Below are 121,896 nucleotides of genomic sequence, written 5' to 3'. Positions count from 1 at the left end.
ATCCTCTGCGGAGGAGATGGCACCCCCACGACCTGCGCGCGAAGTCGAGCACTTTACAGTAGCACAGCTTAACGAGGACCAAAACCGCACACCCTCGGTCCCGACGCAGACTGATCCAAGTGGTCACCCACCCGCACACTGGCCGTAGCTAGTGATGCATGACTTCGGTGATCTGCTGGGAACCGTGTCTTAACGATCAGTCCACTGCGGGACTTTGAAAGTTAAGAAAAAGCACTGTCATGCATGTGTGCCAAACCTTGGCTTCTAAATTGAGGAATTACCCACGGAGAAACGAAACGTTATAAGGAAATTTTTATCTTTCTTTGATCTTCTTTTCAATCTTTTTTTGATTTTCTGTTGTAAAAAGACGATTAAAATTGCGAGTTTTAAAAATCCCTATTAACTACAGTTTCGCATCATTTTTTCCCTTCTTTCATCTTCACATTTCCCTAAACATCGCGCAAGCGCATTGTTATATAACATAAGCGCAGCGCTAAGTTTGTGTACTTTAAATTTAAGTTACTGTTATTAAACGAAATAAGGAAACAAAGGTTAGTTCAAAAATAAATTTTGTGAATTTTAAACGGAAAACAATTTGGAGATTTTGGTATTTTAATGATTAATCTCTAGCAAATATGAAATTAGATTAAATTAAAATGTATTTTAATTTTGAGTGTTGTATGGTTTGTTTTAACACAAATTTTGAAATTGAACTGTTTGTTCTATTTATTGATGTAAATTTTACTATTTTCAATGCATTTTTCTTTTTACAATTCAATATTACATTTTAGAATTCCTTTAAGCATGTTTCTAAATTGTTTCCAACTATTTTAAGTTACTTTCTTTAATAAATTTATCTGTCGAGATATCGATGTTATTATTTTCTGTCTTTCGAACCTTGGTCTGATTAAGATAAGCAAATAACATGGATTTATTTTTAAGATTAAAGTTCAAAAAATTGTCAATACCTACTAAAAAGTCGTGAAACAGATTTAAAGATATTAAATGACAAATGGAAATAATATTACTTAATATATATATTATATTTTAAGTTAATTCTGCAAATGCGTTTTAGGATTTAGATTAATATATTTTGAAGTTCTAGTTTTAATTTTTGCATTTGATACGAACCGTTTGACACTTTTCATCCTAGAAACTCAATGTTAATTAAACATCTGGTTTTATAGGATTTGAGCAAGTTTAAATATATTTATTTAGTTAAAATTTATAAACTTTTTATTGTAATTTATTTCTTTTTACATGCTTTTGTTTAACTTCCAAAGTAACAATGGATTATATTCAGTATAAATTTTCACTATACACACCATTTCAATGATCCCAACTCGCTTCATTTTGTTGACCAATGGTCAAATATTCTGATTTAAGAAGAAAATAAAATGTTTGCAAAATTTATTATATTAATTTGTTTAGTATGGTAAGATTTATTGTACTAAAATTAGTTATTATTTTAATTAATGCTAAATTTTTATCTTACAAAAATATTCTTTAAAAAATATTATATTACAAAAATATTGCAAGATTTTTTATATTAGTTTAGTATGGCAATATTTTTTTAAACTTGTAGGGAATATAACTATAGATATTGTTTTCATGCAATCTAAAAATAGAGGATATTTCTGTATCCTGATTTGTTGCGTGGACTACAATCACCAAGGCACCAAATGGATTTTAAACTTCCAAATTTGTAAAGAAACCTATAGAGGTTTTCCCGGGGGTGGTTACATGTTGTATTCTTTGAGTTGGTGCTCTTCTGCAATGTTTTTGTTTCTCTTGGGCCATTGTCCGGAAATTATTTTATTATTATTTAGCATAAATCATGGTATGGGGGTATTTCCATATTGTGATCTGTTTCGCCAACTGAGATCACCAATCAGAATTTGGGGTTATTATTCTCCTGCAAATCACAATACGGAAATCTTTCTTGCTATACAAAAATATTCTCAAAAGCAGGGTTGTATGATTTTTTTTTTAAATAAAAAGCCCTGATTTAAAGAAACTTTTTTATTTGCAAAAAATTATAGATTTAATTTTTTTTTAAATCTGAATATTATTTATTGATTGTCAACAATATGCAATGTTGAATGTATAACAATTGTTGTATGTAATAAGTTTAATTTAGAAGTAAAATTTCAAACTTATGAACTTTAGCACTTGGGAAATAATTTTTTTGAAAGTATTAAAAATGTTTTTCGATTTTTCAGAATGCAAACAAAGAATGAGGAGAAAGTTTAATGCAGTTTTTTCCTATTGTAAAATATATCTTTATACTATATGTTTCTCCACAATGTATACACATATAAATAAATGAAGCAAATAAAAGTTGGTTGAAAAAAAAAAGATGGTTTTAAAAATTAATTTTTTACCTATCTTTAAAATATTTTATTTTAATCTTGCGATTGTGTTTTCGAATTTTAAAAAGTAAATTATCTTATTGTTAATATGGCATTAAAAAAAAAAGAGTAGATAGATAAATTCAGATTGTCTTGCCTTTTTTAATAATGCATGTTTATCAAGAATGTTAGTGAATGCCTGTATTAATGTACTGCTTTATTTTTCATTATTATGTAATTTATATAAAATATGTTGTGGTTTGCCTTAAAACAAAAATATCAAAGATGCTTTATTTTCTTTCCCTATTTCTCGGAGTAAAGTAAATGTGTAACATTCACAGCAAATTTTATGCTTAGTAATTGGACTAAAAGAAAAAAAAAAATATTACAAGCAAGTTTTCTGAAATATTAATTGATTTGACCACCACATAAAAGAAAAATGTTTAAAGACTGTATGGAAATATAAATTGTTCTGAATTTTTTTCAGTTAAGAGTTAGGTATAAATTTTTATTGGAAGCTTCTCAAGTTTGGGATAACTGTGAGTACACATAAGTGATTATGTGTGCTCACAAAAAACAGGAATATTTAAAATCAGTTTGCTTTATTTATAACATTAAGTGATTTTTTAAGAAAAATATTAGTTTAAAAATATCTAGCTTAAAAATTTTTTTAAACGTTACATGTCTCTTTAACTTGAAATTTATGACAAAATAAATTTCATTTTATATTAATTAAAGTAATAAAACAAAATATTTTTTAACTGCTTATTATGCGATTTCTAATTTTTATTTTTATTTTGCAGAATAACTCAAGAAAAAAAGTCGGTGTCATTTTCTCTAAATTTTAATACACATCATTGAATATTACAAAGAATTGCCTCTGGTTATAAAGGATAGAATTTCTAATTTTTCACAAGGATCTCAAATTTAACGGACAGTAGCAAAATTCTGGCTAATTATTTGATGATTCTAAAAATCATTTAAGTGAAATTAAATTTAGTTTTGAAAGTGGTTTGAAGCTTAAACTGTTATAAAATTATAGATTTAAAGTCAGCAATGGAGTTAAAAAGCTGTTCTAATCCTAGTGGATATAATGTAGAAGGTTTGAATCCAAGAACAGATTTTAGTAATTCCAAATTATTGGATGATACTAAAAGCTGTTTAAGTGAGAACTATTTCTGTTCAAAAAGTGATTTAGATATTGAGCTTGAAAAGTGTTATAAAATTTTGGGCTCAGAGTCATTGGTGGAGTCGAAAAGCTGTTCAAGTCCAACAGAATGTAGTGTAGAAGGTCTTGTACAAGGTACAGATTTTGAATTATCGGAAGACACTAAAAACAATTTCTGTTCACAAAGTGGTTTAGATCGTGAGTTCGAAAAATGTTATGAAGCTTTGGATTTAGAGCAACCAGTAGAAATAAGAAACTGTTCAAATCCAAGTAAATATAATATGCAAGATTTTATTCCAAAAACAGATTTTGAATATTCCAGATCTGAACTAAGACCTAATTCACTATCTGCAATGAATAACATTGATAATTTAAATATGCATGAAATATCTCACAAAAGTCTTGAAAATTTTGATCCATTGTCTTCTAAGATTAATTCTGAGATTTTCCCACAAGAAACTCATAACTTGAAGTCAAAAGCTGAGTTGGAGATGAATAAACTACAAATTTTGAATCTAAAAAATGATTTGAAGAGTCTTAATAAATTCTCCAATTTAGAAGAAAAATCAGATGTTGTGAAATCTAATACTCAGACTTCAAACAATCTAGGCTTGAAAAAGACTAAATCTTCAAGCTCACTTGATTCTCAGACTTTCAATGCAGATAATAGTTATAATGATTTTGATGTTAAAAATAAGAAAGAAATTTTATCTTCAGAAGATAAAATTTTAATTAATGAGACTGAATATTCGAGCAAAGAATCAAAGTTTGATGCTTCTTTAAATAGTAACAAAACATCAAATGAAATTGTCAACTTGTTTGATTCTGAAACTTCTAATTCAGAGAATGCTAATTATGACATTAGTGCAAAAAATAAGAATAAAATATTAGCCCCAGATCATCAAATTTTAATTAATGAGACCGACTGTCCAAGCAAGGAATCAAAGTTTGATGCTTTTTTAAATAATAGCAAAACATCAAATAAAACTATCAGCTCCCTTGATTCTCAGACTTTTAATGCAGATGTTGCAAATGATGATTTTGATGGTAAAAATGTGAGCAACATTTCTTCAAGTAATAAAATTTTGAAAATCAAGACTGAATGTCCGAGCAAAAAGTTTAAGTCTGATGCTACTTTAAATGATGACAAAACCTCAAACGAAACTGTTACATTTAAACGAGGGATATTAAACAAAGATGAGTTAAAGAAAAGGGAAATTAAGGATTACCTGGAGGAAGAAAAAGATGATCTCATTAATCCTGGATGGGATGCAATAAAAAAACTTACCACCAATGAACAACGTTATCAACAAGTACGGAAGTGTTGGGAATCACGAAAAATTCCTGATCCAAACAAAAATTTGACATATCATTCCTACAGAAAGAAATTGTTTAGCTCCAGGCATCCTGAACCCAGGACTGTTACTAAACAGAAGAGACAGGCTTCTACTCAGTTAAATGGAAAAAGTGCCAAGCGTCATTGCACCTTTTTTCTTGATAAAGAAATAGATTCTATTGAAAAAACCAAGGAAAAAGAAAAGCAAGCAATAATAAATGAAATGCATGATAAAATTAGTTCTATTGGTTATGAGGGTTCAAGATGGAATAGGGCAGCACCGTATCATCACAAGTTTAATTCTAGAGTTTCAATAATTAAAAATGAGTATTTTAAAATTGCAGATACTTGTGAAGATAAATTTAGTGATAAAATTTCTTCGTTAAATGAACGTCGCAATGAAGTCTTACAGTTTTATGGTTTTTACAAAGGATTGAATGATTCAAATAAAGACCCCACTCAGCTGACTGAATCACAATTTCAAGAATTAAACGAAATAGAAGATGTGTATAGGCAATTTGGCATTTACTACAAAGATTGATGGATGATATTGGTCAACAACATGTCAGTTCCCAAGTTTTAAAGTATTGAATTCAGACATGGGAACATTAATTGTTTCGAAATCTTAAATCTAGATAAGGAATCCCCTATTTACACAGTGGAAATGAAATTTACTATGATGTTTAATACTATAAAGATTTTAATAGTTTTCTTTTTCTAAAAGAAATATCAAATATTAAAAAATTCCTTTTCAACAGTTTATAGTTGCAATCTAGTTTAAATAGTGATAATTTCTGAATTTAATTAGTGAAAACTAAATTAAGTGAAAACTAAAACACAACAATTGGAAAAAAGATTAAATGAAATATTACCAACATTTTATGAAACTGGAACATTTAATAAATTAATTAAAGCTCTTCAATATTTTTTGGAAATAAATATAATAAAACCTAATTTTATCATTTCATAAAGAACTGCTAAAATATAATTAAATTTTAACAACACTACAAATTAACATTTATTTCTAACAAGAAACTTTAAATAAATCACAAACTAAATATCTAGTCAACTATTAATCACATAATGGATTCGTAATTTCAAAAAGCATATTAATTTTTTTAATTAAACACTGTTAATTATGAATACACAACAGAATTTTTAATATCCAAAGATTTTAAAATTCTGTATAAACTAATATGAATAATTCTTTTAAAAGTCGATATGAAAAACTTTTTTCAGCTTTTTATATTGAATCTAATAAGTTATTTTTAATTCAACTTAATTATTAGTTCTTTTATACTTCTGAACAATAATATGATTATTTGTAGTTTCTTTCATTTTGTCCAAAGTATTAGAAGAAATAGATTTCTTTCAGACAATTTGTCAATCCTAATTTTTATATCATTACATCTATCAAAAACTATGATTCCCTTATTTAAAAATTTTAATTAACTAAAGTAGATTCACTCTACTATTTCAGATGATCAGGATTCGATTGTATTGAAAATAATTTTTGTTTATTTGTCAATTTCTAGGTCTGAAATGTCTATTTTAACATTTAATTTTAGATACTATATTTTATACAGTTTTAGTTACTATTGTCACTTTAATTAAAACTCTAGATAAAATTCTTGCAAAATACAAATAATCCAGACCTGTGATATTTAAGTTTTGAAAAATTGATTGTTGTGTTATCAATGATTTTAATATTGTTTACATTATAAGTTTTTTGTGTTCAAAATTATTATAAGCAGATTTTTGTGTGATTTGCTTAACATTGGAATTATTAGCACTGTCATTTGTTGGTATTTTTTGATAATTGATTACAATTTAATACACAATACAATTTAATTTAATACACAAAGACAAGAAAATTTGATGTATTTTTTGTTTGTTAAAGCATATTGTAATTATCTGTAAATAATCTAGGAATATGTATAATAGGAGATAAAACAGAAATAAATGGAAAAAAAATGTCTCATTAAATATTATTTCTCTGACTCATGTGTGTTTAGTAGCATTATCAAATAGCTTAAAGAAAATTAAACGAGTAAAAAAGTTTTGATAAGAGGCAGGGTTGGCAAGATTTTGCCACAGGTGGAAAAAACCATGGTAAATACCGGTAAAAACCATCCTGGCAAAAACAGGTTTTTGCAAAGCAATTTTCCAAGATGAGAGGACAAAAACACATTTTTGATACAAAATTGAAATATATACTATGAATATAAATAATTACAAAAAAATTAACAAAATTATTGTTCCATAATTAAATGATAATTTAATAATATATCATTTTAGTAGTTTAAAACATTATTGATTGGAAAATTTGTGATTATTCTCTTTTTTCCAGTGAAATGAACTTATTTTAAATTAATATAACTATAATTTAAAGCATAAAATATGTGTAGTTAATTATTGTACAAATAATAAATTTTTATAATAAATAATATTATACAAATAATAATATTTATTTATTTGTAAAAAAACATTTATTTTAGGATTCTAAAATGAAAAGAGATCAAAAACTTTCAATCTTTTAAAAATTATTACCCTTATATTAATTATTAATATGTTAAAAATAATTTTTTCATGTAATGTATCAAAATTATTATTCCTTATGATTGATTTAAATTTGTTTCAAGTATTTTGTAATAATATTTAATCAGCAATTTAGATAATTTGGTTTTTGCCGGCAAAAACTCCAACCCTGATAAGAGGCATCTATTTTTTCTCTTTTAATTAAAAAAAAAAAAACAGTTAGGGTGACCCGGGGTAATTCACGATCACTCTGTTTCTGGGGTAAATAATGATCACCTAAGTTTAATTCAATTAATTACTAAAAAAATTAATTTTTTTTAAATTTGGGGCATGGACAAGAATGCTTGTACACTTTACTAAAGTATAACTACATTTACTTAATAATAATTTTTTGTTTAATCTAACAAAATAAGTATCTTTTAAACTGCTTTCTGTGGGTTTCAAAATGTGCATATTTCTGCAAAGATCCCCCTTTCTCTTAATAATAAATATTTTCAGTTACTTTCTTTTGTTTAATTGTTCACATCAACTGTAAACATTATAATTGATTATAGGAAACTATATTCCTGATCATTGTAATTTCTTCTTATAAATAGTATATAAGATAGCTTATAAATAGCTAATTGTCTTTTCTTAAATAACAGTTCATATTTATTAAGTGAAATTTTTGTTTTGAACAAAATTTGTTTTTAACTGTATACAAGACTGTATTCTGATTTGCACCATTTCTGGTTTGTCTAACCTTGCTTCCATCTTAATTTTATGTGTGTACATCGTTAGAATAATTTTTAAGTTTATAAATTAGCCTAGTATAAATATGGTGAGAAATTATAAGCCTAAAAAGGATACTAAGCTTCTAGAAAACAAAATTAGTGAATTTCTTTTAATGATTGAAAATAAAAATTTCAGTGTGAGAGCTGCTGCCAGAGCTGTTGGCATACCATTCTTAACTTTACACTTTCCCTTAATGAAGTTAAAAAATCCAGCAAAAGTAACCCATGTGGGAACTCTCTTATATTTCAGAAGAACATGAGAATGAGTTGGCTGATTGCCTAAAATGCATGGCACGAAGATTTTTGAAAATTTAAAGCGTTAATCATTCTTCTTGCTTTTAAATCAATCGTTTTATTAGCTGCTTAAACATATCTTTTGGGTTTATTTTTTTTATCTTGATGTCTTATTTGTTAATTACCATTATATAATTATTTTCAAACAGCCCCTTTACAATAAAAACTGGTGATCAGTAATTACCCCAGAAGTGATCAGGAATTACCCCAGAAATGCTCAAGACCAGAGGTAATTCCTGATCACTAAAAATTTAAAATCTTAAATTCTAATTATAGATTTTCAAACAAAAGAAGTTGGCATAGGACTCATCTCATATAGCCTCAAACTTCCAGTAAATATTAAAATTCTATTTTGAACAGTTTTTTCACAAAATAGATGTTTGTGTTTTTTGATCAGGAATTACCCCAGGTCACTCTATGAATAAAAATGGATATTTTCAATGCAGCTAAGTCTTTTAGCTATTAATACTTTATTTAGAGGCCATAAAAATTAAAAGTATTTTTCATAACCACAAGTAGATTTAAATAAAGTACTTGATGACAATAATTAATGTATTTCAGTAAAATTAAAATTACTGGGTAAACTGCATACTTTGCATTGAAAGTTTCATGTTTGATAAGAAAAAAATATCTCCTAATAAATATACATGAGGTTAAAAATGGAAAAATATAGATTAACAATATCTATGTTTAACTATAAATTTAAAATTTCATTCTTTTTAATAAAGAAAATAGCAACAAAATTGCTAGGAGTTATTCATTAATTAAATTTAATGGTTACATTTTCATTTCCTGAACATGAAAATAAAATTAGATTTTGAATATTTGCTTATGAAATTATGATAGATTGCCAAAAAATAGTCATGTTCTCTAATTATTGCTCTCCATTGTATTAATGCACTGGGAAAAGTGAGGAAATCAAACTTTTGAAAATATTTTTATAATGTTAGAAATATTTGAAAACATTTACATAAATATTTTTATAACTACAAATGTAAGTAGAATTCGAATGGTGATTTCATAGGAAATAAATTGTACCATAGGTTACATAAATTTTTGCTGAAATACTAATCTAGAAGACTCTGTGTATTTAAATAGTGAAATAATAAAAAAAATTATTGTAACCTATTTGATTTTATCTTTCTTCAATCTGGCACTGATGGTGTTGCATTATTTCGACTTAATTCTTATTGAAATAGCTAACTGCACAAATTACAGAAAAACAGAATGAAATGCATACAAATAATTTCTTTCATTTTTAAGCCCATATGAATTTAGTTTATTTTTGGCAAAGCAAAAAATTTACGACAAATCAGACAAAATACGAAAACATGTTCATTAAATTTTAATGATCTGTCTTAATATGTTCTTAGCATCAATTTGGTCCACTGTATTGGTAGTATTAAGATAACCGCACATTTTTGATATCAACTGGGCTGTGGCTCGCAAAAATCTTTAAAAAAAAAAAGTCACAGAAATGGCCAACTAGAAGCCATCTCCAGGCAAGCCACAACAAATATCTATTTTAATATTTTGCAAGTTCAAAAACTTTTGCCGCCTTGGTGAATGTTGTTCGTAAACATGTACTGAAATATTACCAAGTAGCTTTACCTTTGAATTGTTAGGCATCTTTTTTGGGTACCCGTGTAAATGGCAAGCAAGCCTTGAAAAAGATTATAGAAAATTTAAATTAAAACATTAGAAAATTCACTTTGACTAAGATTTTCAGAAATATTACAGTATTTGTTTAAAGGAAATAAGGGACATTTTATTTGAGCAAATGATGTACAAAATGAAAATAAATTATGAAATATATTTCATATTATACTAGAGCAAAACTAATTAGAAATGTTAAAAATGGCATTTATAGGTTTATGAATGGCGTATATTAATGTCATTGCATTTACATTTGAATAACCTGGGACTTTGCTTTCGAGGACTTCAAATTTTCACCAGAATAAACATTCAATTTTTAAAACTTATAACAAAAAAAAGCTTTTAGCAATATATTTAAACATTTGCTATCTTTATTGAACTATGGATTTAAAGGTTAAAATAAATACTTTAGTACAGGTATTTATTAGCAGACCTGTATAATGTATACGAATGCCATTCACGGAAAATTTGTAACTAATTCAAAATTAAATATGATTTGGATTCGTGTGGTTTAAAAATTACTCATTGAGATTCATATTCACAAACTTTATGTAAATGAAATCTCACATCAATATTTTTATTGAAATGTTGATTACATTATGTGGATTAATGTTATTTACACACACTTTTTTTCCACTCAAATTTCAGGGATCTTTGCAATTATTTAAAAAATGTTTTTGCGCATAAAATTTTTGGATTCCTTATTTTCAACTTTTTTACCAAACTTATCCCTGTAGTATGAACCAATATAAAGTTCTATAAAAATTAAATACTTTTAAAAGAATCTGGGATTTTCAAACAAAATGAGATGGCGAAGAAAGGGTTGAAGCTAGTTACCAAGAGCAACGAGTGCAGAAAGTTTTCTAAGTGAGATTTTTGTGTTCGCAGGAAGGTTTTCTATTTCATCCAAGTCTGATTATCAGCCATTTTGTTACAGAAATACCTTATGATAATGATAAATATAAACTGTTCATGTTTTTGTATTCTGAAGATGAAAACAAAACTACGAAAATTTTAAATTACACCTCTATAAATGCCTAGCTCGATAACTGCTTTCCATTAGGAGAGACATACAATAGTGTAGATATAAAATCTCCTCGATGACTTATTTTCAATAGTATTATTAGAGAAGTTGAGAATAAGTTAAAGATACTATTATACTAATTTATTTAAAAAAAATTTTTTTATTGACTCTAGGAATAAGGAAGTAATTTTATAAATATTTGTGCATTTCAACTTAATGAAATAGTAAATCTTTGACTAATTTTCACTCTTTGGCACTCTTATATTTTAATATCAGTATGCAACATTTACATAACATATTTAAGTTGATATATTTATTGTTTGTAACTTATTTCATATATATTCCTAAAAAAAGTCAGACACTTCTTGGGAATGCATGTCCAGTTGGAGCCTGGTGCCTATTGAATGGTACAAGATTTTACCAAAATAGTTAAATTTCATCAGAGAGTTCTTCACTTAGATAGGGCTGTCTAAAAATTATTTAAGATGCAATAAAATTAAAAGTATTCTTGTAATTTTGATTAAATAATCAAATACAGTAAACGTTACTAAAGATTTCAATTTAGGTTTTCACTTCAGAATGATGTTGCTATTTACAAATTATTTAAGACATAAAAAAGGAAAAGAATCGTACCAATTCTGATATTACAAATCAATTACTGTATAATATAATGCATTTTTAAAAATTTCTAATTAGGCTTATAAATAAAATGTCATTATACTCATCAATATAAAATAACAGAATTTTTTAAAAATGAAAACGATACTCGAAACGAAGGTGTGATATTTTTAATATGCTTTTTTAGTATAGCACAATAAGAAAATGTCATATAGATATAAATAAAATATGAATTTAACTATTATTGTCAAGTTTTATTTTTTAATTCTAATTCTATGAGAGAAACCAAGTTTGTCAGTTACTACATTAATCTAAATGGTTGATTATACATAGAGTTTAAGAAATTTGTTTGAAAAATAATTGGTATATCTTTCTACTAAACCAAAAAATAAACATACATTGAATGAATAAACTGAAATTTTAATAATCAAGAACTTACAGTAAACTTTCCGACAATTAAGGAATAAACTCCTTTATTAACAAACCATAAGTTGTGTATGTTTTAAAAATAAAGAGAAGCTTCAAATTCTCTAATATTATAGCATAATAAGTAAGGTTGGTATAATTTCTTTTCAGGAACCATAAAAACTTTTACAATGACAAATCATTAATAGCCTTATTAGTTAATGAGATTTTCTCATGCTATCCGAAATGGAGTTGTACCATAAATTGTGCATTAGTTTTTGTACAGAAATTAAAAAAAAAAATCAATACACAGTATCGTTAGATTTAATTAAGAATTAAACGTAAAAGATAAATGAATTTTTAAAGTTCTAAACTGCAATGGAATTCTCTATAATTAAGTAAGAAGTTCCTTTTATGACAGTCTGTGAAATAATTTCTTTACTTATACATAGCCCAAAAAAATTTGAGCACATTGAAACCATGCATAAAAAAAAAAAAAAAATGATATTAAAGTTAATCAGACTCTGAAGCTTTTGCATCACTGTCACAGCTTCTTTTTCTTAGAATTTCAGGTCCTTCCTTTTTAGAAGAGGAGCGAGAAATTTCTTTATCACTCTCTTTAGCCTGAGATCGTCTTGGACTTCTAGAAATTGATCGTTTAGCAGGACTTCTTGAAACAGAGCGTTTTCTCAATCTCAATTTTTTATCCCTGTGAGAACGATGTCTTGAAGCAGGTGACTCAGAGCGCTTCGACGAACGCCTGCTAGATTTACGAGGTGACCTAGATCTAGGTCGTGACACAGACTTTTTGCCACGATTCCGCGCATTTTCAATGCTTGATGAACTTTCGGATGAAGAATACCGCCTCCTTATTTTTCTCACAGGAGAACGAGATCGTTTACGATCTCTTGACCTCGATCTGGGCTTTCTCGAAGACTTTCCGGACCTGCTGGCTACTCTACTAGGACTTCTCGACCTTGATCGACTTTTAGTCTTATCTCTTGTTTTTATTTTTGATTCAGCATCTTCTTTAACCACAGTTAAAATATTTTCATTTGGTGATTTTTCCGATACAGCTACTTCAATTTCTTTTTTATCAATTTCCATATTCTCAGGTTGTTCACTTTCTATATTTTCAAACTTAATCTCAATTTTAGGACCAATCTTTTCCTCTACAGGGTAGCTTGTAATTGGACTACCCACTGACCTTGCTGGTGATGTAGACTTCATTTCAATGTCTGGCATGCACTTATCATCTTCTGCTTTTTTATCACTTTCTTCTCCTAAAAGTGGAAGTTTAGATGCATCTGGTGACTGAGATCTCGAAGACGAGATTGATACTTTAACAGACTTAGGATCTTTAGTAACTTGAGAAGTTTTACTCCTCGATCGAGATCTGTCTTTAGCAACAGAAGAACGACTCTTAGAATTAGATCTCTTAGTAGTTTTAGAACGTGTTGGACTTCGAGAACTGGTTCTACGGCTCCTTTTAGATAATCTGCTTCTTGAACGTGATCGTGCACTGCGAGAACGGGACCTACGATGTTTGGTGCGGGCCAAGCCACTTCTTGATCTAGAACGGTGATTTCTTCGAGATCGAATACTTCTAGACCTTGATCTACGACTCTTCTTCCCCAACTTACTTTTTGAATCACTTGTCTTGGAACGAGATCGTCTACTTCTGGAATAGGATCGCTTTGAACGTCGAGCTTTACTTCTTGATCTGGATCTTCTTGGACGACTTCTAGACCGGGAACGTCTAGGTTTACTTCTAGAGCGAGATCGGTGTGTTTTGGACTGTTTGCTTCGAGAACGTGATTTTCTTCTTCGAGATGTTGATCTCCGTCTGGGAGATCGAGATCTTCTTCTGTCTTTGGAACGAGATCTTTTATCTCTCTTACGCGATGACCGCCTTGAACTTGATCGAGATCGCCGTCTCGACCTAGATGATGATCTTCGTCTTGATCTCGAGGAGGAACGCCGTCTAGAACGAGAAGATTTACCACTTATTTCAGGTTCAACTACCCTAGCAATAAGGCTTTCAGCTTCTTTCAAACGCTTCATTGCTTCTTCAGTATCTTTTTCAGATATAACTTCAGAATCCTTTTGAGGTTTAACGATCGCTGAACTTGAATGTTGTATGCTTAATTTGTTACCCTTTAACGTTATTCCATCACACTGAAGGGCTTTAACAATAGAAGCTCGATCAGTAAATTCAACAAATGCAGATTGAGTCATGTGCTTATCATCATGGCCGGCCATACGGAGATATTTAACTTCACCGACAACTCCATTTATAAAATCAAGAAGTTGTGAAGCAGTTACTTGTGAGCTAATATTTTCAATGTAAACAGTTCTCCTTATTTCTTCAATAGTATTGGGATCTTGATCAGCAGACAATGGAGGATATTGAGGCAGACCCAAAATATCTAAATTGGTATCAATAGACGTAATTACTAAATTACCATCCACAGCGGCGATATCATTACTAACATCTTTGAATCCAGACGACAATAAACCTGGTAATGCTGACACTGGATTATGAAGATCGAAAGCTGTGTTATCTTCACTAGGAATTGTATCACCAGGAATAGCAACAACAACTAACGCTCTATCGATAAAGACAGTGTTAGTAAGATGTAAAGCAACTCGCACACTCCACGATTCCGCATATTTTACATAACATACTTTAAATTGAGGCTGTACCACAGAGACAGTAGGGTACATTTTAATATCTTTGATTTTTCCCATAAATCCAAACAGTTTCTCCATTTGATCCAAAGTGGCCAAGGTAGAAACATTGCTCACTTGAGCTATCAAAGGTAGCTCTTCAGTCATAATTGAATGGTAAACTACAATGTAGTTAAGAGAAATTAAGATAAAATGTTATCTAAGATCTTATGTAAACATAATTTAGAAAGTTAATTTAATAGCAAAAAAATGTCTTCTCTCTTCTTTAACCCGGCATAAGCATAACACAATGATGCCAATTCCTGCATTAAATTAATTTAGTTTAGGTTAAAGCTTACATCTAATTTAGTAAAGTTGTAAGTTTATTTAAATAAAATGGTTTTTAAAGTAATTCTATTACTTTTACTCTAAAGATGTTTGCTTTATAAAATAAAATTAAGTTTTGATAAATTAAAATAAAGTTCTGTGGAAGTAAAATACATTCAAATGGACAGAAGTAAGCAGTCTGTCGTGTCGTCTAAAGTGATTTCTATAAACATTTTCATCTTCACCAACTGAAATAATTTATATTATTATATTGCTATAAAATTACTAATTATTGATATTTAAAATGTTTTTCAATACAATTGTATTGAGACGAACTCTTCTTTCTGTGCAGATTATTCCTACAGCTTTCATGGCTAAACAAAGCAAAAAAGACTTTGAAGCAATTGAAACTTACAATAAGTTGCGTAAAAAACCTTTAGCGGAAACCAGTTATTCTGATTCTGAGCTGCGTAGCGCTCAAAAGTTTTTTGATCAAGTAAAAAAGTATCGGCAGCTTTCAGAAGAGGGATTTGAACCTTCTAAACTATTTATGGTGTGGCGAGTTGCACCCCTTATTCACCGACCTATTTGGGAGAAAGAAATTATTTTAAAACTAGGATTGCATAAAGATAAAGCAAAATACGCTATAGTAAAAAATACCGCATCTAACAACAAAATGTTGTGGAAAGTTAAACATTTAATTCGTCTTAAACCTATAACTTTCCCAGACGGTTTACCCACAAATGACGATTTGTATGGAACATTTCTAAAACAAAGTGGTGAATTAGTTATTGCAGAGCGTTTAAAAGTTAAGCCTGAAGACTTGGAAAGGGATCCTGAATTTGAACGGGTTAAACTCGATCAAAGGACTATAAAAGAAAACCTGCGCATCAAATGGAATGCTGGCTACCCAAAAATGTATTGATACTAAACCTATGTTTGTTAAAATTAATTTCTTACATCATTAAAAAGCATAATCTTAGTGCATATAAATTGCTTTCATTTTTAATTTGCATAAGGACATTATATGAATTTTTTTAAGTTCGTGAAATATAATAAAACCTTAATCTTTATTTTCAATTTATCTGTTAGAAATATAAGTAGAGTTGAAGATTTAAACTGTACTTTTGTTAATAAAGTGTTTGTTTGAACATGTTTTATAGTAGTTGAATAGTGTTAAAATTGTAACATTGGTGTTGCTATGGTTTCTAGTTGCTGCAGCTATGTTAAACAAAATTTTTTATTTAAGGTAGGTATTTATTTATTATTATAATGACGCCTGAAAATTTCAACAAATATCAATACTTATTTATTGATTATTTTCATTCTTTCCAAAAATGGATATTCAGAAAGTATTAATCAATGCTAATGAATACTACACAAATGTGCACAAAACTGACAGGTTTACTGTCTCAATTTTTTTATTATTTGTTGCCTTCCTGGTAACTCTGCACTAATAGATCAATAAAACATGTCTTGAGATATTTAATTTGTTAAGATTTAAACTGGAAGATTTTTATATTTATAGCAGGCAGTGATAAATTAAAAAAAAAAAAAAAAAAAAAGCTCTCTAAAGGGGACCTATTTGAAGGGTATAACTTGTAGCCATCTCAAGGTAAACAATTACACAAATTTTTAAAAAATTTTTCAAGGACAAAAACCTGTAAACCCTTTGGTGAAGGTAGTTAAGGCAGATAGGTACCAATATGGAAATATCTCCGTTATTATGTTCAGTATCAAAACTGAGGGTATTATTTATAGTTATAATGCAAAATTTATCTAATTCAACTGACAGTTAAAATTTACAACTAGCAAAGCTATATATTTATATTTTTGTTGATACAGTGTGATAAGAACTGCACTGTGTGTCTGTTGGCAAAAAACTTAAAATTGTGTAAACTTTTATAATGCAAACAGTTGTTTTATTGCCATTTTTTCCAGGGTGCATAGCATTTTAAAAAAGTGCTTATTTTACCCACTGACGGTTCTGCATGTAATAAGTCGCATTTTAGCATGCAGTCTTCTCTGCATAGCAAAACCGGTTTTCCCATGTTAATGGATAGGGGAGCTGTGTGTAGGTGAGAAACATTCTCCCAATTTTGCCCATTTCCTTAACCGCCAGTGGGTTAAAGGTGCTTTTTTCCATGGGTGTTTTTAAAAGTGCTTAATTTTCTTTTTTCCAAAATGTGATATTTTTCTTTACCATGTTGATTTTTACCACAAATTATGCAAAAAAACATTGTCCTATTCAACATTTTCACAATTTATTCAATCCCAATCTATTTCGGCGTACCGTCGGTCTGTAGTGTATGAAAACACCATTTGTTTTACATGTTTGATGAAATGTCTGCGGGTCCGCACTTACATATAATAAGCTGGATTCAGTGGTAAGGATTTTTGTCTCTCATGTGCAACTATGCTGCATTTTGCAAGAGATTCTCAATTCCAGACTTAATTTTTCACCCTCAGTAATAGAGTCGAAAAATCTCTCAAATTTTTGCTGATTATGGGGACCAACTAAACTTCGTCAATTTTTTTTCTTGATTAGCGATAGAAGTTTTCTTTTCTCTTGTTAATTCCATTGTTGGTGATGCTCCATCATTTTCGTCACTGGCAAGCAAATAAAACCATCATTGTCAAAAACTTGTCAACCCTTTCTAATTATGAAATTTTTTCAAAATGCTTAAAAATATTTTTTCTTGAAAAGTGCTTATTTTTTGTTGAAAAATTTGGCTACGCACCCTGTTTTCAAATAATCCAGTTCATAGATTTTAAGTGACACAGTTTATTTTTTATTGTTTTGTATTTATTTCAAATAACTTAGTGATAAAACAAACTACAATAGAACAGATTAACACATCGACAAAAAAAAAAAAAAGAAATTCAGAATTCAAATATTCTTACTTGATCTAGTTAGATGGGTCTGCCAGAATTACACCAATCAGATTCTTAATGCACATTTTATATGAATTTTCAATTAGATAAAAAATTAGTTATTAAATTTTTTTAACACAAGATAGATTAGTTAAAAAATAAGAGGAAATAGTGTTTAAAGTTCTAATTAATTTAACTTTTTTTCATCTGTAAATACGGCATTGATTTAGAGTTTGCTCATACAGTTCCATGTCTGGCAACTTACATATACAATGCCTAGTCATTGTATAAAAAGCCTATAGGTTTTTTGCCGTTCTAAGGAATGCTTAGGTAATGCAAATATTATAATATATGTGTTAAATATTTATAATTTCACACTTTACTTGTAAATTTCAGGTATTCTATGGAGTGTCAGATTTCATATATTGATGGTACCAACCCATATACCATTGTCTAGCTAAGATATCAGAATTTGGGACCATTCATAGAATACAGTTGCTTTTGTGTAGTCAGAGATTGTGAAAAATGCTTTTATGCTCATCTAAAATATTTCATTACGAAATGTACATGTTTCCCTTATGTTTGCAGCAGGGTTGGCAAGTTTTTGACACATGACGGTTTTTACCATAGTTTTTACCGTCATGTCAAAAACCCATAGTTTGGTAAAATAATTTATAAGTATTTGGTAAAATAAATTTGAATCGATTCAAATCGACAAAAAGTTCAAAGAAGATCTTCTCGAAATTTGAACTCATCCATACTAAACTCAGAAATCGACTGGGCAATGAAAAATGCGGAAGCTAGTCAATTGCTATCGAATGCTTCAGCACAGTGACCCCGACTACTGAGCATGTAATTTTGTTTGTAATTAAGTTTTGTTTAATGTGCTTTTTCAACTGACTAAAAGTTTGTTGAAAAAGTAAAGTAAGTTTGTTGTAAAGGTTGCCGCAGATATTTCTGAAACCTTTATTAAAGATATCTGTTCAACGAATGCTCTACATCAGTGGTTACAAACTGGCGGGCCGCATCCGGAAGCCTTTTTTTGTGATCCGCGAACTAAAGTATATTAGTTGTCGTTTTTTTGCGGACAATTTTCGTAAAAAATCTATATGGGTTTAAAATACTTTTCATTCCTTTAGAAAAACCTAATTTCTTCGTTTCTGTTAAATTTAGCATACCAATGAACGGTGCAAAAAAAATTATTTCTCAGGTTTTGCATCCAAGAAAATATTTATTTATGTCGTGTATGTTGCTCTTTTTTTTTTTTTTTTCGTATTTTGTGAATATAATTTAGCATGTGCGTATCAGAAATTTTTTCGAAGATGTTCTCCCATTTAACTTTTTGAAATCACTCATTTTGGACGAAATTATTTACATTTGTAAATTTTATAACGCATAAAAGAGGGAATGAATAGCATCTTTTATTTGAATACGTTGAATTGAATATCGCATGAGCGGAAAAGGAAAAAAAAATTCAATTTCAGATGCTCAAGAATTTTTTGTTGTTGCTATAATTCCTAAGTCGAAAAAATGTTAATTCATCATAGAATTAAGTTTAAAAGAAAAAAAAAATCTTGTCATTAAGTTTCTGATTCAGAGAAGATTCAAAATGATACGTATCAAGCATTATTTGTAATGCTTGTTATTTTGGTTTTTATATTAAAAAAAATCTGACAGTAATATTTAATGTAACTACAAACGTAAAAGAGTCTAATATAAAATTTTGATAAAGTTGCGGCCCGCCATTTAATTGGTGTTTTTAATTGCGGCCCCCGGCCACATGTTACTTGGAAACCCCTGCTCTACATATTGACATTGAGAAAATATTACTATAAGAACAATTGTGAATTGAAAAATATGAATAAACAAAAAAACACAATACTGTAAATGAATTAATAGAAAGTGCTTAAGTGAAATGTACATGCATTTCATTAAAGAGATTGGACTAGGGTTCTTGCTACTGATTGCCATTGCCCCAAAACATCGCATTTGGTGACCAAATGAGCAATCTACCAAAAAAAAATTTTTTTTCTTTCTAACTCTTGTATTTCAAACAGGAAAAAAAATTGTTTTTTTCTTTGGCCATGTTGATAAACGCAAGATTTACTTAAAAAAATGGAAACTGTTGAAAAAATAAGTTCCCAATGTAGAGATCCAAATCTGGCAGAGACTGCTGCTTTTATGAAAAAGATTTGTAACAATTATGTCCAATAGTGTAGAACATGATATGCTTTTACTACAGGCACTTCATTCTGTTGTCTGTAAGAAAAGATCTGTTGCTGTTTCTGATGCCGCTTTCCGATATCTGCTTGGTGAATCCAAGGAAATTTAAGCAGAGGGTGCATTTCTTGTTTTTCAGTGGAGCCATTTATGGTCAAGAATAAGACTTCAGCCACACACATCACAACCTTTTTATGGGGAACCCATTGGTACATCCACGTATCGTAATTTTGACCTGAGCCAGAGAACGATCAAACTCAGTACCCCCAGAGGTTTGATTTGTTATGGGGACATGGAGGACTTTGTGACCCAACAGATTTAATGTGTACCGGTCACTATTTTTTTTACAAGAGACTTCAGCCAGCGAGGGACGAACTCGCGACCTTTTGAACATGGGCTCAACCAGGCTATCCTGGCCTAGAAATAATCTAGCATTATTAAATCTAACAAAACTGAGAAATCCAATGTATAAAAATTTTCAACAATGTTATATCTGTATGTGTTAACAGGCCCACTAGCAATTTCGGATAAGTATATTTTCAATACTAGCTATCGGTAATTAGAAGTACAATAACAGACATAACATTAACAAAATTTAAGTTAGTACAATTTCAAGGTATTGTACATTGTACTAAGGTTAGCAAGTGTGTAAGGTATACCAAGGTAAGGTTAAGAAAGGAACAGTTAAGTTAGTAAACAGGAGTTCTCTAAACTTTAGTTTTATTACTCAACCGTAACACTGCAACCTTGACTACAAAATTGTAATAATTACAGATTAATTGCAATAGTTTGCACCTCTGGGAATTGTGCAATTTGAATGTGGGCTTCAAAATAACCAGAATAGAAGATTTTCTAATTTACACATGTTGGTAATAAAACAGGAAGAAAAAACTTATTTTAACAGTGCAACAGCTACAGCTCTTAAACTTCATTTTTATTACTCAACCGCCTGACTGCAATTTTGAAATTGTAATAATTACGGATAAATCGCAACAGTTGGCACCACTAGGAAATGTGCAATTTGAAACGTGGGCTTCAAAAAAAAAAAAAAAAAAGAATAATACTTACAAAATTAAATGTTTTTCAATGTTACTTTATGTATTTCTAATTTGCTTTCTTTTTCAGAATTAGTTTTCCAATATGTATAATCGATGTTGAATTCAGATCACAAATTTGAGGAAGAGGAGGGGAGGATTTTGCTAAAATTTTGGCTGTTTTTACTGTCAGATTTATCAAATTTCTAAGACATTTCATTTCATATTATTTTATAAAAATTAAGCATAAGGCTTTGAGAAAATTTTCTAACTTTTCCTATATCTATCTTCAAATTACTAAAAATTAATAATGAAAGTTAAAATATTATTGCAATGGAAAATTCTATGATGAATAATGTTTCATTCTAATTCATACTTGAATTTAAAAAAAGAAAAAAAAATATCCAACTGAAAATAATTTGCAGTAAGAAAAATAATTTTTCACATCCTTTTGAAAGCAGACAAAGTAAAGAAAATACAGAAAGCTTTTAGATTTATGCATGATTAAAATAAAATAAATAAATAAAACTGCAACAGTTTCAATATTTTTATTAACGTTTAAGCAATTTGAATATAAAACAACCTTGGAATTTAATAAATATATTTTAATTATACAACTTTCTTTTAAATTTATAAATATAAATGTGATAGTTGTAAGGCACACAATATTAAATAGTAACAGATTAAAATTTTACTCACAAATAGAGTCATTGTAAAAATAGATTTATCAATTTAAACAATTCAATTTCATATTTTTTAAAGAACAATTCATCAATAAGATCGGTAGAATGAATTATATATTTTGTTCAGCATATATTTATCCTTTTCTTTAAGGAAGAAAAATTTATTAATATTAGAGGGTGGATTATATATTTTGTTCAGCAGCAGTTATTGCATTAATTCTAGAATGATATAATAGTAGAAGGAATAGAAAATAACATCTAAAAAATTGTGCTTACTAAGAATGCCAATATATATAACTTGATTAGCAAATAATTTTAGATTTATGAAACTAAGTCATCTGAATTATTTTTCCAAATTTAGTAAGAAATTTAGAACAGAAAATTTAAAGAATTTCTCATAAAATTATTATTATTATTTTTCTTTTACCCAGGGTCATCATATACAATTATAATGTAGAATGTGAGTTGAGATTATTAATAATTAAACAAATTCTTATAACATTTAAAAAACCTACATTACTAGGAAAAAAAATTGCTTTATTAAACAGTTTTAACACAAATAAACAATAGAAACGAAGCAATGAAAATGATTTTTTTTAAAAATTTCAATTTCTTTAAAAAGAAAAATTAAGAATGTTTGTAAAGGAATAGTTTTAATTTAAAACGAAAATTCGTAAATAAATATTTCCATATTTTCAAACTCTCTGTTCTCAGATTGTGTGTTGAGAAATAAAACGTTTTAAAATTTTAAAAAGGACCCCCACAAATAAGTTACAAACAAACACCTTAATTAAAAACCATCAAATTATACTAAAAGTTTGGCAATCTTTAACATGGAAATTAGAACTTTTATTCAGTTCCATATCAATTTTATTAAATAGCATTCATTATTCTTGTAAATTAATATTTACAAATTAAAATATGGTGTCCTTTTGTTACATACTGCAATCAAAATCAGTGTTATTTATAAGGCAAAGAAATAATGCATTCCATCTGAAAAATTTGAACTTTAACAGGCATTTAGAAATCTTTACAAGGAAAAAGCTACAAGAAATAAGTACTTTCAGGCTTAGCAGCCATCAACATAAAAATAAGGGGATATAGGGAATTATCAGGAATATTTGTATGTGTAAATAGGTTTTTATGTACTTAAATTTTGTATTCTTTAAACATTAAAAAAGTAATTATTTCAGAACTATACATTACAGAATGCCAGAAGCTGTAATAGACATTGGTATATTGTTTACTATACTGGAAACAAAGTACGGTGGGAAACTTACCCAGAGGCTCCCATGATCTAGTGTCTATATATTCATATAAAGTTACAATAATAGAGATTTTAATTTTAACAATGCCACATAATCCTAATTAAATTCATATTACATAAGGGATATTTCAATATGCGTTAAGAGATAAGTATTTTGCTTCCATTGCTAAAAATATTAGTTACAATTTAATGATAATATCCTCTATGAATTTAAAGCTCAGTACTTTTTTTTAAATAAGCTCAAGTAAATTTAAGCAATTTACTGATAACTAAATATGCAAGTTACACAGATTAGATTTTTAATCAGTCATTATACAAGTTCTTTTCCTAAAGAAAAAACTTATATAAGAATTGTTTTCATTTTTTATCTTATTTCAGTTATGAAATTTTTGTTTACTGGAATAACTTCTAAATTATGCATTATCATAGTTCCTTTTCAAAAATGTTTTAATTAGCCTTTTATTTTAGTCTAGATTTTTAAATAGTCATTATGCAAGTTATTTCTGAAAGTTTCATAAAATTATTTTTTGGCATACATACATTATATATATATATTCAATTATTTTAATAGAGTGAGTTGAATTTTCTTTAAATGAAATTATTTTTAAATTACACATTATTAAAAGTTTTAATTTCTGTTAATATTTCTAAATGCAGAGATAGAGAGCAAAGGAGTAAATTGAGCAACTTTTTGAATCTAAGATTTAGTTTTACACACAATAATAAATTAATCACAAATTTTTATAGAGAGCATTTTACTTACAATGCAACAAGCACATTTTAGTTTAGTCTTATTTATTTCTGAATGTCCTCTCTTATAATAAAATACACATTCAATTGAGACATTTAAGCTTAAGTGTAACATAAAAAGAAATATAATACAGACACAAAATATATGAATACAATAAATATAAAAACACAATACCATTACAGAATACAGAAATGACACCAAACCATCAACAATCTGAAATTTCATACCTTTGACACACATTAAGTAAATCTTAAAATAAGAATTTTACAGCAAAAGTTTACAAATTTAGTACTTACTTTAAGGTCACATATTATACACTAAATGCAGAAACAAGTATATTTTCAAGATTGTTGACTTAATTTTGGTGGACCAGAACAATGCTTGGCACAATATGTATAATAAAAAGTATATAAAACACAATCTTAATTATTATAGTTCATTCAACAATAAATGACAAGCAAACATACATATTAACGAACACAATTAAGTATTACATACTCATAAGAAAAACCTTCAACATCAATTGGGACACAATTAAGAATGAACTATCACAGACTTAGGGGGGAAAAAAGACAAAACATTTATCAACAATTCATAAAATCTAATCAATATAGTAAATAATGGAATGATGATTTGACATCAAAAAATTAAAAACGTGCATTCATAGACAAAATAGTAGACAGATATACTGAAGACTGGTTTGTTCATCTTACATCACTAACAAAAATTGTTCATCTGACAAGAACATCATTTAAGAATAAATGATTAATTATTGTCTTAATTTTTATTAACTAAACAGATAGTATATTAATTATTTTAAAAGTGTATAGCAGAATTGATAATATATGAAGCTCAACTATAAAGATAATTTTTCAGTTATCTATTATTTTTCTACTACTAGCTTATTTATAAATATAAAATTTGAAAATTACTTTACTCATCAGTACAAAAATACTTTAGGAAAATTCGTTGAATAAATATATTTTTTAAATGCCTAATATAAATGCATCCATAATATAGTATAATATGCTTTTAAATCTATTTTTATTGTAAAAGTGAAAATTCTGGTTCCTTTTCAATAAAAAAAAACTTTAAAAAAAGAAATAATGTATAAAAATAGGAAATACTGCAAAACAAAGACATTAAATTTTTTAATACTGATTACGAAATAAATTAAATTTTGTGTAAAAAAAATTTGGAATATTTAATATAGAATATTTAAAAGAACCGAAATAAATATTATAAAATTCAAAGTTATGGATCTAAGAATCGTAATTAATTTATTCTTAAAATTATAATTTTTAATGTCATAAGAAAGAATTATGTACAAATTAGTTTTAGATTTTCAAATTTTAATAAAGTATTTCCTAATTCAAAATTTATTTTTAATGTATAAAATAATGAAGAAAAAAGCAAACATAAAAATTATCTACATATAGGTAACAGCTGTTACCCATGTATAAATACAAAACTTCATTTTTTAAATGTCTTAATATTATTATTTCTAATTTTTTTTTACAAAAGTGTAACATATAAAAATGTCTAAATAGACCATGAACAATATTTCAACTATACACAAGAAAAAAAACGACAAAACATTTAAATGTTTGGGATTAAAAGTAACAAATCTAGTACTAATTAACACATACTTCAAAGTGAAAAAAAGAAGAAAAAATCTGAATCAATATGACTAAAACATTTCAAATTTAAAATACCGGAAAAATTAATATAGGAATATTTCGTAAAAAAATGAAAGAATTATTTTTTTGTATTATTCTTTCTATTTTTTTTAATGGCAGCATTTCGGACACTTTTTTGTAAAATAAAAAGATAAAATTATGGCACTTAAACAACACTTTGTTTCATTCTTCTTCTTTGAGCTAGTTCAGATTCTGTAACAGGTAGCAATTTGATCATTTTATTCTGTTCAATGTTCTTTGCTTCATAAGTTATTTTGGCCCCATCCTATAGAAATTAAAAAAATAAAATAAATGAATAAATAAAAACAAAACATTGGCAAGAATCAATTTGAAGCAAGAATTTAAAACTCTCTCCATTTGGTAGTTTATTTTAACTTTATTTCAATAAATAATAAAAATAATTTAATGTGGCTGTTAAAAATACCTCATAATCTTCTTGCCAATTTTAGTGAATTTGCATCTATTTATAAAGTGACTTAGAGACACAACATTGCTGATTTGTCAATTCACTAAGCAACAAATCACAAATTTGCTTCATCTCTTCCTTTATACACTTATTAAATACAGAATAATTCATAATAAAGGTGCTCATAATCATATATTACTTAAAAATTCAATTTTACATCCTTTCTCTGACTTACAAAGGTTAAAACCCTTTAAAATTTTTTGTGTTATTTAGAAGAGAAGTTTTCCTTCTTAGAAGAACTTATTTATATACATAAGTATATAAATATTTTTGAGGGAAAGAAAAAAAGATTTTAAAAGAATTTTTTGTCAACTATGTTACACTTATAAACTGAGGCATTTTATTTTCCTGCTTTTAAAGCAAAAAACACAAATGAGTAATTTTATTAGCCAAACAAATGCCTTCTTAAACATGAAATTCGCATTCCACTTAATAGTTTCTGTAACTTACTTTTTCTTACAACATTTTAAAAACATAATATTAAGACAAAAGGGTCAAATAAAAAAACAAACTTGGAATCATGATGGAATTGAGAGTGACAACAAGTGATTTTTGAAAGAAATATTTACAAATAATAATTACTTAAATTCAACACTCGTGCGTCGTATTAACATTGTATTAATTTAAAATATCGGAACCTAGAAGACTATTGAAATGGAGGAAAGAGCAATTGGAAAACACGAACTTGTGATAAAGCATGCAAAAAGTGATAACTAAAATTTAAAATTTGCAAGTTCTAATAATATATTAAAAATATCAGAGTTTGAGAACCCATGGGAAAAGGGCCCAAAAAATTATCACCACAAAGTGTGAAATTTTTATGAAATCCTTTCTAACTCAATACATCAAAAATAAATAAATTAAGTAGAAATCACAAAAAAAAATGCAGTGGAATCACGAAATATAAACAAGTCCAAAAGTGATTTGTAAATAAATCATTAAAAAATAGTTGTTACTCAAATCTCAAATTAGCGTGTCGTAATGACATCGCAATTATAAAAATATTGGAATTTGAAAAACCACAAGGTAATGTCTCTAAGAATGATCAAGAAACTGTGGATTTAAAACAGAATGAAGGGCATCGAAAAATATTCAAATTTAAAATTTGCATTTTGTTACAACATTGTAATTGTGTTAAAATCAATGTGTAAAGACCTGTAAAAACTATTATTAGCTGCCTAAAAGACTATCATATATGTTGAAATGGATGAAAAAACAATAAGAAAATGACATGGATTCAATATTGAATTGATGTGAATCAGAAGCCTCAAAAAGTGATAAGTTAAACTTGAAACTCTTGTTCCATAATAACAGTGCAATAAAAATAACGAAATTTGGGGCCACAGAATAACTACCATTGTACAGTGTGAAATTAGAATCCTTTTGAGACAAACGTGTTAATAAACAAGTTGAAAAAAAAAGTGGAAATAGCCAAAAAAACCACTGTGAAATCACAATAAAATCAAAAGCGCCCAAAACCGTGCCTTGAATAAACAAATACTCATTTCTCAAACCTGAAAATCACGCCTAAATAACATCGTACGAATTTAAAACATTGGAATTCCAAAAGCCAGGTGAAATGTCTAAAAAAACAATCGAAAAGTGATGTTGATTTACAATGAAATCGACCGCATAAAAAAAAAAACTCAAATTTTAAATTCATATGTCGTGACATCAAATAAATAAAAAAAATTCAGAATTTTTATTTTTAAAGTAATAAAATGTAAAATTTCTTACATACTTTTTCTTCGAAAACAATGCATGAACTTTTAAGCACCTTTAACATAAAATAAGGATTTAGTTGCTCAACTATTTTTCAGCAAAATTAAATACTCAAGTACTTGTAAGGCACATACAAACCCTGTGAATAACTAAAAGAAATAGAACTAAATACACCCTCAAGCAACGATGTTAAATTTTTCCAACAATTAAACTAATCACTTAATAAAATAACAATAAAAATTCACCTTAACTGCAGCAATATCTCCTAGAGTAATTCGTGTTTCAGGCAAAAGATGTCTAGCTCGAATAAAATCATGGTTCAAAACATCCGACAGGGTGAACCTTGATTTAGGATCTGTAATTAGCATTCTTCGGATCAATTCCTAAAATATAAAAATTATTTATTTTAAATTAATAATATTTTTTCAAACATAAGAATCTCAACAAAAAACTTAATTTAACAATTAATAATTTTTCATATCATATATACAGTGGCCATTTACAAAAGGAGAACAATCTTGTCTTTTTGCAATACAAAAAAAAAAAAAAAAAAAAATCCACCATTTACAATCTTCAAGGAGAGAAACCTGCTTTAATGATGCATGAGTGTAATCACACATTATAAAAATATCAGGAAATTCAGTAATTTTCCATATAGCTAATTTTAACACTTTAACTGCACAGTTTTAAAAAAATAGTTTATATCAAATTTTTCTCTTAATACAACTTCATAGTAATTCAAAATAAAAGCAATCTATCAGGTTTTTTACACACAATACAGATTAATCAAAGAGACTGTTATTGTACACTGTTTGATGTTGAATACAAACTACAAACCACTCAGAATTAGTAGGATTTTTAAACTACTTCAAACTTTTATTAACATGATTTATCTGTCTTTCTTTTGAATATCTTCTAAGGAGATTTAATTTTGTTTAAGTTTGGCGCAGTACACCTAATTCTGTCTCTTGAGCTACTTTCTCTCTGTATGCCTGTTAAGGCAGAGAGGTGCGATTGTTCTTGTTTTCCAATGGCGACATCTATGGCCAAGAATTCGACTTCTGCCACACCCGTTGATAAGGCAGACTCATTCATACACCCATAGATCGTAATTTTGACCTGAATCAGACAATGATCAATCTCCAATTTAGTACCCCCAGCGGTATTGATTTCTTATGGGAACATGGAGGGTTTTGCAACTCGACAGATTTAACGTGCTTCAGTCTTGAGCTATTAAACTCTTCTTTCAATCCAGTCTAAACTTCATATCTCAACATTAGTTCTTACGCTGTCCTATTGTGATACTAGTTAATATGTTTAATTTGGATTAGCATGCTTAATAATTTATCTGTATTCTATTGTATTCAAACTTTTAACATTCTCAAAGTTAAGAGAAAAATATTAAGAGCAGAATGAGCTACAATTGTAAAATGAACAACATTTTTCTTTAGGAATTAAATAGAACTGCTGCCAAATAAAATTAATAAAAACAAATCTTTGAATGTCATAAGGAATCAAATATTCTTATAATGAAAAAGAAGCCTAAAAAAAAAGGATAGGTCAGGCAAAGAGACTGAATTTAAGCAGAACATGATGAAAAGATCAAGATGAGGAAAATATGAAGAGACTGAGAGTTTCACTAAAAAAATATAACTGATTGTGGATAATAGAGAAAAGTCTTAAATTAGATTAGGGTCCTTCAAGAGCTTTATCACTAATGGTGATAAAAATGAATTATTTGTAGTAAAATTCACATGAAATACAATATAGGGTAAAGTTAACGGCTACAACTATTGTTACCTTTGCTATAAATGATATGTTTTTCCAGTTACCAGTATTCATACTAATTTGTCCCTGCTCTATTCTTGGCAAAATTGTGTTCATATCTTCATTTGGTCCTTTAACAAAAGGAGTGCACCTAAAAAAATTTTAGTTATTAAAAATACTTTGTTAAATTTTTTTCCCAATAACCTTAATTCGATATTACCCAAAATTATAATTTAATTTTCTTAAATTAATACACAGAAAACAATAAGAAATACAAATAAAAACTAATAAGGTAAATCGATTTTGATACTATAAACAAATATGCCAGATTAAATTTCGGCATATGATTTGCCAAATTGTATGTCAATATTTAATCTGGTATAAGCTCTGTGGCACAAAATAATGTTAATTTAAATTTTCTGTTGTTTTGTTCAAGGATATAGAAAAAGTAATGATAATTTTTACACATGAATGCATAATTCTAAAACAGTATCTCACCCGCAAATCACAAATTTTTTTATGAAAAAGCAAGAAATTCATAAAAAGTAATCTTTAACATTAACAAAAACAAAGATTGCTACATCTTGAAATTCAAAAATTACTTGATATAGTACAAAAAAGATTTTTTTAAGATTTCGTCTTTGCTTCGTTTAGTTTCAAGAAACACAATATTCAGGCATGAACAAGAGTTTTGAGGAGATTTATACAATGCATGACTTTCAACCTTAAAAAAGTACAAAGCTAACCACCAATCGAAACTCTATCTTTAAGTGGACAATAGTTGTAAGTCTCTACAAATAGGTTGTGTAGGGCAACAGTTGCTAAATGGTGTTTGGTGGAAGGGTTTTACCCTTCCACCAAACACCATTTCAATAAGCAATTTGATTTATTTGTTTCATTTTCATATGTAAATCCCCAAAATAAATTTAAAACTAAATTAGATCCAGGAATGTGAATTCAACTGTAAGATAGAAAACCTAAGTTTAGGAATGAAAAATTTCATTCTTCTTATTAAATATTTTCAAAATAAGGTAGACTTTTATAGGTCAATATACTCACAACTGTTTTTACATACTTTATTATTTATAAAGTATATTTGCTGAAAAAAGTTCAATTATTTAATGTCCCATAACTGAAAAAAAAATTTAAAACTACTGGTGTAAAGGATAATCAGCTGCCAATTTTAGAGAGATTTATGCTTAAATTAGGACTTCAATGGGAGAAATGACCACAGAGGCAGAAGATATGGCCTTCATGATAACTCCAAACGTGATTTATGGGAATTTTTACATTTACAAAGCTGGCAATTCAGATTTTATTTCTTGTGTTTTCTATCTGGTTACGTGACAAAAGTTGACGATGGACGACTTAGAGTTCCTCCACATTTTATTGAAAAATTGAATACAAAAATACAAGCCAATGTCTCTTCTATGCATATCATTTTCGATTACTCTTTTATATTTTTGTCTTCTTTGATAAACTTACTAATAAATACTTCATTACAATACTCTCTAAAAGAGCCAGAGTGGCTCCAGAGATAGAGTGTTCGAATTCCAATGAGGTGATCAATCATTAGACCATCGCTAGGATTCGACCCCAGCGATGGATGGTTGATATGAATTTCGCACTCGGCTCATGCATCATGGGTTGGAGTTTTCCTTTTCATGTACTGCAAATGCCAGTTAGTTCCATCAAAAGGTCCTCCACAAAGGCAAACTTATCCCAATACTTGATCCAGGTGTTTCTGGATTTGGTTCAAAATTACAAGGCTATGGTGTTGAAAATTAGTAGTCGAAAACCCAAAGCTGGGTTGGTTGTTCAATGACGGTAATAAAATAAAATATTCTCTAAAAATACTTTTATAACAATATGCAAATTAACTGTTTTTTTGTGAAAATAATGCTTTTAAATTATATTTTTTTCCAGCCTAATTTTAAAATCTTAAATTTTTAAAGATGGATATTTAATTTTAAAGATTAGTAAAGCGAAAAAAAAAAAAGAAAAAAGATCAAGCATTCCTGAAAAATATATAGTTCAAATATAATGCTGTGATTTGTAGCAAAAATGCACATGACAACTTTTACTTTTTTGAGGATTTTACAATTTACAGTGTATCAGCATTTCTAAAGAAAACAATCATAAAATATCATTTCAGGAGTAAAATCATAAATGCAAGATGCTTAAGTATGAAAATTGCGAGTAGATAAATTATACTACTCAATAAGAAATACTTTGAAAAAATTGGATTGAAATAAAGATTTTAATTGATAAAGAAGTTTGCTAAAGCTGACTTTTCAATAAAAAAGAATTTTTAGGGAAAAATAAAATCTCTTTCCAGTGACTAACTCAAATCTTTGTTTAAAAAAAAAGTAGAAAAATTTTATTGCGGGTCAATTTTTGTTTTGTAGAAGATGAAATACTTGTCCTAGTATTTGTCTAAATAAAAACTAATTAAAAAAATATCATTTAGCAAAATATTGTCTACGAAATTGTTTATTAAAGTAATAACCACCTTTGACAGGTATGTTAGATACAGTGAAGACTTTTAAAATGTATTATTTTTTTTACTGTGCTAAAATTCAACCAAAGTACTTATTATTTATTTTCAAAAAATAATTTTATCTATAAAAGGATAAAATTAGTTATAGTGGCTGAAATCAGCAATCACATTATAATATTATAACAACATTGACAAAATTTAAGAGAGCCATTAATAATAACTTTACAATTCAAAATTTTCTTTCTCGCTAATTTTAGAAAATTCCCAATTACTATCCAAATTTTTTTCGACAATTAAGAAATAAACAAACAAGTGCAAAACAATATATGTGCTCTAAAGTATGTGTCAGTTCCATGTCAAATAACTGACATACATATGATATCAGTTTCCCTTGCTAAGTTTAAAATCCTCATGTTAAAAGAAATTTTAATCTTATTTAATTAAACTAATATAAAGCAAAGGTATAAAAAAGTTTTAGTTACATTACTTCTGTTTACTAAGGAAAACAACATACCCTGTAAGCATTATGCTCAACATAACACCCATACTCCAAACATCACAAGCTTCACCATATCCTTTTCTCTTTAAAACTTCTGGTGCAGCGAAATTGAGAGTATAACAAGGTGTCATCAACAGTCCATTCTCTGCTTTCATTTGCTTGGCAAATCCAAAATCAATTATGCGTAATGATTGTGGGTCACTATTTGCATACATTATGTTAGAGGGGTTTAAATCCCTATGGACAACCTAAAACACAAAAAAGCCTACATTTAACTTTCTTTCAATCAATAGTGACTACAAAATATTTAAAATCAAGTCCAAAATACTATTTTAAAAACATTAATTCCAAAAGTAAATTATTTTTAGCCAGTTTTAAAACAAATTCAATTGTAATAAAATAAAGTTTTAAAACCAAAATATTAGAATTTATTAAATAAAATTAACATTTATTTTGGACACAGTATCATGGCTATACTCAAACAAGGAGGGACGACCAGTGAAAACTGTCCAAAGGACAAGTACTGCCGAGCTCCTAATCTAAATTCCTTCGAAAAAGTATGGTGCATTCTTTTTTAAATTTTTTTAAACTACAAAATTGTAGAGAATTTTTATATTCATGCATATATAACCAGTAAGTTTGGTAAAAATAAAACAAGTGGGAGATATTTTAATATGTTTATAGAAACAGATATGTCGAGAGTCAAAATTTAAACTACATTTTTTTCAGACTTTTAACTATGAGACAACAAGTTCGTCTGGCCGAAGTTCTTCAAATAAGAAGAATAAGCCAATAGAAAAAATTGGAGGAAAAGTAGGACAAAAAAAGTAAGTGTTTAAAACATAAGAAAATTAAATTTCACAAGCCTTTCATGAGCTCTTACCATATTATCATGTAAATAAAGAACTGTTTTGGCAATAATTTCAAAAATGGCACTTGCTTCTCGTTCACTGTAGAAGTTCTGATTATCCAGCTTATCAAGCAATTCACCACCATTTAGTAATTCCATAACTAAATAAATAGTTTTTTCATCTTCAAACACCTATGTCATTAAAATGATAAGAATTCATTAATAAAATGCCTTTTTTCAAAGTATTCATCACATAATGAAATATTTCATAAATAGTTGTTACACATTTATACATTGTGTAATCACATCACAAAATTTCAAACTTGGAATAAAATTTTCTAAATAGTTTTTCAGAAATGATTTTTTTTTATATAGAAATTTTTAGTACTATGAAACTATTCAGTCAATTATTTAGATGAAATCTTGAGTATTGTCATTTAAAACTAAATAATTCAAATGGTGTAAAAATGTGTAGTATCTTACAATTCAAAATGTTTTGATCAGAATTAAATAGTAAATAATCCTAAAAATCATATTATGTATGAAATTATCTTTAGATAAATAAGTCTTATGCGAGCAAAAAGTTTTTAATTCATTAAAATAGTAATAGAGAAGGATTAAAACTTCTGACAGCTGTGGTACATAAGTGTCCGTGACATTCTCTTCAGCTGCATCAGCATATTTATGATTTTTTTCAAGAGTCTTTATAATTTTTCTGAATGGGACATCATCATCATAGTTGGCCAGGCAGCCCAATGTGGGCCAATGGCTTCCAAAGAAGATTTCTCCACAACGATTTCAGATTTATATCTTTGATCTCCAATTCTTTTCATTAATTTCAAGGAAATCAGACTCCAACAAATCAGCTTATCTCAACCGGGGCCGGAATGGGATATAATTCAAACTAAATCCACCAAACTTATATTTAATAGTGCAAATAGATGGCTAAAGGTTTCTGAAGTTGAACAATTTTTAAGAAATTTCAGCACTCGTCAAACTGGGGTTGTAACAAAAAACATTTAATGATGTCAAAAAGAGAGGATATTGATATGGAGCTGCTTATAAACTCAAGCATCAATCATTTGATATTTTCGGTCTTTTAGATATGATTCCTACTCAATTTCAGAAACTAAAATTCTGAACTCCTTCCGAAACAAATTTCAATAAAATTCTATACATGTTAGAACAATTTAGTTTTTATCAAATAAACACTAGAAATAATAAGAAAAAATAATAAAATAAAATAATAAAATAAAATATTTTAAAATTTCTTTTAAACTTACTTCATACAAAGTAACAATATTTGGATGCTTGCCGTAACGAAATAAAATTTCTATTTCTTCAGTGCAATCGCTAAGATTGGATTTCTGTACCGCATTCTTATTTATCTCCTAAACAAAACAAAAAAAATTACAAAACAATATAAACATATATGTAGGCAAATGTTTTCATTATTTATTTAGCTTAAAAAACTGTTCTGGTTGATAAAAAATAGCTGAATATGCATAGTTTCGATGTTGAGTTTCCATGACATTAATATATAAATATTAATTTATTCATTAATGTTATTATAAAAAAAATTATGGAGTTTAGTCTAATGATAAATTTAAAATAAAATAATTCTTGAAGAAATATTAATAAAATATTAAATTCATTATATTTAAACGTATCATACATAAACTATTAGTAATAGGAATAAGTGACATATCTTAGTACAACTGAGTCTTTAAAATATAGTTGAATACAGGGAAACCTCTCGGGTGCGATCAGTCTGTTCCACAGTTCCACAGTATCGAAGGTGTCCCAGTGATCTGCGACATTTTTTAACATGGTTTTTCTATTTTTCACTTTTATCTTTAAATTAATGTAATTACTTTTTAATTTGTTTTCCTGTTGTAATTTTTAAGTTCAATGATTTTTTTAATAATTAATTTTAACCATTTTCCAACTTTTTTTCACTTTTAAACGCCATCTAATTTTATTTATCCTTTACTTAAGTTTTAGTCTTTGACTCCTTAGCCAATTGATTTTTTGCATCATTCTTCTCCTTTCTTCCCCAGCTTGTTGTATTTCAGGGTGGCCACTCAAATCAGATTTCAAATTTCCCTGATTTTTCCAGGTTTTCCAGATAAAAATCTTAAAATTTCCAGGTTTTTGTTTCTTTTTTCTTATAAAGTATAGGATGTGTACAAGAAAAGTGTCTATATTATAAAATATTTTATTCAAAATGTTATTTTTTTAACATATCTTGAAAAAAATAATTTATTTTGACAATTTTCAAGACTTTTTATTTATTTTTTAATGCTTTGGCACAAAATTTTGAATCAAAAATCATATATTGACCAACAAAGGAGCCTTTTTTGTTTAAAATTAAAATATGTTATAAGAGGTTAAAATGAAATAGAAAAAATTAGCATTAATGCAACAATTTTAAAAATTTGTCGACAAACATTGCTGTTAGTGATTGTAAAAAACTGTGTGATTGGTTGGTTTGCTCAGAAAAAATAATTCACAGATTTCTTTGAATAGGAGTAGAAAAGCTTTCAGAAAAAGAGTGCGATATAAAGTCCATTATCATAAAATTATAACCAACTAATTTTTGGAGAATTTTATAAAGTTAAAAATACAAAAATATTTTGTCAAAATAGAGAAAAAAAAATAACCACCAAAGCATCGGAACAAACTTGAGCCATAAATGGATTTAGCCCAAGGACAAAATTTAAAAACAGAAGCTAATATCCTAATTCCCTTTTTCCACCAGAATCTTACCTAAATTCCCATAGCGGTCAAAAGTTTGCACATTTGTTTAGCAACCGTGGAAGAATTTTATATGGCATTCTAGTTTAACAGAACTATAATGGAGCAAATTTTGATGCAAGCAAAGTATCGCTAAGTTGATGATATTTCAACTGTTTGGCGATACATTTCCGTTAAAAAAAAGTGGGTATAATGGATGAAATAATTTAAATTAAGAAAATTAGCAAATAATTTAAATTAGTGAAATTTGAAAAATCATCAAAGAAAAATTTCCAGCTTTTCTTTAAAAATCCCTGATTTTTCCAGGTTTTTTCCAGTATAAAAAAAATTCCCTGATAATTCCAGGTTTTCAAGGTTTTCCAGGTGAGTGGCCACCCTGTATTTAATGGGGCTTCCCTTCTTGCAGTTAGGGCTCTCCCTGATTGGTCAATTTCCTCAAACCTACCTTAAAATCTACTTTTCACAACCATTTTTCGAGACATTAAACCTCTGGGACTCTTTTTTTTTTTTTTTAGATACATATTTTCCTTTTATAAATTCTTACCCTGGTGAATTTAATTAGAAATTTTTCTGTTGTTACGAAATTCGACTTTCTTTTTTCTTTCTTTTGATGATTCAGCATTCCCCCCCCCCCCAATTTTATTCTTTTAGTTCTTATTTTATTTTGTGCTATCGATTTACGCAAGGTCGCAATGCGATTGTTAAAGATATGCTTTAATTTTTGCTGTAATGTTTTGTAAAATAAAAGTTGTTTTTGCCCATCATCTTCTGGTATGTATTCACTTTGAGACATGATTAAATTTTTCTTCCTGACTTCTCTTTAGGGTTGCTCAATGTTATGGCTGAGTAACTCATTTTCTTTACATTTTGATTCTTTTTTTTTTCCAGAGCACAACCTCAGTAGTTATTTATATCATTATTTTTAAAATACTTGTACTTCTTTTCATTACGCGTCTGCATTTATATATATATTTGTTCCCTCTTTGTCTTTTACCCTCCCTCTCATTTTTTTAAAATTATTGTTATACATCATTTCCTTCTTTTTTATTTTCTTTTTACTACTTCTTTATTAATACCTTCCTTTTATTTCTCCCTAAAATGATCGACAAGAGCCTATGAGGGTTATTGTGCATGACTCTCTGTACCAACCACTAAATTTATTACTTACGATCACGAGCCCTTACTATATCTTTTTTAACATTTTCCCTAAAATTTAGGTCGATTTCGATTTAAATTAAGATCTTTTTCATTTTTATTCTTTAAAAATTCCAATATAATATTATTCTTTAAACTTTCCCATATTTATTCACTAAGATCTAATCTTAAACACCCTATTAAAATAAATAATATTTTTAACACTATAACAGAAGGCACATGAATTTTTTGCAAATGATTTCAATTTTAGTCAGTGCCATTTTGTTGGTGCAAAAATGCTTCTTCTGTTGAGGTCATGAATTGAAGAATTGATGATTAAAAGTTATAAGGGTCTATAAAAATGATCCCAACTGATATAATTATGTGTAAAAACAAATTTACCAATTATGAATGATGAAGCTATTTTAAATAAATAAAGCAGTTACGTTTTTTGTTTAAGTTTGCATTTAATTCAATATCATAAAAATTAGCTTTAAAAGATGAGAAAAGGTTTGATTATCTGAGATGCTTGTTTTTTCTAAAAATATATATTTTTTCAAATTTAACTTTCGCCTCTAAAAGTAAATCATTGACAGCAGCATCCTTAGTATACTCTGAATGCAACATGAGGTTGTATCGTCAAAAAGAGCTCTTTAAATAAGAGCCTCACACAAATATTTTGATTACATTTTAATTCACTTATTTGTTTTGTTAAATTTTTTTTGGATATTTTTTAGAGTTTCCTTATTTGACTTTTTCCGCATTTGGTGCAAATGTTTTCCTGGTCATTAAGAGAGGCTTCAATGGTCTCTCCTAAAGGTTTTCTTCAACACAAGGTCTATAGAAAAAAGTCTGTGCCTCCCAAAAGTGGTCGCAAATAGAGATGGTTGCTACATAGAGGTGGTCTTTCTTGCGAGAGGTTTCACAGTATGATATTAAAAAGTATATATGAAAATGCGTTTACATAGAAAAATTAAAGAGTAAGATATTAGAGCGATTAAACAATTTTACTTAAGAAGAAATTAAACAAAACACTTACTTTAACAGCAAATAATTTTCCAGTAGATATGTGTATACATTTTTTGCATATTGAAAAACCTCCCATTCCAATAGGTTCCAGTGTTTTATATTCCTTTGAAAAAGAAGTCTTACACAATTGCAATTCAACCTAATAAATAGAGTGAGATTATTTCCTTAACATTTTCAGAAGTACATATTAAAATTTTACTATTAAACTACACCATTTATTAGATTAGACTAGTTTATTTGATTTACTAGTATTAACTTTGATTAAGATGGCTGAAGTTTGTAGTTCACCTAAAGTTTCTTACATAAAATATTCTAAGGTTTATCTGCTGGGGTGAGTTAAAACTTAAATTCTAAAAGTAATAGCAATGGCTAAAACAACATTTTTTATACTCTTCTAAATATAAAGGTTGCCCAAATAAAAAGTCCATCAGTGTAATTGTGACGTAAAAAAACAGTGATTATAGCATCACCATAAAGGGTTATAAAGTGCATCTTATATTTTATACAACTATCTAGTAAATTTATTTTAGGGCTTTAAAATAAATATAAAATTGTGCTATAAGTGGATGATCCCATAGCCAAACAATAGCTTTATGTAATGCTATTGTAATGTAATTGTTGAATGATAACTGTTACTGGTAAGAACCGTCTAAAACAAAAAGTTGTGAGAAAATGGTGTAAAAGTTTTTGTGAAGGACAGACATCAATATCAAAACTTACAAGACCAGTGCAAGCAAGCGACAGTGATTTTCAATGAATCTATAGGTGATGTAGATAAAATGAATAAATGTAATTACCACTCTTGCACTGTTAATGCAGAATTTCTGACACTGTTGTGTCTACTTTTCATTTGAATAGTCCTTATAACATCCTCTTTTTTTTAAAAAAAAATTGCTAATAATTTATGACTAAGTTAATACTTTATGAAATTTAGTTACAGTGAATGATATTAATTTACTAAGTAAGCAAAAGATAAAATATCTTAAGTACATCAGTTACATAAACTCTTTGCATTTAAACGAAACTAATGATATAACTTGAATTTACATTACATAAATCTTCAAATGATTAATGTTATATCTAAAAATGTAAAATACTTCAATATACATTTTTCATTGTAATTAGATGACAGATACATCAACCAGGATATATAAAATACATACTCTGTTATAAATATTGGAAACTTCATGTCCATCAAACAAGTTACTCTCAATATAGCTAAAACCTCTAAACAATTCATGAGCAGTAGCACTAGCTGGTACACCAGGAGAATCTGAAATATAATTTCATAAGTTATAAAATTATGAGTTACAAAATAAGAATTGTCTTTTTTTCAATATTTACCACAAAGGTTTACAAGAGGTACTAAAAATTAATGATGATCTGAAAAATGAATACTGAATTGAGATAGAAATGTAGAGTCTGCTGTGTTCTGTTAAAATAACCATCTTATCACTAATTTTAAAACCGATAACACAAAGTGTGTCTACAAAGCATGATGTTAAGCAAGAAATTATAAAAAAAGATACCTTCAAATTAACAACAATGTGGTGCAGTCTGAAGACAAAATTAACAGAAACCCAAGCAAAGATTTCAGTAGCAATGGTCTGACATATTGCAAAACACATTGTTTTGTGGTATTGCTTTTATGATGTTTTGTTACTTTTATCTTTGCTGCATTGCTATAATTACTTTAAAGTTTTATTTCTCTTTCATAAGTTTTCACCTGCCCTTAAATAATTTAGCCAAAAATAAAAAAGAAATAGCAAGTATAGCCCTACTTATTTTGTGATGGTGGTAACAGCCAATAAGAGTTGAGTATGCTTTGGGGGCTTGGTTAGAGGAGGTGAGAAAAAAGGAAATGACACACATGGTTTTGGAGAGCTGAGGAGAAGATACAAAGATATGAGGACCCTCAACAGCTAAGTTACATTATAAAATTTTCTATCACCCCATAATTATTTATTTATTTATTAATTAGCAGTGCAGCTTCATAATGTATAATTTCATGTTAAAATTTTTATGTACCTATTATTAATTGGAATGAATGCCTTCCTGGAACAAAATTTGTAACTCTAAATATCTTAAATGATCTATATTAAATAAATAGTTTTAACACCTTGTAATTAGTGATCATTCTAATGATCTTGTTATCTTCCTTAAGAGTATATTATTTTTAATTGTTATTCATTTGTATTCTTATCTTAATGTGTGTGGTGATGAACTGAACATCACCACAGTTTTATAATTTACTACACTTGGCAGCACCATCTGTTGATAAACTTGTAGCCAGTTTTGAAATACAGTGAGAACAAATATTCCAGTTCAGGGAGCAAAATAACGCTATCTGCGAAACTACTAAGTACATCGCTATCTGCACAATTATTTAGTACAATCTCCTTTTAATTTTGAAAACAGCATTGGAATAAATTCAGGTACAGAAAACAAATGAAAGCTATCAATAAAATTCCAATATGAAATCTTCTTCAAAATTTCTTCAATTTTAAAAATTGTTGGATAATTTTTTGACACCTTGTAATATACCATACAATATACAAAAGTTACATATCAAATACATTAAAAATTGTGAAGAAAAGTATAAATATTTTTAAAACGTTATAAACTACAGTGAAATTTTTAGAATGAATCAGATTAGTTTTCAGAGTTTATAAAAGTTAATATAAATTTTAAAAATTTAAATTTTCCTTTTTAGAAGCATATTTTTAAACCAGTAACACCAATTATTTTATTTATTTGATGGTAAGAGTACAAATTGAAACTATCTTTACAAATAATCTTGAATTTAAAACAAGGAAATATGTTAAGGGTTTTTGTTTACTTTTTTATAATGATATAAATAAAATAATTAGATTTAAAGAGCTGTAGTTTTAAACATAATATTTAAACAAATTAGTTACATTGAAGTTTAATAAGATTAAGGCCATTATGTTGTATTTTACCACACACTTTAGACGCTATCTTTAAACACTTTCTAACACACATACATGTACAGTATGCAAAATAAAAAACAGATTGCCCTGAATAGCTTTTGATCTAATGATTCAATCTTCACATTCTAGGACTCAATCTAAATGGTTCGAGGGGGTGACCTTAACTATGCTAATTAATTATCGCAGACAATATTTTGAGTTACAAAACAAGACAAAAAAACTTACTTTCTCAGAATAATCATACCTTCCTATTGATGGATTCGGATTGCTGACACCCAAAATATAGGAGGTATACTTTGGGTGTCTCGAGAACTTTTCCAACAAAATAAAAAACTTTTGCATAAAATTTTATAATTCATTTATACAAAGATAATTTCAGGCAAAGAAATAAATTTTTGTAAATATTTATTACCTTTTTTAATAATAGTTAAAAAAATTTGAATTGTAGGGTGTAAAATTTTTTTCATCATTTAAAAGTATTTAATTTTACATGGCAAAGTTGGTCAAATAGCTTCTGCAAAATCGAATTTTAAAAAAGTCATATAGTTAAAAATATATAAGTTATAAAAGTATAAGTTATAAAATACATATAATAAGTTATATAATACATATAAAATACATAAGTTATAAAAAACAGATAGTTATAAAATAAATTTCCTATAAATTGTTCCCCTGATTTTGTTCAAACTTTGTATTTTGTCATTTAAAATTTTATTCTTTAAAATGATGCAAAAACTTGTATATCTTATACAAATCATAATTTTTTGACTATTATTAAATAAAAAAATAAATATTTTCTAAAAAGTTTTTTTTTGCATGGAATTACCTTTGAATAAAATTTTTTTTAAAATTGTGAGCAAAAATCCTTCAATTTGATTAAGAAGTTATCGAGATATGACAAAAACTCAAAAATAAAATTAACATTCATCACCTCTGATCGCTTTTCTGACACAAATACGGGGAACATATTTTCCGAATTGTGGCTACCCCTTATGTTTTGGGGGTCAGAAATCCGAATTCGTTGGAAAAAAAGGTAAGTTTATATAGAGAAAGTACGTTCTTGAATATGATTTCGTAACTTAAAATATTATCTGCATTATTTAAATAGCATATTGAGGTCACCCACTTGAACCATCAAGAATGCATCCTAGAATGTGAAGATCAGATCATTAGATCAAAAGTTATTCAGGGTGGTTCTTTTTTTTGGCGTACTGTGCATGGAATGTATATAAAAATCACATTAATTTTAATATATATTGAAAATTATTTACTATTTAAAAATTAACCAATGAAGGAAACAAAATTACAGCAAATTAAATTCAATTTCCTTATTGTAAGTAACAAAACAATGTTTTCACTTACTTGTTCTAACAGTGTTTTATATGAACACAATGCAATCACAATTAAACATTTTAATTATCGAGTTACAGAAATTTATTAATTCAAAAACATTACAATTTTATCCTATATCATTGATCAATATAGTTAAGTTTTCATTTCTTTTCAAATCTTCAAAGAATTATTTAATGCTTTTTTTAAGCCAAATCCAATTTATTTATTTCAGTAAGACGTCTAAAAGATTTCTTAATACAATTCAAAGATTTTTCAATACATATAAAATTATTGTTTAAAAACAGTTAATTATCTTATGGATGAAAAGTGTAATTTACCGGCATTAACTTCCTGCGTAGTTCTTTCACATATATTCGGAGGAGCAGCTGGTATAAATGGTGGTTTAACTTCCTTTGCATACAGTTTAACAAAATCGATGGCAGCAAAGAAACAATGTTTTCGCATTTCAGGACCAGTTGCTGAAAAAATATGAAATTAGTAAATTTCGAAAAAAAAAAACAAACAAACAAATAAACATTTAAAAAAGGAAACATTAATTCTTACATAATCTATTGTCTGGATTGCGCTTGAATAGGCAGCGTAGCAAACTTTGAGCAGGTTCACTAAGGTAATAAGGCATCTGTAATCTAGCTCTAAATTATATACAAAAATAATATAATTGAGTTAAAAATAAACTATGAAAACAATATATACCCGTTATTTAAATTTAATCCGAACTTACTTTAATATCTGATCCATAGTCTGTTTTTTATTTGAGGAGTGGAAAGGAAGTGACCCAGTTAGCATTTCAAACTGCAATAAACAATTAATAACAGAAACTATTTTGGTAATAACTATTACATACCATTATAAAAAGTTATCATTAAAGGGAAATGTTACCTTACCATTAATACTCCAAATGACCACCAATCAGCAGCCGTAGTATGACCTTTACGACTCACAACCTCGGGTGCCATGTACTCAACAGTACCACAAAAAGAAAAAGCCTTTTCGTTGTTTAACGATTCTTTACACAGACCAAAATCAGTGAGGCAAATGTGACCATCTTCTCCTAAAAGGATACTAAAAGAGAAATATATTAAACATAGTCAATTTTCTAACAAATTGAATTCATAACTCTAATTCTAACTATAACTTAATTTTTCATTTGGACAGTGTTTGCTTAGGTTCCTCACTCTTATATAGTCAAAAAATATATATTCGATTTTTTTTTTAAACTGCCAGGAGCTTATTGTATTAAGTTAAACACAGTCTGCAAACAGTTACAAGCATAATAAAATATTAAAATAGTTGTTTAGGGTTTTCTTAAATTATCAAACCAGTAATATGACCTTCACAACTCAGATGCCATGCACTCAACAGAACCACAAAAGAAACTTTTTTCTTTATTAGTTTAATGATTTGATGGAAAAAAAATCCTTAAAGGCTTAAAATTGTAATGTACATCAACTATTGTGTATTTAGTAGAATCTTAACATTTATAAGGATAAATAAGTGATGCAGTATATAAGTTTTAAGAGTGATGTAATAATATCTTACAGTTTCCGTTGATCTGGGGCAACTAAAATTTAATCTAGACTACCATAAAATAAATATTAGTGGGCCCATGGAGAAATAATTGATGTAAATGATAGTATGTTGCTTTGTTTTTTGTTTGTTTATGTAAATAGACCAACAAAAATGTTTACAGACTAGCATTATCTTTCAGTTGCTGGTTTTTCAAACCAGTGACTAAATTTTCTTAATTTCTGCATAACCATGTCTTTATGAGATGATTTAGAAATGAATAATTAAAATGAAATATTTTATATCAATTGTAGAGTATTTGAAGCATGGATTTGAAAATTATAATAAAGTCTAGTAAAAAGTGCATGTTATTTAAATATAGACATTAACAGGAAATTAACAGAAGTTTACAGTTGGTAGTTGCACACAAACACTGACACATTTTATTTCATAACTAAAATAAGAAAAACAATTGACATTTTCAAATCAAATTAATCAATTTTGGTTTGTTTAGCTTAAGAAATTTTAAACTCTCAGAAAATAATTAAACAAATAATGTAAAAACATATAAAATTTGGCTTTGTTAAACATTTTTTAACGGCAAATTTCATTATTTACACCCATAAAGCTAATATGTTTTATGAAGAATTGCAGTTTGTAAAATAATTGCATTATATAGATCTCCTACTGTAATAAAAAAAATTATTATTTCAGAAAGAAAAATGAATAAAATTACTTTTCAGGTTTTAAGTCCCTATAAATGATTCCTAAACTATGTAAATGCTCAAGAGCTAAAACCAATTCAGCAAGATAGAACTTTGAATCATCCTCTGTAAACATAACCTATGAAAAAAAAAAAAAAGGGAAAAAAAATTACCCTATAAATTAATTTTTTATAAATAAAAAAAAAAAAAATCTCCCCTAGTTAAATATTTTACTTACATCTTTGCTTAACCTGGAGAATAGATCACCACATTTTAAGTAGTCTAAAATAAGGTACAGTTTACCTTCTGTTTGAAAAGCTGAAATAAATATTGATAAAAATTTTAAAAAGAAATTGATCACAAAAATTTATTATAAAAATTAAGATTTCAATTAAGACAAGACAAACAAATTTATCCATCTTTACAAGTAAAAGAACATCATCAATTTTTATTAATAAATTATATGTATTGAATAGTCTGTTTCACTTATAAAGCCAGAAACTTAGAGGATTTATAAATAGCTTATATTTTTATTATTTTTCAATGTTACATTTATTTATCATAAAACTAAATACTCCTATTAGATGATAAACACAATCAGAAAATGCAAAATAAAATAAACAGATCATAGAACAAATTTGACCTAATGGTCAAAAGTTTATATCTTATTAAAATGTGGCCTTAATGGATTGAAGCATCCACCTTAAATATGCTAATTAATTAGTTAAAACAGAAAAATTAAGTGTTTTCTTGTAAAACAAAAATAAGAAAAAAAGTATGGACAGACGCTGCTCCAATCCACAAATACTTTAATATCAATCCAAAAAATAAAAAGTCAGAGAAGTTAGAAGTTTAAATTTCTTATTGACTCTATTTTTAGAGATTTTTTTTCCATCTGGCAAATGCTTAAACAAATTGTATTTGTTTTGCACAAAATTCTTATTAAATTTTTTACATTAACCAAAGCTACAGACTTTTAAATGACAGTTTAACAGATCTTGTGATATAAACATTCAAAAGTCTTATTTTTGAATTAATTTTCATTTCTCAATTCAGACTATTTTGTTTAAATTTATATTTAAAGAATTAAAATTATACAATAAAAGAAAATGTTAACATTTTTAAACTATTGTCTTTAATTAAGATATCAATAACATAAGTATTAATTCAGTGAAAAAAATTATTTTCGGATTTAAAGTATGCTAAAAGAAATGTAAATTACTACACTCAATTAACATTGTTAGGTAAACAAATGGTTTTTGGTAAGACTATTATTCAGAATAAAAAAAAAAATAATGTAAGAACAGGGTGTGTGGCCAAATCTCAAGGGTACAAGGGACGTTTAAAATTTTTTTTTTCAATTTTTGAGCTACAATTTTAAAATTTACAGCATTTAGTTGTTGCATCTTAAACAGACTAAGCATGAAGTTTGGTGATGATTGCTCAATTAGTTTAAAAATAAATTAAATTTTAATTTTAAAATAAGCACCTTTAGAGTACTTTTAAGCACTCAAAAAATATTTTTAAGCACTATATATATTAAAAAAATATAAAATAATTTTCAAAGACTCAAGTTTATCATGATCATGATTATGATAAAATAACTAGTTCCTGACAAAGAATTCTTTTCTTGATTATATTAGCCACTATAAAAAGATCGAGAGATTTTTCGGTTTGATTTCAGAGGGTGGAAAATGAAGCCTGAAATTGAGAATATCTTACAGAAAGCAGTAGAGTTGCACATGAGAGTGCAAGAATCTCACCGAACCCAGCTCAATAAATGCACATGTGGATGTAACATGATTGGCGCTATCATATGTTACGAACCGACAGTAAGCGAAATGGATTGTGGTTGAATGAATTGGAAAAATGTTGAATAGAACAATGTGAAAACAACGCTTTTGCATAATATGCAGTGAAAAACGACATGCTAAACAAAGAAATCTCATTTTCGAAAAGGGGAAATTAAGACCTTTTTAAAAACACCCCATAGAAAAATCACCTTTAAGGGCTTTTATAAAAAGAAAATAAGCATATTTAAGCACTTTTTAAAAATGCTATACACCATGAAGAAAGACAATATTTTTCAAAAAAACATTTTAAGTTCACACATTAAATTATTTAGTATCAAAATAACTCAACATCACTAGCATAAGTCCAAAATGAAATAAGTAACTGGAACATATGAATTTTCAGTTATCAAATTGAATGACAATTTTTAATATCTTGAATTTAGCAAATATTTTTTTTAGTCATGAGTCATTCCTTTTGGATTTTTTAAAACAGGTTTTGAATGTTATTTATTCTCTTATAGAATAGTAAAATATTATTTTCTATTTTACAGATCAAGTATTTGACTGAAACTCACCATAATGCAATTTCACAATAAAAGGATGATGGACATCAACTAAAATGTCCCTTTCAAACTTCGATCGTACTCGATCTCTCACTGAAATAAACAAATTTCTCTCAATTTATAATGAAAAATTTAATTTTAATTTAAAATTTTATAATTCAAAAATAAGTACAAAAATTAGAATCATTTTAAAATGCACTTGCATAATTTTAGTTATAAAAGCTTAAATCATTTTTAGGTGAAAAGGCAAATAAAATTTTTTATTTTAGGAAACGCAAATTATATTAATAATAAAAAATAGTATTTTGAACCTCCTCTCAAGATAACCTCATGTATTGTCTCTCTCCCAATTTAATTTTTATTATATATAGAGAAATATGACAAGAAATTATCAAAAATAACTTTTTAAAAATCTATATTTAACAACAAATAAGGAGCCATGACGGCTCAGTGTCTAAGGCACTGAACCGTCACAGTGAAGAACTGGGTTTACATCACCAGTAGCAGTTTGCAGCCCACCTAGCTTCAGATCAATGGATACCAGCTTATCTGAAAGTAAAGGTGGCCTGTGTGCAATGCAGACTACATTATCACTATCATGTTGAAATTGTGAAGCCTGAATCTCCATGACATCCATGTTCCCCAATGGGCTGTGGTGGAAATGTTTTACCTTTTTTTTCAGTAAAAAAAAAAAAAAAAAAAAAAAAAAAAATACAAATTTTGTTGCAAACTTTTATTAAGGGAAAAAAAGAAAGGAAGAATTCTAAATTTTAATTTTACAAAGAGTTTTTAATAAATAAGAAATAATTGTGACAAATAATTTCATGTGTCGTGTGAGAAAAAGCAGGATATTCATCTTTTTATTTATGAATTTGCAGTACTGACATATTAGTTTAATTAAAAAAGTTTACAGCATTAAATTTCTAAATTAGCATGACTTCTTACAAGGAGGCACTTCTCCATGCCAGAAAATTTTATTGATTCAGAAGGTGTCAGTTTTACTCAGATTTCACTGCAATCAGATTTAATAATTTTGAAAATTCCTTATGGTTGCAAAAAATGTGAAGAAGTATCTTTTAGCAGTTACAGTATTCAATAGCATACATTGATTGCTTCAATACTAAAGGTAGGTTAAATTAAATACCTACCTTTTAAAGAAGCCTTCTTCAAAACTTTCATAGCATACAAAGTGTTTGTATCTGGACCAGCAACTTTCTTTACAAGGTAAACCTGAAAAAAATATAAAAAAAGAATTCTATAATTCAAACTACAGTTAACTGTAAGAATCAACACAAAGTCTTTCATAAGCAAAATAATAGATTAAAAAAATTTTTTTTTTTTAGCAAATTATAAAAGGCTTCAAACACAAATCAAATACTTAATGAAAATTACATAAAATAAAGTTATTAAGTTTATTTATGGCCTAAAATACATTTGCAGCATAATAAATAAGTAAATATTAATGTTTCGATTTCCTAATAAAATCTTAGTTAATTTCAATAACATCGAAATAAAAAAGTTTTATCTAGTCTAAATTAATTGCATTTCATTCCCTCACTTCTTAAAACGATAAATAAATAAATAATAATAATAAATAAATAATAATAATAATAAATAAATAAATAATAATAATAAGTAAATAATAATAATAAATAATTAACTTGACCCTAATTTAAGAGTATTTTTTTTTTTACTTTATTAAAAAAAAACAATGAAGTTATATATTGCAGGGCATGCTTTTAATAATTCAATTTGAACAAAAAGCTTAAAAATGCAAAGGTTTATAAGGTTTTTATGCAAAAAATTATTCACATATATAATTTAACTTTGGTAACTTAAATTTATAATTAAATTAATAATTTAATTTTAACTTTTTTGGCTAAATAATTTAAAATAAAAAACACAGCAAATTTATTTTAAGAGAATTGAGTTCTTTTCCAGTTAATTAAACTATGAAAAAGTTAAAACAGGAACATGAAAATTCACAAGAGCCCATTGCTTTTCATGAATTACATCAAATCATCTATTTTAAAAACACTTCAAAAACTTCAGTAATTAAAAAAAAATAAGACACACTGAATTTTTTATAAATGCAGTATATTTTGAAAAAAAAATTACTATTTCTATCTTAAAAAAACATCAAATTCTAAAACAGAGGGAAAAATTCACATTAAAAACAAATGTTAAAAACTAAAATGGACAAATCAAACATAGGGTAACTTTTAATCAGAAAAAAACAATTCCTTTGAAAAGTCATAGGCTTCAAAATAAAAATAGCTAAAAATGTTTCAGTTGTCTGGTTGTATTAAAAGTGCCGTGATTTTCTTTAATTATTTTGATACATAAATATTAATAATTTTAATACATAAATATTTCCATTTTCTAAATAAATAATGCTTTTATTATAAATTCCTTAATGGTGTTTCGTATTTGCAATGTGAATAATAAATAAAGATTTTGGTAAAACTAACAGAGTAAAGGCTCATTAAATTAATTCTTGATTAATATCCTTCGCTTATAAAGTGAAATATTTTTTATTTTAATGAAAAAATAAATAAAAAAATATTATTAAATTTTAAAATTATTAAAAAATTAACTTAACAATGACTATGGAAAGTGAAAAGCAAGATAAGATAACCAAATAACTGATAAAATAGGCATTAAGCTAAACTAATTTATTTTATAAGCAAAACTTATAGTCAAGAAAAAAAAGGCATAAGACCAACTTTTTAATAATTTAATTATGACTTTTACAGAAATACATTTAACAATATTGTTTTAATGTATTATAGTCAGGGTTGGCAGGTTTTTGACATGTGACAGTTTTTGACAGTTTAAACCATGGTTTAAACCGTCACGTCAAAAACCTCACTGTCAAAAATGTCGAAAACCTATATTCATATGTGAAATTTAATTAATACATAAAATTTATATATTTTTTATAAAGGATAGTGTTTCTAAATATGTTCTAGAAAAGATAAATTTAAAATTTTGAAGAAACACTTATATTTTGAATAGTAACCAAAATCTTGTACTTTTGAAAGCTCACATCTTTTGTAATATTATGTATTCATTTTCACGTGTTATTGAAAATCTGCAGTGATATTATTAAGAAATTTATTTATAACCAAATTTAGTGTATAGTATAGATTATACTAAAAATTAGACATTTTTAAAGATAAACATTAGCAGTTTTGCCAGGGTTCGCCAAGTGGGCCCACTTTGAAAAAACCCGTCTGGGTTTTATTGGGTGGGCCCACCTTGAAAAAACCCACCTGGAACAACGATAAGTGGGTTTTATCAACAAAAAAAAATATTTTTTTTACTAAAACTTATTGTTTCACATTTATTTTTATATAATTTATTCAGCAACATAAATTTTTCAAATCGAGTTGCATGATTTATATGATTAAGTTTTTAATATTAGTAAAGTAAAAGAAACTTAAATATTCATATAATTTTTATAGTAGGTGCTATTGAAAACTTCAAGTGGGTTTTTTCAAAAAAGTAATATTTTAATGATATTAAATCAAATAAAAATTTAAATAATATAGTCTGAAAAGATCAATTTTTCAAATATAGTTGCATGCTTTATATATTAATAAACAGGTAATATAATACATACAGGTAATATAATAATATAATATACTAAAAAAAATTGAAAAGAAACAATTTTTTTCTTTTTTTACCAAGTGATACATTAACAAATTTAAACAGTTTTATTTTCTAGCTTAAAAAAAAAAAGCTAAAACTTTTTATAGGAGAACTTTTTAAAATTATTTATCTAAAAATGAAATCCTTTTCCTAGGGTTAATTATTTGAAAACAAATGAGACAAGTAACTGATACTCTTTATAATTATACGTAGTTTTAATTTCACTTTCTATTAATCTTATTATAGAAACATGTAAGATCATTAAATATTCATTTCAGTTTTTTATTTAACTCAAGTCAGATGAAATTTTAGTTTTTACTGATTATAAATATTTACAGATTATAATTTTATAATAGGTAATATCCATATGTTTAATAAATATAGTAAATAAATGTGTGTGAAAACAAAAAGATTAATAAACTTGCTCCTTTTATATTACTGCATTTATATTTTATAATTCTTGAGTTAAAAAATTATGAAACGTAATGTACTTAAAAATGAAGAAGATTCAAATATGTATTAGTGATAATGCGTTATTTAAACTTAATATAAAATACATATAACCAGGGTTCCCCAAGTGGGCCCACTTTGAAAAAACCCACTTGGTGGTTTTTTTCACAAATTGTTTTTTTTTAAAATTTGGTTCAAAAAGAAGTATCTCCTAATACTATCATTGGACATATCGTTGAAGTTAACAAATATTTTAGAAATGTGCATCAAGCACATGGATGGGCAAATGAAAAAAACTGCTTGATGACCAAATGATACTAGGTGGAATTCATATTGTGAGCGCGTAAAAACTTTTGCCAATAATTACCATAAATATGAAGAGATTGTTCTTGAACACTTTTATATGTCAAAAAAATTAAATAATGTTGGGCTTTACCAATAAACTATCAATTGGGAAAAACAGATATCAATTGTTTCTGAAGCTTTAAAAAAGCTTCAACCAGAAAACATTTCAATTTCAGAACCTGTTGAAATATGAATTAATTTACTATCGTGTGATGAATTAGAATCCCATAAACATTTTGTTAAAAGATCAGGCTGTTCAGCCACATCATTTATCAGCATATGCATCCTGGATCCCGAAACAAGGGGACAATTTTTAAATGATGAACAAGACCAATTAGCAGAAAGCTGTCTTTCTAAGCATCATCCAGAATTTCTGCCACGTGTTATGGCATCCAAAATTTCCGATCCTGAATACTTTCCAAAATCAATGATGCTTGACACTGTTATTGAACAGTTTTCATCGAAAAATAGTGGAAAATTATGGCAAAAAAAAAATAAATGAATAAGTAAATAAATAATATTCCTAGCTTTCACAAAATTTCTGTCAATACTTTTTTCTTTGCACTCAGCACCAGCATCCTCTGTCTCTATCGAAAGACACTTTTCAACTTTCGGTTTGGTGCAGAGTAAACTTCGAAATAGATTAGGAATAGATAAAGCTACAAAACTCGTAAAAGTGTATTGCCATTTAAGAGAGAAATGTAGACACTTTGAATCTGTTGTATGATAATAATAATAAAGGAAAAAATTGACCTTTTTTTTAAGTTAACTCTTAACATCTGCTGACAATTTTTAACTATTTGGAGAAAGTTTATCACAATTAAAAAACAGTTAAAAATTAAAATATTACTTTTAAGATTTTTTAAATATTATTTTTAAGATTTCATTTGAATACAATTTATTTTGTTTCTTTTAATCATGTTTAAAAATATTGAAAGCAAACAAAAAAAAATTTATTAGGTGATACATTAAACAACAATAAAAAAATTTAAAGTTTTATTATCTGATTTTAAAAAAATAAGCTATAACTTTTTATGTATGCTTTTTTATAATTTTAAGATTAATTTGCTTTTTGAAACTATAAAGTTAAAATGCATATATTTATCTAAATATTTGAAAAAAGGGACAAGTAACTGATACTCTTTATAATTATACATAATTTTAATTTCACTTTCTATTAATCGTATTATAAAGACATGGAAGACCATTAAATATTTATTCCAGTTTAATTTTATTACAGGTAAAAAAAAGTCAGATGAAATTTTAGTGTTTACTTATACAACACTATTTAATAAATAAAAATATTTCACAGTAAAATTTATGAGCACTAAATGAAAAAACCCAATTTTTCCCGGGTTTTTTAAAATAAAACCCAATTTTCCCCGGGTTTTTTCAATAAAACCCAGGCGGGTTGGGTTTTTTCAAAAATCCCCGGGTTTTTTCAAACCCTGAGTTTTGCACATTAGACATCTTTTAAAGAAAAATCTTTTTAATATTCTTCTAAATCTTCTTAATAATCTTTTTAACATAAGACAATACAAATTTAAGTGCTTTCTGTTAAATACACAGAGTAGTTAGTGTCGATTTACAGTATATTCAGCCTATTCATTTACTATGCTGAAAATTTAGTTTATCCAAATACTTGTGAATTTCATTTTGCTTTGTTGAATATCTAAATATTCAGCTGTTGAATAATTACTTCTTGCTTTCAAGATATGCATTATTTGTATTCTTAATACAAGTGGGGGAAAAAAATTAAGAGGTAAAAATTGTTTTAAAATGATAAGTGTAATAATTATAAATAAATATAATAAACAATATGAATTATATTTATCATTATTCACAAATATAACTACTTTTAAATTCAAATTAACATACTGGATAATAAAGATATTTGGTATAACATTAAAAAAAATTTTCATACACTTGTATCAAGTTTGTATTTATACAACATAACTTGTAAGTTCCTTATAAATATTAGTTATATGTTCCTTATATGTCAAAAATGCATAGTAATAAACTTTTAATTTTCTTAAGTATCAAAAAAAAAAATTTTTTTTTTCAAAATATAAATATTTAAAAAAATTTTGTGCAAAATTTTTCTGCACATGCATTTGAATATAAATTTCTGAAATTTTAAATCTGTTATTTTACCTTAATTTTAATTAAAAAATATTTTAAAACCTGCTGATTACCTATAGTATAATTAAATTTCAATATAATGCATGGCAACTGTTGGTAGTTTTGAAGTTTATATATTTTTTTGGCAAACTTTAGTTTTTGACATTTTTGACGGGTTTTTGACGGTTTAAACCAGTATTATACCCTTGTCATGTCAAAAACCACTTTTTGACGTCAAAAACCCAACCCTGATTATAGTTAAGCAATACCAGTTACTTTTGTCAATATATGTAAAAAAGTCCTTTCACTATTTTTTCAAAGACAAAAATTTAAGACAGAAGAAATGATAAAACTAATAAGTTATTGTGAAATTGTAACGAATTTTACTTACTTTTCCAAATGAACCTTGACCAAGGACTTTAATTATATGGAAATGCCGTGGCACAGCTTTAGGGTAACCCTCTTTAGTAACATTCTTCAACTCAATTTCTGAAACTGCTCCATTTGCTACAGCATCCTTTGTAGTCTGAAAAGAGAAAAAGTGAAAACTAAACTCAGTACAATTTTTTTTTCAAATATTATAACATATAATTGAATAATTTTAATGATACAATTCTTTTTGATAAAATATAAACTGATGCCAAATAAACAAATATATAAAATTTATAAATTTTAACTGAAACCAAGAAATACCAGTAAAATTGAACATTATTTTTAATGCATGCTAACCTTAACAAATTTTTATAATTAATCAAACTGAAAAAAGGATATCACTACTTGGTGATATTAGAAAAAAGATAAAATTAAATAAGTAAAGTAATGTAATTCTCAAAGAATATAATTTTTACTTTCTTATCAAGTGAAAACATTTAAATGCCAAGAATGTTTTTTTTTTCAAGGCAGAACACCATTGCTACATCCTTTAAATTTTTATTTACCTTATTTATTCAGCATTATATTTAGTTTTACAGCTTGCAGGGGCTGTAAATATGCTTTTTGGTGTAGCTTGAAAGGTTAATGTCTTAATACTAGTGCAGTGTTTCCCAAACTTATGACTTTTGTGTACCCTTTCTAAATTTTTCGTAACGCTGTGTACCACTAATAAAAAAATGAATTTTTTTTTTAAAAAATATTATTTATTTTTCTTCTTTGGTACTAAGTTTTGTTAATAAATTTATCTGCATCAGTGAGAAGGATGATATTGTTTATGCTGTGATAAAAGAAATTGCACAAAAGTTACAAATCACAACTGGCCGTTGGCACCACTTATTATTAACTATTAGCTCTGCAAAAAAAAAATTTCTTTTTGGTTAATGTCGGGTACTTGGGTCGATTTCCCATTTGCCTCAGAAATGCCAGAATTGCTACTCTCTTATCATTGCCTAGTGAGCAACTATGGCTAAGCCACGGCGGTGGAGTAGCGTCGCCCACGTCATGCAACCACAAACCCGTTTATAGGGCGGGTTACATTCATACAGAAGAAAGGACATAGAACACAGAGAGAGAAAAAACATCCATGCCCTGATCAGAATTCGAACCCGCAACCATCGGCTCCGCAGTCAGGCACGTTAACCACTTGGCCACCGGGTCGGCACTCTGAAAAAAATACCCAATACAAAAAAAATTTCATTGCTAGGTTTGTTTTTAAATAAGTTGCAAGATATTTCGCATAAGAACGAGTACCCCCGCTAAACTCTTCCCGTACCCCCGGTGGTATGCGTACCACACTTTGGGAAACACTGTACTAGTGAATTGATATTTAATACACATAGCGGTAGTTATGCCACCAGAATTTTATCTGGGATAGAATTCGATGCACATATACCACTAGTTGTCGTATTTGCGAAAGACTGGGAGAGCTGTGTTAAGTTCACCAGATTTTGAGTGTTTCTGGTGAGAGCTGCATTGAATTCACAGTTGTGTGTGCTTTCCCTCCTGTGATGCTATTAGCAGTCGAGTGTATGCAGGGTCCCTTTATGTTCAAATGAGACTGAAAAGCAACAGCGCAAGGAGGACGATGAGGCAGTCACAAATATCAAGTAACTTTTCAATGCAGGGTTCGCCAAGTGGGCCCACTTTGAAAAAACCCGCCCGGGTTTTATTGGGCGGGCCCACCTTGAAAAAACCCACTTGGAACGATAAGTGGGTTTTTTCAAAAAAAAACATTTTTTTTTTTACTAAAACTTATTGTTTCGCATTTACTTTTATATAATTTATTGTGCAGCATAAATTTGTCAAATAGAGTTGCATGATTTATATGATTAAGTTTTTAATATTAGTAAAGTAAAAGAAACTCGAATCTTCATATAATTTTATAGTAGGTACCTACGATTGAAAACTTCAAGTGGGTTTTTTTCAAAAAGTAATATTTTAATGATATTAAATGAAATAAAAATTTAAATAATATACTCTGAAAAGATCAATTTTTCAAATATTGTTGCATGCTTTATATATTAATAAACAGATTATTATTATTAATTTATGTGTTTAAAAAAATTGAAAAGAAGCAATTTTTTTCTTTTTTTACCAAGTGATACATTAACAAATTTAAACAGTTTTATTTTTTGGCTTTAAAAAAAAATGCTGAAACTTTTTATCAGAACTTTTTAAAATTATTTATCTAAAAATGAAATCATTTTCCTAGGGTTAATTGCTTGAAAACAAATGGGACAAGTAACTGATACTCTTTATAATTATACGTAGTTTTAATTTCACCTTCTATTAACCTTATTCAGTGTTTTCATCGCAGAAAAAAAATGGGTGAGAATTTCTCACCCTTTCTCAAAAACAGGGTGAGATTTCAAGAAGTTAAGTGAGATATCTAAAAACTAAAAAAAAAATCCTTTCTTTAATTATAATACATTTTTAACATCTTCTAATTTTTAAAGCATTGAATATTTTTTTTTTTTTTTTTTTGCATCATCATATGGAAAATGTTCTACATCTACTTTTTTTTTATCAGTTATTCTTATTAGGTTGCTCAAATGCGTGTTTGTTTCATTTTGATCGTTTCTACCCACATTTGTTTCATTTTCATTTATCCGTTTCGGAGTAGAAGATATTGCCTTTACAAGGTATTTGTCCATCTTACAATAATGAGCAAAAAATTTGAACTTCTTACATGGAGGAACCTTACCTATGGTAAACACGTGGTTGCAGAGAAATGCGTTCTGAAAGAGGTTCCGAGGGATGGTGTTCTGTTGTTCTTAAAGGTTCTGAACAATTCTGGTAAATAGGAAAGCTAGATAATGGGGCAGATGTTGAAAATAATGAAAAATCCAGGAAGAAAAGTGGAACAGATTTCATTCTAAATGGTGCAATGAGAAATTTTTTTCAAAATGCAAGAAATTCGCGAATTTTGAAATTGCTTTATAGAATGCGCGAATTTCTCGCGGTAATAATTTTTTAATGCGAGAAAAGAAAAAAATATGCGAGATTCTCGCGTTCTCGCGCTGTAGTGAAAACACTGTTATTATAAAAACATGTAAGACCATTAAATATTTATTTCAGTTTTTTATTTAACTCAAGTCAGATGAAATTTTAGTTTTTACTGATTATAAATATTTACTGATTATAATTTTATAATAGGTAATATCCATATGTTTAATAAATATAGTAAATAAATGTCTGTAAAAACAAAAAGATTAATAAACTTGTTCTTTTTATAATACTGCATTTATATTTTATAATTCCTAATTTAAAAAGTTATGAAACGTAATGTACTTAACAATAAAGAAGATTCAAATATGTAGTGATAATGCGTTATTTAAACTTAATATAAAATACATATAACCAGGGTTCCCCAAAAGGGCCCACTTTGATAAAACCCACTTGGTGTTTTTTTTTTTCACAAATTGTTTTTTTTTTTTTTTAATTTGGTTCAAAAAGAAGTACTCCTAATACTATCATTGGACACATCGTTGAAGTTAAACATTTTAGAAATGTGCATCAAGCACATGGATGGGCAAATGAAAAAAAACTGCTTGATGACCAAATGATACTAGGTGGAATTCATATTGTAAGCACGTAAAAACTTTTGCCAATAATTACCATAAATATGAAGAGATTGTTCTTGAACATCAAAATGAATCTAATAATGATATGTTGGGCTTTACCAATAAACTATCAATTGGGAAAAACAGATATCAATTGTTTCTTAAGCTTTAAAAAAGCTTCAATCAGAAAACATTTCAATTTCAGAAGCTGTTGAAATATGAATTAACTTACTATCGTGTGATGAATTAGGACCCCATAAACATTTTGTAAAAAGATTCAATCAGGCTGTTCAGCCACATAATTTATTAGCATATGCATCCTGGATCTCGAAACAAGGGGGCAATTTTTAAATGATGAACAAGACCAATTAGCAGAAAACTGTCTTTCTAAGCATCATCCAGAATTTCTGCCACGTGTTATGACATTCAAAATTTCCGATCCTGAATACTTTCCAAAATCAATGATGCTTGACACTGTTATTCAACAGTTTTCATCAAAAAATAGTGGAAAATTATGGCAAATAAAATTCATTGCTTCCACAAAGTTTCTGTCAATTCTTTTTATTTGCACTCAGCACCAGCATCCTCTGTCTCTATTGAAAGACGCTTTTCAACTTTCGGTTTGGTGCAGAGTAAACTTCGAAATAGATTAGGAATAGATAAAGCTACAAAACTCGTAAAAGTGTATCACCATCTAAGAGAGAAATGTAGACACTTTGAATCTGTTGTATGATAATAATAATAAGGGAAAAAATGGACCTTTTTTTTAAGTTAACTTTTAACATCTGCTGACAATTTTTAACTATTTGGAGAAAGCTTATCACAATTAAAAAACAGTTAAAAATTAAAATATTACTTTTAAGATTTTTTAAATATTATTTTTAAGATTTCATTTGAATACAATTTATTTTGTTTCTTTTAATCATGTTTAAAAATATTGAAAGCAAACAAAAAAAAATTTCTATTAAGTGATACATTAAACAACAATAAACAAATTTAAAGTTTTATTTTCTGATTTTAAAAATAAGCTATAACTTATTATATATGCTTTTTAGTGTATGTATTTTAAGATTAATTTGTCTTTTGAAACTGTAAAGTTAAAATGTATCTAAAAATGCATATATTTATCTAAATATTTGAAAAAAGGGGCAAGTAACTGATACTCTTTTAATTATACGTAATTTTAATTTCACTTTCTATTAATCGTATTATAAAAACATGGAGGACCATTAAATATTTATTCCAGTTTAATTTTAATACAGGTAAAAGTCAGATGAAATTTTAGTGTTTACTTATACAACTCCATTTAATGAATAAAAATATTTTCACAGTTAAATTTATGAGCACTAAATGAAAAAACCCAATTTTCCCCGGGTTTTTTCAAATAAAACCCAATTTTCCCCGGGTTTTTTCAATAAAACCCAGGCGGGTTGGGTTTTTTCAAAAATCCCCGGGTTTTTTCAAACCCTGCTTTTGAGATATTTTTGGTACTTATCCATTTCAGGTGATAAAATTCTGTTGATGCAAAGTAACTCAGCGCAAATCAATTCAACCGTTTATAATACAGATTAAAATTTGTAAATAAATTAAACGGTTATAAATTAAAATTCATACATAAATTAAAAATCGTATAATCCGTGCTGAACTCCCAATCACTTAATCATCAAAGATCACAAATCATTCGAATAGGACTCCATTAAAAATGAAATACTCAAATAAGTGTAGGTAAAATATGGTGCTCATTAATGAAAAAAAATGAAAGGAAGAACATAATTTCTAGACTGAACTACCTTTTAAACTTTCACAGTTTTTGAATTTTTTATTTTATATTATTAATTTGAATTATTAATCAATATTATTTGAATTTTTATATTATTAATCTGAAGCCAGTTATTACTGATTTTTTAAAAAAAAATCTCAAATGACAATATAAAAATCATGATTATTTCTTTTCTTTCTCTTCTGATGCGCAAAAAAGAGATCTTAGGAAAAAAAAAAAAAAACAATTTGAAAAATTATGCAGAAATCGAAATTTTTCCTTTCCCAAATTAAAAATCTTTGAGCAAAAACTCTGTAGCATTCTGGCTGTGTCCCACAATTCTGCCACGGGGCCGTACAGAGGATGAGGGGGAAGGAGGGAGACTCTAGACCAGGTCGCCTCCCCAAATGGCATGTTAGATTTTTGGAATCTCAAATTACTAAGAATTTTTTTTTTTTAAATAGAAATTTAACTTACTTCCTGGTTATACTCTTCATCCAACACCATTGCTTCAGGTTGCTTCTGTCAACAATAAACATGAATGAAAAATAATTAATCAATAATAAATAAAATAAAAATGCAATCCTAATTCTCAGACAATAAATTGGATAAATGTTTTAGGAATTTAGTTTATATAATTTATAAACATGAATGAAAAAGTCCTAAATGATAATCTATAACCCAAATTTACCAATGTAATTTGATATTCTTATTTCAATGGGCAGAAAATATCTAATTTACACATTGTTCAGTTTAACAGTTCAAGTATTAATAGAATTAAAGTTTATTCTTATCAAGATCACTTAATACATTCCATATTTTTTAAGCACGCAAATTTTCAAAAAATAAAAAATACTATTATATATACTAAGTTTTTTTTTAATCTTTTTTATAAAAATGAATTCAGTAGCATATTTGTTTTGCCAAAATGCAAGGATTAGTTTGGTATAAAATCGAAAAAGCTGAAACTATAAATCCAAAAATGTTAAGTGCAAGACACATTTGAAATAATCGAAAAAGAAAAAAAGACTGAAATTTGAATAAGAAAAAAATATGTAGGAAACATATTTATAATATTATCAAATAGTTGGAAGCAGCACACTACAAGTAGGGTAACTACTGCAGTTGCTATTTTTCTCCTCTTTGTGTAATGAGCTACTTTTTTTTAAAATGCAATGAGTAATGTGATACAAAATAGCAGTTTGTATTGATTTCGAGAAACTGCTTTTACTTTAAATAAAGAAACAAGGATAATCCGCAACTAATTTTTTAAACAGGCACAAATCTTCCCAGGTCTATCTTTGGTGAATTAGAATAATGTCTAATGCTCAAGAGCAGCAAGTCTTTTTCATATAGGTAGCGACACCTTTAAATGGGAATATATACAACGGGAGAGAACATATTTTCAGAGTAATTCTCCATGTACTTAATTTCTTTGAGGAAATAAAAGAGCATCAAATTATTAATATTAAAAATATTTTATAACTTCCTAGCACTTCTTAAATATTCACTGTTTAAAAAAAAGGTATCAAAAAATGAAGGTTAAAAGAACAAATTTAGAAAAAATTGGTTTAGGTTGGTGAAAAAAACGGTTACAAACTGACTTCTGAATAAATACTTCTTAATAATTCCCCAAGTTTAAACAAGCTAATTTTTTTTAAAATTTAAAACCATTTTGAATATGTATAATAAGTTCTCCAGTAAAGCTTGTCAGTTAAGTATTATAAATTTGTGACTACATTTCGGAATTAATTTGTAGTCACTATATTTAAGAAAAAAGTAGTTGTTTTTAACAACAAAACAATGTAGTTTTTTCAGCCACTGATATTAAAAATGTTTTTAATAAAAAGTATTAATGGGAGATTTTTCTTTTTTAAATTGTGAGAATATTAATCCTGAAATGTGATTTTAAAATCAAGTGAATATGAATCCCAATGCGTGATTTTTAAATCAGGTGAACATGAATTTCGGTGGGTAATTTTAAATCGTGCAAATAAGAAGATACTTTATTCTAAATCTTATAAATAGCAATCAGGATAGGCAATATTAGATCAAGTCAATACAAACTGTGAAATGTGATTTAAAGCTGTGTGAATGTAACATCAAATCTCTTGTACAGAGGTAGATAAAAGCGTAAAATTTTTTTTTTGGGAATTATAACAGAACTTCCTTTGAGAACACAAAATTTCCCATTTAATTTAATTGAAAATTTCTCAAAAGAAAAGAAAAACTAATTCCTCTAAATACTTTCATTTATACACTTGCTTGGCAAATCATTTTTGAAAACTGCTTTATTAAGAGCAATTGAGACAAAATAAAATATGGAAAAAATCAAAATGTTTATTAAATTAAAAATATATATTCTCTAATATAAAATTACCATAAAATCTTAGTTGGAAGCTTTCCAAACAAAGCTAAGTTTTTACAATTATATTTCAATAATCTATTCATTATCTAGATCTGGTTTAATTTCAAGTAATCTGATCCACAAGTTCATTTTAAGCTCCTTGGAAGTTTTAATTTCATTTCAAACATACAAAGAATCATAATTTAGACTTTATTCTGATGATACAGCCTTTTATTAGTTTAAGCATATAGTAAATTTATTGATATTCATCTTCCAACTTGCTTATTTTCTTTAATATTGACCTTGTTAGCAGATTTTGCTAAGTCAATCTACAGCACAATCTTTATAAATACACATTTTTCTGCAATCATAACAGAGTCAGCCGGAAGAGCTTCGAGTCAGCATTAACAGGTACAGACACGGAAATATCCCCATATCAGTACCTTTGTCAAAATAATCACCAAATTTTTGGTACGGAACAAAAAAAAAAAAAATACAGAGCTTACAATGGAATAACTCGTAGTCACTAAATACATATATTTTAAAATTTTTGAAGTACAAAGCCCTTTATTTTCTTAGCAACTGCTGTTAGTACGAATAGGTACTAATATGAAAATAACCCCAAGAAGGTTGATATGATAAACAAAGTTTATTGTATATTTTTCTTGGTAAAAGTGTGATATTCTTAACAAGATGAAGACCAGTCATTCTCAAAATAAAGGAAAAAATAGAATTAAATTTGAAAATAAAAAATTTAGGCATATTAATTTGAACTGATAAATATTACACAATTATAGATAAATAATGCATTGAATATTATTTGCCTTTTTAAGCACCAATAAGAATTTAATAATGAAATTTCATAGTTTAATTTTTAAAAAGCAGTTAAAAGTCAATGAAACTAAAGAAAAAACAGTATCTGTTGTAGGCAAAACTACAAATGAGCCTTTACTAGGACGAACTTTAAAATTTGAGGAAAATAATAAAGATTTTTTTTTTATATAATAAGGCGAAAATAGATTTTAAGCAAAACAGCTTAAAAGTGAAAAGAAACGTAATTTATTCAGCTCAAAATAAACGACAAAAACAGAATAAAAATCTTTCAGCTAAAAATGATAAATCTATTGAATTTAAAAATAAACAGCGAAGAAATCAGACATTTGTAACCTTTTGACAGGTATGATTTACTTAAAAAAAGATATATAGCTAAAACTTTAATTGCTTACCTGAGTGCCATTTGTTTCACACCCATTCAAATTAAATGGAACACCCAAGTAAGCTAACGGCATGATTATTAGAAATAAATTAACATTTAAAATTTATGTATTCAATACAACATGAAACAAGACTCATGTTTTTATTTTCTACTAGAATGACACTTTTTCATGAAATAGCAGGTGTTTCTACCGACAGGCGTCATATCCGTTTCCGTTTATTTTATTGCCATATTACCTGCATTAACTCTCTCAGTTTAAAGAAGTTTATTTTTACTAGCACGTTATAATAGCGCAGTCTTATATAGACCAATCAAAACTCAGAATTTCTTTTTCTTCTTTACCTGATTTAATTATTTCTTTTTAAAGTAAAACTTTAACCGTCGTATTAATTTGTTTTGTAAACAAATCCGTCTAGGTAATGTGGGTGAGTTCTAAATGAAAGTGGAAATTGTTGAAGAAAATCAATTGAATTAATTCTTCTTCTTAAAAATTAATGGTGTGGTAAAAATCAAAATTCTTATTATCATGGGAAGTTGTTTGGATTGTTGCAGAGGATCGGATCCTCCTTATACATCCCCTAATGATGTTTGTTTACTATTTAATACATTAATTATTATAACTCAAGTTGTTAGTATTTATGTAAATATATAAAAACATTTTTGAGGTTACTATAAATTTTAAAATTGTGTCATTGATGAAACTACGTTGATAACGTTAGTTGGTCGCAGTAGGAATATTCTAACTAAATTTTACAAAATGTACCTTCATATTATGTTTGTTTAATTTGTATATATTATATTTTAAACTAACTGGATTTTAAAATTTCCCGAAACTGTGTGATATTATGACTTAACATAAAAAAAATTTCATTTATCAATTGTAATTTAATAATTAGGTGTTTTTAAATTATGTTTGCTTATGTCTTTGCATACTACAGATCAGGACACAGAAATATTCCTTGTTTATACATTGATTATTCATATTGTTGACAGTCTTCAAATCATCATGTGTATAACTCTAAGACTGCTACTCACGACATTCAAATTGAATGGACATGTTGTCCCACCGGTATATTTTTTAAACTCTCTCTGTGTCAAAACTTAAATCGCCATATCATCAAATGAAGCTACCCAGTTGTTGTAGTAGAAATAAGTTTAAAAAATTTCAAAGCGATTGTCTGGCGTTGCAACAAGTTTTGCTTATCGCATTTGCCTCATTATGTGTTGTTTTTTTTAAAGTTTCACATACTCCACCTGGTTATTGCTAACATTTGGGGATTATTTTGGCACAGACTACTGATACAAGAATATTTTTTTGGTTCAGGACCTTTCAGAACAAACATTGAATTAGGGATAATCAGTTTATTTCTTTAATTTTAGTATGGAAACTAAATCGTTTTGACGTATTTGTTTTAACACAATTTTTTATTATGATACGAAGCAATTTTTGTTATTATATTATTTTGAGGTATATAACTTTTATGAAAATGTACTGTGGGGCAATTTTCTATGGAACCTTTATAGTTTATTTTTTTCTAAAGGTACTGTATATCGATAAGCATCCCTCATTATTTACATCTTCTCATGCTTATGCCACTTTTTTTTATGAATATTAAAGTAACCTAAAACTTAGAAATGAATATTTTTCTTTCTAACTGGATTTGCATCTAGAATTAACAGTAAAGTAATAAAAAAGTGATCTTAACTTTCTTCTGCACAATACCATCTTAGGCTAAAGAGATATTTTAAATTTAGAATAATAATTCTTTGATCATTTTGGAAGTTTTATTTTAAATATTGTTTTAGTATTATAGAGGCATAATTTTTTAAGATTACATTATTTTAATATAGTTCACATTTTTTTTTGTGTGCTTAAATTGAAAAAGTTTTCAACCTGTGCTTTTCCTGTTTTTATAATAAGGTTAACTTTCCATTTAAGTAAAATATCTCGAACTTAACAATCATTTAGGAGGAAAGAAGACAAAGAATGGTTGAAGCTGCTGAAAGGCGACAACATGAACAGGAAACCCGTGGCTTGAAGGATGATTTAGCAGCCAAACGTGTTGAGAAAAATAAAGAAAGAGCTAGGCAAATAGATGAAGCTTTGGACAAATCGAATTCAGATGCACCTCTGAGGGTATACTTGTTTTATTTATGTTTTTAGCAATTGAAATTTTACTTAGATTCGTTAAAGAAATAATGTTTAATATTGTTTTTTTTTCCCTTCATTTTATGGCAATTCTTTTAATTTATAGTGTTTTACATATTTTATGTTGCTTGTCTTATAATTGTGTTTTTTTTAAAAGCAGATTTTTAAAATTTTTTAAAAATTTAAAATATGATTCCATTTATTAAAATTAAAAAATTGTCACTCCAGATGCAAATCTATGAAGTTACAAAACTTAAGTTAAGGTGGAGAAGATGATTTAACAATCTACTTCAATGAAAAACCAAACAATCAGTTACTCAAAAACCATTTCTGCAGTTACTTATTTGTATTCTTCATCCTTTGTGGTATATGAGGCATTCAGGATGTTTATTTTCTTATTATCTCAGAATATGATCTGATTTAAGCTACTAATTATTAAGCTTCATTGAATATTATCAAACAAAATATTGGATATTTAGATTCAACCTGTACTAATATCTGACTAAAAGGTTGATTACTGATTATAGCTGGTTTAGGCCCTAAGAAGTTTAATTCTTCCATGTTGCATTTTGGTATATTTTTCAATTGTAGTGAATTTTTTAAGTTATAACTAGCAAATGCCTGCCTGTATGTTGCTCTCATTAGAATAGCTGGAAGCTTCACAGATTGCTCGATGTAGAAATGGTTAAGTTCGACCCTCTACTATTAGTACCAAAAGTTACTCACATGATTACTCTTATTCTATTACTTTCTAAATTACTCTCATTTAAAGAAGCTTTATTTATTTTGGATAGCAGGCCACAAAATCTAAGAAATATTACTCTGTCCACTAAAGAGGAAATTGAAGTAAAATTGCAGGGAATATAACTTATGGGTAAACTGCCATAAATGACCAAGTCAATGATTGACAAAAATGAACTAATATCAGTTACCTTTTTTGAAAAAAAATAAAAAATTCCAAGTTAATGTGTATTATATGGATGTACTGTCAAAGGATATGTATATTGATTTGTCCTTTTTTATCTTAAAAAAGTGACAAGCATTATAGTGACTTGGAAATGTTCTTACTGTTGCCAGTTATTGACTTGATAACTTTTTGCAATAGATGACAAAATAGATTTTTAGATAACAAAAACTTTTAGTGAGAAATAGAAATTTTTATTTTAAACTAAAACTATTGAAAAAAATGCTCATAAAGCAAACCAAAATCACAGGCAATGTTGAGCCTTTTAAATAACTTCACTAATCACAGATTATTTTAGATTCAAAATGATAGTTGATTTATAATATGCAATTAACTATCGAATATAATTAATAAACTTACATTATTTTCTAGAATACAAGTTGCAATAAGATACTTATAACAGTTTCTAAACTTTTATATCAGGCCTATTTTGCAGTTCATCAAGTGAATAGTTGAATTCTTTTATTAAAAAAATAAATAAATCCTAATGTCAAAAAAAGGTTTTATTTCTTTAAAAAATTTGCTCTTCTTCAGTAGTATGTGTGTGAAACAACACTTGCTATGAATAACCTTGATGTCAAAGTACCTAATTTATGATCATAGGTGCCACTCAGAAAGAAAAAAAAATCAAGACTTATTTTTTGACTAATTAACACGGTAGTCATTAACACTCTTTACACCAATTGCAGAATTCTGACATTTTCTTGGAGCCTTTCCCATCTCTATTTATCACTTCATCATTAATGTTTTGTCTTGGGTAATTTTTTTAAAAATAATATAATTTAACTTTGCTTAGCATCTCAAAATATCGGGAATAATTACAATATCAACCAGATTTAGATTTAGCAACACATATTTTACCACAAATTCAGCCAATCCCACTCTTTGATTGTAGTGAGACATCATTAATTGATCATTTTTTATTAATTAGGAAAAATAACAATGTTTATTAAAAAAATGTAATTTTTTTGAGAACTGGAAATATATATTGGAGAAGGTAGTTCAGTTAACTAGAACTTTTTTCAAGACTGATTTCTGTCCTCGGGACAAAATTCTTAATTAACCTCGACTGAGGTTTATTAAGAATTTTTTTTTCTAATATTCATTCAGCAATAATTCGTTGTTCTGAGAAAAAGGGAAGGTAAAGAAGAGGTTCTGTGTTTCATGTTTAATTCTTTTACATTTGAAATATACATTCCCGATTTCATTTTTGAATACATTTTGTTCTCACATTGATAAGTCTTGCTTTTTTTTTTTGTTTTTTGTTTCTTTACAGTAATAGAAATTAAAAAAAGGTTCCAAATAATTCTTTTAAAATTGTATGTTTGTTGAAAACATATATGTTCTGAACAAACAAATAATAAAAAAAAATCATTGATATCAGAAATGAACTTTAAAAATAAGGACAGAATATTTTGCATCAGGAATATCAGGACAACGATGAACCCTGCTATATTGGAATTTCCTAAAACTTATTCTTGTAGTCTTTAAATGATGAGCTGATTAAGTAATACATTTGATTTTCTACTCAACATTTTTACATTTGCTTAACGTTGTATATTGTTTATAGATATAAATAATTACAGTATATTCTTTTTTTTTTTTTTAGTGGCAAGTCTCATAGTTGGTGTCACGCTCAAGAATTTGTAAATATTTTATAAATCTATGTCACATAAGTATTATATAAAATGTTTTATGTTGATAATTTTTAAATTTTGTTGCACTTGATATTTCTGTGATTCATTTACAATTTTGTTTAAGGAAATTGTGCATAATTCTAAATGAAACTTAGCAAAAGATTTTTAGCATAAATTTTTTTTGAGTTATTGCTATTATTATTTATGATTTTATTATTGTAATCATCATCTAGCTATAAAAAATCTTTAAGAACTTCTAGTTAAATGTTAGTTTACATTATGAAGTATAAATATGTAATCATTGCAACTCAAAGCTTTAACTTGATATTCAATATTTGTGTTTTAACAAATTTTCTACTATAAAGTTTTAACTATTTCTATTTGCTGTTTTGTAATGTCAATAATAATGTAGTTTTTTTACCAGGAAAGAAAAAAAAAAAGAACAGGAGAATCTATTATCCTAACATTTATATATTTGTACAAATAATACAATTTTTGCTAGTATTTGTAAAGACGTTATTTTATGTTTTGTTTCAGTAAATTCATTAACTGTTCAAAATTCTCTGCACTCTTAGTTGCGTGTTATACTGTGAAATTCCTAACTTCTTTCATCAGAAATATAGTTATTATTTCATATTCAAGAAATGCTATAAACCTTTCTAAATAATTTACAAGGTTACTTCTCCTATAATACTGTTAAAATTAACTGTTTGAATATCTTGAAACAGTTAATTTCCTCAAAAGTTTCTGCATTCTTAGTTCTGTGTTACATTTTGCTATGAAATTCTCAACTTTTTTCATCACAAATGTAGCTATTATTTTATACTCAAGAAATGCTTTAAACCTATATAATTAATTTACAAGATTACTTCTGATATAGTATTATTAAAATTAACTTGGTGAAATCTTGAAACCATTTTTGCAGAAAAATTTGTTAATACTGTTCTTTTTTGAAATAATCCATTGTAATTTACTATTTATTTAAATACATAATTTAATACTTTATATAGATTTTGATAAAAAATTTGTTTTTTCTCAAAAAAGATGTATATTCTGGTTTATTTTCAAGTTGATAAAAATTGCTAGTTAAGTTTGACAAGTTGTTTATTTCTACCTTATCATTAAATTGCTAATAAAATAGTTGTAGAACATACATTTCATTTATTTTAATTACCTTTTTTTTTAATTTTAAGTCAATTTCTTTTACTAATTCAAATTATTGAATGATATCAGGCATTCAATGCTTTTCAAGATTATTAAAATTTTTTTTATTTTAAGTAGACTTTATTTGTATTAAAGTTTTAATTTATGAACAATTTGCATTTCACGCACTTATAGTTGAAAGAAACGTTGTTTCAATATTTTCTCGGAATCAATGCGCGTGAAGATTAAATTATTCACACACAAGATATTATAAGATATTTTATGGTAGCATTTTGTTAAAAAAATGCCTTCAAAATTTATAGCAATAATAACTTTTAATTTCAAAATTATGAAATTATCATGTAGACTAACAAGATGAGAAAGTCTTGTTTTCTTAAATTCGTTTAGAAAGTAATTTACTGCTTAGCATAAAATATAAAAATGTCTTGTTGTCTCAAGAGCTACTTTAGTCTTGCACACTGACTATGATTTTAACCAGAGCTCCGAAAATACCGAGTGTCTAAAGAATCACAGTTATCTGTTATTTGTAATATTATGAAACCTTTTTCTTTTAGTAACAAAATCTAAATATTTTAATTTTGAATATATCAAGGGACATTTTTTGAGCACCTGAATATTGTATGTATTGATTACTGATGTATTGATGAATTAATACATTCGTGAAATACCTATTTATTAATACCTTGAATGATGCCATTGCTTGCTCTGGATTCAGTCATTTAATCTTTGACTATTAATTTTTTTAAAAAGAAATTTCAATAAATTCTAAAGTTATTTCTACAAATCTAAGAAAAAATGTAGTGATGCTGATTATTTTGCAGGTAACCATACTTAACAATTATCTAGAAAAAATAATGAATATGAGGCACACATGAAAAATGTTTCAATATAGAAGTGCAATGCTACTCAAGCAATCATGTATGCTTTTAAACTAGAAATGTTTAAAAGCAAACATATTTTAAATTACTTTCATTTTTAGATAATATTAAAAATTAAAATTAATAATTATCTTCACCCTTATTACTGTTAAGGTTCACGCAAATTACTTTTAAGGTTCTTTTCCTGATGTTTTTTTGAAATTGTTGTAGACCCCTGGTTATGAAGATAAGTCTCTTTGCAAAGGTTAATTGATTCATATTAGTGTAAGTAATTTGAGACAATAACAGAAAAATTAACTTTAAATTGTTATTGTACGAGTCTTAATATGGTGCAGAAAATAGGTTGAGTCTCCAATTAATGTGTAAACTTACTAAGTAGAAACTAAGTGTTAACTAACTAAGCGAATCTAAGTAAAAAGTGTGTTATCCTTTTCATTTTTTCAAGTGTCTCTCATTAGAAATGGGTTTATACTTTTTTCCAGTAGAGTATTAAAAAAACTACAACTTATCTGGAGAAGTTTTCACCACAGCAGGATAATGCCTTTCATCTGCATATTTCGACTCGTTATAGTATTATAATTTTCTGTTTGGTTATACAGTGCCATTACCAGATAAAATCACACCTCAGAACTTTAGATTTGAAAAAAGTCTTTTTTTTTTCTTTGATTTACCCTTGTAGCATTCAAATTAGTTTTATGTTTCTATATTACTTTTGTTTCTGGTTAAATGTTTTTTCCTAAGTATCATAGTAAACCCCTACATCAAATTATATAACTTTCCATGAAAGTAATTTTAATGAATTGGCAACTGCATAATGTGTAATACATGTTTTTAAAATGAATAAGGGATCATTTAAAAATGAATCAATTAGAGAATCAACATCAGTCAATTAGAGAATCAACATGAGTCAATACCAGCTAACTACTTTTTAGAGGAATCATTGAGAAAAGAAAGAAAATGTGTTTGCGAGCAATATTATAAAACATATTAACTAGTAAATAATTTGTGTAATAAAATAAAAGTTTTCGTTTTTTTCTCTTTATAAATAAGAAATAAAAGTACTTTCAATAAATGATGATTTTTAATGAAAAACAATGTAATTTCAGAAAAAAATTAGAAGAGAAAACATAAGCTATACGAGCTTTTTCTTTAATAGTTAAGCTCTAAGGAAAAAAAAATAATCATGGCCTATCACATGCAGAAGTATTAATGAGGATTATTTCAGTAACAAGCACAATACAATGTTTAAATAAATAAAATAAAAAATTTCTTCTACTCTAATGATCTGATTTTGACAAATTAAGTATTAATCTAAGGGTCTCAACAGGTAACTTTAAACATGATAATTAATTAGTACAGATAATATTGCAATTTTCGAAATCAGACACAAAAATGCATTTTTTCTGAATAAGGAAGACATGCCGTTTTCTGACGAATTTGGATTTTTGACCATCAAAATAGGAGATATAGCTTCAATCTAGAAAACATGGTTTAGTCAGGTGAGTAGCCTTAATGTTAATTTTAGAGTATTTTCATTATATAGGAAGTATTTTCATTATATTGGGAAGTTTTTAAGCGAATCAAAAAATTTTGCACATAATGCACCTAAAGGTAATGTTATGTAAAAAAATAAATGTTTAATAATTATTTATTATTTTATTAAATAATGGTCGAAAAAATTGTTGTAAGGTATATATCGTTTTAAACTATATGTAATTTTAAAAGGAAATTTTAATAACTATATAATAGTTTGCCAGAAAATAAAGTTCAAAAGTGAGTCTTTTTCCAAAATGTAATTACTCAGAAACTATTTATGCTGATTTTGTAATTTAAAATTATATTAATTTAAATGGAATAAAAATGCATACAACGTAACAATTTAAAAACTTTCAACTATTATTAAATAAACTAACTTAGGGCCCTATCCTCTGCTTGCTGTGCTCACCAATCTGCTTTGCAGTTATTTTCAGATTGCTTCGCAATTAGAGCTCACCTGATACTTCTATATTTTAGTCAAGTGTGCTGGTACTTTTTTTCAAAAATAAAATTCTGAAAATATATAACCTACATTACCTATGGATTGTAAAAAATATTTTACATGAAATTATTTTAGGATGAATGACTTATAATTCTGTGCATAACTTTTTCAATTTACTTCTAAGCTCCTCACATATGATGAAATGTGCAAAAAATGAAGTTAACATTAAGGGGCCCAAAATTTTGTCCACTCTTCTGACTAAACCATTGGGATCTTGTTTTCTTAATTGGGGTTACCTGCCCCCATATTTTGATGGTCAAGAGTCCAAAAACGCTAAAAAAAAGCCATGTTTTTTCAGAAAGAGTGTTTTTGTAACCGATTTAACATAACTATTGGCCCTTAGTTTGTGAAAATTTGATCAAAACAAAAGTTATTCAGGGTGATTTTTTTTGTTTGCACTGTGTATGTTTAGTAGAGAAGAAGCTCATTGTATAATAAAAGAAAGCAGGGTTTAAAAAAGCCTAGCCCACCAGGGTTTTTTCAGAAATATTTAAAATTAGTAAATTAAAAGATCTCAAGTTTTACCCCCCACATTAACTCAGATTTAGTTCCCGAGTCTATTAGAATAAAATCTACACCTAAGCATTTTGCTTGGTTATCATTGTTATTTTAAAATTTATTTTTTTATAACCCTATTCAACTTTTGAATTAATTTTATTTTTTTAAGACTAGTTAAATGTTTTTATCTAACAGATTGTTTAGTGTTCAGTAAAGTTAATTGCTAATAACAGTTTTGTATTCATAACTTTAATTGGAAAAAGTTTTATATAAAGCTTATTATAGAAATAAATATATTTACTAATTACAAAACAGTTAAGTTATATAGCATTTTCCATATGTTTTACATAAAAAGTCACATATTGAGGATTACTTCATATGAAAGAACTTTTTGAGTTTTATGCCTTTAATTTGAACAATAATAAAAATCAAATCATAATTATAGAAGAGATGACGATAAATATAAGTAAAAATCTTTAAATAATTATTATTGACCAAAGAAATCTAGTTCTTTGTTAACTTAGAAACTGTAGCATACGATTTTCGGGCCAATAGGAATGTGTTAACAAAAATTGTGTGTGTTATGACAATGTGTTAAAAATTTTTCAGACCATTATTTGTTTGTTACATTGAGAAAAAAATTATTTTTGGATATTTGTTTTGCCCGTATAAAGTGCTAATATTAATACATGAAATGTCTTGATACAAAAATTTTAAATTTTCTCTAACATAATTTTATAGTATAAAAACTTTTATAAAAATATTCATTGCAATAAATCTAAATGTTTCTAAATTAAACCTAACCAAAAAATTTTAAAAGCGGAATGATTTATGGAGATTGGTAGGACCTATATTTATCTGGGTTAGGGGCCGTTCAAAAAGTACGTACACAAAAATGGAGAAATTTTAAACCCCTCCCCCCCCTTCGTACATTACTGTACATAAGATCTTACTCCCCCCCTTAGAGTACGTACATTTTATTAGTCTACCCCCCTTTTTCATAAAAATTAAAATAATTATGTTTTAAATAAAATTAAATATTTACTTAAGGAGTGTGTAGGATGAAGTCAAATTTAAATTTGGTGTATGTTTATAAAGTACGTACTTTGTATAATACCTCCCCCCCTCCCCATCGTACATAATAGCAAATCCCCTCCCCCCCTTCGGGATGTACATACTTTTTGAACGGCCCCTTAGTACTTAATTTAATATGACATTGTTAAGCAAAATTCAAATGCAACTAATTATCAATAATTTTTTTAACATACACTTATAAATAAACCTTTTTATTAATTAAAAAAAAAGCCTTGGGAAATAGTCTAACTGAATATTTTGCAAGATTGGCCCCTGATGAGAAATTTGGTGCTTCCCTAGCTGTAAAATATAAAAAAATATTCTTCTATTGAGCCTACTTTGGCGAATACTGAAAAAAGCATTAATCAATACATAAATTTCTTAGAGCAATATGTTTTTATTTCATAATTTGTTGATAAAGTTAGTTAAAGAATTGGAGATCAGAGATAAATCGGAATGGAAAAATCTTCGAAGGAAGGTATTGGGCTGTCTGGCCAACTACAGTGAATTCGCGGTAACTCGAATCTGATAGGACTGACGGAAAACTTCGACATATCGGAAGTTCGACTTACCTTTAGTTTCGGTTTTGGACTTTCAAAATAGTGTCGGATTGTTTAATTAATGCTTATTAATTACAAATATTCTAAATGCTTACAATATTTAAGATCATTTTTCTGACAAGTCATTTACGATAAGACTGTTTGAAGCACTTTATGATACCCTGGTCCATTGGCTGCAACTTTGCTGTTGTGTTTGGCGGGAGAAACTGCAAGTTTACTGCTTTCAAATTAGGTAGATCACTATGTGCTGTGCATTTATCCATCACTTTTCTTTTTTTAGTGAAGAATTTCCGATCCAATTTTCTTACATAGTCTTCAAATAAAACTGCTGTCATCCAAAACTTTTTGTTAGACTTGTAATCCAAAGGATACGTTTTTACATTCTTGAAACATCGGGGATTTCGGTATTTTCCGATAACAAGTAAGGGCAATTTCTCTGTCCCAGATGCATTTCCTCCAACTAAGACAGTCAAACGTTCCTTGCTCATTTTACCCCCTGAGCAGTTTTTATCCTTAAACATCATAGTTTTATTTGGGAGACATTTAAAAAATAAATCCATTTCATCAATATTGAAAACATCATTTTCACTGTATCCTTGAAGTAAATTTGGTAACATTCCATTTAACCACTGGTCACATACTTCAAGAGGGACAGCTTTAGCTTCTTCATGAAGAGTGCGAAAGACATTGTGTGTGTGTGGTGCAAAGGAAGGGGCAAGATATCGGCTCCTAGGTTTTTTTTTTCCTTGCTTTAAAAGATCCAAAAAAAATCGAGTTAAAGGGAGTAAAATTCGAGTAATCGAGAATAATTAATATGAAATTGAAGATAAAAGGTTCGGGACCTCATAAAAAATCGAGTTATCGTACTTCGAGTTATAGCGAATTGACTGTATAATGATGATAAAGTTAGTTCTTGTGGTAGAATGTCATGGATCAAACTATTAAATCATACAATTTAATAAATAATACACATTAGTAATTTAGAAAAAAAATATATGACAAGTAATTAATATAATAAAGTAACTTATCTTAAATTTCTTTGTTTATATAGATGGCAACTAAGCTTAGATTGGAAAATTTTTATTAAAAAGATATTTTATGCAATTATTTTATATGTTAGATATTACAAAAGTTTTATATATCTTGTGTTACTTAAAAAAGTTAATAAAACTTTCACATTTATTTTAAAAAGATTTTATAGTTACATGGGTATTGAAAAATAAAGAAAGGAATACTGTTTTAAATAATAGAGCACATTTGTATTGTATAAAACTTTTTATTATTATCAGATCTGAATAATATCACTGTAAACATGAATTTTAAAACAAGTATAAAGTATAGCTGGTAGAAAACTACAAATAATTTTAAAGACAATTACTTTTATCAAGAGAGAAATCAAATTATCAGAATATTCGTAATAAATACACAACTTTAAAAGAACATTTAAAAATTTTGATTAAATTACTATAATATGTTTGTAAGTAGTTTTATTACGGCACAGGATTACAAGTACGGGTCATTAGAAGTAAAGTAAAAGTTTCAAAGCATTTGATGTTAGAGACAGTGTATTATTAATTTCAAACATTTGTAATTATTAGTTTTCTATTTTGCAAAGCCATTCTTGCCCAAAATGGAACAAATCAACAATAATAAGAGACAGTTTTTTATTCACAGCATTGAAAAAGGGGAGAATTTAATCTCATTTCTTTGGTTTACATTGCACAGGAAGAAGCAAAATAACATTCATTTTCACATCAAATATAAAATTTAAGAAAAAAAAATTGCACAGTTCTGTAACAATTCTGTATATATATTTCTAGTACTCAACAGATTTATATTTTTTCATTACTACTTCTTTTTACAAATTTACAACACAAAAAAATCACTAGAATGAATGTACATAATCACACAATTGCAAGTTTTAACTTTGTATCAAGTTCAAAATAAAACAAATTTCTCAGGGAAAGGAAAACTTTTCATATCTGTCTCAATTTCTCTAGGTTAAATGAAAGAAAAATGTAATAGCCAGCATGGGAAGCTTTGGTTAGACATCTTGTTTGCCACAAGCTTATCTAGAGGTTATTAACCCAAGTAACATCTTGCAGAAATGATGCCACACTTGAGATATAAAAACTTTCATAAAAAATAAATGTTCCTTAACATATCAGATCACAACATAAAAGTTCTTATTTCGGCATAGTAGTTGCGTCTTCAGATTTATTAGTCCTTTCTTTGAATTTTTGTGGGTCAAACATAACTGGAGACTGCAAAAGAAGAAATAAATATAGATATTATATAATACATAGCAATTAGAGGGGTTACCACAAAAAAATTTAACTCAAGAAAAATCATGTCTTGTTTCCTTGTATCTTTTAAACATGCCAAGCAGACATTACATTTGAAATAACTTTGCCTTGTGATAAACTTTTCAATTTTTAACATACTGTAAAATAATTACGGTTAATATAATTAGCTACTTAAACCTCTAAAGAAACTTGTATCCTTTCATTATTATGATTATTTTTTATTGGCTCTGTGGTTACAGCACTAAGCTGTCTTGGTTTTATCCAGGATTTTATCCCTGGTGTAATGGCATCTTGATATCCAATTAGCTTTAGATTGAAGGGTATCAGCTTGCTTGAGAAGAAAAAGCAGCCGACGCACAGTGCTAACCAAATCGCCACTATCATGTCGTTGGTTTCAAAATTGTGGAGCCTTAACTTTCTAATTTCCTTTGGCAGTTATGGGAATGAATTAAGTTGGAACTTTAAAGCATAAAATCAGCAAGGATTTGTCATCCTCATGCAAAAAGTTCAGTTATTGCTAAGTTCTTTTCAATAGGTAGATAGTGTCAAGACAAATCAAACCCCCAAAATTATAAAAAAATCAGGAGATTGGCTTATACATTGGTAATAAAGTTGATATTCGTTTATCACGGAACATTGATGAATCATAAGCAATGAAAGGGGTATTAATAACTGAAAGCGGTATTAATTTACCCCTTTCAAAAACTATTTTTATTACTTTATATACAATTAATTTTGCATTTTCTCTCATATTTTTTTTTTACATACAAGTTCAGAAAAATAATTTTGCTTTTTTTTTCTAATTTTTTTTTTACATAAAAGTTTAGAAAAATAATTTTGCTTTTTTTTGAGGGGGTCCTTCATAGTATCTTAAATTGAGAGAAAATGTATCATATCCAGAGAGAACAATGTGAAATTTTTTTAATTTTTAGAAATTTTCATATTTGGTTGCTTTTAGCAGTTGATTTATACACTAAACATAATAGAAATTCGCTTGACTTATACAACGGGATATAGGGTAGTTTGAATTATGAAATTTTTTTTTTGTATTAAAAATTATATTCCCCATCATACAAATAAGTCTTAATATAGTTAGTTCAAATCTTATTTGATTTAAAGAAAAAGTCAAATAAATAAAATACATCTTTTTTTGTATATAATCATGCACAATTGATTTAGTTATTCAATTGATAATCAAAGGAGTAGGGAAGGATATAACATTCTTAGGAAGATCAACTTATTGATAGAAAACAAACAAACATTGTTTTTGTTGTACTATAGAATAAACGAAATAAAAGAGACGAAACATCTTAATAACTTCTGATCTATTGGTCAAATTTTAACATAGAAAGATATGATTGTGCTGGTTTGAGGATGGACTTTAAATACTCAAATTAATTAGCGCCAATGATATTTTAAATTAAATAATCTACCACAAAATTGTACCTTTTCTGAATAACCATATCTTTTTTTTTCCCTTCATGGATTTGAATTCTTCCCCCACGAAATATGGGGCTGGCTGGAATCACAGAAAATATTGCCCAATAATTTTGCCACAAGGACGGTCAAAAGTTTGGATTCCTTAATTTAAATTTTACTTTTTCCTTACATTGTGATATTTCTTGCACTATTTAAACAAATCACAAACTTCTTGCATGCAATTGTAAAACTTATTCATCTAACGAAAAATATGAAAAATGAAATTAACATTGAGGGGATCAAACTTTCCACTGCTTTCGCGACCCTACTGTTGTAACCGCATTTTTAAGATTGCAGATACGCCACATATTTTGAGGGTCAGGGGTTTATTATGAGAAAGTACATTTTTTGGTATCAATTTACATAACTTAAAATGTCATCAGCACAAATTTAGATCAACAGTTATTAATGTGTTCACTTTTTTGTTTTGTGCATTGTAATCCCAGACCTGAGTGGTTTGGGTAAACAATAATACATTAATATGAATTATCCCAAATTTTTCTTCATGTTATATACCATCATCAATTTTTTGGTATACATTAAATCCTTCTATTTTATTTGGAATGAGGTAACTTCATCGAGGGAAATGAAGAAAAAAAATTCAAAAGTAAAGGTTGAAAATAAGATATTTACTTGGCATATAATTTCTTGAAAATGTTGGTGTATATGAGCATAATCCATTGGCTGGTTGTGACTAAGAGGAGAATTGGCAAGATTTAAAAGAGATTCTCTACTATACCGCATCTTTTTGTAAGTTGGTGGTGGGATTGGCATCATTTCAGTGTCTACTGGCGAGAATACCTAAAAAGAACATTGAAAATTTCATTAACATTACCACAAAAAATAAGAGAAAGCATACTTAATTTAGCAAAGCTAGACTAATAACTTTAAAATGAAACAAAATGTACCATAATTTCATTTTTGAAATTACAGTTTAATTGTCACACGAATTTCCCTAAAATTTTTTTTTTATCTTCTCGAAATTTTGTAATGTTTTTCTCCAGACAAATCTCTATTTTCTCTTCCAACACCCTATGCTAAAAGTCAAGGCCACCAAATATGTCCATCTTATTATAAGGGGGGCTTTTTATTAAAAGAAACCGTGTATCGGGGGGGGGGGGGAGAAACACCTTCACTGGCCAGAAAAAAATGACAATTTTCGTGAGAAATCTGAATTTGTAAGTGTGAAGGCAATGGGGTGTCCCCCCAGCTCAATGTCCAGCTGTCTCCAGACTTGTATGCTTGTTTAACTTCTAGTTAATTAGTTGTGAAAGGTTTGGAAGGAAAACGTTTTCCTAATTTGTCAAATAGATTTAATTTATATTGTAAACTGACAAGAAAGAATAAAAAACACACATACCTCCCACAGAGGATGCCACCCATGATGAGGAATCCCTGTAATGAATACTAAAAAAAAGGAGATTCCTCTACCTTGAGTGACAACTAATTTAAACCATTCAAACAATTTAAGATTCAATACACCCCGCTCTGTTCTGAAAAATAAAAACAGATAAATGATGGGTGTTTAAAGATGTAAGCCATTCATGTCTTCACATTTAAGAAATAAAAATGAAGAATAAAGCATATGTATAGGAATTAGGATTTATGTAAAAGAATAGAGCATAGATGAAAAACTAATAATAAAAAATTTATGTTACCAATTACAAAAATCAGGGAAATGTAATAAAAACTGTCTGAAAATTTTTTTTTTTTTTAATTGAATATTTGTAAGTCACTCTAAATTGAAAGAAGAGCAAAAGAAAAGAAGTTTTACTCCTAATTTATTTTTAAGTGTTAGTTTTTTAAGGCAAGCCTTATGAGTACTTTTCTTTTGGCAAAACTTTGAACTAAAACATTGAAATAGTAGCTAAGGTGAATGAATTAACATTTTATGAAATTAGAATAAAGTTTAGGGACTATATGCATATTGAGCGCAGTACTGACCACATTGCCAAAATTATGCAGTAGGTTACGAAATTGTGGAGAATTAGCCTCTACGACCCCTTTGGCCCACAACGGGCTGCTGCGGGAAGGCTTTCCCCCCCTTTTTTTATTTGTATATGCATATTTTTTATAAGTACATTATATATTGTTAAAACAAATTGAACTTTATGTTTGAATCATATGTATGAAGAATTTACATTTAAATACAGAAATATTTTTTTAAAAATGAAAATTGTTAATTTTTTAATCTAAGATTTTTCATAATTTTATATCTACTTTCATGATATTAAAAAAAATATCTATTTATAAATTCATTACAAATTTTAATATTAGAAGCTGCTATGAATTAATTTTTACAAATGTTTATAATATTAGTTCTAAGCATTTGCCAATGCCATCTAGTGTATGTATTTATAATCAGAATGTAGCGAAAGAATGACAAAGTTCTTTGTTTTGCTTCTAACGAGCCTGTAGTGTAAACTGCTGTGTTGAACGGAACAGAGATATGCGAGGTCTGTTTCCTACCATGTGTTAAAAATAAATATGTTTGAGTCTATGTGAGTACTGAAATAAAATATGAGCTATCGATGTGTGCGCTAAGAGAGAAAAATACAATCTTAATGTCTTAAATTTAAGTAAAAGAAAGGCTTGTTTAATATAATGTAGAAAAAAAAAAAAACTATTTATTTAAGTAGTATTGATGATAAGAAAAATAAATGATATTACCCCTGGATGAGTTTTTCTAAGATAGTATTAACCAAATAAACAGTTTTATTGTCTAAATTATAAATTAGAACATACTCACAATAAATTTGTAAGCAAGCTAATACTGTAAGAACTTCAGAACTGACTGTGAATTTCCCTGAGAATTATAGGCTTATTCAGTGTTTTTTACATATTCTCTAAGAATTTCGTAGTTTCCAAAGAGACTGACCATACTCATTTGACAATTTTGCAGGATGCAAAACATACTATCATTGAATTTAGCTCCAAAATAAGTGAATGAAACAACACCATAGCTGCCAACTTGTACAGTAGTTAGAAAAAATTTTTAAACACAATATTAAAAGTAAGAAGAATTTTTTAAAAACTACACCATTTTGACAACTATTAAAATCATAATTGCTGAACTAAAAGATCTTATATACATATGTTTGGATAACTGATCTGTTACAGCGAGTAAAACAATATATTTTTTTTAAATACTAAAATTAATAAATTAAAAACCTCAATGTTGCTACTATGAAGGAAAATTTTCATCGACAACTGTACAAGGTGGAAGCTATGTGACAGACATTAAATTTTAATAGAATTACCTGGTCATTTATTGGAGAATACATTTCACCATAGCCTTTCCCAAAATCATTTGGAACAGACGATCTTCTCATTAGTTGTCCTAAAGGAATCAAAAGATTTATTTAGGAATTACTTGCCAGCAATTTTTTTTAACTTCTATACATTTCATGAACTTAAAAAATCAAGAACTATTGCTGCAATCAGAAATACTCTTTTATGAGTGACACAAGATAACTGCAGGGGAATTTTTAATTCAGAAAGAAAAATAGGTTTGAATTTAATAAAGTTTTTTAAAATTACTATTATTAAATTACAACAACATTTGCATACCCAAAAAATTTTTCTGAATGAGTCATGGCTCCTAAGTAGAATCCTAATTACATTATATATAGGGCGACAATTGTCGTTATATCTTATACGAATGTCACTAAAATAATATGCTATGGAGACAAATTTGTAGTCTTGAAATATGTTAGGAGTTTACCAAATAGCAATGAAAATAAGTTTTTTTTTTCGCACCTAATTCAATGCCTTTAAAAAAAATTTGTTGTACTAATTTAATTGTTCTATGCAAGGAATGGAATTCAAATGGAAAAACAGAAAGTGTCTGGAAATTTTTTTTTTTTAATTTACCTGTCCTGCTGTGTTTTGTATTTATGCACTGCCAGTAATTATCCATAAAATAATATTTTTTGCTCCTTTAGAATTGACTTTATTTAAAATTGTATTATTTTTAGATAATTAATATTTCTCTATTCATGAAATAAATATTTCTAGAATAGTGAACTAAATTTTTAGGCAGGGCTAGGCTCCTCTCATCTACTCACAAAGCGCATTAAAAAAATTCCATAAATAGTTTCATAGTTCAAAACCACTCTAATTATGCTCTGCTTAAGTTCACAGGAAGAGATACAACAGCTAGTACTACTTAGATTCTAAATAATGACAGTTAATTAGAAGTGTTTATTTTCACAGAACTAATGTAGTTGTGGTCAATTTAAGAAGGTGTTTTGAATAGTAAACATAAGACCTATCTTTGAATTGCTTGAAACTTTTGAAACACTGGTATTGCTATTTGATTCCCCAAATTCCAATCATTAAAATAAAAGTTATTCAGCATATTTCTTTAGAGTGTTTTATTTGACATTCATTATTTTGAATGCCATTAAAAGAATCTTCTTTCCTTTATTTTAAGAGTCCGTTCCCTACACTTTCTGAGCACACTTTTATAGCTATGCCAATAACCACAAAACTTTGAAATTATTATACTATTTTAAGCATATTATGATGAACAATTTTTATAAAAAAAAGTAAAAAAAAAAGCTTAAAATTAATTTGAAATTAATGAAAATTTAAAAAAATGTTTTTAACCGCTTAAGGAAGTGGTTTTAAGCTATATTTATTCTACAGAAATGTAGAAAGTTTAATGCAAATATAATTGCATCGAGTTTTTTTCTTTCTTCCCCAATGCCCAACCAATTAATACTCGTCATTCAGGTATCAGTAGAGAAGATTTGTTGGTCACTCCTTCAGACGAACCATATTAGGTGGGCCAGCATTGCTCTCAGACTAAGGACAGATAGTACAGGGTATGAAAGAGCATTCATGCCTTGTCTGGGATTGAAACCCAGAACCTTTCTGATGTGAAGTCAGCTACCTAACAACTCCACAGTTTAGTGGGCAACTTAAAGTGACTTAGAATAATTATTATTCTACATATAAACTTACCATGAACATTGGAAGATTCCAAAGAAACAGTTCTACGTTTGGCTTCGGTAAAGACTGATGTATCTTGAGTATACTGATTATCCTAAAATCAAAAACTTTAATATAGGTTGTGAATCAAATTACGAAAGTTATTTATTTTCAGAAAATACATAAAAATAGTGACACTACAAATGTACTGTAACTTTGCTGTGATACGTATTATTGTTTCTAATAACATTTGGACAAGCTAAGCTCGCCAGCTATTGGCCTTTTGTGAATTAAGTCAAGAAAGTGAGCCTTTTGTTTGACAAGAAAGCACCACAAGGGTGAAAGTAAGTCTTAGCTCAGAGCCCCACAGTTAGATGGTAGCAACAGTATCCCTGAGGCTTCAACTTAGACATAGATCTAAAGAGGAAGGAAATTTTCTCCAAATCCCTGTACCAGGGTTGCCACTCAAATCTGAAAAAAAAATTCCTTGTGTTTTCCCTGTACATATTGTACACAATATATTAAGAGGAAACAACAATTACTGCGCTCTTGAGTGAGCTATATTGGACTAACTATATTTATTAGTTTTAATTACTGGAAAAACAGCTGAACATAATTAATGCTATAGTGAATTAAATAGTTTAGTATAGCTGAAATATTATGGTTAAATATTCCATAGATTACGCTTTGAGTGGTCACCATTTTTTAAAAGATAAAATAAGAAACAAAATTTCCTGTATTTTCCCAGTTTGTAAAGAAAAAATCGAAATTCCCTGTTATTTTAGGTGATTTTTAAATTCCCTGTATTTTCCAGGTCTTCCCTGTTCTCCCTGTGGAGTGGCAACCCTGTGTACACATGGTACAGTTCAGAGATCGATCCATACCTGCCAACATTGGAGAAATAAAATAACTGCAATTTTACTACAGACATTTTTTAGACAACGAGTAAAGTTTTGATACATCATGCATAATCATGTAAGTCAAAAAGAGAAATTTGAAATAATATAAGAACTTACATTTGGCGAAGTAAAAAATATGTATATGCATCTAAATCCAAAGAATATTTTTTTAAACCATTATCTATAATTACTTAAACTTTTAACACTCAACATACGGCAATGCTGGTTATAGTACTGTCTGTTGAGGAATAAGAGAAGTATTTTTGCCATCAGCGGATATTTTATCGCCATTTTTTTAAAACCAAATATGAAGAAATTTGAGAATGTACGGGTAAGCAGGAGATAATGGTAAAATACAGGAGTTTTCGTTAAAAAACAGGAGACTTGGTAGGTATGTCGATCACTCAAATTTTAGGAGCACTGAATCGAAAATACTCGGTGGGTCTTGGCCGATTGTAACTCTGGGCTAACACAGCTACATACAAGTTCATTCATTAAGTTATACTAAAAACAAGCACAAAATTCAAAAACTGATTAAAAAAAAAAGTATATACGATTATTACTATGTGTAATTTAAAAAGAAATTATTACAAAATACATTTAATTTGCATGAAATACAATATGTCAGATAAGATGGATTGACTACTGCTATAAATTCCTTTAGTATAGCACAAAAAATATTTTTTGATTTGTATTACCATATCTATTCTTTTGTCATCCTTCACAAAATCATCATCTGATGAGCTAAAAGGAGATACAGAATCTCTTTTTGGAGGATAACTTGTCCACCCAGTTGAGTACATATTATCTATATTACTTTTCAGAGATGATTGCTTTTGAAGTCCAAGCCTACATTAAAAAAAAAGATCATACAATTGCTATATTTAAATGCTATCAATATGTTAAACTGAATATGATTTATAACTTAATAGGTATTTAAATTATGATTACATAATTTTTGAGAAGAAACAGGAACAATTACTCCCTATAAATGTGAGTTATGTTTTTATCTTTATTAATAGAAAGAATACATTTTTAGATTGTCCGTTAAGAAATAAATGGCAACTATTTTAATCAAAATTATTATAGAGTCTATAAACAATTATGCTAATTAATACAATGGTAAGTATGTCAAGCCCATCAACAATTATTTATTGCTGAAGGATTATTTTCCTAAATTATTGTCGTTCCAGATTATGGCAGAATTTTACAGGGTTCATTCGAAAAGTAATGCCAGTGAGTTGACTAAAAATTATTGACAACACATTAAAAGTTTCCAAAATAAGATTCTCATGCATCAATACATTGCTTGCAGTGAGATTTCTAAACATCAAAACCACCACCCTATTTCAGAATGTGGTTGGCTCAGGGATAAGCATTGTTATTCCTCTACTCTAAAAGATGTCATTTCATTGGAGTTTTTAATTGCAGAAACTTAAAGACCTAGACTGTATAGTGAATCAGCCATACAGCACAATTTTGAGAGAGGTACTTTTGGTAACGTTTAATATTTATACTATCAAATGAAAATTCAAACAAATCTGAGTTCAGTCACTTCTATTATACTTTTATCAACATGACCACTAATGATCTTCTAGAAAAACTTTAATAGGTAAAAGCTAAAGATTTAAAAAAAAAAAAAAAAAAACCATAATGTCATCATGAAAATACTCAATTATTGAGATAATTTTATTTTAAATCTTAACAAATATCAAAGTTATTTTAATAAAATAATAACTATACCTTAGTCTGTTTCTGTCAGGTGATGATTGACGATTCAGAGAAGAGTAGCTTTCATGCTGCTAATGTTTAAATATAACATAAGTTCAGCTATTTATGTTCCTCACAAATAATTTACAAAATGTTGTAGATATTTTTAAATTTTTTCTATAAATTACAAAGTAGGTAAATTAAGTTTCATTTATAAGCTAAATTTTAAAGAAAAAGAACTCAAATAAAAAAACACAAAATATTTGCTAAACAAGTTAACAAAAAACTTTATTATGATAATGATGAAAAAAATTAAATCTAGTGAATTATACAGAATGATAACAAATACTTGCAAAATAACTTTTTTACAAATAGTCTGTTTCACACCTTTTCATTTATTTCAGTTTGGCCGGCAAAGTATTCCATCAAAACCAGTTTAGCTGTCTAAAAAATAAAAAAAAAAAATCTTTCAATAAATAAGTTTTTACAAATAAGACACTAAAAAAATTTTAAAACACACTCCTAGAACAACATTTTGGATAGTGTTAATTAAGTTGAAACAGAATTTCCTTTCACTGTAACAACCTTGACTAAATTTGCGTTAAAAAAGGCAGCATATTTTGAAAAATTACGATATGTTTTTAGGGTTACTTTACAGTTGATAAAAAATATATTATATTTCTTTACATTGTAGGAAGAAGTTTTCAATATAATGTATAATTTTTTAAGAAAAGGCATTTACTAAGACAGATTATTTGGTATGGAGACAAGTTAGAGCTATCAAAGTGAAAGAAGCTAGACTGATCATCATTTTAAGAACTGTCTGATTACGAAATATTGCATACCTGCCAGTATTCGAGAAATAAAATTACGGAGATTTTACTAGCGACATTTTTTAGGCTACGAGTAAAGTTCTGATACATAAGTCAAAAAGAGAAATTCATATTTGGAAATAATATAAGCACTTAATATAAGCGAAGTAAAAAATATGTATACAAATCTTCTAACTATTTTATTTTATTGTTAAACAGCAGACCCGATTTCGGATTTATGTCTACTAATGTTCAACTCCGCAGCCTTATAATTTTGAACCTAATCCAGAAGACAAGCGAACTCCTGGATCAAGTATTAAGTGTAATTAGCCTTTGTGGAGGACTTTCTGATAGAACTAACTTGCATTTGAGTTACATGGAGAGGAAAACAGCAAGGAGACTCTAACCCGTGATCCCAGTACCACTGATGATATTTTACATTTTTACATCAGCACCGTGCTCAGCGCAAGCTGGATGCGGAATTCGTATCGACAAGTCATCGCCGTGATTCGAGTCCAGTTCACTTCATTGGAGGGCGAACGCTCCATCTCCTGAGCCACCACGGTTCAACTTAAACTATTAACACTCAACATACTGCAGTATTGGCGATAGCACTATTGGTTGAGGAATAAGAGAAGTACTTTTTGCCATCAGTAGATATTTTTGTCACAAATTTTTTTGAAACAATTTCTGCAATAAATACAGAGAAATTTGAGAATATATGGGTACAACAGGAGACAGTCATAAAATACAGCAGTGTTCGTTGAAAAACAGGAGACTTGGCAGGTATGATAGTGACGTCAGCACCTGATTTGCTGTAAGCAAATCAAAATCTTTTTTTAAATCAATAAATTTCTATAACTTTGCTTTGAAAATCCTTTTATCCCCTCAATACTGTAGCAAAGCCCTTTGTATGAGAATAGAAAATAAGCTAAAGGTGTACTTATTACACCTTTATAGAAACTAATTAAAAAAAAAACTTACTTTGTACAAGAATCATGGTAATGGATTATAAAAACGTGCATATATATATCGCAACATCGAACTTTTAAGTCGTGTAAATCCGAATTACGATGCATAATCTTTAGGTCGCGTGAATATGTCTTACAATACACAGTTTTTAAATCATGTGCAAATACTAATACCTAAATCAATGTTTGATATTACAACCCGATTCTGATTTTCAAATTGCAACATTGAATTTTTTAAATCACTTGTACACGAATCGCAACATGTAACTTTTAAACCAGGTAAATAAAAAAAAAATCAATGATTGATATTAAAATTGGGTGAGTAAGAATCGTGATATTAGCAGATTTTAGAGCAGTTCTAAATATTCAAAATGGTGAAAATTCGCTGAACCAAAAGAATCAAATTGGCAGTAGAATCATAGGTATGTAAACATCTCTTTAATGAGATTTAGCAAATGTTTCAAAATGCTGATATAAGAAATGTAGATATTCTTTAATTTTTTATAGAAAATAATAATTACATGAACTATTTTCAATGCATTAAGTAATTTCAATTTGGGCATAGCTTTATTCTAGCAATTTAGCCCTTATTATTTCAAACAAAATAAATTTAAGTAATAATAAAACTTACTTTCAAAAGTTCAGCATTAGTTCCAGTTAAGCGAATCAAATCTTGATCAATTTGCACAGAAACACTATGTTCTCTTAAAGAAGCATCACTTAAACTGTAACTGTGTTGAAGGTTTCTTTTCATAAACATTTGATTATCAACTGAAGAATATGAATTATTATACTCTATAGAATCCTTAGTATTATCCAATACAGACATGTCAGAGTTTTCCTAAAGAAATATGACAAAATGATAATTGTTGAAATACAAATCCAATATTTAATTAAACTTTTAGATTATTTTATAAATGAGACATTAATAATAAATATGCATTTAAAATTCTCCCTAGATTGCAACAGGGTTCCCACTCAATTTCAAAAAAAAAAAAAAAAAAAAAAAAATTCACGACTTTTCCAGGTATATTAGGTAAATTTTAATGAAAATCCATACCATATTTTATCTATACCATGAAATTTTTCATCAGAAATATTTTTTTATTTTTATTTGTAATGTCAAGTATTAGATTTTATGAGCAAAAACATATATTAGAATGAGAATGGAAACATGAAAAAGTTTCACTTAAAAGCTCAGCTCAGTGGTTAAAAATATTTTAGTATTAAAGCATTTTAAATTTATGACTATCATAATAGCACTCACATTTCATTAAAAATATAAAACAATCTAAGTTGGATTGATCATAATTTAGCCAGAATAGGATATATTGTGCTTAACTTAAACAATATTGTAAAATTAAAATCAGCATTACAAACTTAAGTGAAATAAAAGTTTATTAATTAATAATTGATTACAGAGCTGCCAACTTTCTACACTTTTTGGGAAAATTTCTAGTGGTAGTTAAGTTTATGTTTCCATGGATTATCGTTTGTTTTTTTAAAGTTATTTTCTTTACTACTAGATGTAAATGATTCAAAAGTTCAAATGATACAGAGCTTTTTAGTTTTTTTAAAAAAAATACACCACATTTAAATGTTCAAATTAGGTATTAATCTAATTTAATGATTAATTATATATAGAGAGAGCAATAAAAGTATTAAGAATATTTAAGACAAACTAACAAAAAAACTTTTAACGTTTAAATTTATTTCATTAAAAGTATTTAGTTTTAAAAGGAAATAACTTACTCGAATAGGAGAAGCATTTCTACGAATAGTATCTTCTACCAAAAGTTTTGCATGCCTAAAATAAATTATTTATTTCAAATTGCTGATTATTATAATATATTTGGTATATATTTTTAAAAACTTACCCAATAGCTTCTTCATGAGGTCCTGTAATCTGCACAAGTCTATCCCGAGCTCCAGGATTTACTAAAATAACAATGCAGGAAATTTTTTTTTTTTATAGTTCTAAAACGTTTTAATGTCAGCTACATATTAAATAATTTGAACTGTAAGAATTTTTCTACAAATAACAGCAGAATCCTAGTAATCTAAACCTTTGTATTTCAAACAGCCACAAAATATAGGTTCACAAAATTTATGTTATGATTATTACATTTTGTTTCACTTCAATTTCTTTCATTAAAAATATATATTCTGTGAACACATTCTTCTTAAAGAATGTACAGATATTATTAATGTTAAAAGTATGAAATTAAAATGCAATTTGATCTTATATTAAGAGACAAAAATAAGTCTTGAAGTTAAATATTAATGTAATTTAAATTTGATTGATTTGATAACTAATGTAATTTAAACAAAATAAATGTTTAGAAAATAAGTGTTTAGAATAAAAAAAATTAAAAATTAAAGGAAAAATTGCATATTGTAAACTTTTTATGATTATCACACAAAGTACAGTAATGTTCACACAATAATCATTTTTGTTTGTTTTTTGATGCATGTTTTTTTGTTTTTATAAAGACAAAGTATTTTTTTGAAAAGTTTTAAATGCACAAAATTCTATTTAACTGTAATGAATTATTTAGTTTGGCTTGGACTGAATTAAATAAAATAAATGAAGAGGAAAAAAAGAAAATGAAAGTGAACCAAGTGATCCTGTGACAAAATTGATTAATTTATGCAATTAAATAAATAAAAAATAAACAGGAACATTATTTAGAAATAAAAGAACAGAGTTTTATCATAAAAATAATTATTTTGCAATAATGTAACATAAAATTTTAGAGTCACTTTTGCAAAGTGCTTTTCACACACAGCGTAAAAATAAAATCATTGCAGAAAGAGAACTTAATTAACATAATTTCAATTCAGTCAATATATGTAACTTACAATTGATAAATACAGTATTTGTTGAAATAGTGTTATAAACTAATATAAATAACAGTTAGAAAAATTTAGTAAAATTATTATAAGATTTTAATTATTTGAAATTTGATTATTATTATTTTTTTTAGCAAACTAAAGCATACACTGGAAAAATATTAGTGTTTTAAGCACACTATAATTCACACAATGTTTGTTTTAAAAAAATAATAATAAAATAAAAAAAGCTGCAGAAAGAAATATACATTATTTTTTTCACATTCTACTTATTTGGTATTAGGTTTTACGGTATTAAATAGGGAAAAATCTTATAAATTTATTTCTCATGCTCATTTAGTATAAAGCCTTTGTTAAGCCAATTTGGCATGCATTACATGCAAATGAATATCTCACCTCGTTGGAAAGATATTACAGTATCACTCAATTCTTCTATCATGTGAACACGACGTCCTTTGATACCCATCACTTTAAAAAACAGTCATTATTAAACTTTTTAAGTGTCTGAATGCAGTTCAGTTTTCTTATATTTTTTAGAATACCAAAGTTATTCACATTTTTTGTAACTGAAACATAATTAATTTTAGAAAAAGTTAAAATACAAAAATTAATAATACAAAAATTACCTTTTCCAGAATCAGAATTCCTAATTAATATTTCATCTTTAAAGACATTTTTGCCAGAAATCCTAAATGTAAAAATACACATTTAAGGTGATTAAAACAAAAATGTAATAAAAATACATAAAGCTATATTACAGAATTTAAAAATAGCTTAATTAGAAATACCTTCACATTTTTCCAACAGCAAATTAAACACCAGTTAAATTAAAAAAATAAGAAGAAAACAAAACTGTAGAAATGTGTTTATATCATTGCTGAGTTCACCTCTTTTTTTAAATTATCCATAGTAGTACCGTATATTTCAGTGTATAAGTAGACCATTGAAAAGAAAAGGGGATAAAAAAAAAAAACAAATATGGAAATTTCTAATATTATTAGCTTGGAATGAATATGGAAAAAAGAATATAATCTTACAAAAACAGGAAATATCTGCTCAGCTCCTTTGACGTCATGTGTCAAATGAGACTAGATACAAGGCAAAATGTGCACTCAAATGTTTTTTTTTAGAAAATGTAAAATGGGGTGAAGACCATTTTTTGGGGGATTCAGAAGATGTGAATAAAGTTGAATCCATGGCAGAGTGGGATCGGTATGCACTGCTATATAATTGAATTTTTAAATTTGTAGCTTTACGGTACATTTTAAAATTTTTCATTTCGTTAAATATTTCTAAATACTCTTGAATCTTAACTTTCTTATTCCAAATTTTTTGAACTTAATTTAAAGCAGTTTTTCTTTTAAAAAAAATCTTTACAACTAAACAAATAAGATGAGAGAAAATGGCAACATAATTGTATATAACATATTAAAATAGTTTTTAAATGGGTAAATTAAATACAAAATTATTCATATATAACACATGCTAAATAAAGCATTGATATTTTGTGATCAACGAATGTCTGATTCTATTACCGGTGAATAAGTCTACCTTTTTGATTTTTTCAAATTTTAGTGGTTTGAGAATTCAATTATAAACTAAGATAAATGGCATTTTTAAATGCTATATAAAAATTTAACTACTAGACTATAAATTACATTTAAAAGAATACAAAAAAAATTATATAATAGCACAAAATTTTCTTTTAAATATCTCTAAATTTTTTTGGTAATAAAACATTTTAGGAATCAGTATTGAAAACAATCTATTCCATAATAGTTAGTACTGCCCCCCCCCACTCTTTTGTAACCATACCTAGCACAGCAACTAAGTTACTAATCTTATCACACATAGTAAAATGTTGTTTCTAGCATATGAAAGAACATAGAAAACAATTTAAACTTCTGTCAAATATATAAAAAAAAATTAAAATAAACATTTTTTCGCTATAAAATAATTAGCTGAATGAATATTGCTTTTTAACAATTAAACCAATTAAATCAAGAATTAATCAATAACTTATACTGGACATATTTTAAAAAAGTTGATTTTAAGTAATTTTAGTAAAATCAAGATAAAGATTTTGTCTTTCCGGATTTGAATGTCTGAGTTTTTATTTTTTATAAAACCTCATTTACTTTATTTTTTTTTTATCCTGATGATCAGTGGCGTATGCAGAATTTTTTCAAGGGGGGCGTTCATAATTTTCTGAAACTACTAAAAGAAATTCGAGTCTGTAATAAAGCACTATTATTTCCCTAATTTAGACAGCTAGACAATTTTGACTTTTTATTTAGACAACATTGTTTGGTTAAATTTTGATTTGATTTTTTAAGTTTAAGAACATAATGATAATGCAGTTAATGCAGTTAATCTTCTGAAAAAAGTCCAATGTCATGTGGGTGGGAAGTAACACTTTGAGGGCCACTTTCACATTCATCAGATTTTGTTATGCTAGAAACGTTTTCTTCAACGAAAGTATCACATTTCTGCACAACAGAAAAACTTACATTGATACTAGATGCTGTCACCTCACTAATTTCAGGTCGTGATTTTTTTCTCAAAATAATTAAAAATTGTTAAATTCTTACGTTTTGACATCCTAAAGATCCAAGAACAGTAAATATATATACTGGCACAGAAATAAATGCTATGCTCAGGGCCGGCGCTTACGCGGGGACCTAGGCCATTCAAATTTTTGGGGCCCTTCGAATAAGTTGTTTTTCTCGTATATTTTTTTTTTATTCAAATATAAAAGTATTTATATATCTTTTCATTTCAGAAAGCATGTTTAAAATTAAAATAAATAATAATAAATTGAATTTTACTTTATTTTGTTATTAGAACTAAATTTTAATCACAAAATTTTGAAAAAATTTTAATATATATTTAAAATTGATTTTTTTAAAAACAATCATTGTTTTTCTTAATTTTTTAAAATTTATTTTCAAAAAAATCCATTTTAAGGGGGCCCCTAATTATTTGATATTACATGATCCACTGTACTCCGTTCCCCCTTTTATATAATTTTTCACCGCATCTCCAAAATTCTCAAATTGCCTCAAAGACGACAGCACGCCTAGGATTACAGAATCACCGCGTAAAGATCTCGCGAATGACAGCCAGTCTCGAAAACTATACCGTCAGGACAGAAAGGAACCAGTCCGTAACAATATCACGCGAATTTGGTTTCAAAAGTACAACTCTATTATAGTAAATGTTTTTTCAATATTCTGAGAAATACCGTGACAAAAAAAGTAGGCATAAGGCAGATAAAAATATATTGTCTTAAAAAATAATAGCTCGCATAATTTCTACTAAAATTGCCATTTTGTCTGAGCTCAAGGGGGGGTGTTTAAACTCCTAAACCCCTCCCTTGCGTACGCCGCTGCTGATGATACCACAAAATAAGTGCTATGAACATTAATTAATTCATGTTTTGTTGTCTGCATTTCAATGAAAAAAGATATTTTAATATGAAAAGGCATATCCTTAAAAATCTTTTTAATTATGATACAACATAAAAAATTTCGTACAATTAAACAAACAATGGAAAAATACTATGACAAAATAAGTAAAAAATTATTAAACTCTACAAAAGTAATGATAACTTTAAAAAGTTTGGTAGTAATTTAATACTTTAGGATTTTTTTTATAGCTTTTAAAAGAAGAATAAAGATAAAATTTATTTAAAAGAATAATGAAGATAAATTTTTGTTAAAGCAATGGATAATAAAAACAATATAAGATGATTGTGAAAATATTAAAATTAAAAAGAAAAATACTTAGTAGGTTTGGCAAATTTTCCAGATGATCTGAGTATTTCTCCTGGTGCCAATGGAAGTGTATTGGCAGGTGAAGAAGTTTGGTTGTGTAAGGCAAAAGGAACTGAGGTCATAGATGAAGATGTAGAAAGAGTGAGATCTTGAATACCTTGCTAAAAGGTAAATTTTTATTAGGCTAAGTTATGGTGTTAACATTTTATATAAAAGCTTTAAAGTAATTTGAATTCTTTTAAGTGCTGTAACAGTTTCCATTCGCAAAAATTAACAAAACAAAGAAAATGAGGCACTTAAAGCTTCCATAACAATTATAAGCTTTCATAAATTCATAAACTCAATTTTGAATAAAATTGAGTATATGATGACAAAAGTCACACCCAGTAAAAAAACCGGTTTCTGGGGAAGGTTTTGTGGGAATAGTTGAAGTTGAGCATTTTTCTTATTATGTATACCGATTTAATTTATTAAAATGTTTAAACAAACAAATAATCATAGTCTTTTATTATATAGATGAAAAGCAAATTTAAGTATAGAAATAATTAATAATTTACTCATTCATTTAAACACATAAAAAAATGCTGTTAAGAAATATTCAAATTTAATTAGATTAAAAAAGTGCTTCACTACTTTAAAAGAATTTTAAACTAATAAGTTATGAAAAATATATATCAAATTAATCTTTAAAATGCTCATAATTTTTTATTTCAAATGAAAAGAAATGCTGTTAAGTAATGCTTAAATGCGATTAGATTAAATAAATGTTAAACTAATAAGTTAAAAAATAAATCCCACCAATCTTTTGTTTCTTAAGGTCTTTTTTATTTTAAATTAAAGCAAATGATGTATAAGTGTCAGATTGAATCTCCCCCATAAACAAAATTCAAGACTTGCAATTAATTTTCATTTATTATTTTCTTTTTCAAATTAGATGACAGATATAAATATCTTTAATGGATAATAAAAATAGTTTATCAGAACTCGATGCATTTTGTTTTGTGATCATAGCATACACAAATATTGCTGTTGTACAATTTTTATAAAAACAATTATTAATCAAGTAGCTTTAATTAAATTATGAAACTGTTTGAGAAAATTTTTGATACGCTCAAGTATAGATATTTTTCAAATATATAAATATACACAAGCATATGATTTTTTAAAAATGTTTTCCGTCGTTAAACTCTTTGAAAAAATACCTTTTTAAAACCACTAGCAAATTAAAGAAAAATTTAAAATTATACCTCCACCATTGTATAACCAAATTTACCAAAATGAAAATTGTATCCAAAATTTACTGAAATGAAAAATAATCAAGATGGTTATTTTAATGAAAATACTTTTATGGTTAAATATACCAATGTAAATGTTGGTTTTGCTGATAAGGTCTTAATGATTAAGATTCAGAGAATCATTCAATATTTTTCCTCCTTTCCCCCCCTTTAAAAAGAAAAAAGTGGAAATTTCATTTTAAGTTAAAAATCTATATTTTAAGACATACTAACAACCATTTGTTGACAAACATAAAATGTTTATTATTATTTAAGTAAACAAAAAATGTATTATTAACAACAATAAAATATTCATTTCACCTCACTTATACAGTAGGGAACAGATTATCCGGTTTCCTGAATCGCTACAAAAAGCAGTTTTTTGATTGTTAAACCCAACTTAAAAAAACAATGAAGTAATGCACTAATGATTACTTCCAAAATGATGGTAAGGTAAACATCTTTAAAAAAAAGAAAGAAAAATCGTAAAATCTTATGAGGAAAAAAAATTTTTTGTTTTAAGAATGGCGAGAAAATTTATCGAATTTCGTTCCGGTTTTCTGATTTTCGGATAACGGGTTCTGTACTGTATTTGAATGTATTAATACATTAAAATAAAAGTGAGATGCATAAAAAAGAATGGTGAGCTTGCTTGTGGAAAATCAGAAGCACTCAAGCGCTAATCCAAAACCGAACGATCCTAATCTATATGGAACAATAGATATCAACGCTGATAAGTCTTATCTGTCCAGTTTTTTTAAAATTGAACTGGAAATAAAAAGGTTGAACAATAACCGATCTGCTGGCCCAGACAAAATTAAAGCTGAGCTTTTTAAGATTAAAGACCAATAACAGCTAAAGACAATCTATAGAATCATTTGTAGAGCATGGGAATTGGTAATGCCCACAGACTGGGACAAAGGTTTTATCTGGCCTATTTTTAAAAAGGGTGACAGATTTGACTGCATCAATTACAAAGGAATCCTTTTACTTTTGGTGCTGTCAAAAAAAAAACAAAAAAAAAAAAACCAGGTGGCACACCTTTTTGACCCATTAGGTAGCCAGATAACATTGAAAAAGACTTCCAAGTAATCAGTGCTGGAAAAAGAAGGACAACGTGACTTAACAGGGCAAGATGGCGAAAACTTGTTGAGATGGCCTGTTCCGGGCTGTAGTGCCCAAGAATTCATTAAATTTAACAAAAAAAAAAAAAAAAATCTAAGAAATACACGTAAATATATAAATGAAAATGTGTAAGGACAAAGAATATTTCCTAGTTAAAAGTATTTTGGTGTAGTGACTAAATTTTATCAATTTCTACCCCCGTTCAAAATTATTTTCAATTCTTATGAAATTTTTTAAATACAATAGTTATATAATAAATATTTTTACAATATTTTAATACAGAAAAAAAAATAGTGACAATAAAAATAATTTCTGAACTTTTTAAGACATAAATATGAAGAACTACAGAAAAAATATAACTCTTAAATTATTTCTCAATTTATAGTTTAATTATCCATAAAAACAGAAAACTAATAATTAAGTTATGAAATAGAAAAACACGACAAAAATGAATAGATAAGGGAAAACTACAGGTTTCACCATTGGAAACCTCAATTTAGAAAAAAATTTAGAGAGGAAAACAAATAATTACAGCCAGTGTTATTGCAGGAAATAGATTTTGAGAAATCATTAAATTTAGGACAAATAAAAAGGAATATTTCTATCTACATACTAACCTCAAGATCTAGAATTTTAGAATTAAAATAATTCTGAATATTATCATTCTTTTTCCAACCATTAGCTCGAATTTCGATTGTTTCCAGCAATTTCAAACGAGAAACCATATCCAGTCTCTCTTCTCTGGAAGCATTTCGCAAAGTACAGAAGTATCGGTCAATCGCATCTAAAATGGTAAAATTAATTAGAAATTTATACAGATATTGATGCTAGTATATTAGTTAAAAGTTAGAATGATTTACCTTTATTAAACTTATCCAGTTCCTCTCCACGTTTTTTCAAAATGGCACACATTCGAGAAATATCAGCTGCTGTTACATCGTCAAAGTTACAGTTACTAATACTGACATTCAGTATTTCTAAATCAGCTAGTATTTCTAGAAATATAAAGTTGAGATATAGAATATATTTTCTACATTCTTAGAGAATCAAAAAGTTTAAATTTTTAAAGAAATCAAAAACTTCAAAGGCAAACTTCAATTATTTTAATTGACACTAACAGATAAAAATAAAAATTTTATCAAAGTTCCCATGGACTTTGGTTTCATTTTAAGCAACTATAATTCAAATTCTTTCACAAAAGAATTCATTTTTAAAAGCCTTTCATAAAAATTGAATAGTAAAATAAAAAAAAAAATGCTAATTTTTTTATTTTTTTAGATAATTTTTCTAAATAGCGCATAAAATTAAAATAATTTTTCTAACTTAAAAACTTAACTTTTTCATTAATCAATTTTAACAATCGATGAGATCTAAGTTATAAATAAATATTCTAAGTAAATATAAGATTCAAATATATATATATATATATGATTTTGTATAATGATACAATTTTATTAATTGAGGATCAATTTAAAGGAATTTGTTTGCTGAATAACAATGATGAGAAACAAAATCAAAAATTTTTCCATCGCTAAATATAAAAATTTTTTTTTTTGGCAAATTTAGTACCTTCTTTAGACTTTTGCACAACAGCATCCTTAGGATCATGAATATGAAACTTTAATGTATCAGAGCTGTTAACTGACTTCAAAGGACGTGGCTTTTTAAGAGGTTCTCTCCGTATTGCTGCTTTAGAAGTCATCCTAAAAATAAGATGAAACAAGAAATAGAACTAGGCAAAATAAATACTTGATAAATAAAATATCAATAATTGATATAATTTTATTTAAAAAATAATAATTTTTAACTATGTGACCATTCTTTACAGAACTTTTTTTTTAATATATAAGTTTACTAGTAAAATATATTGTTTCTCCAATTGTCACTCTAATAAGAAAATGGTTTCGAACAGTTATATTAAAAAAATTTTTTATACCTACAGAGAAATGCTAGAAGGTTTGCTATTAAAAATGTACATCCCTTTATTGCTTTTCTTATTATAAATTTTGCAAAATGCAAACAGACACCCAAAAAAAATTTTTAATAAAAGAAACTGATATATTTAAAAAAAAACTCAAACAATGAAAATTAAAATATTTTTTTAATACTAAATTTGTATAATTTCAATCCGCTATTGAATGTATAGATTATATATCCAAGAAGATATTTAAAGTAGAAAATAGGCAAGGAAATACGTTTATATTATATTTTCTTAAAGAATTCAAGGCTATTTAATGCAAATGGTTTTCTCATTGTTATCAAATCACTGCAAAATAAATACGAGGGGAAAAGATTATTTTATTGTTTAAGATATCAGGTTTATAATTTTCTTAATAGGTAAAAAAGGGTATTAGAAATAATTTAAAACTTGTTACTTGTGGGTACTTAGGTAGGTAGGAAAAAAATTTAATTTTAAAACTATAATCAGAAATAACTCGTACATAACGCAAACACAGTAGAACGACCTATTGTTAAGCGTTAAATATATCCTTCAAGTTTAAGAAAGAATTATTGAAATGAAGAAAAAAGTGTAGTACAATATTAATCTAAAAATTCCCTTAACAAATAATTTTTACATAGTATTTGCATCGCATAATAAAGACATATGATTTTAAGACTAAGTATTAAAAATTCTCAAGTTGTCTATTTTTAAAGACACACGTCCCTAACTTGCAGAAAATAGTAAAAAAAAAAAAAAAAAAATTCACAAAAACTTAATAATTATATTTTGAAATCAATAAAATTAAGATTTCGGTTCATTACGGTAAAATATTAGTTTCTTTCTTCTATTTGAAAAGTGACACGCATAATTGGAACAGTACGAATTATTAAGAATTTCATGATTGCATGAATAAATAAAGGCACAATATTAGCGTAGTATATTCCTTACTTAGCTAAAACAAATTTCAGCTCTAACTTTTATAGGCAACAATTATTAAGACTTGAAAATTGTTGACGTTTTATTCATACATGCAATTTTCATGCCCTAGAAGAACAATAACAAACTAGACCAAAACAAATCGAGTTGAGATATTTCTGTTCTTCTTCTTCTTACGCTATATAAATGGGGACAATTTATCACTAGAGTTAGCTGCATTACGTGCTGCATTTTTTAAAAATCTTCTTAAAAATATGAGGTTGATAATAATTTAACAATATTTTTGAAAAAAGGAAAGAAAAGGTAGGTACATGAAGACTAGAGTATCATGGGAAGACAAGAGTATCGACATTCATGGGTAGGTCGGTACTTTATTTACGTCGCACTAGAGCTGCACAATGGGCTATTGGCACGGTTTGGGAAGCATCCCTGTGGATGATCCGAAGACAGGCTATCACAATTTTGATCCTCTGCAGAGCGGATGGCTCCCCTGCTTTGGTAGCCCGACGACCAGAGTGCGAAGTCGAGCACTTTACGATAGAACAGTTTAACGAGGACTGATACCGAGCACTCTCGGTCCCTACTCAGGCTGATTAACGTGATCACCCACTCTCTTACTGATTGCAGCAGTGATACTTGACTTCGGTGTTCTACTCGGAACAGTGTCTTTACTATAAGTTCACTGCGGGACTAAGAAAAGAAATATAATTAAGAAAAGAAAAAGATAACTAAGAAAAAAAGCGATTGCAGCTGTATGGAACTTAAAACTGTTTTAAACATAGTTCTGAACGAAAGCATCGTGGAAAGTTAAAAAAATATTTTTGACAAATTAATGTGAAATATATTATGGAAGGGGAAAATTTCATACTACATTCGCATATAATTGAGCAGAAGAGAAGAGATAAAGGGGGGCGAGTCAAGACATGGAACCGGTCTTCTCCCCAGATGGCGCATCAAGCTTTACGATTGAGAATTTTTATTTTTTTTTTTTTTAAAGGAAAGGAAAGGAAAATGCAGTAAAACCTCCAAGAAAGACTACATCTGTGTATCGACCCCCTCCATTTACGACCACTTCTCGAAGGCACGAAATTTTTCCTATTCGCGATCGCAACACTCGAATACGCCATCTGGGGAGAGACCGGTTTCATGCTTTTAGCCCTTCTCCCTTCCCTCTCCTCCTCTTTTCAGTTGTATAGGAATGTACTACGATATTTTACCTTTTCTTAATATTTTTCCTTTTTATTTAATAAGAATATTTTTTAAAATTTCCATAATACTTTTCTTTAGAACTATGTTTAATGTACTTTTCAGTTCCATATAGTTTTTCAAGTTAAAAGATTTCAATCTATATGAAAATCAAGAGAGAAACTAGCGTACTTCCTTCCTCTATGACTTTCCACACGCTAATGGGGAAAGCTTGTGAAGTGTTGCCATAGGAAAAGAGTTCTGCTCTACGCCACCTGCAGCCCATTTCGATCGCCAATAGACTTTGTGTTGAAAAAAACCTTTAAGAGAGAACATCAAAATCTGTCCTTGTGTCCGGGCAAATCTCTGTATCAAATACGGAAAAGGTCAAATATGGAAACACGAAAAAAATTTCAAAACAAAAAATATTAACAAAACAAATAAGTACAATTAATGTACTCAAAATATTTAATGAGACCTTTATTTAGAGAGCACTTTTTGACGATCTCTGTTAGAGATAACAGACTCATAATGCAGTCAGAGTGCACTAAAGACGATGCTATCAATGATTTATTATTAGAGTTGAAAATTAATTTAGAAAAAAAAAAGTTATTTTAGAAATAAAACTAAGCATCTTAAACAAATAAAACTCTTCTCACCTTCTAAAGTTAACTAATTTTAATGCAATTTAACATAAAATTAAATGCAAACTTAAACGAAAAGATAATTGTTTACTTATTTAAAATAGTTTTTCCTTCATAATTAGTAAATTTGTTTTTACATTTAATTATATCAATAAGGATCATTTTTATTGACGCTAAATTATATTCATCGATCTGGTTTTCAGGACGCCAACACAAGTGGCATTTGCGTACCGAGACTAAATGGCTTAAAATAACAAAAACTAAAATCTCTTGCGAAAATTACGTACCTTCAACAAAAGTTTGAAGTTCATGGAGGTATCCTTTAAGAACGACCAACCTTCATTAACGACCATTTTACTGTGGAACAGAAAGTGGTTGCTTCCGAGAGGTTTCACCGTATTTAGAAAAACGGATGAAGTGAAGAATATATTAAAATATCTGTGACTTGGGTAGCAAAACAAGTTTTTCCCAAAGGAAACATAAAAAAGTTGACTCCTTTCTTCATACATCACTCCAATTAAGAAACTTCTAAAAAAGAGGAAAAAACTGTTAGACATTTTAAGGTAACAATTAATTTATAAACATTCAATAGAAAATTGTCAGGAAAAATATGCAAGATTTTAAAATCATGATTTTTGTAATTTAAAATGCATATGAATGAATAATAACAAGCATTTATGTGATGACAATAATGGTAAATTTTAAAACAATCGTATTATTCACTTAGTTAAACTTAAAAGCATAATAATTCATCAACGATTTGTGAAAGATCAATTGCTTAAAAAGAAAATTCCTTTTTTTTTATCACACTTGTAGCTTTTATAAACACAGTGTTCTGTAATGGCTACTCTTTACTATATATGTAACGAATCCTTTGCAAAAATAAAGACAAAAAAGTATACACAAGCATGGTTGCATATTAATATACATTTGCGAAAAATAAACAAAACAAAAATTATTTCGAAATCTTTCGAATTACTACTGAGGAAAGTGGGACTGCAAACATCAAAGCCTGTTTGAATGCCAAAGGAAACAGAGTGGAGTTGAAAGACAGTCAGTCGAAATAAATTCAAGTATCATCATACAATCAAACTGGTTTTTTTCTGTTTTTTAGTTTCCATATTTTAATAGCGACTCGTCAAAATTCGATATCATTTTTGTTACTTCTTTATTTGAATATTAATTTGAAACTTCTTATGGGCATGCTTTTTGTTAATTTAATATTTGTCAAGGAAAAATAAAACATTTAAAAGATTATCAAAAAATTACGGAGCACTTACCAGATCTCCTATCAAAAACAATAGTTTAAATTAACTCTTAAAATAAAACAAGTAACATGAGCGAATTAAAAACGAGAAGTAAATATTTCAAAATCTGTTTGCACGCATTCACAATTCTGATAAGATAAATAGCGAATAAAAAGTAAAACCATATAATATCTATAATTATTTTATTCGCTATAATTTCGATTAAAATTTAATAATAATCTTTTTTAACGCAATCAAAAGAAACAGGGAGTTTCTGAAATCAGTTATCATAAGTTTTTTTAAAAGAAAAAAAGTCGTTTGGATTAAAATAAGTTGGAAAGAACAATTTAATTCTTGAAATAAAGAAATAAATTAATATTTAATAAAATTCTAGAAATGGGGCCATTTATTTAAAACGATATCCCCCTTTCTACAGCTCAAGTTAAAAGTATACCCTCGCTTCATAAAACTGGAGCATTCTTCCTCAGCAGGAATATCGCTCATTAAAAAGTGAATGGCATAGTAGCCGCAATTAAATAACGAGTACAAAAGTGTTATACGTGCTTTGTAATAAAAAGATACCATCTTCAGGTCATAAAGTTCTCCGAGATCCTAAGAACAACGATTTTGAGGATAAAACTGGGTATACTAAATATACTCCTTATGATCCTGAAACTTACTCCGGCACTATATTTTCCTTACACTCAAGATTCTGTTTTATAGTTTTTCTCTCAGAAAATATAGCTTCATATAATGGTATAGGAAGTATTATTAAGTTCTAGGAGCTTTGGCTGAGAAAAGGATCTACGTTTTAAAGGACCTCTCTTATAGATTTTTGATCGTAAACATCTAATAATGCATTAAATAATGTAAAATATACCATAATGATGTATTTTACAGTACATTTGAGCATTTTATATCCAGTAGTTTGAATATAAAAATGTTTTATTCATAAGTTTTTTTCTCACTAGATTCTTCGGAAATTAGCGAAAAAGCTATAAGAGTATTTGATAATGTTTTTTATTTATTTATTTTTTTTTATCTGAGAATCAACATTAAAACTGTGTAAAATTAAAACTAAATATTTTTATGCATAAAGTTTCCTCAGCAATTTATAAGAAATGTCAAATACTTCAAGATATTTTGGGGGATGAAAATAATAAAATTAGATAGGTAGAATTTCGACCCACCCCAGGGGGGTATACGGAGATAAAAAGTCAAATTATTACATGAAATATTTAAGCTGAAGACTAAAAATACAGTAAAATTTTGCCAAATGACAGTGGTGGTGATCAGTTAAAAGTGAATTAACTAAAAATTAAAACAATTAAAATCATGTTTTAAAAGCTATGAAAGCTAAAAGTGATCGATCCGGTGTAAATGAAAACTGGAAATAAATCAAATTAAAAAATAATAAAGTAATTTTTAATTTTTATTTCCTATAGCAGAGAATACAAACAATAACACAAAGGAACAATAAAAATAGAAAATAACAAAAGACCGAAGTCATCTTCCCAAAAGTTCTCTCGCATGCCAATATCTTGCGGTCTCCGAGTCTAGTCCGGGGAGCCTCCTACAGCAACGGAGGTGCTCTCTATTCATTGGTGCTCCAGAACCACACAGTTGACACTGAGGGTGGTCATAAATATCTATACGATGCAGGTGTTCTCCTAGACAATCATGACCCGTTAGGAGTCTAAAGGTGGCTACTGTATCTCGGCGAGGCTTATCTGGCACTGCTTAATGTCTGTCTCACGCCAGTTCTTATTCCTTATGCTTTCTCGTAGGTCAGCGGAGGCATTCATTTTAATTATGTTTTTAATATGTAGTTTTATGGAATGGTATGACAATCCAGAGCAACTTGGTTGAAGGATTTGTGTTCCCTTGCGAGCAAGAAAGTCAGCTTGTTCGTTACCATAGATGTTACAGTGGCTGGGAATCCACTGGATGACTACTCTTTTGTTTTTAGTGCCAAAAGTCTCATAAGTCTCCGACACTGAAGCACTTCATCCGACAAAGTGTCTTCCTGTGGGCCGATCGCCTGGATTGCAGCCTGAGAATCTGACAGCAATACAACTTTTCCAAATTCTGAATGGATGGCCAACAGTTGTTTCAATGCAATATATATAGCATGTACTTCACCATCGAAGGCCGTTTTGTATTTTCCGGCAGATGCAAGTAGAAGGAAAAGAGATCAAAGAAAACACTAGATTCAGCAGCCATTTGCGAGTCAGAGTAACTTGGGTACTCAGTATATATGGTCTCCAATGCAAGGGATTTTAAAATTTCAGGTGCTGTTTGTTTCTTTATAATATAATTTTTAAGATTTAGGTTTGAATAATAAAATAAATCAAATTAAGAAAAAAATGTTTTCAATGTGGATTAAAACGGGAGAAAATAATTGTACTTCAGTTTTAGTAAAATCGTATTGCACATCACCTTTAAAACAGACGGTGGGATTTTCAGTGATGATAGAAGTCTTATTCTTAAAGTGATGCGCTATTCGTTTTTCAATTTTAGTCTATTATAATGAAAGGAACATTTTGTGTTTGTTCTCTAATAATTCCAGTACGGGTATCATTAAGTGGTCTTCTGAAACGTTACCGATACGGAAAGTTCTCATTGCGGTATCTCTCAATTTCGGTTTGAAATTCCCTACTGATTCTAAAAAGAAAAGTCCCTCAGTGGACTGATCGTTAAGACACGGTTCCCAGTAGATCACCGAAGTCAAGCATCACTGGCTACGGTCAGTGCGCGAGTGGGTGACCACTTGGAACAGTCTGTGTAGGGACCGAGGGTGGGCGGTATTGGTCCTCGTTAAACTGTGCTACCGTAAAGTGCTCGACTTTGCGCGCGGGTCGTCGGGCTACCGAAGCGGGGGTGCCATCCCCTCCTCAGAGGATCAAAATTGTGATGGTATGTCTTCGGATCATCCTCCGGAATGTTTCCCAGACCGTCGCCAATAGCCCTTTGTGCAGCTCTAGTGCGACGCAAATTAACAACAACAGCAACAAAAATCTAAAAAGAAAAAAAAACATTTAAAGATTTCAATTTGTCCGCTTGGGAGAGATGTGCGGAAAATAATCTTTTTTTTTTTTCATGCACGTTGTTGCAAATTAAACAGCAGATGACTTATTATTATATTTTAGACGAAGAAAAGAGTAATGAACATTAATAAATATTTATCGACAGGCATTTATGCAGTAACTATATTAAGGTTTAATGGTGCAAATTTAACATTTGAATATGCATTGCACACAGTATAGAAATAAACTTAACAATAAAAAAGGAATCTAATTTAAAACAAATATAATTTTATTTTAAGAGTTAAGAAAAGTGTACTTTGTTTTCATCAACACAGGTCTTTCTTAAAGAAGAAACATAAAAGAAAATGATCTTTTAAATAGTATTTAAGCTTGTCACCGCATAGGAGCGCTATATATACAAGAAGCTCTGCTTTTTCTCTAGTTTCGAAAAAAAAATCGTCATTCTTAGGCATATTTCAGCATTAGGACAGAAACAAGAAACTTTTTAAAACTTCTTTGACCTTTGATGATCTCTGTAAGTTTTGTAATAATAAATTGAACTGTTATTTTTAAAGTTTGTAAGTGTAATATTATTTCTTACAGCGATACTTATTTGCTCGTAGCAGTGGACGGCGACCTCAAAAACTTTTAAATTAAAATATATGTCATAAAATCTTAATATTTCAATCGATTCACAGAAATTGAATTGTTTCACGGAACATAAATGTGATTCTTTAAGTAACTTTAATAATTTCACTCAAGATATCAATTTTTTGAACATTCTGAGTACTAATATTGCTGTTACATTAAAAATACGTATGTTTTTATTGGTACTTTTTAGCATAATTATATCTACACTGTCGGAAGTTTTTGATACGTATTTAACAATTATATCATTAAAATTTTCTTCGAAAGATTATGCCAGTTTAAACCCCATGATCATGAAAATTAATTCCTTATAAACTTAATTACATGATATCGTGATTCACTTTGATGTAAATTTAGTTGCGAAATGTGAATATCACTAAGTAATTAAGCTTTTAGACTTTCATAAGCTTTAAAAGCACTAATAGCTCATAGCTCTGTAATAGTTCATTGACAAAGAAATCAAACCTAAGTTTTGAAAAAAAAAAAAAAGATTTTTTACATGCTCTGAAATTAGAGTGGAAAGTTTTTAATAATTCTTTGTGTTATACATTTGAAGTTGACCAAACACTTTTATTTTTTGAGTTATGAATAATTTAAAAGTTTTTAAATTTATTCATAGCTGGAAAGGTTAAAACTCGAACTGAATTTAGTGGAAATATTTATTTCAGATCCTCATACTTATATTTTTTCCCCTCTTAAGCAAATAATTTTTACTGACAACAATTTCGATCATGTATTTTCTTGGGAAAAACTTCTGAATTCAAATGAATGTAAATTTTTCTAAGAGTTAAGTGCTTTAAAAGAGCAATTACTTAGAATAATTTCGTGCATTACACAGGGGAATAAATTTCATTTTCCTTTTCAGCTAAGATAAACTTTTTAATCGCTTATGTTTCATTCACCTAAGGGTTAATGAAAGAAAATTTCGCCCCTAGGAAGCATGTTTAAAAAAGGAAGCAAAGCTATTCTTTTATCACTAGCATAATTTTTCTTCTCACATTGTTAAAAGATAAGCGGAGTCGTTTTCCCGGAAGAAGTTTAATCCGCTGAAACAAGTTGAGTTGAATTGTCTGTTTTTCTTCTTTTGCATAAGTCCTTTATATCTACTAGTACAATCGTGTTGCTAGCGCCATCTGATGGCATTTTATTCATCTTCTTTTATTCTTCGTCTTGGGAATTTTCGCTGAAATGTTTCTCTAGTTCAGTGAAGCTAATTTCGGCGTAATGGTCTTTTTATGTAGAGAAGACTTACTACTTTTTATTTTCAAATGATGCAGACGAATAACCAGCGAGTACTTTTGCATCAGCGTTTTGTTGCTTTTCTTCACTTTCTGCATCGGATTACGCTAACGTTCAGCGAAACAAAAGGAATAATACGGAAAGAAAGAAGAAAACTGTAAATAAAATAGGGATTTCAGACATTCACGTTCCGTTCACGCGAGAAACTAAGGGTAATAGTTTTTTTTTCTTCCCTCCAGCTTTTTTACTTTCTTCAGAAAGTTGAATATCGTTTGTAGGAGTGGAGGTTTGAAAATACTCGTTTATAGTATTCTATCAAAATATTGACTTAGCATATATAGTTTAAAACTGAATATAGATAGTTAGACTATTAGTAAAAAAATCTGAATCATTTTTTAAAAGCCCAGATACAAAAAAGGTGTCAGTTTAGATAGAAGAAATTGATTTTATTTACTACTGGCAGGCCTCCGGCGATCAAGTGATCACCGAATATTATGTATTTAAAAATTTCAAGTTTTTCGAGATTTAAAATAATACAGTCAAAAATCAAGACAATATGCAAAGATAATAAACTCATATGGGTCAAGTGAGAATGGATTTCATTTTTGTCTCTCACATGCTCGAATGGTATTGTGGGTATTATGATGATTTTGGACTTAGTTATGAAAATTTTCAGTACAACATATTCTAACTTAAAGAAATTAAATACCGTCATGTGGGGCTACTTTGTGCAGGATTTCGCAGTTTTTGAACTTTGACATGTAAAAAAACTATGTTAATTCAAACTTTAGTAAAATTTATCGATATTTTATTCATAACTGGACTCAGATGAATGAACTTGATCAATATTGGCATTATTTGTATGTAATATTTACAAATAATAAGTCAAAACATACCTTGCACAAAGTAGCCCCCAAGTGGGGCTACTTTGTGCAGCGATAGGAATTCAGTTTAATAATCATGTTTTTAGTAAAATATTGATATAAAATTGTTAAAAAAGTTAATTATTGACATTTCTTATAACAAAAAAATCAAGATATGTAAAGATATTAGTTCGAAAATAATTTTCAGCGTTAAAAAACCATTTTTTATAAAGAATTTTTTCTTAAAAGGAATGTTTATTTCAAAACATTTGAGTTTAAGCAAAAGGAAACCATATACATTTTTGAACATTGAAATAGATGAAATTTCAAAAATAATAATTGGGTATAATATAGCCTACGTCACAGGTTGTGTTGTTCCTACTAAATTTAACCCATGAACGGCATTTTCTGCGAGCCTAACTTCAAGCCACAAATAAACGATCGTTTAAATAGCTACTCGCCAGATTTTATTGCATTATAAAGAAAAGTTATTGAAACTAAATACAACTAAATAAACAACAACAACTAAAACAAATAACAACAACTACTAATAACAATAACTAAATAAACAACAACTAAATTCCATTCGTTTAGCATTGCGTCATATGTTGTTCCTACTAAATCGAAGTAGTTGTGTTTTTTTCATATTATACCCAATTATTGCATATTCATTAACATTTATAATATTGATAAATTTGAACATAACATGCTTGAATGAACACGACAGAACTTGCTCTTCAGTTTCTGTCAAAATCACCTGATGTCCTATAAAATATATTTTATGTGTTAAATCGTTTGATTAATTCAATGAAAAATCTTTGTAGAAGAAAAATAATAGTTTACCAGTACGTTTCACGTATTTCTTGTGAATTTTATTAGATAAGGCTCCTATACTATCAGAGCTGACCTATCAAGCAATATTGGAGCAAAAAAGTTCACAAGTTAACGTTATGTTAGTATTGTGCTTATGTTAGCTCTTTGGAGCAAAAATAAATGATAAGTCGGCCTGTCTAATTCAGGGGCTCTATTATTAGAGATAGTATTTCTGTGGATTTTGTACTTCCGAGAAGCTTCTGCAATCGACATACCACCAGCAACTGCTTGCAAACATTGTTGCAGCTTTTCTAAAGTGTAATCACGGTAGTTCCTCGTTCCAGGTATTTTGTTTATAACGTCTGACCGTTTTTCTGTCGAAAAAAAAAAACGAATGAAACTTTGCACAAAGTAGCCCCACAATGCATTTTTTTTCATTTTCCGTTTATTTGTTATTAATTTTCAAAAATTTTTTTGCGCTAACATGATATAATTGTTTATTAATATACAAATAAAAAAATTTGCACTTACGACAATTGTTTTATCAACGTCTTTGCATTTCACAGCTAAAGTTTCCAGGCACACTTTTCGCGTCTGACGTTCTCGGAAAGTTGTTGACATTGGATAAACAAAACACACTCTGAGATTGTTTTAAAATTCGAAAAATTGTTTGTAGTAATAGAGGAGACTTCTATCTTCAAATTCCACACATTTTTAACGTGAAAAAAAGCATAATACTGAACAGCAGCACTTGAAAATTGCCAAATACGAATTTGCACAAAGTAGCCCCACATGACGGTATGCTAATTATCTCAATGGAGCCTTAGGGGGATAATAAATCTAATTTGCAACTTTGTCAAAATACAGCTCTGCTCTTATTTGATATCGCTAATTATTTGAGTCAATGAATTTCATTAGAAGGATTTTTTCGCCAAAGCGAAACGAACTTTAATTGTTATTAATTTCCTGAAGTTAACGAATGCACAGATCTAGAACAGTAAACAAAACATTTTAAAACAAAAAAATAAACTTTAAAAAAAAAATAATTCTGCTTAATGGTGCTATTCAAATACTAGAAGACAGCATAGCCAATGTTTACGTTAAAAAGTTAAAATCAGTCTTTACATTAAATTAATAATTAATAATCATACGTTTAATTAATAATTAAAATTGAATTTAGCTTGCCAACCAATTATATTTCAGTTTGTATGTCTGGATGAAAGATATTTGCTATTAAAATTTTTTCTTTTCTAAATATTGAGTCTCAGGAGTTGAGACTTAATTGATCTAAGTTTTAAACTTGTGTCTTCAAATACGTAGTTTTTGTCTGTTGAGGCACATAATTGCTGTTAATTTCTCAAGTTCTAGTTATCAGTAATAAGGACCATGTGTTGACTACTGTTTTTTCGAGTTTTCACGCTCTCAAACATAATATCGAGATGCATTTTCAAAAAGTATAGCGATATTTTCCCAATTAATCTCATTTCTGCATTAGTGTCAATATTTTGTTACACCTCATAATGATTAGCAGCAATCACAATAATATCGAATTCAATAATTACAGCTCTGTATAATATTCACGATACTGTCATATTCGATGCACCTATGTTTATTATCGGTATAGATCGTTCACCAGGAGTTGGTTGGCTCCACCTTCTCAGAAGCAGAGTTCATTTCATTGCGAGTGCAAGAGGAGAAATATCTCCGCTCTTGAAAATGAAACAACCCTTAATGCGAACGCAAATAGTTATTCTTTTTCAGTCACTTACTTCGCTTTCTCATCTGCTATTATACCTTTCGTTACTCTAGCTAATTAAATATATTGTAAATTTAAAAACTGCTGTTTTTCCAATAAAATGTCTCAAGAAGGACAAACTTTTCACTCAAAAGAGAGAAATATCATAAAATTTATTATATATTTATTGTTAACAAAATCAACATAAAGATTGCTAAGTAAATGTTTTTGTCATACGATTGCCAAATAGCAACTTAGTTCGGAATTGCTCACATCATTCTCCCAAAAATAGCGAAATAGTATTGTCGGATACCACGTGATGAAGTAGGAGCCAAGTGCCAACTCCTGGTGAACGAACTACAGCCGGTGACCTGTGTAAATCAGAATTGGCTTCATGGTATCAATAACCGATAAGTACTGATTTTTTTTTATCATGAAGTTTATACTTTCTTTTTAAAGATAACAATATAAAGTTTGAGAATTGGGTACTTGCTACTCGAGAAGACGATCACTTATTCAAAGACACGTGACCTATGAACTCAGCGCTAGTTGATCCTTTATAAAGAAGAGGACGTGTTAAAGTCGATTTCAGTTTCTCCACATGAGTTAGAATGTTAATTGATGTTTAAGTTAATTAAATACAACGCCGAATCACGCATCGAATTTGTTAAAATATAATTCTTTTTTATTTACGTTTTTTATTTAACTTTGATTTTCTTTATGTATCTTATTGTAACCGTGACAAATTTTTTTTTGCTTACCTGACAACTTCAATGCATAATCAGTTTGTCTATGTTCTGCATGACTTTGCTCTTGTCCTTGTGTTAAGTAAGAAATATATAGTGAAAGAACACGTTTAATCTGTTGAGTTGCAAAGTCCTCCATGTTCCAATAACAAATGAATACTTCTGGGGGATCCACGAGTTTCCTTGTCTTCTGGATTGGTTCAAAACTGCATAGCTACGGAGTTGAACATTAGCAGTCGTAAACCCAAAGTTAGGTCGGCTGCTTAGCGACGGACATAAATGAGAATGAACGGAGCCGTGATGGCTCAGGGGACAGAGCGTTCGCCTTAAAATGAGGTAAATCGGGTACGAATACCAGCGATGGTTGGTCAATATGTCTGATCCAGCTTTCACCGACCACAGTGCTGACGTACTCAGTGGTAGACGGAATCATTGGTTAGAGTCCCCATGCCGTCAGGCTATCCCTGGGAGGTTTTTGTGGTTTTCCTCTACATGTAACGCAAATGCGGGTTAATTCCATCAAAAAGTTCTCTACGAAGCCAAATTTCTCCCAATACTTTGTCCAGGACTTCCCTTGTCTTCTGGATGGAGTTCATAATTACAAGACTACGGAGTTGAACATTAGTAGTAGTATACTCAAAATAGGGTCGGCTGCTAAACGAGGGTTAGAAAATAAAATAAAATGAGACTGAATGAATATGATGTTTTTAATTAATCGTGGGGTAAATTTGTATTTTATAAGAAATAAATTTCTTTATCTGTTACTTGGTTTTAGGCTTAAGTGTAAAGAGATTTATTCAATTTTTTCTTTCTTTTGAAGATCATTGAATAAAGTTCAACTTAAATTTGAGCAAAATAAAGTTTTCATGCATAAGTTTTAAGGATCTTCTGTTTTTAAACATTGCTACAACATAGCACATTTATTTACAGCATCTTCCTTATATATTTCAACAGCACTCCTCACATTTAAATATTTCTTTTTAGTCGAAAAAATATCTGTTATCCGAATTATATAAGTTGATAAATTTTCTTAGTTTGATGTTATTTTCAAATGAATTCGCCGTTTGTCTGATTCATTAACTCGTGATTCATTAATAGCGCGATTTAACAATTGACCGTGGAATCGATTAGAGGATTCCCCCCTTTCTTTGTTCGTTGGTTTTTCAATTTATCCATTCGCTCTGTCATGTAGCCCAGATGGCGTTGTAGCCCAGTGGTTAAAACATCGAACTTCGGTCCTGTGAGATCGGTTTTCGATCCTGATTCCACCAAGACAAACGGAGTACATGCGATATCTATGGAATCGAAAGTCGGTCGCTGTCGGTAGTTGTCGGTCGCTTAGCAGTACAGGGATCTAGAGAAAGTTTCTTTCCCCTTCAAATATATGTCTGAATTGTGAGAGTCAGCTCACGAATAAATATTGCTGCCATCTATCAGAGGGTTCTGAGCTAAGTCGCACTTCACACTTACTGTGCTTCCTTGTTAAACGGAAAGTGCTCCTTTCTGATTTAATCCTCGAGACCATTTTTTGGCAAGTTTGGCTTGTCCGAGTCTCATTGGAAACAACAACTGAATTATTTTCAGGAACAGTAACCATAGTATCTCGCTACTTTTGAAAATTACTAAACTGTGACTTTTAAGTCTACCTGCTGTATTTCGAGACTAGAATGGGTTTCTAAACCTGTTAATATACTTAATTTTTTAAAGAAATTCCTCGTTGCATCAGTGATTTTTAGTCGTGCCTTGCTAAATCCCTCTTTCTGTTGTTGACACCTAATTCATTTAATTTATACTAGGTACCAAAACAGTTTAGCTTTCAGTGATTTTGTATAAACTTTATCGCTCTTGCCAGATATCAAGTGGAATTTTAATTAACTCGATGGGATAGAAACTTATTCTTTCTGGATTCGGAATCTTTGCACAAAAATGTGTTATTCTCCTGTAGATATTTATGTTTTCAGAAATTTTTCTGACCATTGTAATTAAACTTTAAAAAAAAGTTAAGTTTTTTAAATGGGAAAAACTTTTTTCTGCTTTAATTTTGTTACGTAACATAGAAAAATTCTATTTAAGGATTTATGAGTGACGGATATTGTAATTACATTTATTAAATTATTAAAATATCTAAAACTTCTCTTTTTCTTTTCAATAATTTAGTTTTAATTTCCTCGAAGTTTAACTGTCATCTTCTGCAACTATTAAGCACGCTTTTTTTCTTTTTGTCCCTGCAGGTTACAGAAAGGAATTTTACCAGTGGAACTTGAATTTTAAGAACTTGCTATACATTAAGGTGATTATAAATGCTTACTGAATTTGTAATCAGCTTAGTGTAGAGCAAATTTCAGCTAAATCTTATTGTTTACAAGTCAGTAATTACTTGTAACAACGATCTCATATTATCGTGATTATACAAAATCAGGTTTTTAATTGAAATCATGATTAATTGTAAATGCAATGTATGTAAACTTAATTGATTAACTTTAAACTAATTGTATGTAAACTTAATTTTATGTAAACTTGATTAAATGTGAACTTGATTAAATGTAAACTTAATTGCTTTAAATTGTAGTTCAATATAAGACATTTTATGATTACAATTTTAAAATCAAGTCATGAATGCACATACACTCGATTAAAATTGTAATTGTTCATTATTATCGCTATTAATTAATAATTTTTTTTTCAAATACTGGTGCACTATCACACTTCAAGGACAAAATAAAGCTGGGACTTAAACTCACAAGCACTTAATTTCACGTTGATAAAATTTAGAGGAGACAAAATAATACAGTATATAGTTATTTTTTTTAATCACACATAATATATTGTCAACACTCTTAAAAATGGACGACGGTGAAGCATAATGTCGGTTTTTTGAAACACAACATGATGCAACATTGCTTTAACGTTATTATAGTATTAACCCTTTGCAATAATCTAACTTAATGTAGATAGGTCACCGGAGACCTTTTTATATATTTTTTCCGACGCTCTAACTCAGTGGTTACCAATTGGCGGCCCGCGAACTAAATTATATTAATTGTCATTTTTTAACCGACAATTTTCATAAAAAATCTATATGGGTTTAAAATACTTTTCTTTCGTTTAAAAAAACCTAATTTCTTCGTTTCTGTTAAATTTAACATACCAACGGTGCAAAAAAATTTATTTCTCAGGTTTTGCATCCAAAAAAATATTTATTCAAATACAAAAATAATCGTGATGTTGCTCTTTTTTATTTCGTTTTTTTTTGTTGTATTTTGTAAATATAATTTAGCATGTGCGTATCAGAAATTTTCTCGAAGAAATTCTCCCATTAACTTTTTGAAACCGCTCATTTTGGACGAAATTATTTACATTTGTAAATTTTAAAACGCATAAAGGAGGGAAAGAATGTCATCTTTTATTTAAATTCTTTGAATTGAATGTCGCATGAGTGGAAGAGAAAAAAAAATTTTTAATTTCAGATTCTCGAGAATTTTTTTTCCCTGTTTCTATAATTCCTAAAAAGCCGAAAAAATGTTAATTTATCAAATGATTTGTAATGCTTGTTATTTTGCTTTTTATATTAAAAAAAACTTTGATAAAAATCTGACAGTAGTATTTAATGTTCCTACAAACATAAAAGAGCCCGATACAAAATTTTGATAAAGTTACTGTCCGCCATTTGATTGGTGCTTTTAATTGCGTCCCCCGGTCACATGTAAGTTGGAAACCCCTGCTACAAGCAAAAACATATTTTGTTATTTTTTAATTATAAAAAACAGTCAAATAGTTACTAAAATCTTAAAGGTTATCAGAATTATATTTTTACTAAAATATGAAAAAAAGTAGTTTGAGAAATGTTTTTTCTTCATTCATATTCTAAACTTTATCAATAAGTTATTTGGTAAATTAAAGAAATTTCACTGATGAATAACTGTTTCTCTTAGAATTATTGTTTGGAAGTAAGACGGATTTGGAAGATTTTACCTTAACACAGAAAAAGACACCGATGTTTCATGTTGTATTTCAGAATTATAAATTATATATATAAAAGAAATATAATATAAAAGATATAATATTTTTACTTAAATAAATACAAAATAATGAAAAAAGTATGAGAAATATGCTTAATAAAAGTTCTGCGTCTAAGAAGGGTAAATTTGTACCAATTGAACAGCGCTTAAGTTAAAATTGAACCATAGTTTTGACCAATATATATGGTTCAGTACCAAGTTTTCACGATATTGTAATCAAAATTTTACCCTAATGAATTCTGTCAGCATAAGATTTTGTTTCCACTCGAAATCATGACAAAATCCCACAGTTACCTCACATTCATAAGGACACGACAGAATCAAATAAAATCAAAATGAACGTAAAATTAATTTATGTGATGGTTGAATAATTTTTTTACCACATCATATAAATACATTAAATGAAATTTTAAGCATTCGCTTTTTTTACATTAAAAGAAATAAGCACTGACTCGTGCTAATAAATAACTCTTATTTCATCATAAGATCGATGACATCTTCTTTGATGGAATCTAATGAAAAAAGATGAGATACGAAAAAAAAGAATAATTTCTCTTGGCCTAGTGGCAACATATGTGTCCATGGGGAATAGGGCTTAGTCTCACCTTTCGGGTTGGAGATGATTCGTAGAGGGTAACTATGAAAGATAAAAAGATAAAACGAATGACTTGGATGATGATGTGTGTCTGTCGAATATCGTTTCGCATCCAATGACCTTAATAAAATTCCGTCTCGTCCTTGGAAAGGCGGGATATATCCGGCTGTAATTTATTAAACAATGCATAATTTTTTAAAAAATTATTTACAACAGTTATGTTTTATCTTCAAAATCGTTTTCCGGACGGCGTATCTAAGTAAAGAATCTTTTTTAAAGTACATGGTTATTCAAAATTCCCTCCGGGGTATTGAAGCGTTATAGTAAAAAAACGAAGACGAATATGGCAAAAAAGAGCATATGAAATTATTCCGAAAGTATTCAAGTTTTAATTTAAGCAGTTGCCGGTAGATGGCAGTAACATGTACCACTGAAGCCAGTTGTCATAAACATAAGGTTGTAGTAAACAGAGGGAATTATGAATAACCCTGTAGGCTATCGGATATATCATCGGAAAAATTAGACGAGTACAAAACATGCAATGTCAATTTTTAATAAAGTTGATACATTTATTTTTTTAAATATTAAAACTTCATATGTTATTAAAAAGTATCCTGCAAAAAATCCAGTTTAATAAAATTTTTTCTACTTAAAAACAAAAAGAATATATTTTGCCAAAGTAGCGTGAAAAGAACTACTCTATTTTGCAAGGAAAAAAGTATCTTGTCCTGATAGCATTTTTCCGATTTTTCTTTGAAACGAACTCCCGGACAAAACGATAATGAATTTAGGATGATTCTAACAAATAATAATAATAAAAAAAATACAGAATTATTGTTACTAATGCGATTTATAACTTTTAAAACTCGTGGTAATTTATAAACGATATTTAACCATAATAACTCTTGATATTTAGTCAGAAAAAAAATATTGAAAATAATTTTATACGGAAGAGGACCAATGGCAAATAAATCCCTAAGACTTTATGAATATGACAAGCCTGAAAGAAAAAAAAATAGGTGGAATTTTTGTGGCTATCGTAAATTACCATCTTTAAAACTTTGGGGTACTTATAGACGGTTTTAAACGCAATGAGCATAATAATTTAGTCTTCCCCTCATAAAAGTTCTTAGAACATAATATGTACATTGCATAATAAATAATTTGCATTCAAATATCAAAGACTTTATGATAATTATGATTTTATGACATAACCGAACAGAATTATTTTTATCACTATCAATCACCACTTTTAAAACTCAGGTATATTTACAAATGTTTTTTTTAACAGTAATAAGTATGATACTTTAGTCCCCCCCAAAAATGAGCATAATATAATGTGGGAAAGAAAAATTTTCGGTTAAATACTAAAAGTTTTACAATAATGATTTTATGATCTTACCTAGACAAAAAGGCAGAATTATAGTTACCACCGTAAATGATCCTTCTTAAAACTCGGAGTCATTTACAATCAGTTTTTAGCATTACTTTGGTAATCTAGCCGGAGGAAAAGAAAAAAAAAACAGTGAAAATAATTTCATACGGGAAAATACCGTCCACACTCAAATACTAAAGCCTGTATGATAATGATGACAAAGTTTAGCTTCAACTATGCTATGCAATTTATTACATTGAATGTTCACAATGCATGCTTGCATTTGTCAATGGTCTCGTTCGATTTGTCACATTATACCCTATAGCGGATTAAACAGGTTGGGGGAGTGAATTCGACTCGTCTCTTCGGCCAACTGGACTATCGCTCATCATCAAGTCCGGCAGGAATTTCCATTCTCTTCCTTGACAATGGGAGTCACGCAATTCTCCGGGTTTTCCGGATTAAATTCAGGAAGACGGAGAGGTGAGGGCTGTTCTATTTTGTGTTTCAGGCCACGCTCCTGGCCTATTGAGATTTTCACTTTGCGGTTTTTGGATTAGTCAAATTAGATAGCGCACGAGAGATTGCTACAATTTAAGAGACAGCGCTTAATATGAGAGGATTCAAACTAAACATTTTGTTACCTAATTTAAAGCAATCCCCATTTTTAAACATATCGTGAAATGTTAAATAATTTGACATGTATCCCAAAAACATACGTTGTTTATTGCCATACAGGCTGATGAGCAATAAAAATTAAGTTAAAAAAAATCTGTGTCACAAAAAGAACAAAAAAGTATATACACTGTGAACTTCAGATTGATATTGAAGTGAGGAAAAAATAAAAACGCTATCGAAATATGACAATTTACTATTTAGAAAGGAGATTTTATTTTATTTTATGACCGCCGTTGAACAGCCGACCCAATTTTTGGGTTTACGACTACTAATGCTCAACGCCGTAGCCTTGTAATTTTGAACCAATTCAGAAGACAAGAAAACTCGTGGAAGACAGTACCCCCAGAGGTATTGATTTGTTATGGGAACATGGTGGACTTTGAGACTCGGCAGATTTAACGTGCATCAGTCACCGTTTACTACACGGGGAGCCATCGACCGGCGGGGACCGAACCCGTGAATATTTGGACAAGGGCCTGGCACCCCACCGACCAGGTTATTCCGGCCTACTAGCGACAATTTATCAGAATTATTGTTGTACCGCACCTGTGGACCTACTACAAGGGGAGCATTAGTTGATTATATAGTTGATTATGGCAGTAAATAGAAATCATTTGTCATAATTGGATGTTAATCTTATGTTAATGGTTAGATAATAGGTTTGGTGTTTGCCAATATCTTCTAGTGGTTCCATCATGGTGTTGTTCATCGCTCGTAAACTATTGAATTTGAAAAATTAGTGTTGGAAACATCAAAATTCCTTCTCTTTCTTTTTTTTCTTCCTATCCTTCTAATCTGAATCAGATTAGATCCATGAGTTAGTTCTCCCTCATCACCCCCTGTCAGGATGCTTTGAAAGGTCATCCCGGACCAAGGCAACACAACTCAGCAGGAGTAGCTTCATTCGCATTTCAATTTGTACAAATCTCAAACTTCTTGCTACTACTGATGGTCCTTAAGTGATTGGAAGTTAAACGTGTTAAAGCAGTTTGGTCTTTCCTGTTCCTCTCAAATTTTAAGGCAGTATCTGAACCTACGCTTCTAAACCGTGGTTTATTCCAAGAAATGACAATAGAAGCCTTCGTTCTCGAGTACAGTTCAAGGTATGTCAAAGTTTCCTCATTTGATCAATTTTTTTGATGATTGAAGGTGTTTATAATACTCTGCTTCTTATTATCTCTTTCCTCAGGAAATTAAACTGATTTTTATTTTTTAATATAAACACTTTCCTCAAAAGAAGTTGGTCAAATCCTTAAATTGATTTTAAATATTAATCGCTAAACTAGAAACTTTCGACTTTAAGGCGAATTCTTTTTTGTCAACATTTTTGAGAAGAACTTTTAAAGAAATCTTTAAATCAAATTCGATAATATATTTGATTAATGAGATGAGACTTAGTCCTATATTGTAAGCCTAAAGGTCTGGTTTCTTAGGACAAGCGCCTTATCTGGGCGTCAGCGGGACGTCAACGTCCCGCTGACGCCAACAAAATACTGGTTTGTTAGCTCAAGGCCTGGTTTCTTAGAGCTAGCGCCTTATCTGGGTGTCAGCGGAAAGTTGACGTAGAGCTGACGCCAAAAAAATACTTTTTTGTTAGCTCAGCGTGAGCAGTCGGTCCAACGCAGACATTATCTCTCATTGCGCATGCATTAATAACGTAAACAAATATTTATTTTGAATTTGTATTGATTTTGTTATTATCGACCAGTGTTTTAGAGAACAAATAATGACTTTGTCCCAGAAAAAACACCTTATAGCTGAGCTAAATGAAGAGCGCTATGTTTAATGAAGAAGCTACGTTTAATGTCAAAATCAAAATCTTGGCTGATTTCAATGTGCTGTTGGCTGTTGTCCGCCATTGCTTCTGTGGTTAACGTCACGTTGTAATCCAACTGCAGTTGAGTTGGACGGCAATTGTAGTTCAAGATGAGCGTTCGATGACGTATACTATCAAACTCACAAATGGACCAATCAGAGGTTAGCGCTGATTTCCAGCTGACGGCGTCCTGTCCTAAGAAACCAGGCCTTTAGAGAGAGAGAGAGAGCAATGAAATGACTGAAGTGATTTCACGTTTTTAAATTCAGGATGTTCCATAACAATATATATTTTTATATTAATCATGAGGATGTTTCCCAATCATCATACACAGAGAAAAAAAAAGTATGGTCAAAAGTACCAGAATTTAGTAAAATATACCGCCGTGTTTCTGGCTCCATGGGATGAACCCTAAAAAGCATTGAAATTTTTTATCGAAGCGCTTTAGTAAGAATTTTGGTATAATTGAAAATAAAATATAGTTTTATTATAAACGATGAAATTTGGTAAATGTGATAGAATTTGGTAATCTTATTATGGTATCTTAGAGCATGGCATAAAAACCGCCATTTATTCGGCTAAGTTTACATTTCCGTTTCGTAGTCTGTTACTAAATGTCAAGCAATAACAATTAATAAGTGAAGTAAGGATATAACAATTAATGATAATAAACGTGAGGTAATTGTATAACAATTTAAAATTATTTACAGCAAATTAAAGTTATCAAAAGGCATATCGAACAATAACTGTGTAATGCAAGTCTGATATTTTATAAAAAGGGTTAAGGTAAAAAATGAATTATTTATTTATCAACATTTGTTGGTTATGAAATTTTTTTATATTATCAATGCATCATAAAATTTTTTGGACACTATATATATTACATAGTGTCTAAAAATACACTACAATAGGTCATTAAAACGTTGAAAATATACAGACACAATCTCAAGATCTTATGCTAGTAATATGTTTCTATAACTCTATAAAAGAATGTTTTGTTTGATAATTTTTTTTAAAAATTTAATTACACAAGAGATGTTTTGTGTGATTATTAAGAGAATAGGTACAAGATATTCTGTTTAAAGTTTCTAATTTGACCAATCACACATCTATTTGAAATTTTGTTTCTGTTTAACAAAAGATAGAAAGAAATAATTCTGACAAACAAGCCATGTTGTTTAGTGTGGCTAAAACTAATTTATTGTAATTTTTGTAAATAAAATTAATCAAATACATATTTGTTGACTAGTTGAATTTAAAGTAATTTTTAAAATACTTTTTACGAAATATTTGTTAGGTTTTATTCCCTGAAATTTAACTGTTCATCATTTAAGACTCGTGCAAGTTGAATTTTTGAATCTGTATATTTGAATGATTTTATTTCTTAAACAAATATTAATAAATATAAATAATTATTACTAAGAGTATAACTGTAAGAGAGAGATAATGCTATAGCTAGAATAATGCTTATAGTAGAGTTTGAATGAATATTTTGTTTTTTCGACATACCTATACTTCAATCCATCTCATGTTCTGCATTTCTCAAAAGATCATAATTTTTCTTCTTATCATATTTATTCAAAAACCTGCTAATATTTATGAAATTAACGCTCTAATCTAGTAAAATTATTAAAATTTTTTGATTTATTCTTGTGGAAACAAATTTTAGAAGGTAAAATTTTATAATTCTAAATGTTACTTAGCAATGTTAGCAATCACTTGCTCATATAAAAATGGAAAAATAGACTTTTACTGAGTCATGTGACTTTTTCATAGGATTTGTAATACTAATGGTGCAATGTGCAATACTTTAATGAAAAAATCAAGCAAAGATATTAAATTGCATTAAAATGATTGCGCCTGGTCCAACAAGGTTCTTTAGGTTCAACCTGCCCTCTCTTCCTATTTATCACATATTTTTAATGATGAAAACAAGAACTGTTTACATTTATTTTCTCTATATGTTCTTTAGTTACGCGAGTATGCAATAGATGGCGCTAATCGCATCAAAATGCCTTATGAATTCTTCGAAGTAGTGCAGTGAAAATATATATTTCCAGTACATATTCTGTCCCTAGTTTGTTGAAAATTGTTTGCATAAATTAATTTATGACTTT

The 121,896-nt window shown here is 28.1% G+C and overlaps 6 protein-coding genes across 12 annotated transcripts; 3 read left to right on the top strand and 3 right to left on the bottom strand.

The window, feature by feature from the left end:
- Positions 1 to 291: 291 nt before the first annotated feature.
- Positions 292 to 6,841, top strand: LOC107444234 (uncharacterized). Of its 2 annotated transcripts, none has more exons than XM_016058325.4 (2): positions 292 to 551; positions 3,155 to 6,841. In XM_016058325.4, the coding sequence occupies exon 2, from the start codon at positions 3,408 to 3,410 to the stop codon at positions 5,394 to 5,396; it is 1,989 nt and encodes a 662-aa protein (XP_015913811.3). In that variant the 5' UTR covers positions 292 to 551; positions 3,155 to 3,407; the 3' UTR covers positions 5,397 to 6,841. The 2 variants fall into 2 exon arrangements, with proteins under 2 accessions (XP_015913811.3, XP_015913812.3); XM_016058326.4 differs by having other exon boundaries at positions 482 to 607.
- Positions 6,842 to 12,157: 5,316 nt separating this feature from the next.
- Positions 12,158 to 15,253, bottom strand: LOC107444231 (uncharacterized). The gene has a single exon (XM_016058322.4). The coding sequence runs from the start codon at positions 14,999 to 15,001 to the stop codon at positions 12,677 to 12,679; it is 2,325 nt and encodes a 774-aa protein (XP_015913808.2). The 5' UTR covers positions 15,002 to 15,253; the 3' UTR covers positions 12,158 to 12,676.
- Positions 15,254 to 15,464: 211 nt separating this feature from the next.
- On the top strand, positions 15,465 to 16,315 carry mRpL30 (mitochondrial ribosomal protein L30). Its single transcript, XM_016058328.4, has one exon. The coding sequence runs from the start codon at positions 15,465 to 15,467 to the stop codon at positions 16,083 to 16,085; it is 621 nt and encodes a 206-aa protein (XP_015913814.2). The 3' UTR covers positions 16,086 to 16,315.
- A 9,264-nt stretch (positions 16,316 to 25,579) lies between these two features.
- Positions 25,580 to 63,427, bottom strand: LOC107456412 (ribosomal protein S6 kinase 2 beta). The gene is made up of 19 exons (XM_016074266.5): positions 63,181 to 63,427; positions 60,085 to 60,129; positions 54,245 to 54,379; positions 48,432 to 48,513; positions 47,296 to 47,376; positions 45,166 to 45,245; positions 44,960 to 45,066; positions 43,602 to 43,779; positions 43,439 to 43,509; positions 43,261 to 43,349; positions 43,035 to 43,175; positions 39,577 to 39,686; positions 38,424 to 38,552; positions 34,777 to 34,884; positions 33,527 to 33,685; positions 32,659 to 32,891; positions 29,678 to 29,795; positions 28,123 to 28,260; positions 25,580 to 25,954 (listed from the first exon to the last, which is right to left on the bottom strand). Exons 1-19 carry the CDS (start codon positions 63,241 to 63,243, stop codon positions 25,835 to 25,837), a joined length of 2,187 nt encoding a protein of 728 aa, XP_015929752.3. The 5' UTR covers positions 63,244 to 63,427; the 3' UTR covers positions 25,580 to 25,834.
- Positions 63,428 to 63,550: 123 nt separating this feature from the next.
- Svip (small VCP interacting protein) lies at positions 63,551 to 69,075 on the top strand. 2 transcript variants are annotated; one of them, XM_016074267.5, is made up of 3 exons: positions 63,551 to 63,756; positions 65,140 to 65,307; positions 67,893 to 69,075. In XM_016074267.5, the coding sequence occupies exons 1-3, from the start codon at positions 63,697 to 63,699 to the stop codon at positions 67,905 to 67,907; spliced, it is 243 nt and encodes an 80-aa protein (XP_015929753.3). In that variant the 5' UTR covers positions 63,551 to 63,696; the 3' UTR covers positions 67,908 to 69,075. The 2 variants fall into 2 exon arrangements, with proteins under 2 accessions (XP_015929753.3, XP_087015771.1); XM_087159645.1 differs by having other exon boundaries at positions 63,569 to 63,595.
- Positions 69,076 to 75,388: 6,313 nt separating this feature from the next.
- On the bottom strand, positions 75,389 to 99,506 carry mxt (Eukaryotic translation initiation factor mextil). Of its 5 annotated transcripts, none has more exons than XM_043048529.3 (17): positions 99,163 to 99,302; positions 97,842 to 97,975; positions 97,133 to 97,267; positions 96,890 to 97,056; positions 93,883 to 94,034; positions 90,724 to 90,785; positions 90,494 to 90,565; positions 89,122 to 89,182; positions 88,997 to 89,051; positions 87,876 to 88,085; positions 85,849 to 85,905; positions 85,495 to 85,553; positions 84,450 to 84,600; positions 82,886 to 82,967; positions 81,178 to 81,257; positions 78,551 to 78,718; positions 75,389 to 76,396 (listed from the first exon to the last, which is right to left on the bottom strand). In XM_043048529.3, the coding sequence occupies exons 2-17, from the start codon at positions 97,972 to 97,974 to the stop codon at positions 76,319 to 76,321; spliced, it is 1,722 nt and encodes a 573-aa protein (XP_042904463.1). In that variant the 5' UTR covers position 97,975; positions 99,163 to 99,302; the 3' UTR covers positions 75,389 to 76,318. The 5 variants fall into 5 exon arrangements, with proteins under 5 accessions (XP_042904463.1, XP_042904465.1, XP_042904464.1 ...); XM_043048531.3 differs by having other exon boundaries at positions 85,495 to 85,550; XM_043048530.3 differs by lacking the exon at positions 99,163 to 99,302 and adding an exon at positions 99,036 to 99,157.
- Between the last annotated feature and the right edge of the window lie 22,390 nt (positions 99,507 to 121,896).

This window comes from Parasteatoda tepidariorum, chromosome 1, assembly GCF_982258835.1.
Source record: "Parasteatoda tepidariorum strain Cologne lab strain chromosome 1, Ptep-v5.0, whole genome shotgun sequence".
In the NCBI taxonomy this organism is placed as follows: Eukaryota; Metazoa; Arthropoda; class Arachnida; order Araneae; family Theridiidae; genus Parasteatoda; species Parasteatoda tepidariorum.
This window is presented reverse-complemented; position numbering and strand designations above follow the sequence as displayed.

Bases quoted from the DNA above. Each gene is read 5' to 3' on its own strand.
- mRpL30 (XM_016058328.4), top strand. From the start codon at position 15,465: ATGTTTTTCAATACAATTGTATTGAGACGAACTCTTCTTTCTGTGCAG.
- LOC107444231 (XM_016058322.4), bottom strand. From the start codon at position 15,001: ATGACTGAAGAGCTACCTTTGATAGCTCAAGTGAGCAATGTTTCTACC.
- LOC107444234 (XM_016058325.4), top strand. From the start codon at position 3,408: ATGGAGTTAAAAAGCTGTTCTAATCCTAGTGGATATAATGTAGAAGGT.
- Svip (XM_016074267.5), top strand. From the start codon at position 63,697: ATGGGAAGTTGTTTGGATTGTTGCAGAGGATCGGATCCTCCTTATACA. The intron at 63,757-65,139 runs GTTTGTTTACTA...ACAATCATTTAG, and splicing joins CTTATACATCCCCTAATGAT to GAGGAAAGAAGACAAAGAAT.
- mxt (XM_043048529.3), bottom strand. From the start codon at position 97,974: ATGACTTCTAAAGCAGCAATACGGAGAGAACCTCTTAAAAAGCCACGT. The intron at 97,057-97,132 runs GTAAATCATTCT...TTACCATTTTAG, and splicing joins ACTGGATAAGTTTAATAAAG to ATGCGATTGACCGATACTTC. The intron at 90,786-93,882 runs GTATTTTTCTTT...TTTTACATTTAG, and splicing joins AAATTTGCCAAACCTACTAA to GATTTCTGGCAAAAATGTCT.
- LOC107456412 (XM_016074266.5), bottom strand. From the start codon at position 63,243: ATGCCGTTAGCTTACTTGGGTGTTCCATTTAATTTGAATGGGTGTGAA. The intron at 43,510-43,601 runs GTAAGGTAACAT...TGTTTATTGCAG, and splicing joins GGTCATTTGGAGTATTAATG to TTTGAAATGCTAACTGGGTC. The intron at 28,261-29,677 runs GTAACAATAGTT...TTTATATTTTAG, and splicing joins ACATATCATTTATAGCAAAG to GAATTGATCCGAAGAATGCT.